This window comes from Sander vitreus, chromosome 23 (genome assembly GCF_031162955.1).
Source record: "Sander vitreus isolate 19-12246 chromosome 23, sanVit1, whole genome shotgun sequence".
NCBI lineage: Eukaryota > Metazoa > Chordata > Actinopteri > Perciformes > Percidae > Sander > Sander vitreus.
The window spans coordinates 7,616,895-7,738,790 of NC_135877.1; the positions used below are offsets into that span (position 1 = coordinate 7,616,895).

The 121,896-nt window shown below is 39.5% G+C and overlaps 6 protein-coding genes across 7 annotated transcripts; all 6 read right to left on the reverse strand.

Annotated features, from left to right (window-relative positions):
- Positions 1-21,596: 21,596 nt before the first annotated feature.
- On the reverse strand, positions 21,597-36,438 carry etnk1 (ethanolamine kinase 1). The gene is made up of 8 exons (XM_078242495.1): positions 36,149-36,438; positions 34,437-34,696; positions 34,044-34,184; positions 31,994-32,136; positions 26,540-26,623; positions 26,297-26,457; positions 24,644-24,717; positions 21,597-24,390 (listed from the first exon to the last, which is right to left on the reverse strand). The coding sequence occupies exons 1-8, from the start codon at positions 36,293-36,295 to the stop codon at positions 24,318-24,320; spliced, it is 1,083 nt and encodes a 360-aa protein (XP_078098621.1). The 5' UTR covers positions 36,296-36,438; the 3' UTR covers positions 21,597-24,317.
- Positions 36,439-37,709: 1,271 nt separating this feature from the next.
- pyroxd1 (pyridine nucleotide-disulphide oxidoreductase domain 1) lies at positions 37,710-46,105 on the reverse strand. 2 transcript variants are annotated; one of them, XM_078242494.1, is made up of 13 exons: positions 45,775-46,105; positions 45,571-45,651; positions 45,157-45,276; positions 44,485-44,613; positions 43,928-44,001; positions 43,502-43,698; positions 43,286-43,383; positions 43,051-43,153; positions 42,845-42,957; positions 41,170-41,292; positions 40,207-40,344; positions 39,916-40,005; positions 37,710-38,636 (listed from the first exon to the last, which is right to left on the reverse strand). In XM_078242494.1, the coding sequence occupies exons 1-13, from the start codon at positions 45,850-45,852 to the stop codon at positions 38,478-38,480; spliced, it is 1,503 nt and encodes a 500-aa protein (XP_078098620.1). In that variant the 5' UTR covers positions 45,853-46,105; the 3' UTR covers positions 37,710-38,477. The 2 variants fall into 2 exon arrangements, with proteins under 2 accessions (XP_078098620.1, XP_078098619.1); XM_078242493.1 differs by having other exon boundaries at positions 42,845-42,960.
- Positions 46,106-49,523: 3,418 nt separating this feature from the next.
- On the reverse strand, positions 49,524-50,476 carry iapp (islet amyloid polypeptide). The gene is made up of 3 exons (XM_078243130.1): positions 50,403-50,476; positions 49,888-50,028; positions 49,524-49,782 (listed from the first exon to the last, which is right to left on the reverse strand). The coding sequence occupies exons 1-3, from the start codon at positions 50,474-50,476 to the stop codon at positions 49,608-49,610; spliced, it is 390 nt and encodes a 129-aa protein (XP_078099256.1). The 3' UTR covers positions 49,524-49,607.
- A 5,578-nt stretch (positions 50,477-56,054) lies between these two features.
- On the reverse strand, positions 56,055-66,952 carry slco1e1 (solute carrier organic anion transporter family, member 1E1). The gene is given in 15 exon segments (XM_078242535.1): positions 56,055-56,921; positions 57,079-57,196; positions 57,464-57,528; positions 57,847-58,031; positions 58,774-58,939; positions 59,073-59,268; positions 60,577-60,741; positions 60,924-60,999; positions 61,001-61,158; positions 61,995-62,093; positions 62,350-62,496; positions 64,459-64,583; positions 64,685-64,817; positions 64,967-65,108; positions 66,830-66,952. Coding segments are annotated over 15 exon segments (2,451 nt in total). The 5' UTR covers positions 66,935-66,952; the 3' UTR covers positions 56,055-56,350.
- Positions 66,953-71,873: 4,921 nt separating this feature from the next.
- Positions 71,874-84,337, reverse strand: slco1d1 (solute carrier organic anion transporter family, member 1D1). Its single transcript, XM_078242546.1, has 14 exons — positions 84,287-84,337; positions 80,755-80,896; positions 79,384-79,516; positions 78,748-78,872; positions 78,475-78,621; positions 77,712-77,810; positions 76,991-77,251; positions 76,010-76,174; positions 74,067-74,262; positions 73,579-73,744; positions 73,253-73,437; positions 72,990-73,054; positions 72,730-72,847; positions 71,874-72,126 (listed from the first exon to the last, which is right to left on the reverse strand). The coding sequence occupies exons 1-14, from the start codon at positions 84,335-84,337 to the stop codon at positions 71,913-71,915; spliced, it is 2,067 nt and encodes a 688-aa protein (XP_078098672.1). The 3' UTR covers positions 71,874-71,912.
- A 16,055-nt stretch (positions 84,338-100,392) lies between these two features.
- On the reverse strand, positions 100,393-119,403 carry muc5e (mucin 5e). The gene is made up of 40 exons (XM_078243212.1): positions 119,355-119,403; positions 116,281-116,506; positions 115,478-115,607; positions 115,224-115,287; positions 114,768-114,850; positions 114,240-114,441; positions 114,014-114,139; positions 113,784-113,904; positions 113,531-113,666; positions 113,358-113,435; positions 113,174-113,243; positions 112,880-113,017; positions 112,611-112,760; positions 111,917-112,011; positions 111,670-111,802; positions 111,337-111,580; positions 111,054-111,094; positions 110,834-110,922; positions 110,339-110,484; positions 110,078-110,216; positions 109,772-109,876; positions 109,273-109,467; positions 108,910-108,982; positions 108,657-108,826; positions 108,403-108,559; positions 107,761-107,871; positions 107,358-107,499; positions 107,184-107,212; positions 105,882-106,082; positions 105,007-105,248; positions 104,610-104,796; positions 103,830-104,040; positions 103,267-103,433; positions 103,080-103,158; positions 102,856-102,962; positions 102,299-102,330; positions 102,057-102,210; positions 101,925-101,962; positions 101,673-101,780; positions 100,393-100,536 (listed from the first exon to the last, which is right to left on the reverse strand). Exons 1-40 carry the CDS (start codon positions 119,401-119,403, stop codon positions 100,393-100,395), a joined length of 5,112 nt encoding a protein of 1,703 aa, XP_078099338.1.
- Between the last annotated feature and the right edge of the window lie 2,493 nt (positions 119,404-121,896).

Genomic DNA, 121,896 nt, shown 5'->3' on the forward strand with positions numbered 1-121,896 from the left:
GGAGCAGCAGACAGATGCCATGAGAGCACTGCTGTCATCCACACAGCCAGGATGGAGAAAAAAGAGGCTGGGATGGAGAGACATGGAGGAAAAGAGAGGCACAGGGAGTGGGAGAAGGAAAGGAAAGGCGAAAGGGAGGTAGAAAGCAGCAAGCAGCAGAGGACACAACTGTAATGGAGGGAAAACGTAAAGGGGAGGAGATCAGGTCTAAGTTAAGATAATGATAAAGGGAAGGAGAGAAAGGAATGAACAAAGAGGAGAAACGTTTGCGATTTTTAAATCGCAGGAAAGAAGGCCTAAATATGGCTGAGGAAGTGTGTCGGACGAAATGTCATTTCCTCTCATTCTCTAATTAAAATTGCACTCCTGAATGTTTATTAAATGAAACTATATATCCAATGGACAAGCATTATGTACGTTGTGACATTATGTTGTCTGTGTAAAGTACACTGACATTAAATAAATTACCATCCAACTTAAAAAGAACATAAAACATGCTGGAGCCCGAATATGGAAATATGCAAGGAGAGAAATGACTCCACCTCCTAAAAATACTGGGGTTGGGAGAAGCATTTTATGTAGTAGTCAAAGTATGAATTACTGTATATAGATTATATTACATTCTAGAAACGCAGAGGAAAAAAATCATGTATAATTAAAATCATAATTAAGTGTTAGATACAGTAACAGTACAGCTGCTATAGTGAAGAATAATTTCCTGTACATTTATTTTACTTCTCAAACAGGGATTCCATAGGACCTTTTCTGTGACCAAAATAGGTAGAAAATAGCCACCGAAGACAGGAAATTATGAGCGATAAGTGTCATACTGTAGAAGAGTATGGGGGTTTGAAGAAGAGAACATACAATATCACTACCTAATAGAGCTGTCTGTATTATATTGTAACAGTGATCATATTTTCTTCATCTTAACTGTAACTCTAGTATATTTTCCAGCCAGTCATATATGTAGGAAGGTCAGTGAAGCTAGAGCTGTGCATGTGTTTCATTTACTACTGTGTATCTTTTTTAGTTCATCATTCAGCATCTGTTAAATCCAAAGCACCCAGTCAGTCATCTTTAAATAAATAAAAAATGAATAAATAAAAAGTACCATGATTTGTTTTAAGCTTTTGCAGTCAATCATTTTGTACAAAAAAATTAAATAAAAAAAAAGACATCACCACAAGCTAATTCCCCCCTAGCATGCACCATTATTTCAACACACACACACACACACACACACACACACACACACACACACACACACACACACACACACACACACACACACAGCATTGCCACAAGCTCCTTTTTCCCCACTTTATGAGAAGTTTTAGACAAAGTTCCCTCCTTACACTTGGAGGCCTGTGTCTTGCAGAGAGAGCCCATCACAAAGCGTCAGCTAATCTGGGAGATGGCAAAGAGGGGACATGGTTTTGACAGGGGCTCGCATACTTCATAAGCCTGCCATTAACACTAATCCTTATGGGTGACGAGCAGAGGAGGGGCAGCAGTGAGTGGGGAGGGAGGGACAAGACAGCCAGTAAATATCAATAACAAATAAGAGATGTGGTGGTATTAGCCCCCTCCGCCCAGTTCCACCACCACACCCTCATCCCAGCCCAGTTTGGCCCCCATGTCTTTATCCTTCATCTTGCAGGGATTGGGCTGAAGTTAATCTCTCCAGTCGTTATGACAGTCAATTAGCAGAGAAGAATATAGCTGGACTCGAGATGCTTGAAAGTGAATGCATGGGGGGTTGATGGGGTGCGTCTGTGTGTGTATGTGTGTCGGTGAGTTTGATATCGAGGTGTGTGTGTGTGTGTGTGTGTGTGTGTGTGTGTGTGTTGAGAGATGTTCCACAATGACAACTATCTCTCTGTTCGCCCCCCTGGAGAGCAGATGGGATATGAGCCTGCCAATGAGACAAGAAGAAAGGGTGGTGTGTGTGCAAGTGTGTGTGTCAGTCATGCATATGCACGCACACATGCATAAGGGTGTGTGTGTGTGTGTGTGTGTGTGTGTGTGTGTGTGTTTCTGTGCAACAGTGTGTTAGCATAGTTCCACAGTTGTACCGTGTTGATAAGCGTTGATATTTACTGAAACGGCTACCCTGTTTCAATTCGACGCCTATGGACATGCACATGGGCACAAACAACACATGCATTATAGACATCAATAATTACATTTAGATTTTTTTTAAATGTACTACCCCCCCCCCACCCGACAGGTCAGCTTTTACAGCCATCCATAATAGTTCTACAAGTTTGGGACATCAGTCAACTAAGAGGGCAAAAACCATATTGGTAAATCGTTTAAAAATCCCATTTAAATGCTGGATTATTATAAATGCAGGTTCACTAATCTGACCAATCAAGTTGAGTTTTGATCATAAGGAATCATGTCTATGTTCACTGCAGGTAATTTAGCTTAATGCAGTGCTTTAAACTCATCTTTAATAACAGGAAAATGTATGTCTTGATGACTTTTATATAAGTATTAAAAAAAAAACCTCAAATCTCTGAGATTTGGCTGTGAATTTAAGATAGGTTGCAGTTTAGTTTCAGGGCTGCTGCAATTTCTTCTGTTCCCACACTTTCGAGGTATTATTACAATCAATAGCAGCAGAGTGAATGATCTAACAGCAACAGATGGGTGATTTTGGTGTCTGTGTTCTCATTATTTAGGAGGTAAGTTTGCCAACAGGGCCAACGCTTAAGAAGTTGGTGTAGACTTTTAAACAAACCCTTTTCTTTCAATACTTTTTTAGATGCTGTATATTTCATTCCTGTTTGAAATTGTTCTGTACAGTGGAGGTATGAGAGCAAAAGACGCATTAGATTCAAGGCTGCAACTAACGCTATTTTTCAATCTATTAATCTGCTGATTATTTTCTTTAATAATGAATGAATTGAAAAGTTGCTCTATAGAAAACGGTAACAAATAATTCCACAGAACCCCAAAGTGGCATCTTTTAAATGTCTTGTCTTAACTGGCCAACAGTTCAAAACCAAAAGATATTACTATAATAAATGACCATGAAAAGCAGCAAATACTCACATTTAAGAAGCTGAATTCAGGGGATGTTTGGTATTTTTGTCTTAAAAATGATTAATCAGTTATCAAAATAGTTGCTGGTTAGTTTTCTGTTGATCAAGTAGTCAATTGATCGACTGGTAAACAGAATAAAATCTAAATATATATATATATATATAAAAAATATAATATAATCTTGTTTACCTTTTTTAGGATGCTGGTGAAACAAACAGTTGGTGGTGGAGCCTGGCTCTGTCCTGGCCTCCAGGGAGAGGTTAGGGCAGCCACCCAGGTGCCCTGAACCAGAATGAGAGGCTAAACTAGGCCACAGGATGCCCCTTGTCCCTTGAATGCCTCTCCCAGGGCAGAGAGGATCCGGAGGCCAGCCCAGCATGGTCCAAAACTGAGCCGGAGTCAGCCCGGGGGACCAGGACAATAGCCAAGAATGTGTTCATATGGTAATGCAATCAACATCAAATCTAACTAGAACAGATTCTGTTTTTTGTTTGTATATGGTTTTTTAAGTTATGAAGGCGTACATACTCTAATACCCATAAACCCTGCTGAAGTGTGCGTAAAGATTGCCATATACACACACATAAGCAGGCTTCCCCGTACACACACACACACACACAAGAACGCACACAGGAGCAGCAGCAGTAGCAGCTGCACAAGTCTTTGGGTGAGTGCACATCTGTTAGACTAGCTTAGTACAGTGAAACTGACTGTTGACAGCAAATGTTTTTACTAAAGCCCACATTGTGAGTTATTGTATATGGAGGCTGCTGTGCAGGGAAAAGGACAAATTCATTCATGCTCTTACTTTCTCTCTTGCTGTCATTCTTTGTTTCTCTTGCAAACTCTTTCAGTCTTCCTCTGTTTTTTCTTTCATCTGCTGCCCATTCGAGGCGTACCGGTCAGCAAGTTAAATCAATTATACCTCTAGCAGTTGAAATATTTGCGGCCATTTGAAATAAATGCTTTGCCCAGGTATCTCTTCCACCCCCCCCCACCCATTTCCAGAGCGGAAACGGCAGGTCGAGGCCACCTCGGCGCCGGCTGTAATAGCCCCTTCTTCCTTCTAATATCAGAGTGAATGGTTGCAATGAGAGGAAGGCATGTTTTTATGTACCTAAGATGTGGATTGTTGTGATTCAATGATTGATTTGAAGCCCAGTGTTTTTTCCTGTGCGTCAGAGTATTTGTGTGTAGGCAGCAAATGAAAAATACCAGCATGTAGTGATTGGAACAAAACGATCTGACCCTCAACCTTCCAGTCTTTTTAAGTGTTTCCATTCAGAGGTGGCTTTCAATGCGTTGACATTCAATGGCATGATTACTCAGATGCTGTGTGTGTGTGTGTGTGTGTGTGTGTGTGTGTGTGTGTGTGTGATGCATGGGTGTGGTTGTCGATTGGTGGGTGTGGATGTTTTATGCATGTTTGCGTGTGCTAATCACCTGTAGGCTGCTGGTTGCAGGGTGTTTGTGTTGAGGGCACCAAACAGGCCTTTAAAGCGAGGTTGAATGAGCAGCAGAGTCTCACACACACACACGCGCACACACACACACACCCACGTAGCAGCCAAGTCCAAGCCAGAGCCGAGCCAAGACTCTGTGTTTAGAACAAGAAAAACACTTTGTTTACGCTTTAGGGCCCTTCACTGCTCAACCAGCGAAAGAGGGAAATCAACTCATCTCTGGTTCCCTAGCCACCGCCGCGTCGTCAACAGATGAAGTCAGCATCTCACACCCAACAGATGGGGCGCAGGGAACAGCAGCCTACTTTACCAAATGGACTTTGCTTTTCCCTGTTTCCCAATCTACTAATCAATGCTCGTCGTCTGCGAGATGGCATCCGGAGCGTCAGGCTTCGAAGGGTTAGGAAGTTGCTGGTTGAAGCAAAAGTGTGATTATTTGAGGTGCGTGTCTGCACTCATCATCTAAACTGGGTGAAAAGATAAAATAAAAAATATATATCATTTATTGTTCAAAGGGAAATGGCTTTTCTTGGAAATAATCCTGCAGGGCTCAGTGGAAGTGCATCTGTGGCAGGGGATGTTTAATATCAGATGCTGCTTATTTGAAATTGTCTTGCTTTGGTGAGATCAGAGCTTCCAGATGATAAGGACACGCCCACCTAAACGCCCTCAATCAGATGAACAAACAACTCTGGCTCCAGAGGGAAAAAAAACACACACACACACACACACACAATCTATTTATTTATTTTTTATCATTTATCCTTTAAGTCGTCTGGTTTTTTGTCCGTATAATTCCTTTATTCTTCACACCCAAATCAAGTGCCTCTGTGCGCAGCAGATAAATAGGAATTCCAAACTCCAATGGTTCATTTGTCATGGTGTGAATTCCAAGAGTGGAATCTAGAAATAGCTTGAGTGTTCAGCGCGGTTGTTGCCTGGGGCTCGGTGGCATGTAGGAGGCTTTGGTGATATTTGCTTTTTGCATATTTTCTACTAGGGGGCTTTTTTTGGAAGGGAGATATGCACTTTTCCCATTGCAAACATTGCAAAAACAGAGAAAAGATTTTTTTTGTGTGTTCTCAGCTGCACGTTGTAGGAGGCTTTGCCCATTATTTTGGTATGACATTACAGTTTTAATTGAATTGAATGCAATTTATTCTTAAGAAAACTTTTAATTAAGTGCCATATGGACAGATTGTGGAGTAGTGGCCTCCATGGTATTCCCTTGGGGACATTTGCTGCATAATTAAGAATATGAACTGTAATGACACAGTGAGATTTAATGGAAACTTGCAGTCTAAATAGGCGACGTTGGAAAGCCATTATTACCCAGCCAGAGAGGACTTAGTAGGGTTCTCGAGGGACAGTGGGCTCCCCAGAGTGGAACCCTGGGAATAGAAAACCTTAGAAAACAAAAGGGGAAGTATGGAAAAAGGAAGAACAGCTCTTTCTCTACAGTGCCTCTATCTTGAAATTGAAGGGATAGTTCAGATTTTTGTGACATTAGATATCACAGGCAGTGGTATCTATATATGGTCATTAGCTCAGGCTACAGTGAGGAAGCAGAAGCCTTCAAAGCTTTCACCTCCTCAAAAGGTGCATTCAGATTGAATGTGAAGCAAAGTTCTGCCTTGCTTTATGTGAACATATTTGACTGCTAAAGTTGACTCTTTGTACAGTTAATATTCATTGACCACAAACTGCCAATGCACTCTACTGATGTTGATTGTAGCTAGCTCGTAATGTGCGCACCGATCGGTCTTGTGCTTGATTTCTGACCTAAAAATTTGGTTGTTTTTCTTAAGGCCAATTTCATTCCTTTTGTCTATATATGTTTAAGAAGTAGTTGGTGGTCCTTGCCTTAGTTTATGCCCTCTTAAGCAAATGTGCATCTGTTTGTGTCCATGTGTGACTTTTCTTTGTCGTATACAATTGCCCTATATGTAAAATGAGCCTCTTGTTCACTCTGAACTTTACACCAAAGCTGTGGTAAAGGTCGCTGCAAGCAGTCAACTTAATGTTTTTCCTCATTGATCAAATAGATTTGTAGATTTAAGAGTTTTTTGTGTTCGGACTTAAAACGACTTGTACAGCTGTGTCAATCTCATCTGCACTATTCTCTCACTATTTTTTTATTTTTTTTAATGTAGCTAGCTAGCAAGCTATGAATGTTTAAAATTAGTGTGCATCTGCAATCATTGCAACACGTTCTGTAGGATTGAGTTTAGTTGGATCATTTAAACGGCTAGAGCGCACAGAAGCCATTATTAGATCACTGTAGTTAACCTGGATGTGGAAATCTAAATGTCTTGTTTGGTTTCCTAGCATTTCTTTCACAAAGAATATTGCATGATAGATAGGGAGAGGACATATGAAGTGAAACTGTTAAGTACTTACCTATATAAAAGCTTAATATCCTTTTGGACTTCATTCATGTTGCTGTAACGGTATACCTTGTGTTCTTGTACCTGTTCAGGCAGCCATTTTGTAATTGTATAAGGACTTTTTTTATGGCCCATTCTTCACCACTTCACCGTTTCACCACTCTTGTTTACCATTTTATTTCCATGGTACACACAACTTCCACAGCTACTTCAGTCGGAAGGAAATTTAGTTTTTGTTTTGTGGAAATCTTCAATTGTTGTGGAGCAATAATAACAGCTAGAGGAGAATACAGCAGGACGAAGCTGCTGAAGTCAAGGTAAACTATTTGCTGTGAACATCACACAGCAAAATAGATAATTCCTCTGTTGTTCACGCTCAGTGAGCAAACAAAAAGGGAACAAGTAAAGCAAAGATGTAAAAAGCCTGCTGCACCAAAGAATTTGGAACTGAGAGAAAAGAGGGAGAAAAAGATTTAGAGAGAGAGGTTGTTGAGAGAGCCAAGGAGAGGGTAAAAACGGAGGCCAGATAACAAGATAACAAAGGCAAAGAGAAGAAAATCAAAATGTGTGTGAAAAGGAGAGAGAAATGAAAGGAAGGAAAGACAGTTAGCCGCCTGCAGAACAGAACAAACTCATTTACAGAGCAGTGCCTGACTTGAAAACAATTATCTGCCATCTCCGTTGCCTCTGTAGAAGAGTAGCCCGTTTTGTGGGGCTCTTTGTTTTTCTCAAGGACATAGTCATTATTTCAGATGAGACCCATTTGAGTCTAAATAAAGACTTTCTCTCTTCTGTCACATTCACCGGTGCTGTAATGTTGCATCTGAGGGGATGTGAAAACACGTTTGAAAAGGAGTCTGATGAAAGCACTTCTCTGCCACTAATGCATGTTCATCAAGTTCAAATTCTTTTATTTCCACCTCCGTTTTCACATTTGAGTCCGGATGCTAATATTTGTGGTTTTGTGTGTTTGCACGGTGCACAAGTTCTCTTGATAAACGGCACGTTTGAGCAATCGGTTACATGTTTTCCTTTTTGCGCACTTCCCACGACAATGGTCTTCTGTCCAAACGGGCCTTTTGAAAGCAGGCCGCATCTTCTCCTGCGCATGCATAGAAGAGAAAAGAGTTGGCACTAATGACATCCAGACAAAAGACACCTCTAACAAACGGTTAACAAGGAGCCAGAAGTATTTTATGACTCACAGGGAACACACACACACACACACACACACACACACACACACCGATTTACAGAAAAGTGTTGTTCCTCACCAGATGAGAAAATTTTGACATTGCAAGAAATAATTTGTGTTTGTAGCCTCCTTGTTACCTCTTAAGGCCACAACGCCAAACACTGACATGGAGGATGCCGTGGACAAATAACCGAGCAGGTTTTTTCGGGATCCCATCTTACCTGCTCGGGAGGTTGTCTCGTCTCCGCTGAAAGACCTCTATGTGTGGAAATGAAAGAGAAGGGTACGGAGACAAACAAACATACACAACACACACACACACACACACACACACACACACACACACACACACACACACACACACACACACACACACACACACATGCAAACACAACACACTTCAAATGGCCTTCGAGAGTGCTGCATTCCACATTTAATTGAAAGCGAAAAAATCCAGCATACTGCACCCTCCAAAGTAAACTTCTCACAGTGCCCAGCCAGCCAATCACGCGGGGAGGCCAGGTCTCGGGGGCCCCGCCCTCCAGAAATAGACACAGATAACCTATTGTTGGCGCTCAAACAGTGGTCACACACACGGATGACCTCACACAAAAACACATTCAGAGTAAGTATTAGTACTGAAACCAGCAGCAAACATGTTTGGATCTGAGTGAGCAGCAGGTACTGCGAGTGTTTTCACAGCTATTTAATCCCACAAGTTGTACACGCAATAAGAAACTAATGGATCAGAGTTAACAGCAGAGCAGAGATAGATTGTAAAAAATAAAGGTATCCTTGGTAACTAGTTTAACAAATGTATAATCTAATTAACAACGCTGTAGTTTCTCCCCTCACACACACACACACACACACACTTTGAGGCTGTGAGGGAGAAAATATGTAATTGTATTCTTTAATTAACACGTATTAATGTGACGTTTGCTCTGTAGCATCAAAATGACAGCAGGTCTGCGAGCCCATGTGGGGAATTTGAAGACTTTGATCTGAGCTTGTGTGATTGCAACCTCTGTCAAGATGAGGACAACAAGCAGAAAAATAAAGAGAGGAAAAGTTTATTATCAACTGGAATTGTATTAAATGTATGTAGAGAATTATCTAAATGTTAATAATCAGTTTGACATTTCTATAGCGCCTAAAAGACAAAATGAACTAGATGTTGCTGTTCCAGTTATCCTCCCATATTTCACATCATTTAGGGCATTTGTTTTTTTTCCAACACTTAAACTCTCACGCTCTGAAATAAATAAATGTTTCTGAATCCAATCTGGATTAAAACATTATAATTGTGAGCATTTATCCCTGAAAATCCACAGCTGAATTTTTTTTTAAGAGGATGTGAGCACTAGTTTTTATTTAACGCAAACACACACACAGGGGGGACATCTGTGCTGAACGCTGACCAAATCCGCGGAGACTTTACTCACAATACAATTTTGTTGGAAGTGTTAGAATTTGTTTCAAGTTGATGGCACAGCCTCCATTTTGAGTTGACTTTGATATCATTCTGCAAACAGTGAAATGTCTGGATAAGTGTTGCGTTTAGGCCAGCCATCTGTACCATCTCCAACTCCAGAGCAGTTACATGCAGGGCACCCTCGAATTAGAAGGGGGAGCGAAGGGGCGGCGTTTTAAATGGTTCACTGCTGGCATCTACTGGAGAAACAGAGAAACCCAGACGCAGAGACAACTTGGCGGACCCTCACTATTCTTTTTCTCCCGGCTCTGCTCTTCCAAGTAGATGATTAACTCCACAGAAGAGGCATCACCTCTGATTCCAGCATCACACACACCATGAATAGCAGACATTACGTGGTTTGGCAAAAAAATGAAGAAGCAAGACACATAACCTAATCATCAAAAAGTTTTGCCAAAACTGACAGATTTCATAATGAGGACTAGTTTCAGCTACAAAGACAAAAAAAAAGAAAGTGTGAGGTGATATTTCTTAACTACACATGTTGTCTCCTGCTAGGTGTAATGTACCTAACATTCGGGACGTCTTTTTGATGTCTTTATGTTTATATATTTATTTACACCGTATCACTCAATCTATACATGATCAATATAGATTTAATAAACGGAAGCTATAAAGCAAAATGGGTTTTGAACCGTACATTCAGTGAAGTAGAAAGTGTTGTTTTCAGATGAAAGTGTTAAATTATAGCTCTAATTATATGTTAGAATTCAATATTTGAATGTCAGATAACTACTATTTGCTTTAAAATGTACAGATTACTTGTATTTGTCACTCGTATCTTTAAATATATTAGTCATTAATGATCATATTTCACTTTGTTTTCATGATGGAATGCTGGGACGATGAATAGACATTCAACAAGAAGTGAAAATTTAAAGATAAATTTAAATTGCAAGATAAAAAAAAAAACAATATTTATATCTGGCCATGAAATGAATTAAATGTTTTCATTGGTGCAGTATAGTCTCTCAAACTCCATAATACAGAAGATTTTCTTTTGGGGAAATAATAAAAACACAGCAATAACTGTAAATATTTGCACATACACACGTACATGTGTTTACTGTGCTGTATGTATTTGTGTGCATTTGGTATGGGCATGCATGGGGCTTTGTTTATTTATCACAGCATCAGCTTAAAATATTTGTCTTCCTCAAGTCTGAGGCTTACAGTGTGCGTATGGGCATGAGTTAATAGTGCAGTTAAAATGGTGTTAAAAACATAAAGACAGTAAATAACGACATACACGCGTATGGCATGTTTTGGCTGTCTGTCGTATCAGACCGAAAGTTATAGCCTGTGCTGCTACCAAAAGACTGCTGAGGAATTTTTTGATTAAAGTGTCACCAGGTTAGGTGAAAATAGAAACTTAAAGATGATTTAAGTATTAAAAAAAAAGTGCTATTGTTTCACTTTTATGTGGGTTATTATTTGTGTACGTCCGTGTGTCACTCCTGACAGAGGACAGGCAAAAGCTTGTGGGGGGAGCAGCGATGGAAAAAGATTTCCTGTGTGAAGAAATGTGATTACAGTGATTTCTTTTTTTTTATTTGCAGAGCACAATTCTTATCTAATTCTTGTAATTGTTGCCTCATAACATGGCACATTCACCTCAGCAAATGCATTCAGCTCCAGTCTGTTTAGGACGCTGTGGATTGAGTTAGAGAGTTCATCCATTACAATAAAGAACAAAGCGCTCCCCTATCTGTTTCAGACATTACTCCCTTTATGATGCTGAGTATGGCTCTGAGGTTTTTAGAGAATTCAGTCAAACAATGTATCGCTTTGAGATATAGCAAGAGCTCCACAATAAGATCCTGTGTTGTTGATCATTTTGAAAGGGAGGGAGGGAGAGGGGAGAAGGGGTGGGGGACTGAGACAGAGACACACTCCAAACAAAAGGGATTGTCTTGATTATTTGTCTGTCAGTGATGTCAGGAGCATATAATGAACAACGATGGCTCGGAGGATAACAGTGATTGAGATTAGGCCCTGCTGAGAGAGAGAGAAAGGAAAAATAGAAAGGGGGGGGGGGCGGCGAAAAGAGAGGAGAGAGCGAGGGAAGCAGAGTGAAGAGTGGAGAATAGGGATGTGACGAGACTAGAAGAACGCTCTGTGATAACTGCCAGCCAACAGCCTGTTTGATCCAGAGGGATGTAAGGCGCTTGAAGCTGACAATCCCTTTGTAATGATAACACATGTTTTTCAGTGTGCGCTGAGCCTCCCTCTCCTATTGTATTATGGGCAGCAGACGGCAGCTACCTTTAGGCCCAGCGTGGTTATGAGCAGCTGTCGGCATTGTGGGAAGTGCTGATAATCTGCTTCAGTATCTTTAGCCCCTCGTTTAGCTCTTTGATCCTCTCCCATTATGCCCCCATCCCATCGCAACCAGTGAGTGAGCTTGGCAAAGCTGTGCTGGAATGTTGGGTAGATGGCAGGAAAGAGAGGGAGAAATACACAATGCTCCCATCAGAGGCTCGTGTACTGACAGCTGTTTCTTACGTTTTTTTCCACGTCTCTCTCTCTCTCTCTCTCTCTCTCTCTCTCTCTCTCTCTCTCTCTCTCTCTCTCTGAGCTTTTACACCTGTCACGGCTAGTCAGACAGAGACACAGACCAGATAGAAAACTGCCGCCAAACCCTTCATATGTTCTCCATCACTCTGGCTTTAAGCACATAGCCATTTGTAATTTCCCCACTGGGGATCAATAAAGAGTCTACTGTACATTATAAATTAATTATTATTATAAAGATATGCAAGGCAGGTGGATAACACTGAGTAGCTTATTTTGGTGCATCAGTGGTGGAGTAGTTACTTACATTGTTGGTGGGCGTAGTAGAGGCTGGTCTCGCTCATGACTTTTCACATCACCTCTTGACTCTTGACTGACAAAAGTCATAATTTCTCTGTGCAGGAAGTACAGAATTGCCACAAGCACATATACAGCACCTTAAATAAGAGATAGAGATATACATGTGGTTACTATGTTGCTGCTATTAGAAAAAAAGTGTCCTGTCTGTCCTTTCATGGAATCTTAATTTTTATATTTTAGGCCTTTTGAGGAACTCAGGAACTTTATCTGTGTTTCCACGGGCAGAACCAGGGTCTAAACTTCGTTCTTAGGCCACAGTTCTTCATACCACAGTCTTCATACCACCCAAAAGTCCCTGCTCAGGGGGGATAGGTAGTATTTCCTGACTGTCAGGAACTTTTAGGGAGGGGCTTGCACTGCTGAACAACTTCGATTTTTAAAAACCCGCAACATGTTTTTTTGCTTTGTAGCTTGTGCTGTGATCGAGACAGCTTCCCACCCCTTGCACTCGCCTTTCTTCTTTGGATAATGGAAGCAGAGGAGCCCCCTTCATTTGTTGCTCCGCGGCGCATGAAGCCAAAAAAGTTCAACTTCTGCATATAAAATTACGGCGCTGCTTCCACACTATGGGGCATATAGAGCCAGTTGCTTCCGGTTAAGCGCTCCGCTAATTGGAATTGGGATAATATGATTTAATCGTGCGGCTCTTCTAGACTTTCCAAATGTGATAGGACCGAATCAAATTCTGATAGTGAAAGGAGTCATTTTGCGGGGGTTCATGACATTCAAAAACTGTATCCACTGATTTACAGATGTCTCTTTTGCCATGCAAGTCCATGGGAAAAAGATCTTTTTGGGCCCCATGGCATCTTATGAAGGACACAAAGGGTGTAATTCTACTGTTTTGCCGCTACGTCAATTTGTTTTCGAAGCCCGGTGCACTTCCTGGGGGCCTACTTTGGATTAGGAAAAATCTAGCCCTTCTCTGTATCAGTGTCCTGTATTTTCAGTTGTTCTGCATTGTTTTTAATGCTGTGGTGAAGCCAAAGACAATGCATTTTCCAACTAACGTACACAATCAGCGCTAAAGAAATAAATAAAAGTTCCTGAGACTTTTGGTTAAAAAAAAGACCTCTTTTCAAGTCAAAGATACAGTATAAGCCACTGTTTTTTCAATCATAAAATCAAGCCAAAATGTGGAAAACTGGGAGGACTTTTCTCACAACTTAACTGTTTTGAAGATGTTTTCCAGAATCTTCCTGCCAGGACCATAAATATTCAGTCCAGTGCATTTTTGTTTCTTCAAACAAAGATGGCAACCATAGGTTTTGTTTGCTTTTCTTGTTGTTACAAGAGTTTTTATCTACATTTATCTTATATTCTATGTGTTTGTGAATAATAAAGTTTTCATAGTATGGGTGGCAAAAACAGTGACAAGTGGATAAAGTAGAGCACAAACGGGCAAGAAAAACCTAATGTTGAGATATTAAACGGACATCTTACACCACTCCTGCACTGCGTCATTATTAAATATTCACATTCTACTGTGCCTCTCCTTCCACTTAAATGCTGTTAAGTTCACTGAAAGTCATCAAAATATCCAAAACAAAAAAACGAAAGCTTCCAAGCTAAGAAGGTTAATTATGACTAAGACACAAATCGGGTGTGAGACAAATGACAGTCTTTTACCAGCTTTGACTGTTTGAGCAAAACAGTAGCCTATAATGAGACAAGGTAGGTATAGCGGGGGGGTCTGTGTGTGTATCATTGCGTGTGTCGGTTGGGGTTGCAAGCAAGCCACAGCGAGCGGAGCGGAGCAGCACACAATTAACAGAAACATAAATATCTCGCCGTGCTTAAGCAAGCCATTAATCAGGTATAAATAGAGTGAAGGAGCCCTTTGTGATCAACGAGGTGAGACTCGCTACTAATTACTGTTTCCCTCTCCTCCCATAATTAGGTTGGCATGTTGAATAGGGATGAACAAGACTGCCCTAACCCCACCCCCCTAACCACACGCGCGCACACACACACACACACACCGCAATTATTCTGTTTTGCGCTCTGCTCCTCTGTTTGTGCTTATTTGTAATGGGAAGACCAAGGTGAGACACAGAAATCCAGTTTTGATATAAAATTGTCACAGGGCACCCTCAGCCCCCCCATAGACACAGCCCTGCTTATACGACTTGCACTTTTTATAGTTGCTGTAAAATAAAGCATCATATTATTATTATTATTATTATTATTATTATTATTATTATTATTATTTTATTATATATTATCTTGAGGCGACACAAACAAAACATTTCTAATAAGAAACATCACAACCTTGCTGCCCCTGAGAACATCTTTGCAGGTTTGGCTATTCATGTATATCTTTTTCGTCAGTTAAGTGTTAACCAGGGAAACTCAAATCAACCAAATACTATGCCCCGATTCTGCAAATAGAAAACAAATCGAGTTTTTGTAATATTTAACACATGATTGGAAGCCGATGAAATTTCATTATCAGTTGATGTTTGGTGGTTGGAAGCCACAAATCCACTTTTGTTTTAGACCAGTAGCAGTTTAACTGAAGTCTATCCAATGAAGCACAAATGATCAACAAATTAGTATTTTGGTATTTGGTTTAGCTATTTAAGTAAAGCTACCATAACATTTACCAATTACAGTTTCTCAAATTCTCACATTTGCTTGCTTCGTTGTTGCCTATTATACTAAAATGAATACCTTGTTGGCTGGTAAGACTATCAGAATCAGATTTATTGGCCAAGTATACTTACATACACAAGGAATTTCACTTGACTATGTAAGCCTTTTCAAGTAATCTTAAGCCAATTTATCTAAAATATTTGGATGTATGAATCTGCATTATAGGATGTGATACAGGATGTTTTGAGGCCAATACCGATATTTGAGAATTTAAAATTCTATAATGATATATTGGCAGAGTTTCTTTACACAACCCATAACATAAACATTTTTGTTTGTTATACAATTGCTACAAAGGACTCTTTACTGGCTTTACTGTAATGTTTTTAAACCCAAAGAGAAATTGGGGAAAAAATCTGACTCTTTTCATTGAGAGATGGAGATTGAGATTGTTCTGCCTGCAGAGAAATGAGACCAATGAGATTTTTCTGCCTTCCTGCAATGTTAGTTTTCCAACTCCACCGAGACTTTGCCTTATGAGTTTGGTAGAATGACAACTGTGATGGATGTGCATCACAGCTGTGTCAGCATTTCTCCCAGGCCTCAGCCTCTGACTACCAACACCGCTCCCCATCACACACACGCTGAGCTCTGGTGATATACAAGTGTAATCCATTACTACACACTTACACCAATTGTCTTTCAGTTTGGAGTGGCTGCTATGACCTTTTTATGGGAAATGAAAATAAGTGGAGGCGCAGAACAGCCGATATTGGATTCTGTTGTTAATTAATGTGTGTATTATCCGGGTGGATAAAGCCGGGGGGAGGAAGTTAATTGAATTACAGTCAGCGAGTTGGATAATGCACTGTTGTAATTGTTGGACTGTATAAGACAGTGCTCACATTAGGGAGACGAAAGGCGGGCCTGATTTGCTTCTAGAGAATGGTAAGAAATTACTTGTTTGGTTTAGGGGGGTGAGGCATGAATGAGTTTCTAATTTAACCCTTGGGGTGGCAAACTGTAAACATGTGCACTACTAAAGCCTGTGTATGCATTCCTTATTTACTTACAGCACTTTTGCAGCAAATAGACAAACTAACACATTACACTATCTCATTTTATAGCAGTTTTCACTGACTAATAGGCCTAACAAATAATGTTTTATCTGACATCAGACTTGAGCCCCCCCATAGCTCACCCAGTCATTCCATATTGCCTTTATTTAGACTTATTTCTTACATCCAGGCTGTAAAACTAAATGTCCTGTACAAAGGAATACTGGCCCAGGGCTCAATGTCGCAAAGCAATCTAAGCCTATTTCAATGGGATTGTTTTCTTCAGTAAATTCAGTATTTTCGTATTTGCTTTAAATGGAGAGGTTTAATACAATGCACATTAATGAGCTGCCTTCATTTTAAAAATATAAATCTGTTAATAAGCATTCATATCACAAATAAGACCTGCCAGGTTTGGGGACCTGCACACATAGTAATTTCTTTCTATGGGATGTGCTGCCATCTTGTGATCATCTTCGATACAAACTCAAAAAATACATATCTTACTGGATATGCTTGGCATACAAAATACAGCTTCAAAAAGCCTAGATTGTTCACATTATTTATCAAAGCTCATTACATAACTGTTTAAAAACAAAAGAAGAATGAAGGAATTCTCAGGAACAAAGAGTAGACCTACCGCACGGACTGATTCATAACTTACATGACCGGTTGACCGAACAACCAAAAAAGTTCATTATTCAAAGCCCTGTGATTGTGTGGACAGCAACAACTCAACAGTTTTTGTGCCCAGACAAACTACATAATATGACCGCGATAACATCAACAACTGCACAGCAAGAAGTTAAATGCCCACAGATAGCCACACAAACAGACATTTTAACACCTGGAAAGAAACCAGTGAGCAAAGATATAGACAGGGACAGACAGGCATAAAATAAGATGAACTCACATTTATTCTTCTTTTTCTTGAAGATATAATATCACACTGATGGTCATTGTGTTTGTATGTTGACAGAACTCCTCATTCTACACAAATACTACACTATTGCCTTTTTCGATATACTATGTTTTTTTTCTCACTTTTTTAGACATACTATACTATGTTTTTTTTCTCACTTTTTTAGACATACTATACTATGTTTTTTTTCTCACTTTTTTAGACATACTATACTATGTTTTTTTTCCCGACATACTATACTATGGCTTTATTATCACTTTTTTCCACATTCTATACTATGGCTTTTTTTGACATTCTATACTACGACTTTTTTTATCACTTTTTTGACATACCATACTATGGCTTTTTTCTATTTTATTTTTTTTTACTTTTTTCAACATACTATACTATGGCTTTTATGATCAATCTTTAATTATTTTTTTTATATTTTTGAACATTAGAACAGACAAACACAATTGAACAAGAACAACAACCCTCTCCCACCCCCCACCCTCTGCGGTCTCGAGGAAAGAAAAACAAACAAATAAACAGAAAACAAAAACAGGAAACAGGAATCACACCTTGCCTAGTCGCTTTCCTCTAATTCTTGTGATGCTGGGGTCATTAGGACTGATACTTGTGCTGCTGCGTTTTTCCATAGGTCTATAGTCAATGATTTGGCTTTGTTAATCCTTACTGTAGAGAGCTCAAGCATAACTATGTCCAGAAAATATGCCAACTACTGTTTTATACAAAGCGAGTGGGGGGGGGAGCCAGTGCTGAGCTATCATTTTCTTGGTCGCGGTTGATCCAGCTAGCCAAATTTCTGTCTGTCTCCCAAGTAGGTGTAATTTGGAGTCATCATTAGGTAACAAAACAATCGGGTTAGTAAGAAGTCGACATCCTATCACATCAGATATTATTGATGTTTTATTCCAAAATTCATGTACCTGTTCACACTCCCAGACCATGTGCAAGAAAGTTCCAGTTTGTTCAGGTTGGCAGAACGTGCAATAGGGAGTAGGAATGGCTTTAGAGATGTATCTCTTCTGAGGAGTCCAATATGTCCTATGGCATATGTTGAAGTGGATCTGCTGGTGATTTGGGTTCTTGGAACAGTGGGAAATATTGTCCCAAACTGTCTCCCAATTAATTACGTTCCCCTCCGGGCTCAGCTCTCGCTCCCATTTCTTTAGTATTGGGAGTTCTCCTACAGATACTTCCATCAGTTTAGCATAAATCCCGGACACTAATCCTCTCACCGAAGAATCAACAAGCCATTTAATGATTGGGTGCATCTTAAGACTGTTCCCCCATGGTATTCCATAACATTTTAGATATATATACACACACATATATATATATATATATTAGATATATATATATATAGATATATATAGACATATGTATACATATATATATTATATATATATACATATATATATATATGTATATATATATGTCATACTATCATATATATATGTATATATATGTATAGATATATATGTATATATATATGTATATATATATATATATGTGTGTGTGTATATATATATACATATATATATATATATATAAAAGTCATAGTAGAGTATGTAAAAAAAAAAGTCATAGTGTAGTATTTCAAAAAAGAGAAAAAAAAGCCATAGTATAGTATGACGAAAAAAGAAAAAAAAGCCATAGTATAGTATATCAAAAAAAGTGATAAAAAGCCATAGTATAGTATGTCAAAAAAAGTCATAGTGTAGTATTTCAAAAAAGAGAAAAAAAAGCCATAGTATAGTATGTCAAAAAAAGTGATTAAAAAAGCCATAGTATAGTATGTCGGAAAAAGTGATTAAAAAAGCCATAGAATAGTATGTTGAAAAAAGTCATAGTATAGTATGTCGAAAAAAGAGAAAAAAGCAATAGTATAGTATGTCAAAAAAAAGTCATAGTATATATAGGTATAGGTCAAAAGGTTATAAAAAAAAAAAAGTCAAAAAAAGTGATAAAAAAGTCATAGTATAGTATGTTGAAAAAAGAGAAATAGAGTCATAGTATAGTATGTCGAAAAAAGTCATAGTATAGTATGTCGAAAAAAGTCATAGTATAGTATGTCAAAAAGTGATCAAAACACCATAGTATAGTGTCAAAAAGGTTATAAAAAAGCCATAGAATGGTATGTTGAAATAAGAGAAAAAAAGCCATAGTATAGTATGTCAAAAAAAGTGATTAAAAAAGCCATAGAATAGTATGTCGAAATAAGAGAAAAAAAGCCATAGTATAGTATGTTGAAAAAGTCGTAGTAAAGTATGTCAAGTAAAGTTATAAAAAAAAAATAGTATAGTATGTCGGAAAAAGTGATAAAAAAGCCATAGTATAGTATGTCAAAAAGTGATTAAAACACCATAGTATAGTGTCAAAAAGGTTATAAAAAAGCCATAGAATGGTATGTTGAAATAAGAGAAAAAAAGCCATAGTATAGTCTGTTGAAAAAAGAGAAAAAAATCCTTATTATAGTCAGTCAAAAAAAAGTCATAGTATAGTATGTCAAAAAGGTTATAAACAAAGCCATAGTATAGTATGTTGAAAGAAGAGAAAAAAAGCCATAGTATAGTATGTTGAAAAAAGTCATACTGTAGTATGTCGAAAAAAGCAATAAAAAAGCCATAGTATAGTATGTCAAAATAAGAGGAAAAAAAGTCCTTATTATAGTCAGTCAAAAAAGTTATAAAAAAAGCCATAGTATAGTATATCAGAAAAGTTATAAAAAAAGCCATAGTATAGTAAGTTGAAAAAAGAGAATTCAACATAGTATACTATAGCTTTTTTTATAAATTTTTTCGACATACTATAGTATGGCTTTTTTATCACTTTTTCGACATACTATAGTATGGCTTTTTTTAACACTTTTTTTTCAACATACTATAGTATGGCTTTTTTATCACTTTTTTTCGACATACTATACTATTGTTTTTTTTTATCTTGGACATACTATACTATGGCTTTTTTATCACTTTTTTTCGACATACTATACTATGGCTTTTCATCACTTTTTTCGGCACACTATATTATGTTTTTTTATCACTTTTTTCGACTTACTATACTATGGCTTTTTTTTCTATGTACTATATGGCTTTTTCTAATTTTTTCAACATACTATACTATGGCGTTTTTATAATTCTTTTCCACATACTACACTATGGCTTTATCACTTTTTTCAACATACTATACTGTCGTTTTGTTTTTTTATCTTGGAAATACTATACTATGGCTTTTTCATCATTCTTTTTGACATACTATTATGCCTTTTTTATCACTTTTTTCTTCATACTATACTATGTCTTTTTTTATCATTTTTTTCGACATACTATACTATAGTTTTTTTTTCTTGGACATACTATACTATGGCTTTTTCATGATTTTTTTTGACATACTATATTATGGCTTTTTTTATAACTTTTTTCGTCATACTATACTGTGGCTTTTTTTCTATGTACTATATGGCTTTTTATCATTTTTTCGACATACTATACTATGGCTTTTTATCACTTTTATTCCACATACTATACTATGGCTTTTTTATCACTTTTTTCAACATACTATACTATTGTTTTTTTTTATCTTGGACATACTATACTATGGCTTTTTCATAATTGTTTTTGACATACTATATTATGCCGTTTTTATCACTTTTTTCATCATACTATACTATGGCTTTTTTATCACTTTTTTCGACATACTATACTATAACGTTTTCATCTCTTTTTCAACATACTATACTATGGCATATTTATAATTTTTTTTCGACATACTATACTATGGCTTTTTTATGAATTTTTTCAACCTATTATATGCTGGCTTTTATCGACGTACTATACTATGGCTTATTTTATCACTTTTTTCTACATACTGTACTATGGCTTTATAATCATTTTTTCCCCCACATATACTATGGCTGTTTTCAACATACTATAATATGACTTTTTCATCATTTTTTTCAACATATTATGGCTTATTTTATCACTTTTTTCAATATACTATACTATGGCTTTTTATCTTCTGGCACTTTTATCACTTTTTCAACATACTATACTGTGGCTTTTTTTATCATTTTTTTTCCACATACTATACTATGGCTTTTTCATCATTTTGTTTCAAAATACTATACCATGGCTTTCTTATCACTTTTTTCCGACATACTATGGCTTTTTTTTCTACAATCTATATGGCGTCTTTATCACTTTTCCGACATACTACACCATGGCTTTATTCATCTCTTTTATCAACATACTATGGCTTTTTTTAATCACTTTTTTTCCAACATACTAAACTCTGGCTTCTTCATCACTTTTTCAACATACTATACTATGGCGTTTTTATAATTTCTTTTTAAACATACTACATGGCTTTTTTCATCACTTTTTTAACATTGGCTTTGACTTCTAGGACCTGTATACCTCCAGGATGCTGAGACAGGCAGGAAAGACTGTCCCCGGCCCACAACTATTTGAATTGGTAAACCAGCAACAGACAGAGAGCACCCAGTTTAACACCCAAAGAGAGTTGACACAAGAAAAGACAGAAACAGATAAGGGTAAATAGACTTTATTTCTCAAAGCATGTTTACAGTATTGAAAATGTCATTTGTTTATTTCAACTCTTACCCCAGGCAATTATTCACTTTAATGCAACTTTTAGAAAAAAAAAGAACTCCCTCTATGTACATTCATTGACATTTGAGAACAAGAAAGGTTATTATTAAATGTGATTACTGTACATATAAACATATACTAAAGTGGCCAGAGAATTTTTAGGACAGACTTTTGTACAATGTTAAATAGTAGTGGAGGTTCATATTATTAGCAGTACTACGATGGCCTATGTATAATGTACAGTGAAAATGCATTCATTTCAGATGGATGGGGGAAATAAAGCATATAGGAAATATTTCAGCAGTATTTATAAAATTTTAACCATTCTGATTACGTGGCAGTCAAATTAGACAAGTGCATTCAATTTCGCGCATTGTGTAAATGTAGTCTGATAGTTACTACTAACCCAACAGAAAACATTCTCTCGTTCCTCCAACTCAAACCAGTAACGTATCAAAATTCTTTACCACCAAATATAAACATACATTTTAAATTCATATTAGGCCCGACATAAACTACTTCTTAATTCTTCCATCTTAATTTAACAGCATGAAAAACACAACACTAAAATAAAGAAAATAATAGGCCTAACCTTCAAACTTCAAACCCGTAATTTCAAAACAAGAGCTTTCACAGGCACACCGGCAGAGGAGTGTGAACATGGACCAGTCTTGTCAGTAATGGCTCTTCACGGAGCTTTGCAAACTTGTTGCAACTCAGAATACCTGGGCTAACATGCGATTTGCAAACTGTTGTGGAGTAAACAAGAAATGTGTTTCATAATATTTTACATGTAACGTTCATGTTTAAATTGCTCGGAAAAAAATCAGGTGCTCTTCTGGCACTTTAAATTTTGTAATTCTTCTTTAAAAAATATGATATATTTGCCCCAATAGTAATCTGCTACTGCATTAGCAAACATCTACACACTCTCAAAGACCTCAGCCTCAACAACAAGTATAAAAAGTCTATAATAGTTATACTAATTCTCTTTTTTGCTACATGGAAAATGATACAGTGTGCATTATGTACAAGCAAAAAACAGATGTCAGCACTTTGGTGTAGGCTTGTTAAAGTAACCAAGAGATTAACTTGTTTTGGTTTTTAAAAAAGGGCCTCCTAAAGCTCATTTAAAAACCATGAACATTTTAACATGAAGGTCAAAGGTGGATAACAAGAACAATCACCGACAGCAGCCATTATTTTTTTTCTCCAACAGATGGTGCTCTTGCTCCTCAGGTCCCACTAACAGCTGACTTTCATTACAATGTTTTTAACAAAACAGTATGTATGTAAGCAACCAACTCCACTTTCTTTTCCCCCAAAATTCTTTGGGCTCTTAAAAATGTGCATACCAATAATGGCTCAGCAATCCCACAGTCAGCAAGGCCGTAACATACTTGTCCTAATACACAAACACACACGGGAGTGAAAACTGGTCTAAAAGTTTAAAAAAAACAAAAAAACACTTACTTCACTAGGACTGAACAGCAGTGTTCTGTTATATTAGAGACGGTTCCCAAACCTTCCCTGACATGGAGCAGACAATATAATTGTTTGGTCTCGTTTAGTACAGCATGCCTTGCAGTCAATGTCACAGTGAATAACGTCCCCAGCACTGCTAACTTACCATGTGAACTACAACCAAATTTCCTATCTAGCATTATGAACATGGAATGTTCAAATTACAGTGAGATGCAAGCTTGTCCCCAGTCAAGACTTCGACAAAAGCCAAGTGTCAAAACAAACATGAAACACACATTACAGTGAAAATCTCCCTCAAGTCAAAAGACCGCTCACTGATATGCAGTACGATTGATGCTCTCCTTACAACTCAATGTTTCTACCGTCAGTCTAGAAAGTCAAAACACACAAGTCCTTACCAAACTACACAGCACAATGACTGCACAGCTATTCTGGTGCACCACCCATGCGCAGTATGCTGATGGAAATGAGGGTGAAAACAAGAGTCACAAGGCAGGCCGCAAGTTTGTTTTCATTTTCTGCTTTGTTTTTGAGTGACTCCTCTCACGTGCACTGGCCTTTCCATGTTGGAATTTATTTTTTTATTCTTTCATCTTGGTTCTTTAGCAAACAAAGAGGGCTTTGTATTGCTTTCATGTAAATATAAATTTGGTCATTAGCTTGGCTGGCTAGAATGCACATACAGTATGAGGAAGCTGTCTCTAGGTGATCAGATTAGTGTTTGGGCCACCTGTCAGTCATGTAGGTGATTACTATAGATTGGTGGTGAATAAGGTGACATTCCACTACCAACTTATTCCACTACCATATCATGTTTATATCCCAATTGATATTAGAATAATTGAAATGACCAGACTAAAATCAGCCATGTGGGCTTCACATTGTAACAGGTCTGAAAAGTGTCTACTTCACATATGCCCACATTACAAATGATTTGGGCTACCAGTTAACAAAAGGTGCGACAGCAGAGGATGGAGAAGCTCGTGGTCCATTCAATCTATAGAGATACGGACATTTAGATGGACCCTGTAGGCACTGAACAGGAAAGACTCTCAGTCTGGCTCTTCCCTACTAACAAACCCTACAGGGCACTCTGCTGTCGTCATGTGAGTCTCAGAGCAGATTGGAAGGGAGGAAGAGCAGGAGGAAGAGAAGATGAGGGGGCGGGAGCTTTTACTCGGGTAAATTCAGCTCAGCCACATCCAGTTTCATCTTGAAGTACTGGTTAAAGCGCAGGACTGCATATCTGAGACACAGAAGAGCAGCGTCAGCGATAAGATAAAAATGTAGGTGACATGTTAGCTACATGGATACCAGTGCAAACATATCAGCCTGTTTAAATACACTGTGCACTGAGATGACACAAATTATATCAATCTGGATGCTTCAAATGTTCTTAAAGAAAATGATTAAATAACTGATATCTGCTTGGCAACGCAAAAATAAGAGAGCTTTTGATAAAGTATGAATGATGGTTTATTTTCAAGATGGCAACATACCCCAAGAAGTCAAAGTCAATGGTGGAGACCTTGGCCTGAATCAGAGCCCAGAGACCCCAGAAGAAATGAGATGCCTAGACACAGAGGAGAAGGAGAACACAGAGACAAAGGATTAGCGTGTATTCACTGTTTAAAAGCAAATGTCGTGTCTAATTACCAAATACAGCACACTCAAGCATGTACAAAGCCAGCGGAAGCCTTATGGCAACAACAACAAAAAGCTGACACAGAAATGCAACTGCTTCACTTGCCCATCCTCCACACTGCCCTCTTTTCCTCTTTACAGTAAACAAGGCACAGTGTGGCTCAGGGGAGAGCGCTGAGCCTCAGAAGGGTTTCAAGTTGTCGTTAGGCGGGCCTCCCATATGCAGATCGCATCAGCGGGCACATCACAAACATTCATCTCTCATATTCAGAGCAGGTAGCCCAGGTCATATCTAACATCACTCTGACCACATCATTCTATAATCCACTATAATCCATGTTTTCTGACTGAACACCTGGCAGCAGGCCTGGAAAATCCACTCTGAATAATCCCCCAGGAAGCTCACTGTGCTCTACAAGTGTTTAGTTTCAATTCTATGAATTTCCTTGACCATACAGTGTGTGTCAAGACTAACATATGACTTGACTATTAGTGGTGGAATTGACAAAAAAAAAAAGTAGATTTTCTGATTCATATCGATCTTCAAGTAAATGATCCAAAATCGATCTTTTAACCCTAAGAGACCCACAGGACCGCATGCAATCTCAGCCAACATTACAGTCATTAAGAGGCTGTTGCGTTTTAAGGCTAGAAAAAAAGATATTTGTATCATATTAAAACTAGACGATCGAAGGCATCCACACATACCATATCATGCTAGCTCATCGGAGGCTTAATAACTTGAATTTTTGAGAGGTAAAAACTGGCATAGCCATTTTCAGGATATATGACTTTAGGGATATACCTCATCTGCACCATACCCTGTGCACTAAAGAACGCACTGGTCGCTCAATACGCACTGACTGACACGACTGTAGAGTCTGTAGAGTGGCACTTTATTGTGTTGACTGCTGTAGTGTTTTTGTCAAATAAAAATGGAATTAATGTAACTGCTTTGGGGTAAATTCTTAATGTAACCAATATTAATATCCACTGCAATAGAAAATAAATGATATGCAGTGTCGGTATTTTTGGATCTTAAAAAAGTTACCATGACTTATTATTGGAGAAATTGCAAAGATATGGAATTAAAGGGGTAGCTCACTCCTGGTTAAGTAGATATTTTGGGAAAAGGCACCAATATGTTCAAATAATTAGATCATTGCAAGTCATAATTTTTGCAGGTTACATGTGGGGTTGCCCAAGGCTCAGTGTTAGGCCCATTACTGTACTTATTTGTGCTTCTTCATTTCCTTCCTCAAATCAAAAGTGACAACAGATAACTAAGGAGAAGATTAGCAAAAATAAACAGGACAATCCTTTTACCAAGAATCATGCAGCCATATTGGATATATAGGCCTAAATGCACTCAGACAAATAACTACCATCTGCCAATTAGAAACAGTCACCATGTTGGTCTTTCAAACTCGACATTGGAGACTGTGCTTTGCTATAATGTGATGTGATCTATAATGCATGCACAATAAAAAAATAAAGTAAATGCTTACCAGGGCAAAATGGTTGACTTGGACATAAAGAATCTCCACCTCTCTGTCAGTTACTTCACTGCCCTGGCCTTTGTGCTCCTTATAGGCCTCCAGGTAGGAGCGGAGCCACGGCAGCTGAAAGGTCCGCTCTGGGTAGTGACTATAATCCACCTCATTCAGGCCTGCAACACATACACACACAAGTTACAGATTCAGTAAACATTTCATACACACATCAAGTCAATCAGTACAAGTCATACTCACCAGCAAACTCATTGAAATGATTCCCAATGTCGTAGGCTTGGTAATTGTACCCAGCATACTCGTAGTCAATGAACTTTACATTGCCTGGAGAGAGAAGCAGTGTTGTTTAGACAGGGACACAGGAAGCAGACATAACATGATTATGATGTGTTTTTCCCTTTTGATAACTCAGAATGTCAAGGCTTTTATTTCATACTGTAACATTCTTCCTGTCTGACTGGTCTTGCTGGCTAGTTAGCCGATTGTGGGGCAAGGAGTAAGAGCTTGCATTTTGAGGAAAGTAGACTGTAGAGGGGGACTTCAGCACAGGAAATGAAATAAAAAGGGAATCAAGAAAGACATGTTTAAACTTAAGGTATTCTTCTGAAATGAACTACTGACAAACACTTCCTACACGTGCACTATAATGCTGTTTGGGACAAATACAATCATGCTGTTAAGATTTAGGGAAGTCAAAGTCAACATATATATGCTGAAGTAAATGTAAATGTGTAAATGTGTTTTTTTATGACTACAGGGCAACAACCCATTCAAGAACATATAGTTTGCGCATCTTCATGAGGTTGAGCAATTATTTACAATGATATCTTGGTAAACAGATTAGATGTACTAGTAACCATCAGGCTTTTTATCCACAAGACCACAAAATAGGCAGCCGGAATACATTAGCAAAAAAAAAATTTAAATGTGCAAATCCTGATGTAACACATGGAAACGCATACAAAAAATCTAAGGGGGAATAAAAATTGAGTACACCTGGCTTTTTCAGAGAATGTTTGTTTTGGAAGCATGCAGAGAATAAAAAGGGAAAAATGGTCAAGTCAAAGTGATGCTTTGAAGAAATGGGGTGAAAGGGCAAAGAAAGCAGAGGGACAAAGCGAGGAAGATAGTGAAATACAAAGAGACACAAAACTGGTCTGTAGAAAAGTACAGTGAGCTGCCAAAACAAATGTACAGCAACACACTGTTTGATACATGCTCTCTCAGAACTTTGTTGACTTACAGCAGACAATGTACTTGTCAGTAACTGAGAGACAACTGGAGTTATAGCTCTTAGATACACACTAAACCTTCTAGAGACGCCAATTTAAAATGTTTTTTGTTTTTTTTATTAGTTTGATGTTTATGGGTCCCATACAGTTTGAAGTCAACCCGCAGTCAGTGTTCTAGAAGAACAGCTTGGATGCTTAAAATACATTTGATGTTAAATCTCATGTTTGTGCATGGAGAGGAATGGTCAAAGAATGTGTTGTTTATGCATTTGAAGGCCGGTGAAAATATGAGGTGTCGGAATTAACAATGAACAAAGAGGGAAGCATTGATATACAAATGGTGGTGGTTGATCTCAAAATACAAACCCTTACTTTTACAAGCCCGGTTTTTTAAAGAACAATACATTTTATCAAATATCTCCACTCCTAAATATTTTTCTGCTTTGTTTTGGCCTTGGCTAATTTCTTTGGCTTAACATATGGAACATTAGTTTTTGAGGTGGTGCTGGACTACAGAGAAAGACACTTTGAGGTGGGTTACCAGCCGGCGTGTAGGTCCTAGCGGGACACAACTGAACACCTCCAGGCAGTGGCTATAGCCCCCCTGTGCAGCAGATGAAAAGGTTGGGGCAAACATCTTTCACACATGCTCACTCTCACACTGACATATTTGTCTTTTACCCATTCTTACTCCCACCGCACAGTTTCGAAAAACATCAGGCCTTGCTGCCAAACTACCATTCCTTTTCTTCCCTCCCCCTCCTCACACATGCAAACCCACTTCCCCTTCTCACAACACTCCCCTCCAATGCTTCCGTCTCATTGGTCCACCGTGAACCCAATACTGTGACACCTCTGCAGCTTCTGCAAATGACAGAATCTTCGAGACGCTTCCTGTTGGCTGCTAAACTGCTGATTTTGTGGCCCTTGGGACCCAGTTTTGTTGTATTTATTTTTCTTGCAACAGCTGAGTAAAGTGAAAGGGGCAGGGAAACTAAAGCAGCCTGTAGTGAAGACAGAGACACGATAAAGAGAGAAGTAATACAGCACTTGTTGAGAGTAGATTTAAACTTAACAGTATCTCTGCAAAACTCATGATTGAGCTTCTTATTTATGGTTTTATCAATACAGGAAGTGGTGGCTTCTCTGCTGTCGCGTGTGGCAGACAAGTGGTTTCAACTCAGCAACTAAAGTGGAGGAGTGACAGGAAGCAGCGTGGTAGCTGTACCGTCTCTTTTCATGCTCTGTTTTTTCAAGGCAACAAAAGGCTTTAAGTGCGGAGAAACATGAGGACTGAGATTGCTACGACAGTTTAGACCGCTTGAGTTGGGCGCGGTCAGAAATGTAATTATTGTTGGAGCTGAAGTCCCTGGACTCTATTGTGGTGTCCATTCCATTGTGGTTGTCATCTCTAGGTGTGGTCTAGTTGTGTTTGCAGTGTTAAGACAATGTGATTAAACTAGAGATACTGGGAGAAAAGGAAATTCCTTTCTATTCTGACTTTTAATCAATAATACTTGCAAACAGAAGTACTGATAACCTCACCTTACTTATTGAAGCCTGAAACATGATTCTGCAAGTCAGCAAATATGCCTGGATGTTGGGCACAGTCTTTTAAATGTCTGTACAAAAGATCTGTACTGTTCATTAACTCTCTCTCATTCATATATATATATATATATATATATATATATATATATATATATATATATATATATATATATATATATATATATATATATATATATATATATATATATATATATATATATATATATACACACATATATATATATATATATATTCACAGGTTGTATTTTTTTTTTACAACTGTATGTAGAAGAATTTAAGTGAGTTCCATACTGGGTATTGGCCCAATCCCAGTAAAACTGGTTCTCTTTCCTTGCTGAACACATCAGCACTTGTTTGAAATGCAGAACCACAGATTCAAATGAGATTCTGCAGGTGTGCGCGTCTACTTCTCTGTGAGCTGCGGTTACCTGTACACTTTTTCCTGTGTGCTCAGAAGGGCTGTTACCGGTTCTTGTAATCGTAATGAACTGTCACTGTTCGGGGGTCACGATTCGGTGTGCTCACGCACACACGCAGAACGCGTTGATGCACGTAATGCGGAACCAAAGTTCACAAGCGAGTTCCGCTTGGAAAATTTTAGCCGTACGCCGTTATCAACATGTACTGAGGTCAGCGCAACAGAGAGAGAGTTGTGTAGCCTATAAGGCAAGGACGGGATGTCCACACTGCTTTGCCATAGGTTATGTAAATGGATAGTGAATGGAAAAATATTGAATACAGAAGTGTTAATTGCTTATTTTAAGTGTAAGTGTTCCTTATTTTTTATTTTATTTTTTATAATGAAACCAGTTTACCAAAGTTGCCAATGTGCAAAATGCTTCCAATCCCAAGATGGAGGATTGGGTCTGTCTTTGACACTTGCACTACTGTCTGTTTAAATTAAATGAAAAGAAACGGATACCGCATTTTTCCTGCTGTACCGAACTCGCACCAAACCGTGACTCCTAAACCAGGGTATGAACCCGAAGCGTGACTTCTGTGTCCCATTACACCCACTAGTGCTCAGGCAAATGCATTTCTCTGCATTTTTGCAGAGGCATGTTTCAGCTTCAAAGGATAAAGCCGATGATATTCTATATTATTGTTATGACAACAAATCCTATGAAAGGACTAAAACCAACAATGCATTAATCCTTTTCACAATGCTATCCAATTACCCAAGCCGTTCTGTGGCTCTCAGCCCCAAGCCCATTCATCACAAATGTACTTTATTGTATAAAATAAAAAAAATATAAAAAAAATAAAAAAAAAGGCTTAATTGTTTCCTAAAACAGCGGAGCACTGCAATTTTCCGCAAATGTTACTAAAACATAATTAAACGGTGAGTTTATTTATAGCAGCGTGGTGGTGCATGAAGTATTGACTCAAAGTAAACTACATTGTTTGTGTTCATCATGTCACCCAGTGGAAGAGGTTGGCACGCTGTTGTGTTGTTCCTGAACAACAATGGAGCTCTATGGCACCGAGGAATTAGCTATATGGGGGTTTGGCTACACAGGCAAGACTTGTTAGTCTGATCAATTCAATGTTGGTTTTGATATTTTCCATGGGATTTGTTGAAATTAAGAAAAATACAGAATATCGCCAGACATATCCTTCCACTTATATGGTCTGCGCAGTGAGGAGTGAGGAGCAGTGACGGAAAGTAGCTTTACACTTCAGGCATTTGGCTGGTGCTCAGAGTGATTCAAAGCCAGTGCAAACCATTAAAAAAACATTTGTGTAATAACCAGCATCGAAAGTAGCCTTGCTACTGTCACAGGGACAACTGGTGGGCGAGTAGCATTGGAGGGAAATAGGTAGGTACGTGGCTCCTACTGCTGACATGAACTCATCCCGATTAGCCTGAGCAGTGGGCAGACTACGTGAGGGCCCTCAAAGCCGACTGTGCGTGAGGTTTGTCTCTCTCCATTGCCTCCCCAGGGCAGGGCGGCGCAGGGCAGCCACAGCCTCGGCTGTCATTCCTAGGAGAGAAAGGCTAGACACAAGGAGCTGTGAGAAGGGCCCCGCCCCTCGTCGCAACCCGACGAGGGGACTGGCAGCTCAACACCCCCACCCCACATACATTAAAAAAACCTGTCCCCCCCCAATTCTTATTCGTTCTCACCCGTTTAACCCGAAAGTCCTCTGCTACAATGACAATGATTAGAACAGTTTCACTGACTGGTACAGTCTCACTGACCAGGATAATTTAAGTCGCTCAGTGCAAAAGCAAGCTAATAAGTTTGCCTGAGGACAGGCTGCTTGGCCTTCCTACCATCAAAAAAACAAACATTGCTAAAGCACCAAAAACATGTGCTGTCAATAACACAAAGACTTGGCATGTGGAATGATGTAATGGCAGTTTGTTAAGGCTGACAACAGTCGTTTACGTTCTAAGTTTTCAGCACAGAATTAGAACGACAAGAAGTGAAATCCATATCAGAAACAACACTTCTCAACCAGGCCTCATTACAGGGGGTCTCCAAGGATTTGAAACATATAGGAAATTGAAAGCCAAATAACTCAATCAAATTGTTGCTTTGATACATATTTGCCAAATGGATTGGAGGCAGATGTGCATAACTTTGCCCCACCCTCCAATCCCCATTAATCAACGCACAACTTTCATTTGTGTCGTGCTTGTCCTGTTTCAAATGAGGATTCCATCTAGAGCAAACCCAAATCACAGGTTTGTCCTTTCTGACCGTTCTAATTCTACGCCTGCAGCCCAATGCAAACACCGACAATGAGTGAAGCATGTGACTAGGGTTGAGGAATTCCACTTAATGCAATCCTACCTGAGTGCAGAGACCAATGCAGTTCACACTACAACACAATTCAGTCACACAGTAATGTCTATGACTACACTTGTGCAGTTAATACTCACCTGCCTCCTCATTATAAATTATGTTTTTGCAGAGCAGGTCGTTGTGGCAGAGAACTACGGGGGAGCCCAGCACAGACAAGCTCTGCTGGAGCCACACCAGCTCTTCTCGGAGGCACCGTGGGCTTGGCACCGCCATACTCAACCTGGAGGGGGCAGAGTTAAATAGGGTGAATACTGTATATTGAAAGAGGTCGAAGCATTACGAGTATTAGGAGGAGGAGAGATTGAGGTAAAGTCAGTACGGGGAACCTGAAAGCAGACTAAGAAAAATAGGTGAGGAGAGAAATAGGAGCAGAGATTAAGAAGCATAAAAAAGGAAGGAGAGGGAAACAAATAACATTCTCTATTTATTTTTATTAATTTTTTGACAGAGATGCTTTGCGATGATGTGGCAAAAGTGGAGTAAAAAGAAAAACTAATTCATTCTTTGTGCTACAATTGTGCAATTTATGCTACAGTGTGTGCAATCAATTTAGTATGTAGTAACAGCTGTGTCTCACAAAAAACTCGAGCAAACACTATTTAAAAAAAGAAAGAAAAAAAAGCAGCTTCATTCAAAGAATAATGAAAGGTCAACTGAAATCCTCCAAATTTTACTCCTAGAATCAAAGATCTTGTGACTTTACTCAAGTCCTCACTACAGCGTATTTACAACAACCGTAGCAACTAGAACCACCAAAGCTGACGTAGCGCACCTGTATTGTTGTGTTGGCACTGACACACCCAGAATAGAGGGAAACTTATGTAACACAGTACATATTTAGATGATGATATAATAGTGACGCAATATTATACCTGTAATTATTTTAGCGTAAGCAAAATTGATACAAGACAAAGTAAAAAAGCAAAATAAGAGTCACTGTGCCGGGGCGCCCGGATAGCTCAGTTGGTAGAGCAGGCGCCCATGTATAGAGGTTTACTTCTCGACGCAGCGGGCCCGGGTTAGACTCTGACCTGCGGCCCTTTGCTGCGTGTTGTTCCCCCATCTCTCGCTCCCCCCCCCCTTTCATTTCTTCAGCTGTCCTGTCAATAAAGGCCTAAAAATGCCCAAAAAAATAATCTTTAAAAAAAATAAAGAGTCACTGTGCTAACTAATAGGGGTAGGAATAAGCAGAGGCCCCACGATACGATATTATCACGATACGATAATATTGCAATTTTAAACATATTTCGATATTCTGCGATATATTGCTATTTATTACCTTTTTTTCCCCCGCCAACTTCAAATTATGTTCCCAAAGGAAAACTTTGTCAACATCTGTTTCATCTAAAAGAAAAATTCTAATCTAGACTGAAAAAGCAATTGATTTTATTATTCTAGTACCAAAAAGTTAAATTCTCATGTGCAATTTATAATACTATAATGTATCTATTCTTCCCTCCCCCCCCCCACCTACTAACTAAGCAGTACCACAATCTGAGGCTGACCTTGTTTATAATATTGGAGGTTTTGATAGGATAAATTAAACATTTTCATATTTTTAGGGTGCTGCATTTATGTTTCATGCCGTAGAGAGAAACTGATGTTGCGTTGTGTCTTAGGAAGGCCACAGCTGTAAAGTGAAGTCACACCTGCTGAGATTTGAAATGTATTCCACATACTTCCTCAGACATGTGAGACATCTACCACTGATAATGGAAAGTATTGTGCTGTGCCATTGCACATGATGGGGTCGATTAGATCATTTATGACTCACTGACAAGAGAGGTAGGGAGTCATAGTTCCACGTGGAGATAACTGAGAACAGAAATATACAAGAGACAAAGCTTGTGTGGACGCTACAGAACTACTTAAATCAATAAAAAAAGAGCTAAGCTACTGAGAAGCTAGTGCCGTGAAAATGTCAGCACAGGTTGCTAATGTAGGCTACTTTGCATTTGCCAGAACGTGTCATAGTGACAAATGCCTGTTCAATCGGTTTACATACAATCAAACTGGTTTACCCTCCCTACCGGAGAAACTGGAAATCCAGACTGTCCAGTGAGTCATGAAAACATGTAGAGGGCACATGACAGTCTATCAGCCACATCACAGTCTACATGGCCTCACCTGGCGTTCTGAGCAGGGTCCTTAAAGTACTTGGGGATTAGAGCAAAGTACTTTCCCATCTTCAGCCACATGTCAGACTGGGGCACCCAGCCATTGTGGGCATGGATGGCATGGTACTTGGCAAGCTGCCTGGCAATGAGACTGCAAGGTAGAAAAGACAGAAAATGGGAGGATTTCTCTTTCTTTTAAAAAAAATGAAAACATTTTAGATGTACAGGTTGGACTGGACCGCTGTGTACCGGTTTACATTTTGGGTGTGTGTGGGTGTGATTGTGGTTGTGTCTGTGTGTTGTCACACGCATTGGGGTGGTAGGCACAGCTGACAAACCAAATTTTTAAGTGAGACAACTTTGTGAAAACACTCTTGCATAACAAAGGACATTTTTATTATACCTGAACACAGGTGCGCTGCGAATATGCTCAGGCTCCAGGGCAGTTCCTTGCAGAAATTCATAACAAAGGCCATTGTTGAAGGTGCAGTATAGGTGTGGGGCACAGCGGTTTTCATGTAGTACTCTGAAACTTTTTACTTCATTTTCTCGGTCAACCAACAATTCTGTTTTGTTGCCATAAATACGGACCAGAACCACATCCTGCATGACTGCACCCACGTAGCAGCCCAGCAGCTTATTGGTTATCCCATCTGTGAAAAACTGCAGAGACAAATAGAGGAAAGAGTGGACAACAGGTGAAACAAGTGGGAAATCATAATTTGTCCTGTGCTTCAACAATCTAGCTTGACGCCTACAGTTAGACGACAGTGGGACCATCCTCCACATTATGCTATTTAAGTACCGTGCATGAAAACCTACATTGTTTTAAGTATGACATAAGTTCTGAGGAGTCAGAATCTGGCAAGCTACACTAAAGAGTGAAAAGGAATGAATGTAGCATTGAACAAATTAGGGCTTGTCTGGGTTGATTTAAGCTGAACTTGGGCTTTTTGGGAGAGGTGGGAACATACCAGCCCTGAAAAACAGGACGGTCAGGAATTTTATTTTGCATGAGGAAGCAATGGCAGGCATTTGCTGAGTTCCCACTTTGCCCTCATTGATGAATATAGGCAAGGGTGGCGGTGAAGCATGTGACCAGTTCCCATCCTCACTGTGTTTACCAAGTGGAGTCACGCCCCCAGTCGGTTACTGGAAAGGAAAAATAATGCACGTTCTGGGTACCTGCCCTGGCTGTAATGTTGAGCATATGTCTCACCATCCTTCTCTAGAATAATGTAATGTAACGTTAGGACACAATGTTCCCTTTTTTGCTTGCTTTATTTTAATTAGTTTAACTTTGGCAGATCAAAGAGGACACTTATCGGATTACATTTAGTAAGAACATTAAGTAAATAAAAGTAGTCTATAGTGCTCTGTTAGTCATCTGTATTTCTTCTAGAAGTTAACAAGAACAGAACATACACTTAACACACAGTAGCGTCTCAGCCTCCTGAACAGTCGAATGATAAATTCCAGAAAGGTCCTAGGCCTAGGGAACACGAACCAAGATGATACTTGTGGGCTAACCTGACAGACACACCTCTCCTCTATCCTTTTAACTACCCCCAGGCAAAACTGCTACTTTGTCCCTTACATAATAGTCACACGGATGATTATGTATTATGCAAGTTTAGTGCAACGTCAATAAAGTCACTGAGATGAACAGGTATGCCTGGGTTTGCACTCTGCGCCAAAAGCGGCAAGAAACTCCCACTGACGCAGATGCTATTTGTAAAGACAAAACATTAACCCTGGCGGGGGAAAATGAAACTTACCGCAGTATTTTTCGGGGCTTTATCGTTAATATAGCGAGGATCTGTCCGTGGATGTCAACAGCTATTTTATAGCGACATTAATATAAATCTTGGCATTTCAGGTGCCTGTGGTGTCCTTATAATAGCTGGTTTCGTGTGTCATTTGCTCCTAGAATAAATTAGCTAACGTTAACGTGAGTTTTTCAATGAGAACACGTTGCTAGCTAACATCAGTTTTCGCCATTTTAAACGACTTTAACTTCGAAGAAAATAATGTAAGCTATGGGGGAACTTGGAGACATAGCTACAGATACCAAGCAGACAAGCAGGAAACTGTTTAAAATTAAATAAACGGCACCTTCACTTTGACCTCAGATGGCTTCCAGCTCGGTCTCAGCTCCTTCAACAGCTTCAGTGCACCGGATCTGTAGTCGCTTTCGTCCACTGTAACATCTATTTTGGGCACAGCGGGAGCTTCATCGGGTACGTGAATGTAGTTGGCCATTGCTAAATCTTTATTTCTTTGAATATTTTAAGCTCTTACGGTTAGTGTACTGCACCGAGCGCCTAAATGTGCAATGTATGAAAATGTGTGCTGAGCAGCGGGTATATAGCTAATCCTGGAAGAGCTTGTTGGTGTGCGACAACGCCTCTTACCAAATCCCACCCACTAGAAAAAAAAATGTTCTCTTGATGCGTGCTCGTTGTCGAATGACTCACCAGAAGCGCGTGATCAAAGCGTCAGCGTGCACCGTCGGCGGGGCTTAATCATTAAAACCCATATAAATATACAAAGTAATATTAATGTAATGCAGACATAAACAACACACATAAACTATAATAAGACATATACGAGTACAAAGCAAATATATGACAAACATCTCATTGGTGATTCGAGTCGCTAGTCCTTGGTGGACATATACAAGCGTACACTATGCTTCTGACGCCACATCCGTAATCTACTTGAATGAAATGAGCTTTGTGTCAAGTATGAGCATTTTAAATGTCAGACCTATGAAGGCCTGGTAGTCCAACACAGAGAGGGTATACCTATTTCAACTCGAGTTAAACCGGTTTTCTAATCTCATATACACATGTACACCTGGTATGTTGTTGATATGTAAAGGGAACATGAGAAAGTTCATGTTTTTATGAACACATAATAGTGGTTGTTGCTTGTTGGCCTCATAAAAACATACAGAGTTAAAACTCTACACAATTGTCGTATCCCGCATTGCATTGCAAGGACAGAAATCAAGCTGTGCTGTGCTCGTCCCCATAGCAGAGACATAGTCCCTCTAAATATATAAATCTAAATATACTTCATATCAATGGACCCTGGTAATTTTCCATCTTGACCATGGCATGTTTGTTCCACTCTGGCATCCAAATTCATGCCAGATCTGACTTGTTGCTTGGTAACATACTGTGTAAAACGGTACAAGGGATCTCATTGCACCAATTGTCCTGATTCAAATATCTGATAGATATGGAATCAGATATTTGAATTTTATCTTGATATGTGTGCCACCAGAGGCAGTGTTGACTAATCTTACAAACACTGCTCTGCTCTCCACCCAAACAGGTACACACTTATACTTTGGGAAAGCTGCCCTGGCAATCAGTCGGCCATTTCCTGATGGGCACTGAGCAGCTTAAGTTGAGCTAAGTGGAGGGTGTTATCTTACCCAGGGATACCTTATCAGTTTAAGAAAAGGAGTGCTTTTAATTCATGTGTATTGCCCTTATTTCTTCAGTCTCTTTTGGAGACTTATTTCCAAAGTGATACTTTTTGGGAAAAGAACAGGAATACATCCCCAGTAACTAACCCTCACTACTAGTTTTTCACAATTACTGTTGCCTTACACATATTGATTTTTACATGTTTCGCTTAATGCTCTGCAAGTACAAACACAAGGTTGCCATATCAACCTTTATTAGCCAATGGTAGCAGCTGAGTCGATGTGGGCAAGTTCCTGTCAGTGAACCACTGACACAAAAAATCACAACTCCAAAACACAAACCTACAAGACCTACAAGTGGAAATGGGTGTTTAAATTGTCCTTGCGGAGATGACTCTTTCCACTCAGCTTTTAATGTTTCTTGTCCTTTTAAACGTGGATTTTCAAATCTCCAAGAGCAACATAGCCAAGGAACATAAACATCATTGATGTGAGCCTGATAATGTCTATTGTTATAACGCCTGCTTGGGCACAGGAGGAGGAGCCGTAGTTTAGGTGGAAATTTGATCAAGACAACATAGCAACAAAACGATTATCTTTTCTTACCACAATGTATTGCTGAACATATCGCATTCTTCTGATTAAAAAAAAGTGACAGTGTCTCATAGCTGCAACTGTCTCATTTAAGTGTATGGAATTATGGATTTGCATTAAGGCTACAACTAAATGAAAAAGCCTTTTCTAAACATAACACTCAAGTGCTAATTTTGTACACTTGGTTTTGAAAATAATTTATTTTAAAGCAAATATATATATTCTTAAAATGTACAAGTGTTTTTATAAGATTAAGAAAGACAATCATTACTTCATCAGACAGCTACTTCTCATTGCCACTAAAAAAAAAAAAGACACTTATCAGCATGGACATAATAGAATGCACATTTCCTTCTCATGCCTGTAGACATTCTTCAGGCTCAACGTGTTCCTGAATCACACCCATCATGCTCAATCAAAGTAGTCCTCTATATCAATGTCAGGGTTGAGCAGCTCCTCTCCGTACGGGGTCAGATCCATCTGGTTGAGGATCAGGTTCTCAAAGGTCTCCTCCAGGTCTGTTTCCCCGATCAGCACCGCTCCCACCATCCTGCCTCCACTGAGAACGACCTGGAACAAAAATACATGGGTAACTTGTGTGAAATGAGTCTAGATGTGATGAATTCTACAGTAGTCTGATGACGTGAGGAAAGACATCTACATCTACAACTTTAACAAATAACCAACTGATTCTGTTTCGCTTTTGGCCCATTAGCAGCATTCGATCATACCCACAGAAAAACAACAGTTTCTTTCACACACACAAAAATTCAAATGGCAAATTTTATGATGCCATTGGCACTTCAAGAATGTCTAACAGGATCTTAACAACTTGTGACACATAACAGGCATTACTTTGTGTGTAAAATAAATCCTTTTTATAGGTAAATGAGTCACACATAAATTAGACTGGTGTTGTTCAAAAAACACTGCATACATTAACACATGAGAGCATACAGTTTAGGGCTGTGCAAATAATCAAACTTGTAATCGCGAATACAATTTGGGCTTTTAACGATTACAAAAAACAGAGTAAACAAGAAACGATTATTTTGCACATTACGTTTCGCAAGCAAACTCTTATTTTGGCATGTGTTCTGAATGACAAAAAAAAATTTCAAACGGGAAAAGTATTAAGGGACAATTTCACAGTTGAAAGTGTTTTCACTTTGGATTTGTTTAACTATTTCACTGTTTAATAATTGCAACATCTTACCAAAAGACAATGAGTACCCGTGTCAAGGCGTTTTTATATTATATTAAAGTTATAGTGTGTAGTTTCTGCCGCCCCCATGAGGAATTCTAAGTAATGACAACAAAACTGTCGGCGTGTCCATATGATACTAGCCTTCCGTGACCGCGCACCCACCCCCACCCCTCCTCCACGCAGTTGCTAGTAGCCAAGGAGGACACTGGAGGATTAAAAAAACATGGACTCTTCAGAAGAGGTAATTATCGTCACTCGAGTTTCTGCGCGGGAAAGTCACCGGACGCCACAATCTTCTGAACACAGCCATACTAACAAATACAGAGAGAGTTGTGTGGAGCTGATAGTCTTAATTGGCTTCGTAACAACTCATTTGGCAATGGCTTGAATGACTTCTTCTTGGCTACTAGCAACTGCGTGGAGGAGGGGTGGGGGTGGTGCGCGATCACAGAAGGCTTGTATCATGTGGATGCGCCAACAGTGTTGCTGTCATTACTTAGAATTCCTCATGGGGGAGACGGAAACTACACACCATAGCTTTAAATAATCGTGATTTCAATATTGACCAAAATAATTGTGATTAGGATTTTTTTTTCATAATTGAGCAGCCCTTATACATGTTATTACTCTCTTCATTATCACCTTGACATACTCCTGGCCTTTCGTGCAGCGTAACAGCAGCTCATGGTCGGGCCCCAGGCCCTGCCCATTGAACTTCCCCAGCAGGACCACCTGTGGAATGACCAGCAATGAGGAAGTTGTTTAAATGCAGTGTGAATGAGCCTAGAGGTACAGACCAAAGGACACTAAGTAGCGCTGTGAAATGACCTTAAAGGGTCTTGAAAGTCGTGGTTATAATTTGCAAAGTAGATGATTAACATATTAGTTATTATTTGAACAACTTTGGCCACCCTGCAGTAAAATGCCACGCACCTTGTAGTTGAAGAATTTGGTAATGTGTGAGAAGAGTTCAAAGCAGAAGTCCAGTTCTATTGGTTCTGACAGGACGTGTGCCGCCATGCAGCGGCCGGCGTACCAGCCCATCTGACGGGCCTGCGTCCACAAACGCATCTGAACACACCGAATGAGATTCAAATTTAGGAATATTTAAAAATAGAGGAAATATAACACTGTTTTTCTGATGCTACGTGGACTCTTCCAACACCCTGATGAGATGTACTTGTTTAGCTCTCCTGCTAATGCCTGTGGAACTGAAACAAGACAGTTTTTTTTTAATTTATTTTTGGGGCATTTTAGGCCTTTAATTCCACAGGACAGATGAAGACATGAAAGGGGAGAGAGAGGGGGAATGACAAGCAGCAAAGGACCACAGGTCGGAGTCGAACCCGCGGCCGCTGCGCCGAGGAGTAAACCTCTATATATGTGCGCCTGCTCTACCAACTGATCTAACCTGGCCACACAAGACTGTTTTCTTGATGACCTAAATTGACTCATTTCAGGACAAACTGTCAGGGAGATTATAGTAGTGCTGATTGCACACATCTATATCCAGTATAATAAATGTACAGGTCAAAACAAGTTTATTATATATTTTCACAGACATGTTTCTGTACCATTTGCAATGCTATCCTGCTGTAAATTTGCATACTGTTTGAATTGAAAAACAGACTCATTAACTCATATTAAGAATATCATGTTCGTCTTTCACCTTTAGTAAAAGATTTATAGTGCACATGTTTAATGACTGATGACAGAATCACTTTAGTTGTGTTTAATAATTTACATTTGTAGAGATGGCATCTTTACACAGTAGGTATTCAGATGTGGAGGGTGACAAAAGGCAAATACTCAGGTACTATTCTATGTACTGTAGTTTCTAAAGATGCAAAGTCTGAAAAAAAGGAAAAAAACAGGTTGATGCAATGATTGGTTTACCTGCTGCCACAAAGGGCTGTGTTCCCAGCATGCAGTGCACACGTCTCCTGCAGCATACACATCTGGCTCTGATGTCATCATGTGGTCATCTACGTGCAGGCCGCCGTCATCTGCCAGTGCAAACTAAATCGTAAAACCGAAACAAAAGTGATCATCATTAAGAACCAGTATATGATTCATACATGGGGGCATTCCATTATGGGGGAATTCTACCTTAAGAGTAATTAAAGCCAATCTGTCCTTTAGTGACATCTACAGGCTGCCTTGAGACTGCATTAAATAACTTCAAACTGTGTACAAGAAGATGCAAACTTGCAGCGTAAATGCGCTAATTTCTCTGTTTTATATGCCTGCCCTCGCAATTCTTTCCAAGACGTGGTCATTGATACGATGGCAGACCTAATGGTCATTGGACAAATGTAGTCTTGCTTTGCTTATTTGATGTGCTTTACTTACTAGCAGCTCAAAGCTCAGCTATATATATCTAATAGAAAACTAAACTTAACACAAAAAGTAAGGAAATTTGTGTTTGGTAGATTATTTCTCTGTGGTAACAATGCTTTTTGGCAATAAATCTTATACCGTTGGAAAACCTGTTTAGTTCCCTTTCAAGTGGTGCCCCATTTGTAAGGAACATGCATTTGTGGGATGAGCAGCAGCGTTGAGTATGTGGGTTGCACCCATGAAAAATTTGCCAAATCCTCTCTGCCAATGCCAAACAGCTTATTCTGCCATTGACTCGTTTGGTGTTTGGTGGATTGGATGATTGAAGTTTGAAGAAACAAGACATATTGGCAATTGAACAATTTATTCATTTCACAAACAGGAGCCTCAGTAGCGTTTGGAAGAACCATACACAGCCACAACAGCCTGGTCACACACTGCTGTGGGATGGCATCCCATTCTTCAACGAGCATTTGTCGCAAGTCAGCCAACATGGTTGTGTTGGTCACTCTGGCACGAACAGCAGGCCAAAGCTGATCCCACAAGTGTTCAATGGGGTTGAGGTCAGGACTGCTGGCAGGCCATTCCATCCTCTCCACTCCCACATTCTGGAGGTAGTCTCTGACTACTCTGACCCCGCCCTGTGGGGGCGAGCGTTGTCATCTTGGAGGATAGAGTTCGGTCCCAGACTGTGGAGATATGGGATTGCGACTGGTTGCAGAATCTCATCTCTATATCTCTCTGCATTGAGATTGCCTCCAATGATGACAAGCCTCGTTTTTCCAGTGAGGGAGATGCCGCCCCACACCATCACACTGCCTCCACCAAAAGGTGTTACTCTATCAGTGCAGCATTAGCATAGCGTTCTCCGCATCTTCTCCACACTTTGACCCTATGATCCAACTGCCATAGGCAGAATCATCCAATCCACCAAACGAGTCAATGGCAGAATAAGCTGTTTGGCATTGGCAGAGAAGATGTGGCAAATTTTTCATGGGCGTAACCCCCATACTCAGCGCTGCTGCTCATCCCACAAATGCATGTTCCTTACAAATGGGGCACCACTTGAAAGGGATCTAAACAGGCTTTCCAACGGTATAAGATTTATTGCCAAAAAGCATTGTTACCACAGAGAAATAATCTACCAAACACAAATTTCCTTACTTTTTGTGCTAAGTTTAGATCCCCAAAGCAAATATGATTTATTTTTCAAAAAGGTAGGTTTACTTACATTGTTGCCATTGAGAAATGGCTCAGTGTTTGGCACGACACCGGTGGCACTGACAACAAAATCACAGCCAAATGTTTTTCCATTAGTCAGCTGGATGTAAACTGGCCAGGATCCTACTGAGAGGACAGAAAAGCTTGAGCATTGAAAAGTTGAGAGAGGAAAGGATGAGTCAGAGTTCAGATCCGAGCAGCATGTCTATTTCTCACCATTCTCGAGTTGGAGTGTTTGCTGTGGGGAATTGAGCAACTCCTCAGAGGTGAAGATCTTTTCCACCTCACACTGGTATTCCAATGAAACTCTGCGGGACACCTGAACACACACGCCAGAGAGAAGAGACCCGGGACAAGAGAGGGGAAATATGCAAATAGACTTCCAAGCTGACCTCCATGATTTAGGATTGGCACAGAGGCTATCAGTAACAAAATGCACACACTATCTCACCTGCTCTGTTCCTCGTAGAACTATTCCTTCGTGCCAGTCTGGACCGAGGGCACTGCCAGCCTCTGTAGGACCAGAACCACGCCTTCGTGAGTTTCTATCTGGAAATGAACGCACAAAAACAAGAATATGATCATCTTGGGACAGATTCTACTGTAGCATAAGGGAAGAAGAGAAAAATGTACGTGTCAGGCATTGGACTAAACCTAAGACAAAGACCTGCTGTGAAGGTCTGGGACGCTCCAGGTGCTGGTTCTTCTGTGGTGTAGTGAGTTCTCTTACAGGGGGCAGCACTTTCTGGTTTGTCCGCCTCCAGTGCTGGGATGAGGAACTGTGCCGCCCCGGCGTCAAAGAAGGTGTTTCCTATGGCCTTGTCCTTCACAGCCCAGATCACCTCGCAGCCCTCCACTTCATTCCTAAACAGAACATGTTCGGAAACACTGGGTGACTGGACAGTGTGAACGATCTCTGAACATGGTGGTGAGGTTATATGAAGGGGGTTTCATGTAGGCCCAGTGCTCTTTAGTCTGAAAAACGTACACATTTTAATTGCGATAAGAAAACAAAGAACAAAATCACACATTGTCCTAACGCCTTTTTGAACTAAACAATTTAGTTTCAGTATTTTGGTTATAGGTTACTTACACTAATTCCAAGGCAATCCCTCCATTGCCGACAACAACGATTCTCTTAGCTTTGGATAACCGCTTCTGAAACTCCTGCAACACAGAACAGGGAAAGCTGATAAGCATCAACTTGTGTTGTTTTCTTTAACCCCTTACTAAGAAGGTTATGTTTTCAGTTCAATTATTTTGACTGTAGATTACAAGGACATGTCTAGACAACTTCTATTTTAGAACGGTATGCAGTCTGTTATTGCCTTCATTTTTTAAAACAAATGCGACAAGATAGTGTAGCAGCTGGACTTGTTGCTATGTTTAAGAATGTACTTTTGCACACAGAGTCAAGGTCCAGTTCTGTTGAATTTACTGTATCTTAGCAGGAACATCAAATTCACAGGAATAACGGGGAGGGGGGAAAAAATTACCAAAACACCAACAAATCAGAAGTGGAGGGTGTTCTTTTTCTTTGGACAAACTGCTTCTGGCTACTGTAAGAAGGTCTTATCAGTTTAATGTCCTAAAGTATTTCAGGCCTGCATTTAAATAACAATACAAACATCCAGAGTGATGGGGTTGTACCTGGGCGCTGTCTGTGTCCCGTATCCCTAGGACATAAGGGTTGTCCTGGGTTAGGAGCTTGGGTCTGCCCCCGCTGCAGATACACAGCTTCTCATAACCAAAAACCCGGCCATCTGCAGTTTCCACTGACTGAAAATAGAAAGAAGAAAGGGAAATAGTGACTTCATTTTTTACATCAAGCTTTGAAAGTTGTTTCTCTCTTCTCATTTTGGGAAAGTAATGTTCCTTTTCACAAACTAGTGTTGGATTTTGGACATAAAACTCATAGTCTAATCACAGTCCTATTACACTGCACTTAGACCACATGTGGTTACATGTCCACAAGGTGGCGATAGTAGCCAGATAGTAGACAGATAGTAGTCACCAAAAAGCCTTTGTTATAAGTTGAGATATGTTGCAGAAAATCACTGTATGAAATCATAACATTATAATGACTAAACAACTAATGAGGAATTACAGCATGTGCAGCTTTCGTTACTTACAATTGTTAGTTACATACAAATATTACTAGCACATTTTCTTATTAAATCTAATACCAAACCAGACACATGTTATGTAAACACAGCATAACATAAAATACTATGATGAAAATGAAAATGATGAAATGATGGTATTTATAGACACCGTTAGAATCTATGAATTTATATTACACTCTGCAAAATAGCTACTTGCATGTGATTGTGTGTGAAGTGATTTGACAGCCGAGTGGATGACAGTCAGGTTGGGAAACTTCTCCTCCAAAACACTGGATGGTCGCTCCTCAACATCAAACTCTTCCAGTGTCTTAGAAACCTTTCCAAGGAGAACAAAGGAAAATGGAACAGATTATTGAGTGCAAAATGAGAGTAGAATGACAGGTGACTGACAAAGTAATACAAACGAGGATATGTCAAATAAAAACAAAACAAGTTTTAATATCTGATGTTATAAAATAATATACATATTAGTATTAGTATAAAATACATCCATCCATGCATTCACTGTATGGGAGACCTCGTGGGAAACAAACCCTGTCAGTTGTTAGTGCACATATGCAATATGTGTATGTATTATAATGCTCCCCCAGAACACCATTAACATCCTGACCTGTTTATAGTTGGTCACTGCTTTGATATGTGGACCTGCTGTAATCAGGGCCACGTCAGCTGAAGGAATCTGGGATGACAGCTGTCAATGAAGATTAAGGTTAATGTTAAGTAACAAGCTACATGACATGCACCTGTCGCTAGGTTAAAATAGGTTTTCTGCGTAACGTTAGACCTAACGTATTACTTGTTCATTTTTTTTCACCTGCTCAACGCATGTCACACCCGCGATGCCACCTCCCACGATCACAAACCTAAATGTTTTCTCTTTTTTATCTGCCATTTCTTTTTAGAAAATTGCTAAGCTAACGGTATCTAACGTTAGCTGACGTTAACACTAGCTAGCTTCCTTTGCATTTTCAGTCAAACTGGTTGCAATATTCCTTTTCTCTCTCTGCATAGACTCGTTGGTAAATATTTAAAACCCAACTGGTAATTGGTAAGAGTATGAAAATGCTCTTAGAAAATTATTGTGAAAGCTAGGTGACCAAAATTCCCTTTCGCACATGATGACAGAGCATTGACTCAACGTAACTTCCGTGTTTACAATTAACTACGGCAAGCAGCCGGATAAGTTTTTAAAGCGCAGACACTGAGATACGCACTTTAATAAGCAGATGTAGTTATCCGTCCACCCATTCATTTAATTTCTAGCTGACCCTGTGCAGGCCAATGTACCTAATTATATTAAATCATTTTTTTTGTTCGTGTAAACCAGAAAATTTCACATATCTACAGTGTTAGTCAAATCACAGTCAATTGTGTGTACTCACACTTATGCAGACCTATGAGAGATTAAAAGCCCAATTATTTTTTGGTTTTACAATTGTCATGATAATAAAAACAGCATTTTGTGTGTTTGTCAAAAATAATAAAAAAATATGGGCTACTTATCTGATGTATTAAAATAGAATCAGTATCTCCTGCCAAATGTGAATTTAACAGCCTTTAACAGGCTACCTTTCATATACACAGCGTCATGGACACACATAACATCTGTTTAGTAGTGTGCTACAAGTATCGAAGTCGATTTGGAGTGCACAGGAACTCTTCTGTAATGAGTAAATGCTAAATGTATAATTTAGTGCAAATTTGCTCTATAAACAGAGGTTGTTAGTGTGCATCTAGGCCTATTGATAGACAGAGTATGTACAGTAGCTGTCAGAGTAACATTTGACAATCAAAGTATATTATTTTATTGCTAGCAACAGAAAATATTAACAACATATGTTGATTTATTTGTTGTCTAGTTCTATTCTAGTCCCTGCATTAAAAGAGCTGTAAATCAATTTTGCAGTGGGAGCAGGGTTACAGTCCTTTGTTTTTAATTTCCGGTGGTCGGGTAACCCTCTTGTTTATATTTGGTTCACAATTGTATCTTTAATGTCAGAGATTAATGTGGTTGCCAGGTCATGAATCAGATCTGGAAATTCCATCAAAACATTCATTATTATCAGTGCCGTCATTACAGCAGTGATAAACAACTCACCACCGGATAACAGTTGAAGTACAGTGCCATCTGTGTTTTTACATGAAGTAATTGACAGATCTCGACCTGATCCCCATTCTCTGTCAGGGTGTTTGGATGATAATGGCATGCATTGTTTTTTGAATTCATCAGCAAATGCTGGCACTTGTTCTATTTTTGAAAAACCTTTCATGCTGGTGTTAACCATGCATGGGAGTATTGATGTCAGTGTCTGAGATGATTGGGTCACTGATAATCAAACACAGGTTAATGCAGTGCGTCATATCTCCCCTCTTGATTTTCATTAGCCTATGTTACCTCCAAATAACCTCACAGGAAGACAGCACATGTCTACTGTATATGGAATATAGTTCTGTGTGATGATGGAATATGGACAAATGGTGCTTTATAAAAAAAGAACACTGATTGTATTCAATGTAATGTAAATGCTAGGATTTTTATTAACTAGAAGTACATACACATACATGCTGTATATGTTACATATTTGAACTAAATAAATAATTCCCTTGAAAAAAGAACCCTAGTCACAACACAATACAATACAATGCAATACAATTTTATTGTCCACCACAGAGGAAGTTTGTCCATATAGGCCGAGTCCATCTGTTTTCTTTTCCATGTTTTTCCAATGGAAACGACCCCCTCAGCATTAGCAAAAATCAGTGACGTGGGCTAACACAGTAAACTAATCAGTAAGGTTATGAATAATGTGAAGGCTAGCACTAGATGAGTTAACGTTAGCTTTGCTAAGTTTGGAAATAATGGCACAGAAGCTAAGCAATGTACCGTTACTACTGTGGACAACACGTTAGGAGTGGTAACAGTCGACTAGTAGCTCCCATGTTCTGCGAAGTGAAATTAATGTTTTTGTCGATGGAGTTTGGTGGATTTGAAAAGAGCGATATAATAGCTTCAGTTCCCTGTTCGGAAAGAGCCTTCGGAAAGGTAAAGCAGGAAAAAGCGCGTAGTGAAAACTTTGACAAAAACAGTAATTGTACCTTGCAGAACACAGGAGTTGCTACCGGCTGCCTTGATTGGTTAGTGAGAACCAAAGTAACACAATAACACAAACTTTGGGGAACCTAAGTTTGTGTTATTATTATTGTGTGACTTTCGACTCCGACCTAACAAGGCTTCCACAGCAGTACATTGCTTAGCTTCCTGTCTGCTTTTTGAAACATGTGGCCGTGCTGACTGCCATCCAGCATCCAAGTTAGTGTACTCCACCAATCCACACTTTAAAAAGCTCACTAAATTAACACATTATAGCTTGTTGGTTTAATCTGTACAAAAACTAAAGTGTAATCACAACAATTTGGACCATTCCTTGGCTGGAACATGTAACTTTCTAGCTAGCTGTTTCCCCATGTTTCTAGTCTTTATCCTAAGCTAAGCTAACTAGCTGCTGGTGCAAGCTACGGTACAGACACGATAGTGATATAAATGTTCTCGTCTGACTCTCTGCAAGAAAACAAATTAGAGTATTTCCCAAAATGTTGAACTATTCCTAGAAATGTTGTGCTGAAGATGACATAACATGGCATAAAAGCTGAGGTTGAATTTGGGCCAAAACAAACACACCTAACAAATTAAAGTTTAGGCTTGCAGTGTATATATGCCTGCATGTCTTTAAGGCGTCTACATTCACACGGAATGACTCAGCCATGCAATCATCTATAGGGCAACACACGTAACTTATAAGTTGTAAGGCATTCCTTTTAGGTTACCTGTGGCAACTTCCAGCACACAATACTATTGCAGCTTATTAATGTAGAAATTTCTATTGAATGTCTCCATACCTACAGAGAGACATGATGAAACCCCTTTTGTTTGCAAGTTGATTCTGGAGTTTGTGTGGGACAGGGGGAAGCAAGTAGGAGCACGTGTAGGAGTACTACATTACTTGATTTAGGACCCAGATTTTTCTTTATGATGACATTGTTGTTTGAATTTGATGAGTGAAAGTGTGTCTATGTTTTGACTTGTTATTGTCTTTGTATTTATTTGAAACCACACTGCTGCCACTTGCCAGGACACTCTTGTAAAAGAGATTTGTAATCTCAAGGTGTTTTTTATCCTGGTTAAATAATGGTTTGAATGAATGAACTAGCTGATGACATGTTAACTTAGCTCCTGCAGCAGTCGTGATTATGCAATAATGTGGCTTAAAACGCATGGAGATTTTCAAAAGTATATTTTCACAACTTTATTATCAAAATCAACAGATAACATTTATCTCATATGGCTCTACGTCTTTTTTCTTTTATTTATTCTTTTATTTTTTACTTGTTGTTATATTCACATCATGCCATTGTGGGACAGCATTACAGCACACACATAAAGCCAGAAAAAAACAACCATATATTGACTTTGATGGTTTAAATTAAAGGCACTGTTTCTTAAAGTTTATAAAATAAACAAAAAAACTCAGTTCGTAATCATCATCACCACCACCGTTAGTAACTTCATTCTCACAATCATTGTTACATAAGATGTGTGGTTGTATGATCAGAGCACTGGGAGTGCTGGTGGAGGTTCCTCAGTCGATATTAGAGAGGCAGGTAGCTGGGAGGCGGCAGTAGGTCCCTCTTGCCGTAGGTGGCCGATCCCACGTTGGTTGGGGCGTAGACGGTACCGATAGTGTTACTGGAGCGGACCAGGAAGTCTGCTAGCCTTTGGGTGACGCAGGTGGCTGTGTTGCACTTCCTCTTGTCTATGTGGTGGCTGGGGGGGGGAGAAAGTGCAGGAACATCACAATGACACTCATAGATAGAATGTTTTTTTTCATGAATGATTTAATACAGCTGCTGATGTCTGGAATGCTGTTACCTGTTTATAGCTGTGAGCCCCCTCTGCGGCCGTGTACCCATGAGGCCGAGGAATGGATTGGAGATTAGCCCAGGAGCTAACCAGCCGTCACGGTCTAGGGGAGCACTTTCCCGCTCGCTGGATGAGCTGGGACTGAAGTACCTGAATCACATAGGTAAAAGGGTCAAACCGTTTTACACTGATAGCTGATTATACCCTCTTCAAAACATCCACTAGTCCCGAGAGCAAGAAGAAAAAGTGGGCACTTAGCTCCCCACGAGTTGCACAATGAAGCACTTTCCCACACAATTGGCTTCCACCTATAAGTGCCCTGCTGCTCCTCACACAGAACATTACAGCCATACTTATCGCACAATTTCCATGATATTCAGCTGCTTCTCTGCTGACCTCAGATCTGATATGATCAACATTTCAGCAAAGTGAAACCATTGTTTTATTTATATTTTTTTTTACCAGTCATTGCACAGCCACACCAAAGAGCTCATTGCTCTGCTTGTAGTAGGTAATACACTTACCTGTAGCTTGGGGCAGCGGTAACGCAGCGCAGCAACACAAGCAGCGTAAGGAGAAGCACCCTCAGGTGATACATTGTGTAGGGTGATTACCTGGATCAACACAAATACAACAAAGTTTGATTTATTGTTATGGAGAGCTAGGGCAAACCAGAAAGCATAATTTGCAATATTTATTGCACTTAACCTTTTATTTAACTACAGAGGTGTGGCCAAAAGACAGCAGCACAGACACATACCAATTTATGTACATCATCACTATTTAATGTCAGAATTCAACATACATGAAAGTGTGTAATTTCTAAGGAAACTCTGAATTTGAAGTCACCATTATGAGAAAAAAAGAGACAAGTATTGTTTTCTAATTCTGTACATTACTATATATAATATAATTCACCTACAGTCTAATTTAAAGCTGTGCTTAATGATCCATAACAGTAATACACCAGCACCTACCAAGCACTAACCAGTTCAACACCGATGTTATGAATATTTTTTCCTGTTGCATAGCTTAAGAGTTACAAATAGGGTTGCAACTAACAGTTATTTTCTTAATTATTTGAATAATATTATCTATATAATGTCAGAAAATATAACAATTCGCCATCATAATTTCTCAGAAGCTACTGTGATGTATTAAAAAAGCTTAAAAATGCCCTGAGATATTTATTATCACATAAGATAAATGAAAGTAGCAAATCCTCACAATTGAGAAGGTGGAACCAGGGAATATTTTTGCTTGAAAATTAGCACACTGATTATCAAAGTAGCTGCCGATTATTTTCTGTCATTGATCGTTTTAACTCTTGATAAGAAAAAATTCATTTGACATCATATGTTACATCATTCTTCTAAGTACAACATTTATATTTGTACATATCAGTTTTTGTTTGATGCTTCCTTACATTACATAGAAAATCCCAAATTCTTTCTGCATTATTTTATGCACATTTCCCTGTGATGCAACACAACATATTTGGTGTGTTTTGAAGCCATTAGAATCTTGAATTTGAAATGTACAGTAGTTCTGTTTATTTGACACACAGATTTAAAGATTTAAAATAAATCTGAAAAGAGGTAAGGATTGAGCAAAATATCATATTCACACCTACAAGAAAACTATTGTTATACAATGTAAAAACTGATCATTTCCTGTAGCACCACTTTTGCATGCATACACAAGAATTAGACTCAGGCACAGGTCCTGTATGAAAGACAAATGAAGCTCTTAAGTAAGACAGAGAACTTACTTTCTGTTGTGTCAGCCAGTAGCCAGCAGATCCCAGTCTGTCGCTGGAGCAGTCCAGGGTTTGTCAGACTGTCACACAAACCGACTCCAACAGTTATAGGCTTATCGCTCAAACCACTTGTGACATCAGCCCTGTCCAAATATAGCCTTGCATTTTCATTTACACAGAATGGGGAAGACAAGGGGGGAGGAGGGGTGTATGGGGGTGGCGGGAAGTCCAAGAGGGTCTTATATATGCCATACGCACTCTAAGCTCTACCTTAATCTACACTCTTAAACCTGCACACGCAGAAAAATGCTAATTTTCACAGTACACACACACACACACACACACACACACACACACACACACATAAATGCACATACAAATCTTTGTACGTCACCATCCTCATCCTCACCTTCGTCATCACTGTCATCAGCCTCTGTGATGGGACTGACCCGCCATAAACCCACACCAGGGAGAGGAAAGTTGTCTTCCTATTTACCTTGAGACACGTAATGAAGTTTTAGGTCACCAAACTCTGGCCCTCCTTCTGCCTCCCACTGGGCTTCATCAACGATGAATTATAAATGGGAAGATGAATTATCGTTAATAATAAATGCAGTCTCATTATTTTGACAGGACACGTCACCAACAACTGAGAAAGTACTAATTAGTGAAGTGAAGTGGTAAAACACTTGGCGCACGTGACCTGGAAATGTGACTAGTTAGCAATTAGCAATCACATCTCTTTGCAACATTTTCTTGCAAACTTGGTTTGAAATCAGGGTTCAAAATTAGCACCAGTTACCAGCCAAATGCTGGTAAAATATACAAGTGGCTGGTAGATTTGCTTCACTCACCAGCCCAAAAAACAGTACAAAATTTGAGCATTCACTAGCCATTTGGCTGGTAGACGAAAAAGTCTGTTTGAAATATTATGTATTTTTTAAAGTATTTAACTTTAAAGCTGCTATAATCAATATTTTTTATATCAACAACGGGTCAAATAATAGTGTGTAATGTGAAGGTTGTTGTGTGTAGTGACATACCCCAAATTAAGAATTATCACCTGACTCTGCAGTCCCCATAGCTCTAGCATTTCAGCATCTCTTAGCTCACTGTTTTGGTTTTCCGGTCCACAACTTTAGTCTTTTGGTTGACTCTCACCGCTCTCATCATTGTCAATTCCGGCTACAGCAACAGCTGTTTTCAGTGACAATGCTCTAAAATATGACTGTATGCTGCATGTGCAGCAGGTTAGCGACTATCTGGTGAATTTAGTGGAGCATTTAGCAGCTAAAGCCCCAGATATTTCCTTCAGGAGTTAGCAGTTAAAAGAGAGTAAATATTGCTATTGCTCCAAATAAATGCTAATGTTGCTTCATGTCTGCCGGATGTGTACAGTAAATAGGTAACTGTCTGCTAACAAGTTAGCTATATCAACTTAAAAGGTGATGTCAGTGTTTGTGTTTACAGCCGGTTCCCACTGCCACCATGTGGCTAAAGCAAACAACCACACAACTCATTGTCAGACTTTGATTGAAATGTTACTAAACTCTGATTGGTGCATGGGAATATATGACATAAACTTTTCCCAACTACACCCACTTTAAATCAGTGATTAAAAAAAGCAGAAAAAACACAAATACAGAAATCTCTCAAACAATTCTTATTAGATTCTTTTACATTTTTAGCTCTGCTGCATGTGTTTTCATCTGAAACAGGGCTTTGTTTGGATTAAATAGAAAATGAACTAGCGATATACTGTAGGGGCAGTCATAAAAATGCAATTATCACAGAATTCAAGAACATAACATAACATTTATAATGACTACCTTGACCATGTTCCTGACGTTCATCCCACAGTCTCAGTGGGGAGATGCCACCACAGGCTGTAGGCTGCTGATAAGTGCTGGTGGGTTTCACCACAACTGTGAGCTAACAGAGAGATATTGTGCAGTCCTAATGGACATTTAACACCCCCCCCCCAAACCCACCGAGGTCCAGCAAACACCCTGTGTTTCCTGTAAGCTTTACCTAGAAAACCTGCAGTAACTGCACACAAAGATTTTACTACTTTACATGGATTATATAGTTTGCATATACATTACGGTCTATTTCTGAAGCAAAGTTATGATGAGCTAAGTTACTCCACCCTTCCCTGACACTCACATTTGTCATTTCGAGGGTAATTTTTCTGCAGTACATTTAACAAACAATGCAACTACTTTAGGATTGTCTGGCCACTACAGGTTTTTGTCAATGCCTGTTTAATGTATTCTATCCTTGTCATTGGCAAATGCTGGTTGATAAAATAATAATGATTTAATATATAATTAACCTATTAAATATTAAACTTCTCTAGTGGATCTGAGCAAGGTATTTAGAAAGGCTAATGTGCACAATCTTTAAAGAAAGAATGGGGTGAAAGAAAAGATAGAAGACAGAAAAAGCAGAGAAAGGGAGATAAAGAAGAAAGTGGGTGGTATGTGTAGGATTATAAGTCTATTTTAATAAGATATAGTCTGGGGATACATGTCTCTTGTGTCACTCTGTTTTCTTGTCCGTTGGGTTACTTTGGTGTTGTTAGGAGCCAGATGATGATGCTGGTGGCAGCTCAATTTCCTGCTCCCGTCACAGAAACAAAGTCACTGATAGCACAACTAACCCTCAGTTTACAGAAATGGTAAGTGAGCCTCCACAATCTTTAAGGTATCATAAATTCTTCTTAGTCCATTCTTATTTCCTCTATATAGCAGCATTTTCACATTCAGTGCAGAGATTTGGGCTTGGAAGCTCCAATACACAAGCTCAATTAGTATTCATCTAGTATTCATCTAGTATTCATCTAGTGATGGACATAAGAGGGATCAAGAGTCACGGGGGGGGATGATTAGTAGATTAGTAGCCAGTGCCAGTAAAGGTATTGCTGCTGTGGCCTCTGATAATGATGTTCATGTTCATTATTGTTAACTCGGACTGGAAGTGTGTCCAATATTGCATGGTGCACTACTTAAACAACATCTAATACCTACGCACAATTGGAGGAACACAACTGACGGTCACAGAGATCTCTCTGAGAAGCCCTCACACACACACACACGTAATCAGTGTGTGTGTGTGTGTGTGTGTGTGTCTGGCCGATGATGCATCCACAGACAAAAATATACAGTTAACGTCAGCAACACCCACCTATACTGGGAACAGTTAGTTAATGAATGACTCTTTGGTCAGGAATGGCGGTTTGTGATTTTGTCTGACTAATATTGCTCATTTATTTCTTCAAGCCTAATTATTGCACTGATATCTTCTCTAAATGAATGTACTTATAACATGTTTTTGAACATTATGAAGCTCATACATACAGTTAGGCCAAATGGTGAGTTTCCCATTTGTGAATGTTGAATCGTAGTAGTTCTGTGATTCCACTAGTGGCGGTGTACACAACAGTAGTGGTTGAAAGAAGGCATTCAAAGAGAGCGAACTCAAAGTGATCTTCAATTTTGGATATATTTTACTACTATATATGCAACTAATGTAAGACATGAGACCTGTGCCTGTGTCCAGACAAACAAACCTCACTTTTATCCATACTTTTAGCTGCTATAATCAATATTTTCATATCAACAATGGATCAAAAAACATGTGCAACAGCAACAGCAAACAACAGCGATGTGAAAAAAAGGCGTAGCTTGTGTTGCCAAACACACAGAGATTCATCACCTAACTCTGTAGATGCTCTCCACTTTATAGAGCCTTATACTATCTTTCAACTAATTGTTTTGGTTTTTACGGCATGCAACTTTAATGTTTTGGTGCATTGTACACTACCTGCCCAAAACCAAATGGCAGACTGACAGTTAGCAACTAGCTGGTGAACATAGCAAAGCATTAAGCAGCTAGAGAGCCAGATAATTCCCTCAGTTGTTGAGGGAGCAAACCAGAGTGAATATTGGACTTACATTCATTAGGTGGCCAGAAACACGACTCCAGATGAGTTCATCGTTATAAGGTGATAATATGCCAGCGTTGTATAAATGTACACCTTGCTGTGCTGCCCCCAAGTTACCAAAAAAATCGATTACTGCAGGTTTAATTAACAATGCCACACCTGATGTTTAAAAATCAATTTGCACTTTTAGCACATAAGCCACCTGTGAGGAACCTAATTTTCACGTTATTTGTGTTCACAGCATTATAGTGTGTTAGCATTGGTTTGATGTATGTTGCTGTGCATAGATCGGATCTGCAAAATGTAATGTGGCAATAATATCACACATTCAAGGATTCATTTATTGACATAAAAAGAAAAACATTTATTTCGGCCAAGACTCTATAATGTTTTGGAAATTGCAGGGCTGCTGTGTAATCATGTACTACACAATATGTAATACATGAGTCAATATTTTGAATTGTTGGTCAATGTGCACATCCGGTGCTATTCCATTTTTATATACGTCAAAAACTAGGACTGTACTATTTTTCTACAGCTGTGAAAATGGGATCACTGGTAGCCCATTTCCTCTTCAGGACTAAGTGTAATAAAACAGCTCTATAGTGTAATAAAAAGGGGAAAGAAATACTGTTAGCATAGATCATGGTACAGCCCAGATGAAAAAGCAATCCCTCTTGACAATCCAAGTAAATGTGACTTTTAGCCAAACTCAATAACATTCACTGTCCCAGTTGGCCTCGTTTGAGAACACATCGGTGAACACTTTAGTTTTGTGGGCCGTCAGTTTCTTTAGTGTGTGTTGTTTCTTTCTCTAACTCCTTGTCATCTGTGAGACGGTCCTCTTTTTCCAACCGTGCATTCGTCCCCTGGCAAACCTCGTCTTTTCCCTCTTTCACCTCGTCCTCTGACTTCAGCCCATCCATCTCCATCTTTGCCTCCTCACTTGGAAGAGGGGTCAACTCAACAGTGGTATCTGTTAAGGATTTCAGCTGTTGTCTCTCCTGGGTGTTATCTGAGGAGCTAGGTCTGCCATATTGGTAGAGCTGCTCTGTTCTGTGAACCTCACCTCCCTCCTCCAGATCTGTTGCGATCCTTACCCAAACTTTGGGAGCATGACGCGGTTTGGGAGTTTTAGGAGCGCCGGACTGGCCCTCAGTGGGGTTTAATGGGGCTTGAAGTTCAATTGACTTTGAAGCTTTTTTATTCCGCGTCTCTGGTTTTTGCTCTGGTTTTCGCTCTGGTTTTCGAAACTGTCGTCTGAGGAGGACGATGACGGCAATGATGAAGAAATACGAGGAACCACTGAGACATGTGATCAGACCCAGGAAGATGATCCTGAAAATATAGAGACAAAAGATGCACAGAAGGCATTAAAGGGCAGATATCTGTATTGCTATGGTGGAGAAAGTTTTGGAGAAACACTCAACACTTCTATTAGCAAATTCATTTTAGCAATCACGTTCTGTTTGCACATTTGTGGCCCATGTCGTACCTGTACATCTCAGAGTCATAAATGCGACAAGTCCCCCTGCCCCCGCACTTTTTGACTGACCACTTCAGGCATGTTGAATCAATCAGGGCTCCGAAATACACGGGTGCAGGAAGTCCACCTACAGACAAAGTATCGCCCAAATATGCACTGTTACATATTGCAATGGAGAGGAATATTGTGTCCCTCCTCAATCATATTTCTCATATGATCTTATTTTGACTGCCACATGCCAAACTAATACAAAAATGTGCACTCAAACTAGACTAAAGGTGTCATTTTTACCAGAGGAGGGAGCTTTAGTTTTCTGCTTCAGAAACTGTGCTAAAATTGCAAAGCAAGTAAAAAAATTTATTTCACAATTGCAATTGAAAGCAATGAAGCTTACCAAGAGTCCTAGTTACCAAGGCCTGGATACCCAGTGCAAGGGATTTGAGCTCTGGTGAGATGCAGCTATAATTATAAAACAACACAGGGTCATTTGTATAAATCCTTTTGTAGAAATATGCTACACCAATCAGTGTCTTTAAAGGAATAGTTAAAAATACATTTTGGGTAAATATGCTTATTTGCTTTCTTGCCTAGCATAAGATAAGATGATAGATACCACTCTCACGTCTGTATGCTAAATATGAAGCTGCAGCATCAGAACGATGATGTTTATGATGTCACTCATGACTCACTTAGGTTCAAATCATAAGAATGATCTACAGTAGTGCTAATATTCCCACTTCTCATTATTTCCTTCTTGCCAGGAATGGATACACAGACCGTATGATGACCATGTAGCCAGGTGTGGCTCCCAGAGCGTTGATGAAGGAGCTGAGAACAGACACAGCCATGTAGGAGGTAAAACTGCGGCTGCAGTCCTTGGCATGCGGACACTGGCCCAGCCTCACCGATGTACTGCTGCCTGCTGGGAAGGAGGCGGACACACAGCTACAGTTGTGGAAGACCTGGTAGAGAAAGAGAGAGAGAAAACACTGGGAATTAAGTGACAAACAATGACAACAAAATAGTAGATGAATGACTGGATAAACAGGTCACAGAAAAATGTGGGAAGGAGTTGAGTATGGAGGAGTATAGTGGACTACACTTATCTTATGATAACCTTATCAATAATCAACCATTAGGTGACAAATGTGGTTATTTACAGAATTCTGACATGTGGGACCTTAAAACAACAAATGTGATGCAATAATGAGAAATAAGTAATGCAGTTAAACTGAAAGGGCTTTGAATCTGACATTGGTAGTAATTCCAGAGAAAGGAACATGAATTTATGCTTTGATAAAGTAACTACTTGACAGAGAGAGTTGATGAACAGGGAGAGAAAGTGAAGAAATTAATATTGTATTTCTTTGGAGTTTGTAATTGTCTGTGCACACGCTGAAGAAGAGCGCTGCCCGAAACGGATTCGGAGTGCTATCCGAGTAGCTTTATTTATAATTCTTTGGAGTTGTCATGATTCAGTTCTTTCATTCAGTGAAATGTTCAGGGCTGGGTGTGGACTGCTGAGGAGTGTTTCTTTGGAATAAGGGATGTGGGCTGCATGGTATGGCTGATAAACCTTTGCTTAATCAGCTTATGGTGATGTTGCTCAGAAGGTCTTCAGGGTGAAAGAGGATTTTCTAATCATAAAGAGTTCCTATTTCTATAAACACTGTATGTTCATGCATCCACGAGTGCAGCCCTTACTGTGTTCTTGCCGTATCCACTGGAGCCGAGGCAGCCAGCCAAACATGGAGAGATGTAGGTGATGCCGCTGTCTGAGCACACGGGGTCCCACTCGTCTGCTGAACACGAGCAGTTTCTGTTACACTCCGAAAAAAGCATATCCCTGTCGGATGATATACTCTGCGTCCTGCAGGGCAAAAAGGGTTTACATTTTACACTTTGCTGCATTGTATTTTGAGGCTGTGAAAAGGACTTCCTTTGGTACATTATTTTGGTTTGTTAAAGCTGTGGTCACACACCCCTTATGTCTCATCACTGACCCGTTGTATGAGATGGTGAGGCCAGCCATGGGAATGTTATCACACTTGGTGCCAAACTGCAGCAGCAGGAGGAGGTATGCCATGAAGGATGTGGCGAAAGAGAGCTGAGCTCCTGACACCAAACTCAGTTTATACCTCTTCATCAGCAGCCCTCCCAGGAAGATCCCCACAGCCACTGCTGGCAGGTTCAACACACCTAGAAGAAAAACACAGAGGGGGTCTAGACACTGGGAGGCCCCTCTTATAGTTGAAAGTCTCACACTATCAGACACCCTATCATATTTTTCTCTATGAGTGTTTAAGCTTTGAGCAGAAGCGCTCAGTATACCAGGAGACACCAGGCACTGCCAACTGAAGCACTGCCTTTTGAACTTTATCTCAGGGATGCAAACTGCCTAATCATAGAACACTAATCATAGATTATGTTTAGGGCTAACGATTACATTTTCTTAATCGCGATTAATTGTTAATGCTGACAGTCCTATTTATGTTGTAACTCTCTTACAGAGTGTGTGCACATTGCTTTATCTGTTTAAACGTAATCAAACATTTCGCCTTGTAGCCTGGAAATCCAGACCCAAATCCGAAAGATTAAGGGTCTGGCTATGAGTAATGAAAATGGTCCAACTCGAGGGGCGGCACCAAGCATGCATTTGAAAATATCACTGCACGCAATTGGATAACACTACGACCAACGTACTGACTGATTCCGGACTTCGACTTCGCAGCGCTGTCGTCATCTGTTTAGCTCGCCTCTGGCCCGCCTATATCAGATATACCGATGTGATCGGTGCAGCTCGGCTCTAAGGGCATAGGTAATGAGCATTATTACTGAATGCCAGAGTGACTCGCTGAGCAAATTCAAATTGTGCTCTCATGAGAGCTCTGGATTTCCAGGGTAGGTCCCAAGTGAGAAATGTTCACTCTTTCTTTACACACAATACACATATTTGCTTTTTTGCTGAGAGTTAATTGAGAAGATTGATACCTCTCTCATGCCTGTGCGCTAAACAAGAAGCTACAGCCAGGAGACTGTTAGATTAGATTAGTATAACGACTGGAAAAAGCTAGCCTGGCTCTGTCCAAAAGTTAAAAAAAGAAAAAACTGCCTACCAGCTCACTAATTTAAACAACATATCTCAAAAATTAACAAACAATTTAAAATGGTAAAAGGACAAGCTAACTGTTTCCTGTCTTTATAGTATGCTAAGCTAACTGTCTTCTGGGTTTAGCTCCATATTTAGCATAGAGAGCGTTTTCATACAGTCTATGGTAGACTCTCAGCAAAAAATGACACTAATATATATAATACATATTTCCCAAAAATTATTATTATTATGTCTGTATTATTTAAAAAAAAAAAATCTAATCGAAAGCTTGAATTCCGTAACCAATACATCAGACCAGCACATACGGGCAATATCCTCGCTATGGGAAGAACAGAGATGCAAATGTATAATATTTCTATATATAGCAAATAAGTTTATCTATATTTATTTTTCACCTATGAGGAAGTTGGCTCTAGATGCAGACTGTCCAAACTGTTGCTCCATGTATTTGGCTTTGAAGGTGAACAGGCCAATGAAAGAGTTGAACTTCAGGATGCTCCCACAAAGGAGCAGGAAGTAGGTAGGAGTTCCCAACAGGCGCTTCAGCGAGGGGAAAAACCCTGTGGGAGCACATCCAGGGAAAATCAAGCAATGACCATAAAACTGCACTCATGCTGAAATGTATTATAATACCAAATCTGTACTAAATAGTGAATTTGATCAGGAAATGAAATAACGTATCATCAGTGTTCTGTTATAGGAAGAAGAAGAAGAAGAAGAAGAAGAGGAGGATTGTGTCAACCTTTAGCGATGTCAGTCAGCTTGAGGTTGTGATTGTTGTTGGGGGCATCCTCTGTCCCATCTAGGGTCCCACGGGTGGGAGTTGGCTTTGCCGTCGTCTCCCTCTTGCTTTATCAGCGAGCGAGGCAGGAACCAGAAAGGAATGCTGGAGATAAGGAGGAGGGCGGAGGACACCATGAAGCCCATCCACCAGGCACCCACCCAGCGGGCATCTTTAGGAGTGATGGTCACACTTTCTGGATGACAGGAAAGAGCATTTGAGTGCGTACACAGCGGGAACAAGAAGCCTGATATGCGTTTAATTTATCAGTTTCATTTGCAATTTCCATCTGTCACTTCCTTTGTGTGAAGTGACCATATAGAGTATTGCAGGGATGGTGTATTTCCAACTTGGAAGTAAGCATTGCCCTGGTTCCCTCGATATAAAGCAAATGGGATTTTTCCATTTTGCCAGAGTCACCATCTGTCAAAACATGATATTCTAGCCAAAAAGCGTTGTTCCCTTTAAATCTGTCGGCCTGTCTACACAGGAGGCGCTTCATTCTAAATTCATTGTAATTTTTAAAAAACAATTACGCCTTGATTTCAGAAAGAGATAGACTAGAGCAGGCTTCTCATTTCTACCCTGGCGACCGTCAATTTTATCAATGAAGCCATGTAGGAGGTAAATGAAGACTGTCAATTGCAGATTTTATCGGTTGTGTCTAGATGGTAACCCTAGATTTGGGAAAACTCTTGAGAGACTTGCTGCCCATCCAAACACGACCAATTTTATCAGCGGTAGCTGGCTAGCTAATTGAGCTAAGGTTAGCTTTTAGAGACTAACAATGACTGATACATACTGATTCTTTTAAGATTTTTTGGGCGTTTTAGGCCTTTATTTGTATAGGACAACTTAGACTTGAAAGGGGAGAGAGAGGGGGAATGACATGCAGCATATGGCCGCAGGTCGGAGTCGAACCCGCGGACACTGCGTCGAGGAGCAAACCTCTATATATGGGCGACCGCTCTACCAGGTGATCTACCCAGGTGCCCATACATACTTCTTTTAAAACAAACACATTACACTTACCGATATCAACATATCCAATGTCAACATATAGTTTGGCACAATAGGAGCCCAGGAGGAAACCAAACATGGGGCCCAGGAGAGTGATGGTCTGGAGACAAGCTGCAAATAACAAAACAATCAATCGATAAACATTTTGTATGATGCGGTTTGGAAGAGAGGAGGTAAAAAGAGGAATTCTATTAGAACTCCAGTCGGGAATACATCTGGTTGAGAAGGTAAAGGACACACATGACCAGAAAATACTTTCAATCTACGTGTACATTTTAAGAAATGTGTCTGTAGGTTAACACAATTGATGTCATTTGAACCCTTTAAAAATCCCACTGGAAACCCAAAATGAGCAAAAATACCTTACCTATATAGAAGGGTGAGTTTTCCTCTTTAGCAAAGTCGTCGATGTAAGAGATGCCCAGAGGTGTGACCGGGGTTTCTCCGATCCCCCGCAGAGCGTTCCCCAGGAACACATAGATCCACATGTTGGAACCAGACTCTCTCACACAGGCTTCATAAAGACAACACACAATAGGAACACATGATATTGATTACAAAGATCTAGTTTTCACAGACACTGCTTTATAACATCGCTGATGTATTTTAAACAATTTTGTTTAAAATCACCAAAGGTCAGTGCAATTCCTAAACTCAAATGTAGAAAAAGCATCCATTTTTACAAGTAGGTCAAGTCACAACGCAATGCATGTGTGTGCATGTATGTATTGTCTGCACTATTCACAGAGATTCTTATCATAACATTGTTTCTAAAAGAAGACTTTGGTGCATGTGTAAAAGCCCCCCTCCCATTCACAAGTTATTGAGAAAAAGAAACTAAAGGCTCAAACCGCAATGTGGTGCTGATTCAAAAGCTTACATACCACATGTACTGTATGTGACTTCCATATTCTGTTTCTTTCTAAATACATCTCATCCGAATGGCTGAACAGGATCAATACATTATATTCCGTGGGTGTATGATGTGTTTTCAAGAGAAGAAAAATGTATTATTGCTCAACAACAGAAAGGCTGAAGTAGCATCTCAAATATTGAAGAATACATAAACAGATATGTGTCCAAGCTGAATTTATTATCATTCAACATTACACATGTCTGCTTTCTCAGTGATGCTCTATGACCTGATGGTCCCATGTATATTATTCTGTCTTTCTTTTTTCAGCTTTCAGCTCTTGTTGTGCTTAATCTGCAGTCCACACACAAACTGATCCTTGGCACTGTTCATGTGAATACTGCATTAACAACTGTCAGATTCAAATTCTAGATGTTTCAGCTAGGTGATCATTAGCCACCCAAGAGGTGTAGCTTTGGGGTGGATAACTTCAGCGGCTGTGAGCAGAAGGTAGTAGACGGCACGGGAGGTGAGTGGCTCTGAAGCTCAGTCCAGGATCAGTGCATTCCAGGGATGGTTGAAAGAAAGACAGTGAGTTGTTAAGGTTTATGAACCAGGTTTTATGTTAAAGGGGCGCTATGCAGTTTTGGCCATTTCTTCGTTGTTTTCTTGGTTTTTGCTCGCAGGTTTCTCTATAGAGCTCAGCTACAGCTTCGGATTAGACATTTGGCAGCTCCTATGTTTACTCGTGTCTGTCTCCTCGCTCGGTCAGTCTGCTGTTTCCTCTTTCTCTGTTTCTCCGACAATGCTTTCCTAGCTTTCTGCTTTCAGCCATGACAATTAGTTTGTCCCGATTGATTCGTTTAAACTCCACGAGTAGAAAGTAATAACCAGGTTGACAGCTGACTTTTCCACCCATGTGACCAGTACTGTGCGTGTTTTATTGTTAGGTTTGTAATTCTTGTGCTATACTTCTTCTTCAGTTCAAAATACAAGTGCAGATATGTGACTTTGTAAGTATTGACGTAACAACTAAGAATATACAGCAACACTAGCAGCATTTGAGTTTCAAATTTGCACTTTGACGTTTTAATGAGGAGACTGTCCTCTGAAAAACGTCACCATAAGTCGTCTGTTCAAGCAGCAAATACAACGCATATCTAGGTTTATAGTGCGGGGGCCCTCTAGTGGCCATAGTAATTATGATGGGAGCAAAGCAGGAAATAAGGTGACAAAGTATAAGAGCACCGAATTCTGTGTACGGAGGCAGGTTGGGGGTGGTGGATAGGTCAAACAAATACAGGATGTTTACTCTAAAGACCGGGGTTTGTGTCATGTTTAAAAAAGTTAAAGTTTTTTTTTTACTTTATGGAACAAACAAAACTACGCTACCTTCTGCATCCTGCACGACCGTTACGTTGTCTTAGATATGAGGACAAAGAAACGCTCCTGGGTTGTATTAGAGGGTATGAATGAACAACCCATATGGTTTGGAGATGAGTGTATACTACCTTGCATAAAACTGTTGCTTATTGCAGATTTAGATTAACGGACATCCACATTAATGATGGAAATCATTTTGATGGCACCTATTTGAACCATGTGTGTAGCCCACTGTCTTACCTTTGTTGTCTTCCACAGAAGACTCTATCTGAATTTCAGGTACTTCTGTTTTCAGTGGATCCGCACAGGCGGCAATGTTCACACTGTCATTCTGGAAAACCTGAATGATTGTGTTGTACTTGTAACTGTGAAAACCACAATGAGACATTTAAGATCATTTTTAATCATTTTTAATCATTTTTGTTTTGCAAAAGTTTCTAAAAATTGGGCGTTTGTTGATGTTTACCGTCCCATGAAGAAGTGTGTCAGGCCGGTGAGAAAGGACCCTACAGCCATGACCAAACAGCCCACAGCAATGAATCTGGGCCGATGTAGCTTGGCCCCAAAATAGCTGACCACAGCAAGAAACAACAAGTTGCCTACCTCCAAGAAAGAGAAACCGAGAGAGCAGAAGAAAACCCTATACATTTAGAGAATCGTCAGCTACAGAGTCACACAGAAAACGTGGCAGAAACAAAACTGATCAGATACACAAAAGATTAGGGTTAAATAAACCGATCAATGGTACCCATCTCAAAACTGCCATCTATGAGTCCAATGTGCATGCTGGAAAGGTCGAAACGTCTCTCAATCTGGGTGATGGAGCTCTTCATGTAGGTTCCTGCCAGAGCCTTGGAAAAGGAGGCGAAGGACAGCGCCACAATAAACAACTAGAAAACACAAGGGAGAACATAAATCATCAAAATAGGCTGATTATTTATTTATATTACATCCAAGTGTATGAAAAGTTGTCTGTCATTTTCTGATAAATATCCACCATTTAATGCTATAGGCCTGTGGTTTCTGCCTCCTCCTCTGCAGCCTCCACATCCTTTGGATTTGAATCTATGTATGGGCACCCTGGAGTTCCTTTATTACTAAATTAATTCCCATCTGGGATTATTGCAATTCTCCAGCATGTTCTGCTATGCACAGTATTTCACCTATTACACTGTATTGCTACAGATCATTCCATTTTCAGCTTTATAACTTGATTGGGATGGACTCAATCTGACAGGTCTGGACCACTGTGAATTCTCTTGAAAATCCTTAATTAGAGCTTATAAACTATGTGTATATTTTATTTTACTGTTAGGGTGTATTTGGTGATGATTCTGAAAATTTGCTTTTCAATCCAATATCAACAGACTGAGCTCCGGACCCCTTGAGGAAAAAAAAAGTCTTGGGTGAAATTGTTGTATCGATGTGTTTTTTGGAGAAACGCTCCATTAACTTTGCACATTTTGATGTAGTGCTGCAATCAGGCAAGTTCGAGTTCCGGCCTGATACTGAAGTGTTTGACAAAAGTTGATATGCTGATCCAGAGTAGAAATGTGGCCTGCAAAGATTTTCGAAAACATCAAGATCAGCTCTTGGCTTGATTCAACATAATTTTGGGGGAAAGCATATCTCTATAAATGTTCAATTGACCAAAAACTGATGACACTGCGTTTGACATTTTAAGCATTACATCCATTTCCCATCTATACACGCTTATCAAAGTTTGGCTGCTTGCTGTGAGGGGGCAGTGTAAACAACTGCACCATCGTGTTGCCTTTTAGGCTTTTAATTCATGGTTTTATCTAGAGCAATTTACCCTGATGGCATCAACAGAATGAACTTTAGCCAAAGAATTTCTAATAAGGGAAGAACTTCCACTCGCTGGATACTTCTGGCTTCTGAACTGGTTGCAGTTTCACTCTGGTTCCATATGAGGGCTCACAGGTGAGTGTAGAATGAATGGTGGTCTATGGAGCTATACCCCCTCAAAATCCATTTTCTCAGGATATCATTTTTTGTCTAGTAATTTGAATGTTACATTCAAAAGGGGAGGCTAAGAAAATACACACCTAGATTTTTTTAAAGTCGCTTTTTTGTTCTAAAAAGCCTTTTAAAATGTCAATGACGTCATACACATATACGGCCAGACATTCTGGTTCCGCTTCGGATGCCGTCAAGCGGGATCTCTGGTCGTAATCAGTCCTTCACTGACCAATCAGCATTCATTAGCAGAATGCTAGCGTGTTATGGGCAACAACGACTCAACCTGTAAGAAATCGAAAGGACACAAGTACTCGTTCATTCAACTTTTGACCTATAATCCATGTTGAACTTACAAAAACTACAATCAAATCTGAGATTTATCAACGACAATCGGGCGAAAGAGACAAATTTAGCCGTCTAGCTCGATAGAGTCCCATTCATTTTGCACTCACCTGCGATCACCCCCAGTGGAACTCTGGTGGAACTGCAACCAAATTCGGTACAATGGGGCTAAATAGGGAGTGAACAGGCTTTCCCTAGACGGGCTCTGCTTTAGCCCATGAAGAAGAACAGAATTACAAGTAACCAGCAGAGGAGTGTTGATTACAGAAAGCTTTTCGTTTTTTACTTTGAGAGTGGAGATGCCAGAGCGTTTCCTGGTCCCCTGATCAGGGACACACAGAGCCTGCTGGCTGGTCATATTGTCTCCGTCTTCGACTGCTGCTTCCTCCATCCTACACTCAACGATTGTCTGCCGGTCTATCTACCTGTCCTCAGGCCACTGCAAGAAAAGCACACATCGACAATACATAGACAAATGAGGTCAGGCTAATGATAAGGAAAATGAGTTTTGACTGAATTCACTCTTTAATACTATGATGTGTTAAATCACAACATTTTTAACAGCTTATATTATCTCCAGTAGTGAATGGTAGACCTACTTAAAGGAAGAGTTTAACATTTTGGGATATAATCTAATTTCCTTTCTTGCTGAGAGTTAGAGGAGAAGATCAATACCACGGTCATGTTTGTATGGTAAATATGTAGCTGGAGCCAGTGAGCCTGTTAGCCCAGCTTAGCATAAAGACTGGTAACAGGGTTAAATAGCTAGCCTGGTTCATTTCAAAGCTAACAAAATCTTCCTATACCAGCACCTTGAAAGCCCACTTATTGACACTTAACATCTCATTTATTTCTTGTTTCTTCATGCTAAGCTAAGCTAACCAGTTGTTTGTTGTAGCTACATTTTTATCTACGAATGGGTCTCATCCAGCTCTCGAACATGAATAAGAATATTTCCTTGTATATTTCAACTATTTCTTTAAACTTGGTTTATCCACTCATTTCATATATCTCATGCATACATTTTGTATATTTAGATGTATTCATAGTACACGTAGTATCTAACAACTATTCATTTTCTGAAAAATGTAACTGATTTTTTTCAAAAATCGTCAGTTGTTTACTTACAGCAATGATCATCTGCAAATAGACATACTTTTTCATAGTTTTTCAGTCATCACTACATTAGTAATCTGCATAATAATGTATCTTACAATATTTGACAGTTTAAAGGAGCTCAGATTCTCAGTCATTTGCTACAGTATGAGCATATAAAAGTACAATTGTAATGGTTAAAAAGAGATACATTTTAACAATCAGTATCAACTTATGAGGAGGTTTATGGCCAATGCCATAATGCCAATCATGTCACTTCATTCTCTAATGTCTGAATTTGTAAAGTGAGTGGGGAAAAAGCAGCTGTACCGGTACCTGTGTTAACTCCACCAGCTTCTCCTCACAATCCTCTCCGCTCAGTCAACTTCAGGAGCTGCTGCAGGTTGAATCCATAACAGAGAGTAAAATGGTTTCCGATATCGACTCATTTGTCCTCTGGAAAACTTGAGAGGGTAGTCCAGGGGGAAGGGGGGAGCTAATATAAAGTACTCAATTAACCAGTATGTGTTTCACCTCATAACTCCAATAATCCCCCTCAGGTTTAGCATAGTTAATACTCAGAAGCGCAGCCTGCCTTTAAAGTCAGATCCAATCTTGGCCAGCGAGTCTTATCAGAGGAATTCAAATTATGTTATAAATAGAGAAATAGATTACAAAATCACTACTGCAAAGCATACTGAGGAAGTTTATAAAAATAGCTAGTGCATCACCAGGGCAGGTGGGGTGGGGGGGTGCAGGGGGTGCAGGGTCGGCCCTCTCTTCTTCTTCTGCTCCTCTGTAAGCAGATATTTGTCTCCCCTCCTACTGAGAGGAGGAAAACCTGCTCTCCCCAATCTCCTATTCTCCTGTGTGAGGTCAGAGCAGTTCCTTGGAAGCAGCGGGACAAAGGGCCTCACACATTTTTATTCCACACACATGGCCATTCCAGGAGGGGGACAGCAACAAGAGGGGGGAGATGGAAAGGGGAGACAGATTGGTAACTTCAAACCAGGCCCTTTGGATTTATTTATTTTTCCCAAAGGCAAAATAGTAGATGCGTGTTGCTTTAAACAGGAATTTTTAAAAGAGCTGTATACGAAATCAGGTTAAGTCATATCAAGAATATATATCATTATCTCCTAATAACACTTATAAAATACATATTGCACTAGGACACTTTAACCTAAAATCAACCCCATTCAGATTTGCTGAATTGCTTTGATGAAGATCCTTAAAAATGGAACAGAGTGTCAGTATTAACAGTGTGTCTTAGTGTATACCATACAGGGAATGCTGTATTAGTCCAGTGGCCGGTGGGGGGGTTCAGGCAGCCAGGCAGCAGGTCACTCAATCAGCTTTGGCCCTGCACAAATTCCAAAGATTAAGATTAGAGCATTCACATTCCTGCACGGCAACAGTGAAGGAAGTGTTTACCACTTTCCCTATTCTGAAAAAATGATACTTGGCTCTGGAATTTTGCATTTGGTGTTTTACCTGTCTTTTATCACTGTAGTTCCAGGTGCTTTCAGACAGGAATGCAGTTTGTCACTGCATCAGGGCGCCATGAGACCATCTGCAAGTTAGTACATAGGTACTGTTTTTAACATGCTTTTTAAAATTCTACATTACAAAATGTCCTGTCTGACTGGCTATAGTGTGTACAAATAGAAGCTGAGACACCTTCAGTGGTATTGCAGTACCTTTCAGTGGATATTTTGTTGTAGAGTGTAGCCTGCTGGTGAAACCAGACGCTGCACAGTCTCACAGATTCATGAGCAACAAGACATCGAGGAAAAATGAAATTATGGTAGGTGGAAAAATTTAATAAAGGGTATGAATACAGAAGAGCTTATATAATTTCCATTTAAGGCTAAAATAGAAATGTTGACGAATTTAAAAATCTTACCTACACTAAAGTAAAGCATTACTGGGCTATTGGTGACAAAAGGGTTTAGCAATCATACAGTATTGTAATTACTGGTCATAACCGTTACAGTAAACATAAATAAAAAATAAACATTTAGTCCATTAAAAGAAAGAGTGTTTGTGGTGAGGCACAAAGTAAACAAAGAGGAGTTAGTTTGACGGCCCTGGTTATGTAATAACAACCTTCAACGTTAACACTCTTGTTATGTTTAAGTTGAAAAAATCGAGAAAAGTAAAAAGTAGTTTTTTCTCTTTTGCTGCCAAACATTGCATAAATAAAGTTGACTTTCAATACAAGCCTGAACAGACGAGGTGTCATCTCTATTTATGAACATCATCCCATGAAAAAAAGTTTAAAAATGCAAAAAGAAATTATGTTTTGTATCTAGGTTTTTTCCAATGTACACACAAAAAAGAGTCTGAACATGTATTTTTTATGAAAAATGAGTGAATCATCCTACCATGATCTGTGAAAGGTGAATAACACCACTGCGCTAAATATTGATTGAATTGTTAGTTATATAGAGGCTTCAAGCTAGTATTAATTAATTAATAATTATATTAAAGCCAAACACTTTAGACACTCTTGTGTCATTGTTTACTTTTTCACACTTAAGGGACTGTAAGACAGAGATGAACAACATTTTTTTCATTTTTAGAAGAGGAATTGTACATTAACTCACCCTGTCTGTCAGGTCAGCAGGTTCACAACTGTAGACTGGACTGCCATTGATTAAGGACCCCTGTGTTATTGCTGCCATTGACCATGCTCATGATCATGAGTCGTCTTCTGCTGTAAATATTAAAATATTGATTATAGCTGCTTTAGGAGGGTCATAACAGTGAGCTTATGGAAAACGTATAACTTGTCACGTGTAAATTGAGGGCCAAAAAATAAGTTAGAAGTAAAATGTGTAAAAAAAGAAAAAGAAAAAAAAGAATTAATAAAGGCATATATTGTGATCACATATAGTTGGCATTTGTCTTTAATAATAACAGATACACTTCAAGGACAATCAACAAAAAATAAAAAGGCAGAAATGATGAAACCTAATATATGGGCACAATAATAACATCAAACTCGATATTTAAATTCTCATAATTAACAGAAATTGTATAGCTGATGATATATTTTCATTGACAACTACATTGTATAACAGAGTAAACAAAGTACAATCAAGTTTAAGTTACACTTCACTCACTCTTAGTCCACTGTCCAAACTATAGAAAACTTTCCCAGACACTAAACACTAGTGAGTCAGAGGATTATATGAGTGTTCATGACCTTTAGGGCTTGTTTATAATTATGTAATGTAACAAGAAGTGGGCGTAAAAGTCAGACCGGTGAGATATCCAGAACATGTCAAATGTCAATGGGGCAACAGCCAGAATAAAGGTTAACAGGCACCTGTTAATGAAAAACTGTTCGGTGTGTGTGTGTGTGTGTGTGTGTGTGTGTGTGTGTGTGTGTGTGTGTGTGTGTGTGTGTGTGTGTGTGTGTGTGTGTGTGTGTCTGTGTGTGTCTGTGTGTGTTGTTTACCTTTGGTACTAAGAAACAGTTTTTTTGCTTGACTAAAAACCTGACAGTTTCTCTAGAAACAGAATGCCTATATAGTTAGATGAAATGCTTGATCACTCTCATGCCTGCAGTTCAAATTTGAAGATAGCCAGGTAGCTTAGCTTAGCACACAGAATGGGAACAGGGGGTGTTAGTAGGCTGAATCTGTTACCTTTGGACACAGCTAACATGCTGCTGATGCTAGCTTCATATGTTTACCTAACAGACACGGGAGTGATATTGGTCTATTCATCTAACTCTGGACAAGTAAGCAAATTAGTGCATTGGCACACCTTTCAATTTATTCATATTTGGCCTCAGAGCAAGTAGGTTTCTTTGGAGCTGCAAACTACCAAAAAAGGTAAAGTTGTTCTCCAAATATTTGACTTTTTTTTTTCTTACTTCCTTTGACATTATACTGAAACGTTTCATAAGTGAACATCATCACGAGTGAATAGCATCCATTATGTTTTCTTGACTGAAGTAGAGCTAAAAATGACCTCTAAGTTTATGTTTTTGTGCAGAAGTTGATTGTGTATAATTAAATGTCATTTGATTGTTATTATAATTAAGTAAGCTTTGACCTTTGAAGTAAACAAACAGCAGTCAATATTTTCAGCATGATAGCTTTTTTTAAAAAAAAAGAGGTGTACTGCTCGAAGACAACAGAGTGCTGACACTGTACCATTACCACATTTGATCCACTATGGATGCAGCACAGTACTTCGGCAATGGAAAAATCTGTGTTGTTCACCTGCATTATGCAATGGTGTTGCCTTCCCCAAACAACTTAAATAGTGCTCTCATTGTCCATGTCTTCTTTGTTTTTGCCAATGCTGATTTTGGCGTGTCCATTTTCCACCGTGTTACCCTCTAGTCCATTTTCTTTAGCTTGATTCCTCAGTGTTAACTTCTTCTGTCTCTTGACAACTGTGCGGTAGACGCCTCCCCAGAGCATGTTAGAGAGGAAGTAGAGTCCAGTAATCAACCCCAAGAATGTCATTCTGAAAGTAAAGTACATTAGAACAGGTTCCGTTTAATTTTTTACTTCTTTGAAGTGCTTTCATTCAGACTTTTTGTCTGAGTTTTGAACAAAAACACTATTACATCAAGTGAAACTTGTGTTTTGTGTAAAAAGTGTAGAAATCCGTTCGGGAGCAGTGACTTCCTGGAAATAGTCCTACACATAACCCTCTATAATTACCACAACTTGTAGTTTTTACTCTTTAAATGTTGTATAGATCAAACAAAAGAAGAATATAACATGCTAATTCATGAGCTTTAGACGTGCCGTTGGCAGATTTATTTTACCTTCAGACGTAGCCAGGCTAGCTGTTTCCTACTGTTTTCAGTCTTTATGTTAAGATAAGATAATCAGGTGCTGGCTGTGGCTTCATATTAAGAATATATCAAAATATCGAAATATTGTGGTAGTTAATATAAGATTAATTCAAACTGTAAAACAACAATGTCCACATTTCTTTTTTAGTAAAAACAGACTTCAACTTTTAGAATTACATTTTTTAAACGATTAACACACATCTTTTTTTTTAGGATTATTACAAGTAGGATATTCTAGCAAACAAATAAGTCTGGTTTCACTGTACCTAAATTTATTAGCATCATAGAGTCTACATGCTCCACGTCCTCCACAATTCTTGGTACCCCACTTTAAACAGGTTTGGTCAATCAGTGCTCCAAAATATATAGGAGGAGGTATCCCACCTGAAAACACAAAAAGTCACATCCAAAAAAAAGATCCAATTTAACTAATCATTGCTTTCAGTATAATCATGGTCCTGTGACCTGTGAGCTAAAAGATACCTTTAACATGATGATTTTAGAAAACCTACATTTTGATACTCACCCAGGGTTCTTACTATCAGTGTCTGCATACCCAAAGCCAGTGACTTCAGGTCTGGCTGTATGGACCTGGAAGATAAGCCCAAACGTTATCATATCAGACCATGATATCAGCATTTTAGCTTAAAGAATACACAGGATGCAATATTACCTACAATAGTGTTACAGAGACAGTTCACAAAAAGTCATCACATATGTGATAAGGCATGATTATACCCAGCCGTAAAAGATGTGAGCTGAGCCTGTTTTAGCTTTAGTGTCTCTGACCTGAGCAGTACGATGTATCCCGGCGTGCCCCCACAGGCAGAAATAAAGGACCCCACTACAGAAAAAGTCATGTAGATTTTGAACATGAAATCACAGTTGCTCCTCCTTGGGCACTGGCCCAGCACTGCGGACATGTTCATGCCTGGAGTCATCATCTCCCCAGCACAGGTGCAGTTATGAAACATCTAAAGAACCGGAAGACAGACGTGAATAATTACCTTTGACTGTGGACTGTAGCTGGGTTGCTGCTACACAATATATGACTTTCAAACAAGACTTAAAACAGAACGATAATGCTGCTAGGGAAATAAAAGTGGCTGTCTTACCATTCCCCTGCCAGTGCCGGTGGAGGTCTGGCAGCCAGCCAGGCAGGGTGAGGCATACGTTACTCCGTTGTGGGCGCATACTGGGTCCCAATGCTTCATTGAGCAGGAGCAGCCCATGTTGCACTGTGACAGCAAGGTCTGTTGGTTGTAGGACACTTGAGGAACCCTGGTGCACACAGACATGAACAGAAATGCTGTAAGGGTATACTGTTCCAATAAAGTTTGAATCTGTTTCCATGGATATCATTCTTAACTCATAATGGAGTCAAAAAGCTTTAGGTTGCAAATGTTGACCTATAGGCCTATTTAGCATTTGTGTGTTTCTCATGTTATGTATGTTGTGAACCTAACATTTTGGGGGAAATATGTAATTTAAACAACAAAAACTAAAATCAAAGACTGAGTGATAGGAAACTTTGCAATGGAACCACCCCTTCACTAACTCCACTAACTTGTATAATTTAAAACGATAGTTGCATGCCACTCACCCCTGATATGAGACAGTCAGACCTGCCACCTCTGTCGTGTCACAGTGGAGGAAGACCTGAATGAAAAGCAGACATGAGGCCCCGAAGGAGGTAGCGATTGACACCCTGGCTGCTCCGATGACACCCAGCTTGAAACGCTTCAGTACAAAACCTCCGGTGATGATGCCCAAAGCAACTGCTGGCAGGTTCATTATACCTAGATGGATGAATACATGCATGAATGAATGGATGGATCATCAATACACTGGAAATACAATAAAATGAAAACATCCAAATTATCACAATGTTATGCCATAATGTAATAAAAACAATGTTTCATAAACATTGGGTAACACATAAGCACGTTGAAGAGTACAAAGGTAATTAGGGAATTGTGAGATCATGTGATGGATGCCTTTCAATATTAGACAGTTATATTAGTTAATATCCCTTTCTAAAAGAAGAAGTTGAGTACCACCTGTCATGTTCCAAATGTGTTCATTTGAAATTATTTTAACTATATGTTATTAAACACTATTAGTTATGAAAGTGGATACTGTTACTATATTTTTTTCCATACAATTTAACGCTCAAGGTCAGTTCGTTCAAGTTTGCCTTTATACTTCTAACACTCAGAGTGGCAGAAGTTGTACGTTTCAGCCATTCATCATCATTCATTACTTTTAGCTTACTATTTCAATTACTTATTTTTTAGTTTACAATTTCAAATATTTACATTTAGCTTACTATTTAAAAAAAATACTTTTAGCTTACTATTTAAACAATTTACTTTTAGTTAACAATTTCAACTATTTACTTTCAGCTAACAACTTCAACTACCGTATTTTCCGGACTATAAGTCCCACTTTTTTTCATAGTTTGGTTGGTCCTGTGACTTATAGTCAGGTGCGACTTATATATGTTTTTTTTTGACTGATGTGACTTATACTCCGGAGCAACTTATAGTCCGGAAAATACGGTGTTTACTTTCAGCTAACAATTTCAACTATTCACTTTTTGCTAACAATCTCAACTATTCACTTTTAGCTAACAATTTCAACTTTTCACTTTCAGATAACAATTTTGACTCTTTACTTTAAGCTTACTATTTTAACTATTTTAATTAAACACTTTCCTCTATTTACTTTTAGCTAACAATTTCAGGTATTTACTTTTAGCTAACAATTTGAACTTTATGGCACCCAGCATATGGACACAACAACAACATTTCTATCCATTGCTGTTTATAAAAAATATCTTCTGTAACTGCTTCACAGCATCATTGCAACTAAGACCCAGCATCTAATTTTATAAAGTAAAAGTAAAAAGGATCAGCGTTTAATTGGGACTCAGCATTTAATTGCAGTTTTACCGTATTTACTTTAGGCTAACTATTTCAACTATTTACTTTTAGCCAACTATTTTAACAGTTTTTCCATTACCTATAGCAAACTGTTTGAAATAATTTTTCATTCTTTAGTTATCCATTCATTTGCTAACTGGTGCACTCTCCCTGGCAGAACTGGCTCTATACAGTATGTGGATTTCTTTTTTTTTTAAGGTAATTCCTTTTTTAAATTAGCTACTCCACAATCTTTCCATGTACACCACATTGTATGCATTTGCATTAAAATGGTTCTGTTCAGCAGCCAATTGTTCTATTTTTAGGTTTCATAACAGTACAGTAGGTGATTGTAAACAATAACTTATATATTAAATAAATAAATATTAATATTCCAACAATAACACTGTCAGCTAGCCGTGCTGGTAAACAGTCATAAATAGATAATCATAGCTCAGGGTGCTACTTTACAGACACACAAAAGAGAAGCCCACAGTGGGCTACTTAGTGCTTACGTTTCAAGTCAACTGTATCTCTCCCAATCACACTTCCCTTCAATAACATCATTGTTTCAGTTACAAAGATCAGTAAAGGCAGAGTGAATGGGTGTAAGTTGTTGTACCTATAATGAAAATGGCCTTGGAGGCTGATTGGCCGTAGATTTGCTCCATGAACTTAGGCTTGAAGGTGATCATGCCAATGAAGCCGTTGACAGCCACCAGGTGTGTAAGGATCATCAGCGTGAAGACGTTGTTCTTGAAGAGTCTCCTCAGAGATGGAATGAAATCTGGTGAAGAAGCATAAAGAGAGATTATAGCATTAAACTAAAGCAGTTTTATTGAGAGGCACGATAGCTTCCTTATTATTGCCGACGTGAATGTAAAAATGTACTGTATTGAGTCAGAATAATTTAGGTCTTAAGTCTTTGCCTACAAAATAACTTTCTTCAAGAAGGTTATGTTTTCTGTTCGGTTCGTCCATTTGTTTGTCTGTTTGCTGGATGTTTGTCTGTCAGCAGGATAACGGATTTTCATGAAACTTGGTGTAACACGGGCCAAGGAAGAACCAATGAAATTTTGGAGCAGAGCCGAATGACGGGGCGGATACACAGATTATTTTTCACTTTCGTTAACATTGCGAGATAGGGCGTTTGTGCCACATTCATGTGGTGTTGGAATAATCGGAAAATAGCTGGGTAAGACTGGGTAAATTCAAACTGCATTACCATTGTGAGATAGGGCATGCCTTGGTGGAGGTCTGCGCTCTATAATTTTAAACTCTTTTGTTATATATTGTCACATTTTTTTTATTTCTTTTTTGCTGATTTTTGGAAGTAATGTTACTTTCACATAATAATTTACAAACGTGAACTGGCCCTTAGTTTAGCTAACTGCTTTCACTCTTTCCTGAAGTGTGATTTAACTCTTGCCCAGATTGCATGGTTGTTTGTTACTGCAAGTCCAGTATTCAGGGTTACTAATCTGAAGCTCTGGTTTGTCTGGACTATACCTTGTTGATGATTAAACACCCCTATCAACTCTAAAAATGGTTTGCACATTACACATTTCTTTGTGCTTACTGATGGGAAAAGCTTGAAAAGTACCTTTAGCCAGCTCCTGGAATGTAACTGGCTTATTCTTCTCCTCATGATCCTGGTTTTCGTCTGGCAGGAAATTCTCCTGCTCTGCCACTGTGGTGAGCTCTGTGCTTTTACTCTGGCTCTGCTCTTGCCCCTCCTTGGGCAAAGACTTGGGCAGGAACCAGAATGGGATACTGGACAGAAGGATGACGGTGCCAGTCACGATGAAGCCTAGCCACCAGGCCCCCACCCAGCGGGAGTCCTTATGGTTAATGGTGACACTGTCTGGGAAAGGAAGACGAGAAAAGACAGCAGATTATTATAAAGTGTTTAAAGGACTTTCATTGGTAACCCTTGACTGTTTTTGTCTTAACAGTTTAGACATTTGTAGGAGCTAACAGCTTTAATCTATGCAGTAAACACTGAAATAGTCCTACTATGAAAACAGGATAAAAGCTATTGTCTCTGAAAGATTAATAATAACTCAATGACCATGTTTAATCTTTAACTAAAACATTGCTGTGTAGGTTCAAAAGGATGTACTGTTTTGCTGAAGGGCAATTTAATGCCAGACTTTGACATACGTTATGTGTTAAACGTCTCCAACTCAGCCAATTACTCAAAATTAGTCTAATCAATCTAGGGTAATACTGACTAACCGGGTGAGAACTAGCAAAAATAAAGCCTGCATGTTCTGCCACATTAAGACATCTTGTTTTTCCCCTGATATTGAGAAGTCCCTTACTTAAATCTACAAATCCAATGTCTACGTAGATCTTGGCAAGGAGGGACCCGAGCATGAACCCAAACATAGGTCCTAGGATCCCCACTGTATGGATGCAGGCTGGGGAATGGAGAAACAGAGAGAGAAAGGCCATTTACTTTAGTACTGTCATCACACATATTCAATCAAGAATTATCCAAATAATACAGGTTAGGCAAACAGAAAAGCAACAAAACACCAATAGCGGGACACTTTGTAAGTGAGCAAATAGTAAAAAATAAAATGATAATGTAGCTAAGCCCTTAAGCGGCGTAAAGTAACCAACCCAAACAGGAAAGAATGTAAACCAGGGGTCAGCAACCTTTGGCACCTTTTGGTAGCTAAACCAATGTTGAAGTGAAGTTCCTTCCTATCCACATACCAAATGACCTCTTTCACAGCCTTTGGCAGGTGCACAGCCTGTTATTTACAATAGGTTGATTGAGTTTTTTCCATTTCCAATTCCGGGAAGACCTGCCCTACTCTGCCTCTGATTGGCTGGTACTCGTTGACTTCTTCACACAATGTGGCGCACGTGGGAAAAAAGAACACTGCCTGAGCGGTCTTGCTAGATGATGGCAGGTAAGTAGTAATGATATGGCACACTGGTTAACAAGAACTTTTTAAAAAAATGCCCTCTTACCAAAAAGGTTGCCAACACCTGGTTTAAACTAACACAGGTGTAAGGTCTGGCAAAATGTCATAAAAAAATATCACAGACAGTGGGAGGTTAAAAGTAACTTACCCAAATAGAAAGGAGTGTTCTCTTCCTTGGCGAAGTCATCCAGGTAGGACACACCCAGAGGCATGATGGGAGTCTCTCCAATTCCACGCAACATGTTTCCCAGGAAAACATAGATCCACATGGACGAGCCAGCTGCCTTTTCACAAGCTGAGAGAGGAAAACTGGGCTCAGAATGTGAAATAAAACCATAAATAATATTACAAATTCTTTATAGAGCATAGCTTCTGCTTCTATTAAGAAATTGATTTGGTGTCATATCTGTTTGCCATATACCTGTTCTGGCCTCTAAATCAGGCGTCTTATCTGCAACAGCCAGGCTGTGGTTTGACAGACAGGGCAGGATGCTCGCAGTGCTGTTGATATCTGTACTGTGAGACACACTGGTCTCATATTTATACCTGGAAAAAATGAAAATAAATATTACACAACTGTCTAAGCTGAGTCTTTTTTGTGTCAGAAGTTTTTAGCACTTAAGTTACTAAACTAAACTAATAAATCAATTAAATAAATAGTCCTGGTAGTCCTATTGCAGCATAGCACTGGATAGTCTGCTGTGTGCACTGAACTTGGAGGCGCCAGGGTACATACACAGGTTGGGTAGGGCCCTCAATGTAGACCAACAGCTCATTTTTGAGCTGAGACCTCAAACAGACTAATCCCACCATGTTCGCATTAGAAAAATTTAAATTAGCTGTTACTTTATGATGTTGTATATTTCTTGCATATTGTACCCAGAATACTAGTAGTTATTTGACTCTTCTCTCGGCATCCAAAGCAGCTCTGCCTCCAAGAACCATACAATTTGATTCTAATTAATAATGTGTGTCATTGCTGCAGGGCCACAAATGTTATTGTATATTACATATACAACATTTGTATATTAAAAGATAAAGGAAACGGGCTACTAACAGTCCCTGGAAGAAGTGAGGCAGGGCTATGAGGAAAGATCCAGCAGCCATGATCAAACAGCCAATTCCAATCAGTCTGGGACGATGGAGCTTAGCACCAAAGTAGCTTACAAAGGCTACTACCAACAGGTTACCTGTAAAGGTAAAAATAATTACAAAATAACTCAATGAATGAAAGAATGAATAATTGCTTAGAGACATAGTTTGACATATGTGAAAATACACATACAATATCCAGTTTCTTGTATAGAGTTATATGATTAGACTTATATATACCTCGCCAACCAGTTCTCACTCAGAACTCGTAAAATACGGATGTTTGGACAGTGGCTGTCAGCGTCTGAAGCGACAAAAAAAAGCGCCCTTCAGCGTGTTTGTATAACGAATTAGGTATCACGTATTAGCGAGTCGTATGTAAGGCCAAAATTCTGCGTAGGGAGGTTGGTTGGGGTTGCGTTGGGTTGCGTTGCGGTTGGATGGGTCAAACACAAGACTTTCACCCAGGAGACCAGGGTTCGTGTCCCACGTGTTTCCTAAAGTCGCTTTCTTCTTTAACCGTCCCGTTATTCCCGCGTGTCATGGAAGCGGAAGCCCACCCACGACCTTTTCCTAAACTCAACCGTCCCGTTCCCGCATTTCACGGACCTTTTCCTTAAAGGTGCTCTAAGCGATGTAACGCGTTTTTTAGGCTGCAACATTTTTTGTCACATACAGCAAACATCTCCTCACTATCCGCAAGCTGCCTGTCCCCAGAACACACTGTAAAAAAAAAAAAGCAATCTCTGTAGACAGCCCAGGCTCCACAAACACTAACAAAAACAAACTGCGCCAACCTGCAACACGAAGCATACACAAACAGTGTTCCAGCGTTCCAGCCAATAACCGACAAGAAGGATTTGGGGGTGGGGGTGGGGGGTTAGTGCGTGGAGGCATGGAAGGGAGGCAGAGGGGCGGGATGAGGAGGAGGGAGGGGCGAGCTAGTCTTGTTTTGTTTGAACATACTTCGAACGTCAACAAGAAGTAACGTCACCCAACATCGACCAAGAGCGTTTAGTTAAAGCGTGTTATATGACGCTAAAGGAGACTTTTAGCGCCAATACCAACGACAAAGGCACCTGATCAAGCGTCCGTATTTTACGAGATGGGAGTGAGAATCTGTTGACCTCTCTCATTTTTGTACTCTTAATGTGAAGCTAGAGTCAGAAGGCATAGCTAAGCATAGCTTAGCATAAAAACTGGAAGCAGCTAGCCTGGCTCTGTCCAACGGAAACAAAATCCACTAAGCACCAATAAAACTCACTAATTAACATTTTACATTTGTGTTTCATACAAAAACCAATCCAAAAAGTGTTTTTATAAAAGCTGCACATACCCATTTCGAAGCTGCCATCTATAACCCCTATGAGGGAGCTGGGGATATCAAAGCGCCTCTCAATCTGGGTGATGGAGCTCTTCATATAGGCTCCACCAAAGGCTTTGGAAAAGAATACAAATGCCATGGAGGCCAGGAAGAGCTGGAAACACACAAACACACACAATAAGCATGTTGGAGGAACCTGTTTGATTGTTTTCCTTATTAGGTTTAGTTAAAAGGATTAGCTATGGGGCCATTATTGTAGCAAAACTATTTGCAAATGTGTGTGGAGAGTTGAGCAACTGTATCTCAATCCATGTGTGTGTATTCAGATTTGTGAATATGTAAAATAATCTCTAAATGTGCACTATGTTTTTTTTATGTGTACAGGAATCTGAAAATGTGTATTCAGAATCCATGTGTGGAAGACAAAATTGTAAATGCATACATAGATATTATTGGCTGAAAAGTATATTGTTATCGGTTACAACTCAACATGCCTCTCAATTGACAATTGTCTTTTTATATGTGACTGTTGCTACTGCAGTGGCAGAGATCTACACATTTACAGATTTGTCTACATTTACAGATTTGTCTACACATTTACAAATCGCAGTACCCTTGTAAATCTGAATACAGATTTGGAGATCTTTTTAAAAACATTTACAAACCTGATTACACACACATGGATTCTAAATACACATTTGCAGATTCCTGTACACATTCACAAAAACGTCATACAACCCTCCACATATGCACATTTGCAAAATAGTTTTGCTACACTAATGACCCCGTAGTTACCACTCAGACTGATTCTCAGAACATCTTTAAATGCAAACTGAGTGTTGTAGTTTGTTTTAAAATAATTACAATTACAAAGACACCCGAGTGAGAGGATTAATCTATTTTTTAGAAGTTCCAGTAATGTTATGAAAGGTTTATTCCAAAACAAAGGACAAAAGGATGTAATTGCATCTTGCACAGACATTAAGGGAAATGGTGAATGACTGTATTAACACATAGAGTCCTCCTCTTATGATGGATTAGGATCACACACATTTAAAGACCTACAGTACTTCACACCTGCTTTCAAGATTGATTGGATTTATTTTTTATTTAAATTAGATGTAATACTTTGTAGAAAAAATCTAATGTAATCTAATGTAAAATGTGTTTTAATCTTATCGTCATTTCAACATCATGTCAAGACAAAGAAAGAGGACATTGGAATCACAGTATACAAGTTGTCACACCATATTTTGTCAAATGAAATTAATACAAAGTCTGAGTTCTGGAGATTAAAGATTTACTGAAATCTTAAATCTTTGAGAACTTATCGGAGTCCATTTTAGCATTTGTTTGCTTTGCCACAAATGTATTACAGATTAGGGATTCACACTGGGCTATAGTTCATAGACTGTTCTGTGAATATGTTTCAAGAACAGATCAGGGCTCCACAAAATGTAATTTCCGCCAGAGTTCAACACGCAATAAAACACTGTTATCAACCAGAATTAATTGCTACTGATCTGATAATGTCAATGTTAACAGAACACATGTAATAAACTGTGTCACCATGTTGACAAAGTACCAATGAAAAACAACTCACTGATACAGGTCACAGCAAACATGTTTGTCTTCCTAAAAACTGAGTATATTAACCTTATCTCAATGCAATTGTCTGTGATTCACAGCCATTTCAACACAACTTTACACCCATAAACTGCTCTGTTCCCATTCCATGAGCAAGTAAAACCCCTTTTAATGGACTCAAAGTCTCATTTGTTGTCAAATATTAGGCTTTTTTTGGTTAATGCATTGCTCTTTTACTGCCTCATCGAGTACGACATTTGTCTTTCACAGATAATACTGACACAGAAATGACTACCAAGACAACTAAGGGTAAACAAAAGCTTTACAGTGAGATTGTATAACTTGGCTCTATCTCGAGTCCATTTGTGTTCACAACTGTGGATATAAATGATCAATGCCATACATGAAGCAGTGAGTGTTATTCCTTGACAATTTTAATACTGGGAAAGGTTAACATTCATTTGGTGTCAAAGTCTCACATTTAATCTGGTCAAGAAAAAAAATTAGGTTTTTTTTTCTCAACCCCCTGGGACATCAAAATATACCTTTTATGTAATTTTCAATATCTCCAGATCAATACAGTTTTTGTTTAGAAGCAGAGAAATTTTCAACGAGGTCTTCCATACGATCGTATGGCTTCCAAAAGCTTTTTAAGTACAGCCAGGAACTAGTGTCTTTGCACAATAAATCCATAATTATGAATCCATAAATCACGTCACATAATCTTCGATATATTTGCATCGCTTCAAGCTAGCGTTGGCCGGTTTGTTTAGCCTTAAATTTAACACCTGGGGATTTCAAAGCGGACTTCAGATCCTAGAGCCGTCCAAAAGTTTAGTAATCCAGCATGGAGCTGCAGTGTCTTTTCGGAGACTTTGCACAATACAATAGCACACATTGTAGCCAAAACCGAGCCAAAAATAATGATATTACAGCGTAAATGTAATAAATAATGCATGGATTCTTATTAGCGCATTTGGATAGTAATGCAAGGCGTGCGCCCAGGGTGCATATTGTATGTGACTTATTGACACGGAAATGAATAGAAAGTGAAAGAAAGACAGCTCACTCAGCCAATATATAATCTTAACAGGAGGGCCATGTATGTAGTGTGTGTGTGTGTGTGTGTGTGTGTGTGTGTGTGTGTGTGTGTGTGTGTGTGTGTGTGTGTGTGTGTGTGTGTGTGTGTGTGGTTACGTAGCTGCAGGTCATCCAGGCAGCCCTGGATGTGTAAATGAGTGTGATTTGGCCTCCTGATGTCTCATAGCAGACAGGAAATGCATTAGAGATGGCACAACTAAGTGTTTTAACAAAAAACGTATGGACTTTTCTGGGAAAAAAATCTAAATAGTTTTTTTATTTGTGTTGGTTGCAGTGTTAGTTTTGTTTCCCCTGATTGCCAAGACTTGCAAAGACAAGGGAGAACAATTTTCAAAAGCCAAACGTCTTGTTTGATTTGAATACATTTCTGTGAGATTCAATTTCTGTTTAGTTCTTTTTCTTTTGTCTTTATAATCATTTTACCATGTATACACGCATGCAACATTCCTGCAGCATACATATCCTGATAGCCCAGGTTGTCCTGAAAAACATTATGTCTATAACTTATATAATATTGCATAATGGGCATAACAGGGTTGATATTATACAAGCATTATTACACAAGCAAACCAGATGACCCAAATATTGGAGAAAAAAATGGCTTAGACCCCAGAGGGTTAATGTTTTGCCTTTTACTCCCTTGTCAGGACTGGCATTTGTCTTTTGAAGATAATACTGACACTGAAAAGTTAGGGTAAAGAAAAGCAGTTTTACAATGAGATTATAGAACTTGGCATTATCACAGGTCTATTTTTGTTCACAACCATGGATTTAAATGATAAAGGCCCTACACAAAGCAGTGAACGATATTCCCTGACAATTGTGTAATACTGGAAAATGGTAACATTTAACCAACCTTGAAGTTGGAGCAGCAACCTGCACGTGTTTTTTTGGACTCTACACTCATGATGCTGCTGTGTGCTCAACAGATGCAAGGAAGAAGACAATCACTCCGCCAAGGGACCTGCAGAAAGACACCAAGATTATGAGCACATCAGAGTTTGGGACTAATTATGTTCATTTCATCAGATTTTTATCAAATTACTTTTCTTTAAAATATCCAAAAATAAAAAAAATGAACTTCTTTCTACTTACCAATTTCTTTAATTTTGTTTTAAATAAAGTAACTGTTGACGTTTTTTTAACAACATATGAAAAAATATATATAAAAATTGACACCAAAAGTACAAATGAAACAAACAAGCATACTCACATACGCACACAAACACAAGGGGGGGGGGGGGAGAGGTACAAGTATGCCCAATTGATCTTAACCCCAAGCCAAAGAAACCAAAACCCCAAAATATCTAGTAGTATGCATACAAAAACCAAATAAAGACCGGCATAGAAAAAAAAATCAGTGCATAAGTACATGCATAAATAAAAGTAGAATCAAATAGGGTCCAAAAAGTCCAAAAAAAGGTGCCCCAGGATTCTTCCCATTTATACTGATGTTTTGAAAACTTAGTAAAGTAACTGGTTAACGATTACAAGTTCATTGTCAGTGTGCAGTGTGATAGAGTCTCCAACCTGTCGATATATACTGGTATATACTGGTACATTTTGAAGAAGCTTAGAATTTAAGATTTGTTACAAAATTCACGTTGTTAGTCGGTTTTCTGATCACAATACAGACAATATAACAGTAATTTACACTGAACACACAAGTAAATAGTACAATATTTCCTCAGTGCATCACAAAGACCTTAGTGCAAAATTATAAGAAGGGTAAAAACCAGAAAAAATATGTACCTGAGAGGCAGCAGTGGTCCTATGAGGGATGGGAAGGATGTGGTAAAGTAGCTGAAGGCTCGCTGTACCTGGCAGGACTTTGTGCTTCAAGTCTTATCTTAAACAATTATCTGTAATCAGTAACCCAGCCACCATGTGAACTTGTTGATCGTGTCAATAAAAAGCCCTCCAACCCATCCAGCACTCATACACACAGACACGCCCCCACAAACAAACCCAAATGTGACTGCTCAGGTTGGGTAATGTCCAGTAGCATGTATGCCTGACCAGCACCGGAAGGTTCAGAGGTTCGCCGAATGCAAACACACACACTCACATTCACGGTCTGCGCACATTCGCACATCCTCCTCTATAAACATCATAAGCCTCCCAAATATCCATTCTTTGGTACAACAAACAAACCGCAGCGTGAAGCTGTCCAAAGCTTATTTTACAAGCCTGCTGTTTCTGTTAGTTTTCTGTTTTCAAAGACTGAAATGCTTTTCCTCTCCTGGAGAAATTCAGCTTTTGTAAGACTGGGTGTTCCCAAGGCCTGATCAAAGTCTTCCTGTCCTATTGGTGGCACCTAACAATGGCTTCCTCTCTGTCCTAATGGCTGAGTATCGTACATCAAATTGCCTGATCAGATTTGTTAAGAGTATATCAGAAAAAAAAAAAAAACATGGAATTCTTTGCCAGCTGTATTTCATATTTGTGGTGTATTTCATATTTTCATTGCAGTAATACCATAGAGTTTAGCAGATTAACAGTTAAAGGGCAAATTCACCCGAACTACAAAAAAAACTTTTCTTGCTTACTTCAATAGGTAATAAATATATACTTGAATTATTTTTAAATCAACCTGCAACTAATTAACATCATGTGCCAAATGGTTTGTTAACACAGAACCATCTGAGAAGCCGTCATTGGAAACTGTTTGGGAAAGGGCAGGCACTTTAAAAAAAAATACCTGGCAGGTGATCGGATGAACCATCTGTCTATCACGTCCGCCATTGTTGTTTTGAACTAACCGGCGCGGCAGTCACGCACCTAAACCGCTCCTAACCAGACATTGATTGGTGCAGTAAGAATAAGGTTGGAGCCTGACAAGATGGATTTTTGTGATCCCACCATTCTCGTGTGATGTCATGATGTCATCTCCCAGGTGTCCTGCGTTTGTTTGACCCATCTACTACCCCAACCTTCAAGGTTCAAGGGTTTTCATTGATCATGTGCACAACAATAACAGACAGGTTAGTAGTATAGTATTCATTGGAAATAACAAGCCTCAGACAGAAAGAAAAGTAAAAGCTAAATCTGAATCTAAGGCAAACAAAAAAATGCAAGTTAAGATATTGGGCTAAAATACAGTATAAACAAATAAAATATAAATGAAGACAGTATTGCAAATTATTAAAACCGAATGTAAAAGGGAATGTGTCACTGCTGCGAAGCCAATTGCCCCTCTAGGGACAAATAAAGTTCTACTTGACTTGACTTGAATGTGAAAAGTTATTTAGTAATGTGCATACTGAGAGTGTCACGGGTACAATGTCGGACTCAAATGCTCAACTCAACACAGAGTAAAAGGTCCATCCATCTTCATCCGCTTATCCGGGGTCGGGACGCGGGGGTAGCAGCTCCAGCAGGGGACCCCAAACTTCCCTTTCCCGGGCCACATTAACCAGCTCCGACTGGGGGATCCCGAGGCGTTCCCAGGCCAGGTTAGAGATATAATCCCTCCACCTAGTCCTGGGTCTCCCCCGAGGCCTCCTCCCAGCTGGACGTGCCTGGAACACCTCCCTAGGGAGGCGCCCAGGGGGCATCCTTACCAGATGCCCGAACCACCTCAACTGGCTCCTTTCGACGCAAAGGAGCAGCGGCTCTACTCCGAGCTCCTCACGGATAACTGAGCTTCTCACCCTATCTCTAAGGGAGACGCCAGCTACCCTCCTGAGGAAACCCATTTCGGCCGCTTGTACCCTGGATCTTGTTCTTTCGGTCATGACCCAGCCTTCATGACCATAGGTGAGGTAGGAACAAAAAACTGACCGGTAGATTGAGAGCTTTGCCTTCTGGCTCAGCTCTCTTTTACGTCTAACCGTGCGATAAATTGAATGTAATACCGCACCTGCTGTGCCGATTCTCCGACCAATCTCCCAGCTCCATTGTCCCCTCACTCGCGAACAAGACCCCCAAGGTACTTGAACTCCTTCACTTGGGGTAAGGACTCATTCCCTACCTGGAGAAGGCACTCCATCGGTTTCCTGCTGAGAACCATGGCCTCCGATTTAGAGGTGCTGATCCTCATCCCAGCCGCTTCACACTCGGCTGCGAACCGATCCAGTGAGTGCTGAAGGTCACAGGCCGATGATGCCATCAGGACCACATCATCTGCAAAAAGCAGCGATGAGATCCCCAGCCCACCGAACTGCAACCCCCTCTCCACCCGACTACGCCTCGATATCCTGTCCATAAATACTACAAACAGGATTGGTGACAAAGCGCAGCCCTGGCGGAGGCCAACTCTCACCTGAAAGCGAGTCCGACTTACTGCCGAGAACCCGGACACAGCTCTCGCTTTGGTCGTACAGAGATGGATGGCCCTGAGAAGGGACCCCCTCACCCGTACTCCCGCAGCACCTCCCACAGTATCTCCCGGGGCACCCGGTCATACGCCTTCTCCAGATCCACAAAACACATGTAGACTGGTTGGGCATACTCCCAGGCTCCCTCCAGGATCCTTGCGAGTGTAAAGATCTGGTCCGTTGTTCCCACGACCAGGGACGGAATCCGCATTGTTCCTCTTCAACCTGAGATTCGACTATCGACCGAACCCTCCTTTCCAGCACCTTGGAGTAGACTTTACCGGGAGGCTGAGAGTGTGATACCCCTGTAGTGGCACACACCCTCTGGTCCCCCTTTTTAAAAGGGGAACCACCACCCGGTCTGCCACTCCTTAGGCACCGTCCCAGACTTCCACGCAATGTTGAAGGCGTGTCAACCAAGACAACCCCTCCACACCCAGAGCTTTAAGCATTTCTGGACGGATCTCATCAATTCCTGGGGCTTTGCCACTGTGGAGTTGTTTAACTACATCAGCAACCTCCACCAGGGAAATTGATGCCAATCCCCCCCTCATCCTCCAGCTCTGCCTCTACCATAGAGGGCGTATTAGTCGGATTTGAGTTCCTCGGAGTTCCTTCCACCGCCCTATTACCTCCTCAGTTGAGGTCAACAGCGTCCCATCCTTACTGTACACAGCTTGGATGGTTCTCCGCTTCCCCCTCCTGAGGTGGCGAACGGTTTTCCAGAAGTACCTTGGTGCCGACCGAAAGTCCTTCTCCATGTCTTCTCCGAACTTCTCCCACACACGCTGCTTTGCCTCTTTCACGGCAGAGGCTGCAGCCCTTCGGGACTTCGGTACCTTGCAACTGCCTCCGGAGTCGTCTGGGATAACATATCCCGGAAAGACTCCTTCTTCAATCGGACGGCTTCCCTGACCACCGGTGTCCACCACGGTGTTCGTGGGTTACCGCCCCTTGAGGCACCTAAGACCCTAAGACCACAGCTCCTCACCGCAGCTTCAGCAATGGAAACTTTGAACATTGTCCACTCGGGTTCAATGCCCCCAGCCTCCCACAGGGATGCACGAAAAGCTCCGCCCGGAGTGTGAGTTGAAAGTCTGTCGGACAGGGGCCTCCTCAGACGTTCCCAATTTACTCGCACTACCCGTTTGGGCTTACCAGGTCTGTCAGAGTCTTCCCCCACCCCTGACCCAACTCACCACCAGATGGTGATCGGTTGACAGCTCCGCCCCTCTCTTCACCCGAGTGTCCAAAACATATGGCCTCAGATCAGATGAAACGATTATAAAATCGATCATTGACCTTTGGCCTAGGGTGCTCTGGTACCAAGTACACTTATGAGCATCCCTATGTTCGAACATGGTGTTCGTTATAGACAATCCATGACTAGCACAGAAGTCCAACAACAAACAACCACTCTGGTTTAGATCAGGAGGCCGTTCCTCCCAATCACGCCTCTCCATGTGTCTCCATCATTACCCACGTGCGCGTTGAAGTCCCCCAGCAGAACTATGGAGTCCCCGACTGGAGCCCCATGCAGGACTCCACTCAAGGTCTCCAAGAAGGCCGAATACTCTGAACTCTTGTTTGGTGCATATGCACAAACAACAGTCAGAGTTTTCCCCCACAACCCGCAGGCGTAGGGGAGGCGACCCTCTCGTCCACCGGGTTAAACTCCAACGTAGCGGCGCTCAGCCGAGGGGCTTGTGAGTATCCCCACACCCGCCCGGCGCCTCACACCCTGGGCAGCTCCAGAGAAGAAAAGAGTCAACCCCTATCCAGGAGTATGGTTCCAGAACCAAGACTGTGCGTAGAGGTAAGCCCCACCAGATCTAACCGGTAGCGCTCCACCTCCCGCTAAGTTCCGGCTCCTTCCCCCACAGAGAGGTGACATTCCACGTCCCCAGAGCTAGCCTCTGCTGCCCGGGTCTGGTCCGTCGAGGCCCCTGACCTTCACTGCCACCCATGTGGCAGCGCACCCGACCCCAGCGGTTCCTCCCACAGGTGGTGGGCCCATGGGATGGAGGGATGTCTGCCACGTAGCTTTTTCGGGCTGTGCCCGACCAGGCTCCGTGGCAAACCCGGCCACCAGACGCTCGCTGACGAGCCCTCCATCTGGGCCTGGCTCCAGACGGGGGCCCCGGGCTTCCTCCGGGCAGGGTCACTTCATCCCTTCCTCGATTTTTCATAGGATTTTTGAACCATTCTTTGTCTGGCCCCTCACCTGAGATCACTTTGCCTTGGGAGACCCTACCAGGAGCACCAAGCTCCAGACAACACAGCCCTCAGGTTCATAGGGACACACAAACCTCTCCACCACGATAAGGTGATGGTTCCCGGAGAAGAGAGTAAAAGGTGAGTATGTTTATTAAAGAATAATCACTCCAGGCAACGGTACAAATCCAATATGCAGAAGACGGGGTCAAAAATACAGGCAATAAATCAGGAAACACTGGAAACAAACAATAGGAAACGCTGGAGAGTGAGACACACGAGGAGCAACTACAACCTGGCAGGAAACAAGTGAAACAAGGGGGTATATATATACACGGGGATGGATAGACAGCTACACACAGGTGAATCACATTAGGGCGGAGACAGGTAATCACAAACGGCGGGAAACAAACAAAGGCAGGAAGACAAGTGAAGTGAATTAAGACAAAACAGTACATGTCAAAATAAAACAGGAAGTCCAAGAAACAAACAGAAAACACAATAAGGGGTCTTCTGTCACTGGACGTGACAGAGAGGTGTTAACAGTTCTCAAGTAAAAGTATATAAAGATAAAGGGACTGGTTATAGCTAAAGTGACATGTGATGAGCTCAGAGCTCAAGAGTTCAAAAGTCAGTCCTTCAGCCTTGTGGTGCGGGAACGGATGCTGCAGCTGCAATGACAGGAAACCAAAATGTTGATGCCTGCGCAGTATGCTCGTGTTGGCGTCTTTTATCGGGTGCAATCTAGCATGTGCCACACTGACTGTAATGGTCCGGAGTATAGCAGCATTTTCTACAGTAAGAAATAACCAATTAAGGTTTCTTAACCAAAAAACAACACAACTGGACCGAAATTGGGAAATTAACAACGTTGGGAACCAAGATTACAGGTTTCCCTGACGTTGGCATGTAGCTACACGTAGTGGAATGACAGAGTATTACCATAAAATCCATAACAAGGCTTTTAAACCAAAAACTACACAGTCGAACATGTTCCAGCAGAAATGTGATCCAGAATTGGGGAGAAATTCTTCACATCAGCAACCAAGGGAGTATGTAAAACATAAACACTGCAGTAACGTCGGTTGAATGGGGGTGAAGCCCAAGTGTTGACACGTGTACTGGGTGCGATATAGCATCTACCCAGCATCAGAGGATGTCATTTCTCTTAATGGTGGCCATTTTGAATACATTCTAATGAATGTCCTCTCAATTTAAAATATATATATATATATATATATATATATATATATATATATATATATATATATATGTTAACTGTTATAGCACATTATTAAGGTGTATATTAATTGTTAACTATGTTGGGTACATTGCTATGATGTACTGTTCTTTTGTGATTTGTGATTAGTTCAAAAGCATAGCTTACAAGGAAAATTACATGTTGTAAGCTATGCTAGGTCTACCATTGAAGTTATGGACTAAAATTGGGTACTTGTCAACTATGTTACCTTTCAACTAGGTTAGCCAGAAGTTCCAACTCATCATGAGTAAAATACTTTTTTCTTAATGTGAAATTTACCCTCAATTTGAGCGGCCCACCTGTGATCGTATGACTCAGGACGGATGTTTAAACCAGGTCAAAGTTGGGTTTAATACAACACCGAAAGAAGGTACATACTTATATTCATATTTGGTTTATTTGATAGAAAACAGATTCAGTAATTGCTTTAAATACAGAAAAAAAGCATGTTCAATGTGAGGGATTTTCGATTAGTAATCCATTAAATTTGAATACATTAGATTTGGATTTGGAAATCTGAAGGATACCTCCAGTCTGAGCTGGCAGTACTTTTCAGCGCAGCATGCTGCAGGCTCGGCACTCACAGCTGGTGATGTGCTTGTAGGTGTAGTGTCTGATCTTTAGGTCAAAGCACTGCAGAGTCACTGGTCTCTTCTCTGAGCTCAACTCCTGACAGCATCTGCCCTTCTGCTCCACCTGCAGGTCACCGTGTAACACGACAGAGAGAGACGAGATGTGTTATTGTAATGTACCCTACCCAGAGTTAAAATAAAGGAAAGTCTATCAAATTCACATGGGACTGAAGAAAAAAAAGAAGTCCTCAGCATGACCACTAAAAACCTCAAAATGTGTTAATTGTCTGTGCCATAACCATTGTTGTCATAAGTGACAGGTATATATTTCTTACCTGGGCTGAGACACACATTGGCCCTGACACACAGGTATCTGCATGACGGTGGTACAGTTGTCTACGGTAACATTGATACTGGTCACCTTCGGAGCACACCTCTGGTTACCTGAAGTCAGGGAAATTATTATGGGAGGCAACGTGATGTGTGGGATCAAAAGACTTGTGGAAATGGAAAATGTGAAGATATTTTCCTCTTTATCAAGTTTTGAATGCAGGAAAGCCCCACAATGGTTAAATTGTTGGAACCGATACGTCAAACTTATACAAACTGAAATTGTAAATGCCTTCAATATTTTAGATTTTGACTTGACTTACATGTAAAGCAGCAGTGTTGATCTTACCAAATTCTGTCCTGGTGAATACTGGTTAAATGTTTGTTGTTCTACTTATTCTTTAAACACTTAACTATGGATTGGTTCCTTGGTTCCAGTGTATCAGCTTTTGTTTTCAAAAAGCTAGATAGCCCCTTACCTTACTGGAGTTGAACCGGTTGAACCGGCATTTGTCACTTTGGCACCTTCTGGAAAATGTAATTAGCAACCTGTGCCATCCAATTTGTATTTCAAGCGGTGTTGAGCAGTAACGTTACTAGTTTAACCAACATTACTTCTCAATAGTGTCTTTGTTTTCTAAATCAAATAGATTTTTAGCAGCTTAGCTCTCTTATTGATCAAGTAGTGCAGTAGCAGCCACACAAACTACATTTTCAGATTAAACATTACACTAATTGGTAATTATTGGTAATTAAACAGAGATTAAAAAAAAGTATTAAAAAAAAACTTATTTAAAAGCATATACAGCTTATCATATTGCATTTACAGTTAAAGGTTCCATATTATGCACATTTTCAGGTTCCTACTTGTATTTTTAGTGTTTCCTAACATGTTTATTGCCATGCGGCCAGAGGGGGCGAGTCTTCTGCTTACATCCTCAGAGAACTGTCAACTTGTGTATCTGGGACAATGGCATGGCGTAGCTCCATCGCCATCGCCTAAAAAAGGCTATGGCTAATGTGTTAGCAATTTACACATCCAGCAGACAAGGAGCAACATTATCATGCCTGCCTTTCGAGTCACACACATGTTCAATAGGCCTATATATATATATGCTTTGATTTTAAGGTTGGTCTTATAGAGTGTCATTTGGGCATAAACCCTTTATTTTATTTTGAACATTGCAATATGTAGGCAATAACATTTTGATGTCTTAAAGCTACATTAATATATTTTGGCCACTAGGAGACAGAAGAGCACTAACACAAACAGACAGACAGTCCTGACATTTAAAAAAAACACCTTATCACCTTAAAAGGCTATGGCTAATGTGCAAACACATTAAAAAACAAGCACTTTAGTGAACGTACATTGATGGTCCCCTCTGTCCCATAGGATTACATTGCAGCCCAATACTAAACTGTCACACATAAATCACTTTAAAGCTGTAGGATGAAACAATTCTATCTTTTATGGAATGCTGTTTTATTCAATATTAAATAAATGAATAAATACATAAATAAATGAATAAATACATGAATAAATAAATAAATATGCCTTTGAAATACATCATGAAATAAATAAATGAGGCAATAAATACATAAATAAATGTAAATATTCATATAAAAATGAATAAATTAGTTAAATAAATATATTAAAAGGTTTTACTTCTAATTATTTCATGGTACTTTTATTTCATAAGTACACAATTATTCATTTCAAGAGACTTTTATTTCCTAAACCCACATTTATTTATTTCCGTGGACTTTTATTTCCAGTTCTTATATGCAAATCAGGGGGCGTGGCTGTATCTCACATTCAGACAGAGCCGTGCTCTGTACCCAGCGCACAGTCACCTATTCTGGGGTAACTGAACCACCAACTAGCGCTGACCTGACGGAGCAACACGACTGGCAGTTCGCGCTGCTCTGTACCCAGCCCACAGTCACCTGTTCTGGGGTAACTAGACTACCAACTACCGCTGAACTGACAGAAAACCACAACCGGCATCTGGCGGTGCTCTGTACCCAGCCCACAGTCACCTATTCTGGGCTAACTAGACCACCAACTACCGCTCAACTGACGGAGCACCACGACTGGCAGATCGCGGAGCTACCCCAGTTTAGGGGACTGTGGGCTGGGTACAGAGCACCGCAAACTGCCAGTCGTGTTGCTCCTTCAGGTCAGCGCTAGTTGGCGGTCACTCTCATTTCGCCAGCCTTTTTTTGTCCACAGATTAGTTCTGAATGTGAGAGATAGCCACGCCCCCTGATTTGAATTTAAGAACTGGAAATAAATAGAGAGGGAAATCAATAAATGTGACATTAGGAAATAAAAGTCCACAGAAATAAATAAATGTGGATTTATGAAATAAAAGTCTTTTATATTTATTTATTAATTTATTTATGTATTTATTCATTTAGTTAATATGGATTAAAACGGCATTCCATATTCTTTACCTTACCTAATGCTATTCAGGTACAAATGGGGGACACAAGCTCAAAAGCCAGACGTTCGCCAAATATTTTACATATTTTATTCTCACTTCCTCTGACATCATACTGAAATTTGTTTCATAAGTAAACATCATCACAAGTGAACAGCACCCATTTTGTTTTCTTGATTATTTTGAAGTAGAGCTAAAAATGACCTCTAAGTATATGTTTTTGTGTAGAAGTGGATTGCATATAATTGAATGTCATTTGATTGTTGTTCATAGTAAAACTAAGCTTTGACCTTTGAAGTAAATAAACAGCAGTCAATATTTTCTGCATTATATCTTTGTAAAAAAATGAGGTGTAGACTACTGCTTGAAGACAACAGAGTGCTGACACTGTACCATTACCACATTTGGTTCACTATAAATGCAGCACAGTACTTCAGCAATAGAGAATCTTGTTACAATGTTGTTGCCTTCCCCAAACACCTTAAATAGTGCTCTCATTGTCCGCGTCTTCTTTGTTTTTGCCAATGCTGATGTTGGCGTATCCATTATCCGCCGTTACCCTCTAGTCCATTTTCTTTAGCTTGATTCCTCAGTGTTTGTTCTTCTGTCTCTTGACAACTGTGCGGTAGACGCCTCCCCAGAGCATGTTAGAGAGGAAGTAGAGTCCAGTAATCAACCCCAAGAATGTCATTCTGAAAGTAAAGTATATTAGAACAGGTTACGTTTAGTTTTTTACTTCATTGAAGGGCTTTCATTTGGATTTTTTTGTCTTAGTTCCTTACAAAAATTCTTCTATCAAGTGAAACTGCTATACTATAGTACCAAACAGAGTTAAACAACTGTGGGATTAGCGAGAAAGTCACTAAAAGAAAAAGAGAGCTGTAAGTGCTAGTGTAGGTTAAATGTAAAGCGGATAATTAGCCTCTGTAATGAAGAATATGACAAAATCAACTGCGTTGAGCTACCGAAGCAAGACGCTATCAGTTTACCGCTGCACGTCAGCCAAGCAGGAGGCAGGACAGCTGAGCCGGTGCAGACAGTTTAAAGATTAAAGTGGAATCCGCTCCACGTACATGTATGCATAGTTATGTCCAATTACATGTTTAATGTAGCCAGCCTGTCAGACTGGGGATCAGATCGTGTGTTTGTGATCTTGAGTAACCAGGATTCGATGATTTGAAAATAGAAGTGATCGCCCAAGCCTATATGAAGGTAAATATGGTGCAAAATGCGAGCTCTTGCAGCACCCTACTAGGGCTTAGTTGGGGTCAGCAGCAATACCTTTCACTCAGTCTGGGCAAACATGTGTCTTTTAATCTTAATATCTACAGTACCTAACAACAACTTTGTTGCATTCCGGTATGGGAGAAAAACATGCTCTGGTTTATTGGCATTTCTTTAAACCAATTGCAAACATATTGGGCGGCGCTGACTGCCGTATGGAGCAACGGCGCCTCGGCAAAATAGCCTCGGGAAGGAACTTCAAAAGTTGTTTTAGTCGTGCAACAGAAAACTCAGATTGGACAGTCTGGACAATTGGATTGTCTGGATTTACCCTGCAGAGATCTGAGAGAAGGTTGACCATAGGCCTCATAAATCGACCAGAGTTTAAAATGCCAACACAAAGGAAGCCCAGGGAAATGGATATCCGCGCTAAAGAGTGAAATCCAGCAGAATTTCCGTCGGAAACGGAGCAATCCCGGAAGTGGAACATCGTGGATATAGACTACAGAGCCCCAAGCTCCCAGGAGCCACATTCTAATTAATGATGTGAACTATTACTGCAGGTTCACAGTAATCAACATTTGATCACATTATTGTAGCATAACTATTTGCAAATGGAGTGTGTGGAGAGTTGAGCAACTGTATCTCAATCCATGTGTGCGTATTCAAATTTTTAAATATGTAAAACGGAAATGTGAAAAATACAGACAAGTCATCGGTTACAACTCGGTAGTCATCTCAATCGACTGTCTTTTTACATGTGACTTTTGCTACACTTCTGTCATGGTAGAGATCTACACATCGTTCTGTCTAGACATTTAGACATTTACAAATCACAGTACACTTGTCAATCTGAATAAAGAATTTGGAGATTTTTTTTAGACATTTGTAAATCTGATTACGCACACACACACTGAGATACAGTTGCACAACTCTCCACACAGATTTAAAAATTGTTTTGCTACAATACAATAGTGGCCCCGTAGTTACCACGCAGACTGATTCTCAGCATATCTTTAAATGGTGAAATTAAGTGCCGTAGCCTATTGCAAAAATGATAACCTTGGTAATAATCTTTCCACAATGAGAGGACTAATCTACTTTTTTGCAGTTTGACTTTTGCAATGGAAGGTTTTTAAATGAGGCCTTTGAATGTATTAACACAGACTCCTCCTCCCATGATGGATTAGGATCACACACAAGACCTACAGTACTTCATACCTGCTTTCAACATTGATTGGATTTACTTGTATTTCGATTAGATTGGTTTGAATGTAATCTAATGTAAAACATGTTTGATTCTCATCTTCATTTTGACATCATGATAGACAAAGATTTATCGATACAATACAGAGTCTGGGTTGTGTATCCTTACCACAAAGATATTAGAAATTAAAAGGGATTCACACTGGGCTATAGGTCATAGACTATTCTGTGAATATGTTTCATGAACAGATGAGGCTCCACAGGTACAACATTTTATTTCCGCCAGAGTAATAAATCAATGTTATCAACCAATATTAATTGGTTCTGACCTGATAATGTAAAAAAAAAAATGTATATGATCAGAAAGCATGTGATAAACTATGACCATATTAACAAAGTGAACCAATAAAAAAACAACTCACTAATGTAGGCCACTGCAACCATTTTTCTTCTTAAAAAGCACTTTACTGAGTCTGACACATGCATTTTAACACTCCGTTATACTTTTAAACTAATCTGTTCCCATTCCACGAGCAAGCAAAAGCATGAAAATACTTTTCATGTATTCAAACTCTCGTTTCATTTCAAAGTCTCCCATTTTATCGGATCAAGAGAAAAATGAGGCATTTTTTTTGTTAATGCTTTCCCCTCATCGGGTGCACTATTTGGCTTTCACAGATAATACTGACACATAAATGAAATACCAAGACAACTGGGTAAAGAAAATCTTTACAATGAGATTTTAAAACTCGGAACAATCACATAACCATTTGTGTTCACAATTGTGGATTTAAAAGATTAAGGCCGTACATGAAGTAGTGAGTGATATTCCCTGACCATTTTAAATACTAATTAAGGGTAACATGTTACCGACCTTGAAGTTAGAGCAGCAAGCTGTGTTTTTATAGACTCTACGGTCACGATGCTGCTGTGTGCTCAACGGAAAGGAATTAGAAAAACACACCGCCAAAGGACCTGCAGAAAGACACCAAGATTATGAGCATTCATCTGATTTTATCAAATCGATTTCTTCAAAATATACATTTCAAAATGAACAATTTTTTCCTTATCGATTTCTTCTATTTCGTGTTAAATAAGTTAACTGGTTAACAATGTCAGTGTGTGCAGCAGTGTGATTTTATAAGAACTGTCCCCAACTTGTCATACAAGAAGCTTAGAATTTAAGATTTGTTACAAAATCTGCATTGTTAGTCATTTTTGTGATCACAATACAGACAACTTACCAGTAATTTGCACTGAAACACAGGTAAATAGTACAATATTTCCTCAGTGCATCTTAAAAAAAAGACCTTACTGTAGAGTTAGATGGGAAAAACAGAAAAAGTATTTACCTGAGATGCGGCAGTGGTAAAGTAGCGAAAGTACCTGGCAGGACTTTGTGGTTGAAGTCTTACCACAAGCAATCTGTAATCAGTAACACAGCTTCTCATGTCAACTTGTTGACCATGTAAATAAAAAGCCCTCCAACCCATCCAGCACTCACACACACCGACACGCCCCCACACACAAACACTGCTCCGGTTGAGTAATGTCCAGCAGGATGTTTGTCTGACCAGCACCGAAAGGTTCAGAAGAAGTAGAATACATACTTGATCAATTCAATGTTTACACTCTGTTGTTACAGTTCCACACAACATACACAGACCCAAATACACACACGTGCTCAGGACCTATACATGCACTAACGGAGAGATGTCACAGTTCGGGGCTGCCCCATGGACAGGCACACCGAGCAGTTGAGCGATCTGTGCCTTGTTCAAGGCACTCAAGGGCACTACCAGTCCATCACCGTGCTTGGCCCGTACAGGGACCTAAACCTTAAACCCTCCGGTTCCCAAGCCAATTCCCTATGGACTGAGCTACTGCCAACCCAGAGATTCAATTCCGAATGCAAACACACACTCACACATCCTCCTCTGTGAACATCATAAGCTTCCCAAATATCCATCCTTTTATACGCACAACAAACAGCAGCAGCATGAAGCTGTCCAAAGCTTATTTTACAGGCCTGCTGTTTCTGTTAGTTTTCTGTTTTCAAAGACTGAAATGCTTTTCCTCTCCTGGAGAAATTCAGCTTTTGTAAGGCTGGGTGTTTCCAAGGCCTGATCAAAGTCTTCCTGTCCTATTGATGGCCCCTAACAATGGCTTCCTCTCTTTGTCCTAATCGCGCATCACATCGCCTAATTACATTTGTTAGAGTACATCAGATATTAAAAATACCCACAACATGGGATTTTTCGCCAGCTATATTTCATATTTGGTAATTCATATTTTCATATGCCATAGAGAGTTTAGCAGATTTACAGTTAAAGGGCAAGTTTACACAAACTACAAAAATATTTTCTTGCTTACTTTGATTGGTAATAGTTGATTTTTTTTTTTTAATCAACCTGCATCACCATTTTGAATGTTATTACGCCATTGAATGGGCATTACCAGTGGTTATCAGCCTCAAAGATATGGGTTAGAAGAGGCCTGCTACACCTACTAGTAGGTTCAGAAGGCCGTTATCATCTATTCATGTGGTAATGGTCGCTGTTAGTGTGGTCAGGACCCCTTGGCGTCACTTTTTGATGCTCTAAAAGACTTGTAAATTCTTCTAAACCAAAAGCTACATAATGTTCCAGCAGGAATGTGATCCGGAATTGGGAAGCAATTATCAACAACATTGGCAACGAAGCGAGCGAGAGACGCTGCAGTTACGTCTTTTGAACGGTGTTGACGTCTGCGCAATGACAGGTATCAGGTGTGATCTAGCATCTACCCAGCATCAGAGGAGTTTGAATAAATTCTAAGGAGTGTCCTCTCATTTGAAAAAACTGTGTTATCTGTAATGGCGCATTGTCAAGGTGTGTATTAGTTGACCATTAACTATGTTGTGGTTCTAATTCAAAAATATGTTGAAATGAATGGTTGACCTGATAAAGAAAAGTACATGTTGTTAGCCATGCTAGGTCTACCATTGAAGTTAGGGGCTAAAATAGGATAACTGCAACTCTCTATGTTACCTGTCAACTAGTTTACCCAGAAGTTCCGACTCATAAGCAACATACATTTTTCTTTGAGAATTTTACCCTCAATTTGAGCAGTCCACTCAGGACATCGGATCGATCACTCAGGACGGACGTTAAAACCAGGTCCAAGTTGGGTTTAATACTACACCAAAAGAAGACGCATACTACAAACTTTGGTGAGGAGAAATGTATTTGGTTTATTTGATAGAAAACAGATTCAGTAATTGCTTTAAATACAGAAAAAAAGCATGTTCAATGTGAGGGATTTTCGATTAGTAATCCATTAAATTTGAATACATTAGATTTCGATTTGGAAATCTGAAGGATACCTCCAGTCTGAGCTGGCAGTACTTTTCAGCGCAGTATGCTGCAGGCTCGGCACTCACAGCTGGTGATGTGCTTGTAGGTGTAGTGTCTGATCTTTCGGTCAAAGCACTGCAGAGTCACTGGTCTCTTCTCTGAGCTCAACTCCTGACAGCATCTGCCCTTCTGCTCCACCTGCAGGTCACCGTGTAACACGACACTGTTGCGATGAGCCAAGGCACGGTGGTTGGGGGGTGTCGGAGGGGAGAGGAGACAAGATGTGTTATTGTAATTTCACCAAGGCAAGGCAATTTTATTTATATAGCACATTTCAGCAACAGGGCAATTCAAAGTGCTTTACATATAACATTACAGAGCAGTTAAAAACAAATGTAAAACAGATAAAATACGAGAACAAAATTCATAGTGCAGTATAAGAAATTAAAGAAAGGCAACATCAAAAAGAAAGGTCTTCAGCCTTGCTTTAAAAGAACTGAGAGTTTGCGGCGGACCTGCAGTTTTCTGGGAGTTTGTTCCAGATATGTGGTTAAAATGAAGGAAAGTCTGAGCCAAGGCCCAGGTGGAGTAGGGAGGGAAGATGGAGGAGGGAGAGGGAGTGAAACAGACAGAGGCAGGAATAGAGATGTGTTAATGTGTCCTTAACCAGAGTTCAAATTCAGGAAAGTCTCTAAAATCGACATCAGTACGAACACTAAAAACCTCAAAATGTGTGAATTGCTATTCATAAGTGACAGGTATATATTTCTTACCTGGGCTGAGACACACATTGGCCCTGACACACAGGTATCTGCATGACGGTGGTACAGTTGTCTACGGTAACATTGATACTGGTCACCTTCGGAGCACACCTCTGGTTACCTGAAGTCAGGGGAAAATTATTACGGGAGGCAACGTTATGTGCGGGATCAAAACACTTTATCAACTTTACTCTTTATCAAGTTAAGACTTGACTCACATGTAAAGCAGCAGTGTTGATCATCCCAAATTCTGTCCTCCTGGGGAATAGATCACAATAGCTAAATGTTAAATGTTTGTTGTTCTACCTATTCTTTACACACTTACATATGGCTTGGTTCTAGTGTATCAGCTTTTGATCCCTTTTCATATGGTTTACCATCCCCTTAACCTTTTACATTTCTTTATGTACCCCGTGTAGCAAAAATGATTTTTTTCCCACACCCGATAAATATGAATGAAAAACTTGTTTTAGCTGGTGGGAATTGCAGTAATACACGAGTTATGACTGTAGAATAAGGCTTGTAAGATGTTACAGTTATGAGTTTTAAGCAACAGCAGGGGGTGTGCAGTACCTCCTGACACTCTACTGTGGGACAGACTCTAGTCTCAGTCTGAATACCCTCTTTGCTGCAATTATATGACAAGCAGGGATGGGCGGCATCCGTCCATCTGTCTCCAACCTACACACACAATGACAGATATCACGACAAGACACAACAGTACAATGATTCATTCCAATGTAAAGTCTGAAAATGTGGGGTTTTTTTCCCTCTAAGGGAGAAGAAACACCTGCCTTTACTGTCATCAGATTAGACACAACATACCTTGTATGTTTTTCCATTATAACTGCACGTCTTCTCAACTGAAAAATGAATGGTGGTGGAATCACGTGAGGAAAAGAAAGTCTCTGAGATTAAACCAATTATTGTAAAGTATTATGACGTGCTAGTGCTTACCACAAATCTGATCACCACAGCAAGAGGTGTTTACCAGTACAGCATTGGGGCCACAGAGGGGAGCTGGAGGAGGAGGTTTTGGAACACACTTCTCTGTGCGAGTCTGGTTGTTACATGTACACATATTACAGCCGGACTGCCATACCTCACCAGGCTGGAAGACAGGTATAGAATTTAATCTAGAATCCAATCTAGAGACAGAGGTTTTACTATTTCGGCACTGATGATACAAAGATACTCACCAGTATGGGCTCACCGAGTGGTCCTTTACAATCTGATGGAAGAGCCACAAACTCTACATTAACACTAGTTATGACAACATATGTCTAGGTGTTAGAGGTGTTGAAATTAATCAAATAATCGATGCATCGAATCGTGGACATGGACGATGCGGCATCGATAATCGGCCGATTATTATCGATTATTTCTGTGACTATGTAGTAATGCAATGCAATGTATGCCTAACAACCTTTCTGTTTATATATTCTGTTATGTTTTGCACATTCAGGAAGTGCCATGGGCTCAGTGCTGTAGTTTTATGCATCCAATTCATTTAGTATTAGAGCACTGCAGAATGTTTTGTTTTTGAAGCTTGAAAAGCTATGAATTAAATATCCTATATGGCTTTAATAGAAAAATTTATTTGACGCATTGTGATGCATCGTAATGCATCGAGATGCATCGAGATATCGAATCAAATCAAATCGCTGACATGATAATCGTAATCGAATCGGGAGATCAGAGAAGACTCACACCTCTACTAGGTGTGAGTGTCAGCCTTATAGGCCATGTTACTCACAGCCACAGTCAGACACACAGATGTCAGAGTGATTTCCTGCCCTGAAGAGGCCCCTGGGACAAAAACAGCCTGCCTCGTTTTTCTCGAGGGAAGCTCCTGAATATTGTCTCCTGTAGAGCCAAAACAGAAGACAAATAGAAATGGTGGAACTCTTGACAGGAGAACATTTGGGATTTAATAAAGTGAGAAATGTCCCAACGAGGTGGTATTTAGTAAAAGTAAACTTTGCAAACCCTCCATCGCAGAAGTCATCCAGCTTGTTATGACATTCTCTGTAAGCCAATCCTTTTGGACATGTCACATCTGAAACATGAACAAGAACAAGTTATCATTGACATTTTTAATCAAAACATCATTACAGGTCCATAAAACACAAATGTGTGCAAAAACATTAAAAGATACTGTACGTACTACAGCCTCCATCAGTCAGTCCTCTCCAGTCAATACAGAAACCAGCCTTCTTGCATTCATCAGCAGCTTGTTCTAGTGAAGAGCAAGGACCATTTCTGCATGAATCAAACTCACAGTTCTTCTTTTTGGAGTTCAGATTCATGTACCTGCTGCAATTTGAAAAGACTCTGAGGAAACAGAATAGGATAGATTGTGAGTCAATAGTTAAAGAATATACCAATATACAACATACAACAACTCAAAACATACACAGAGAGACATACAGCCAAGGTTGAACACCATTGAAAATACAAGAAACAATATAGAACACTAGCATATGTTTTCTAGGGTGGTACTAGGTGGTTGCTAGGCCACTACTAAGTGGTTGCTTGGAGGTTGTTAAGCTGTAGCTTGGGTGTATGGGGTGACTCTGGGTGGTTGCTACTATGTGTCTGCATTAGTCATATAAGTAGCTGTTAAGTAAAGGAGAAGATCTGTGCCTCTCCTTCATGATATACAGTGTGAGTAAACACACTAATTCTCAATTCTACCATCACTTCACTAAAGAGGTGTGTGTAGCTTACGGGTGGTCTAGCAGCTCGCATAGTGGGCTTGCAGGGCAGGGGGTGGGAGTGGGTATGATAGTGGGTACAAGACAAGGTATGTCCCTTGGTGAAGAAGCACATGCTGGCTTCAGCGGGTCAGCGTACACCCAGTCATAGGCCGTCTTATCACAGCAGCTGTCTTCCTCGATCTGCCCTCCTTTACGGATACATGATCCACCACCACATACACCTGGAGAGAAGATGGAGAGCTGCAATCTGATGTCTAACATACACAAATACATTTGAATTGACATAAACACTCTATATACAGCTTTTAGCCACATTTAGCACATGTTTATGTTTCTCTGGCCCACATGTAGACTATATAAACTGTATGTAGTCATTTCAGCAAACAGCCCTCAAACAAGCAGGGAATATCTAAAAAAACAAACAGAAAGTGGCTGGTGAAAAAAAGTAGGAGTAAAATGTGAGGAAGCAAATTGGGTCACAGACAACAAGTTTCTTTGGGATTCATGTTTCTTTCTGCCCTCTAGTAGTCAGAAAGTGTTTAACACAGCTTTAAGCTAAACATAATGTTTGGCTTTTTTAGCCTATAAGCTCATTAAGCAGCATGTCGGCTACTGTTGAAAAAATTACAGACAAGATTAAGCTATTAAAATTCCCAATAGTCTGTGAGATTTTAAGGGGTTTTTGCATTAACTGAAAATCCACTCTACACACAAACACCTACTGTTAAAATGGATATACAATATGCACTTCACCACACACATGGACCATCCCTTTTAATCCATTACCCACCACATTGTCCCTGGGTGTTGTTGAGGAAGTGCTCCATAGCCAGACTGACCACCAGGGTATAAAACGGACTGAGGGAGACATAAGAGCGGACTTCTGGGATGTAGATTGACACTATGTACCCCGTGGTCTCAAACCTCAACCCATGCTCCTCATATGGCGGCTCAATGGTTACGTTGTTCAGAGTGGCCTAGGGCAGATTAGATCAATAGCAAACCAACTTGCTCATTATTTCAATAGAGTATAATATTCTTAAATAGTAGAGCTTAAGTAAAAAAAAATCATTCTTTAAAAAAGAAAATGATTATCAGCATCTTTGTAGCCAAATAGCAAATACATTGTTTAAGGAGGCATGGTGACATAACATACTATAAATAAATACAGTTGTATTGTATCCTACCTGTACTTCAAACATATCGGGAAGGATACTGAGTGTAGCTATGTTGTTCTGATATTTCAGGATGATGCCTTTAGCACAGGAGCCTTGGAGGCCCTGCACACAATAGAAGTTGTCCACAGCAATGGTCAGATTATGACGTGGGGACTGCTCCTCCACCAGGATGTAGGTGCAATCGTCCAGGAAATTAAAGGTTACACCTTGGAAAGAGATGTAGTGGGGATCTCCATATAGCTCACAGCGACCTAGGGAGGGTAAGAGGTGATTTTAGTAGGTATGGACAGAAAACGAGAAATCTATTAAAAAAAAGGATTAGCCACATCAGCAGCATGGCTCTAGGGATGGCCTTTGGTAGGTCGGTAAATTCACCACTTTCGTGAGGACTAAAATATCTTAACAACTATTGGATGGATTGCCATTGAATTTAGTATATACTGTACATTCATGTATCCCAAAGGATTAATTGTAATGACCTTGGTGATCCCTTACTTTATCTCTAGTACCATCATCTGATCAAATTTTACATTTGTCCAATAAATCATTACCCAATACCTGCGAAACATTCCCATCGGCCTCAACTGTCAGCATGTTAGCATCAGCGTGCTGATGTTAGCATTTTGTTCAAAGCACCAATGTCATAAAGTACAGCCCCACAAAGGGTGGCGTTATAAAACCAATAAGGATTGGTTTAAGAGAATTGGGCAAGATTACTTGATGATCTTGCAGCACTTTGAACTCTAGAGTAAAATACCCTGCCTAACCACAGACAATAAACACTCAGATATTCAGTAGATATGTAGAGGCAAATATTAAACATAAAAAAGATAACGGAGGGATAAATGAGGGCCGACAAGAGCAGTGGCAGAGACAACACTTACAGTCACACTTCCATGTTTCACAGCATCCATCTGAGACTCTTGTGACCTGGTCTCTGGGGCAGTTTGGGATTGTAGACTCTGGACAAACCACCGAAGTCAACTCTATCTTCCCATCTGTACAGTTTTTATGAAAGCAGTCCTCTGTCCACGTCTCACCGCAATTCCACTGTTCTCTCCTCTTCAGGTCTGTACACTTACACACTGGTGGAGTGGAAGTGTGCAATGTTTTTTCTGTCGTCATTGTTGTGCCTGATTCTTCAGAGGTTGTCAGTTCAGTGGTAGTAGTCCCATTTGTAAATTCTTCTATTGTTGACATCTCGGGGGTATATGTTGTTGGTGGACCCATGGTATATGTAGATGTCACTGAATGAGACTGTGCTGTTTCTGGGAAGGTAGTGGGAGAGGTCAGTGTTTCAGTTACTTCAGTCGGACCTGAGGTTTCAGCAGATGTAGCATTGGTTTCAAAGGTGGTTGTTGATTGAAGTGTTGTTGCTGTTGGCTGTTTTGTTGTTGCTTGAAATATGCTGGTATCCGTTGGTATAACTGTCTCTGTGGGCTGTGATTCTGTTGAGGCAGCAGTTGTCATTGAAATAGTGGTGCTCATTCTGGTCGTAGATGATGTGGTGCTCGAGCTAGTAGTGGTTACTGTTGTGTTTGTCACTTCTGTAGGGGTTACTGAGGGTACAGTGGTAGTTGAGGTAGTTGTTGGTGTAGAGGTAGTGGAAAGCCCAGTTGACCATTTTTCAGTAGTAGTTGAGACATTGGTGATCGTTTTCATTGGTGTAGAGGTGGTGGGGGGCGTTGTTAACCATGTTTCAGCTGTAGTTGTTGGTGTAGTGATGGTGGAAAACACGGTCGTTTCAGTGGTAGTTGAAGCAGTTGTAGTTGCTGGTACAGAGGAGGTGGAAAGCACAGTTGACCATTTTTCAGTAGTAGTTGAGACATTGGTAATGGCCGTCATTGGTGTAGAGGTGGTGGGGGGCGTTGTTAACCATGTTTCAGCTGTAGTTGCTGGTGTAGTGATGGTGGAAAACACGGCCGTTTCAGTGGTAGTTGAAGCAGTTGTGGTGGGAGTGGTAGACGTAGAAGTGGTGGCAGGTGTAGTGGTGGGTGGAGGTGCTGTTGGAGTAAAGGTGGAATTGAGGTGTGGTGTTTTTAAAACAGGTTCTGTGCAGACCCATAATATACTGTAATCTAAAACATTTAAAAGCTAACTGCCACAAAACCCATTTTATATTTTTGTATTACTGCCTGACAATAGATGCATGCAATAGTAAATGTAGAGGTATAATTCATACTTACGACAGTTTATTGTTCCATTTTCACAGCGGCTGACAAGGATAACATAAGAGAGTCAGAAATATCTAGTTGTCAATGTACCGGTAATTTTCTAAAATTATATTTTTTTATATTGGTTACAAAAAAAATTTACACATTTAGACATACTGTATATACATTATGAATGGCCTAACTTACCACTTTATAGACTGTATCATCACCGCTGCCCCAGGCTGAATGACAGTGTCATTAAAATAACAGGTGCAGTTCCTCAATTTAGTGCATTCACCAGTATTTTCATCATAGTATGGCACTTCCCTTGAACATCTGGGGTAGCAACCTTTCAAGAATAAACAAAATGTGTTCTTTATGGTTGCAAATGGATTACTAAACACTGCCTAGAAAAAAACACTCAATAGATATCTAAATTGTGAGGATTTCATTTAAATTCCAGGTTTGTGTGCAATACTGCCAGAAATTGGACACTAACTAAGTTACATTAGGACATTATTTTCACTTTTCATTTTCATTAAATTCAACTGATGACTGAGAATTAAGTTATGTTCTTATATTTGAATACAACTGAAAAAAGTCTGCTTACCTTCCAACTTGTGATTGATGTAGTTGTCTTTGCCGCAGGTTAGCATCTCACCACAGGCCTCATAGTGCCAGCTACACTGGCCTTGCTCGTTGTAGAAGTCACAGTAGACCGCTAAGGTTTAAATTATCCCAAGTTAAATTATGTTTTGCAAACATCCAATAATAATTGACACATTTCTCATGATATGAATTGTTGGCTATATTGATTGATTACTTTATTTATGCGTATTGCACAGTGTCAGTCCTCTGCATAATGACAAAGAAATATTTTAATATTAATAAAACATTATGTAAAAAGTATGTGAAATACTAGTTAGAAAGAAACTATGATATTTACTTTCAAATTGTCTGACTGTAATGTACTGTATGTGTCAAGTTATTGAAATGTTAACGGAGAGGTGATGCAGCTTTAGCATTCTTAGCATAGCCCTCTAAAAAAGTGAGTTTTGCCTTGTGACGTCACAATTTAGTATCAAGACTCAAGTGACTAGTGCTAACTTCTTTTTTAAGGATTTAAGTTTAAAATTGTTATTAAATGTCACATTACTGTTACCTCCCTCCCATCTGAAAATATGGCTTTAATATGTTTAATAGTTAAGTTTAAACTAATGTTAGTAAGGGGGGGAAAAGGGTCTTAACTTACGGCACAAATCAGGTGTCCTCCATTTTACACACACATTCTGGTCGCTGCAGGCCTCTGCGTAGGCTGCCACAGCTGTGCAGAAGCCCAGAAACTTCCCTTCAAACTCACAGGAGCAGGACTCCTGCACACAGGCTTGGTAGTAGCGATCTGGCTCCACCTGGGCATTGTAGAACACCCAGAATAGACGTTAATGGCTCTCTATAAAGGGTATTACTGTACGTGTTGGTAGCATGATAAATATGTAAAATGCATACTTTTAAGTGGCAATCATTGAATGTGTCTCCTGTAATGATCATACAGCGCCGCTGGGCCCAGGCTAAGCAGTAAGAGTTGCGTTCACATGGAAATATCTCAGTGGTCACATCAGAGCAAGGTGGTGTGGCGGCTTTCCAGCTGTTGCCAAATGCCAGGGGACTGGACACCACTAAAAGAATAAATTCTTGTGTTATTTTGACCACCATGACAAAAGTAAAAGTCCGTCATAAAACAAAGAGAAGACCCATATACCTGCTGAGCCACTTATCTGTAGGTCATTCATCTCGTTGGAGTCAAAATTCCCACAGAGGCCGCACACTCTGTTCTGCAGGAGAGATGGTTAAAAAGTTCAGAAATTACACTTAAAATTAAAGGAAGTGCTGACTTAGATGGATCTATCGGCGATGGTCAATGCTGAAACATAATGTTTTCTGATACTGCCAAAGTCGGACATTTTCAAGCAAAAAGACATTAAAATGTTAAATTGTCCAAAATGTGTATTTAAGATTTAAAAATTCACCTTATGTTGAGTAGTTTCTAATATTATTTTATACTGAGGATCAAAGTGTGTAATCACAAGTGATACATTTACCACTACATTTTAAAAACACTTACCCTCCAGTTTTCACGCAGCTTTATGGTGAACCGGGTGTGTTTGTCCCAGATGAGAGTTATCCCTCTGCTTGGCACTGAGATTATGATGTAGAGTCCCACAGTGTGTGTGGAGTAAAGGGAATGGTCCTGCAGAGTCCAGCCTTCATGATAGCGTCTGGTCACCTTCATGTCACTCAGTGTCAGGGTGACCTCGCCCTTTTAGGACAGCACAGGTACAACTCATTATGACAAAATATTTTTTTAATTAAGGAAGAAGTTACCAGACTTAACTGATTCTATTGATCTGCCATAAAATCCAGCATATATTTATTCTTTAATGATGACTGAATGATCCGAGTATGTAACAACTTATTTGACTCGTAAAGTGTGTGAAGATGAAAATGAATGGATAGAGGAATTGATATTACAGTATAATGATAGTAAGATAGATGATAAACATGTGGACAATAGCTCAGGGTCTTAGTGAAGAAAAATGTGAATGCCAGAAACAGTCATCCACCTGCAGGTCGAGGACGACAGAGCGAGAGCAGGTAAGCGCCTCATCACAGCAGGGGACACTCTCCACTCTGACAGAGAAGGTGCCATTTCTAGTTCCACAGTCATCCTGCAGTAAAAAGATCACAGTTAGAAACATACCCTTGAAGATATGGTAAACTTTAGCCTATATATATTTTTTTTAATGCCCTGTAGTATTTAGTTGATATACTGTGTCCTTTACTGTGTCTGTGATGCATTGGAGGCCAAGGCTTCAGCAAAGAAACATGTGAGCAGTGGATTTTGTTTCCACTTTCATGTTTGGTCTCACCTCTACAAGTGTGTACTGACATTGTCCATCAAAGCGGTACCATTTGGAGTCAAAGGTCTGGTAGTGTCCATTTCCGTAAACTTGACATTTCCCAGGGCACGGCTCGTCTTTGCAGTGCCACTGACCCTGACCACAGACACTGCAAGATAGAGTGATGTAAGCCGTTCAGTCAGCCTCTGCATCATGGCTTCATTAGCTTTTCAAGGAAAAAAAGACTTTTTGAATTAACAAATAGGAAAGCAGCAATAATGCAGGCGTTACCATGTTTTACAGTTGGTTTTGACATGCTGTCCTGCACTGAATACTTTGCCACTGTACACACAGGTGCAGTTGTGCAGAGAAACACAGTTTCCACGGTGATCTTCGTACTGGTCATTTGGGCAGTAACAGCCACTCTCACAGGCACCCTGGAAATCACACCAAAAGAAAATCTTTTAACTCAAGGAAATGTTTTACCCTCCATCACAATTAAGGAAACCTGTTTTGGAAAAAGGGGATATGTTAGGGATGCAATTCACTGACAGGAAGTTTATGTAAAAATAAAAATGACAGATTTCAGAAGTAGTTGCTCTCAATTGTGAGAAAAAGCATCACATCACCACAAAAATATGTTCAGTAATAATATATTCTATAACAATACAAGAATAAGCAAGCAGTGTACACACACACACACACACACATACACACACACATCACACACACATATATATATATATATATATATATATATATATATATATATATCTGTTGACCTACCATTGGTTTGCTGAGACTGTCACAGGTTTTCTGAGCTGTGTTAACAGGATTCTTGGAGCAATGAACACAAACCTTCCCATTTCTGCACCCTGATGCAATCAGTCATGAAATTAAAACATTATTATAGAGTTAAAGGGATTTCTTATTAACATAATTCTGGGTGAATTTCCAACAATGGAGCAAATGTAACGAAGGATCAGTACAATGTATTTATATTTACCACAATCCTGAGAACATTTCAGTTCTCCGTTCTCACAGACACTGCAATAGACACAGAATTTGGTTACATATATAACAGATATACAACAAGTATGTGTACATCACCGGGGTTGACTACACAAATGAGCATACTACAACAGCACTGGGAAGATTTGGTTAGGGCAGACAGTGAGTAATAGCCTCAGCCACTGGAAAAGTAAACTACAGATGTAAAATGTTAAGATAAATGGTATTCAAGCATTTTAAGTGTCTGTAATCTGTAAGTACTTAGATGGTCAGCTCACCACTGTCGACTGTCGATAACAACAGACCCTGGGGGCGTTGTACCGCGGTAGTAGTGACAATCGCACTCTGCCTTTGGGGAACAGATGTCTCCTTGGTTCAGGTGAGTTCCCTCTGGACAGCCACAGCCCTCCACAGGAGCGTCTTCCAGCCAACAGCGAGGGTCAGGGCCAGACAGGGAACGGCATGTGTGGTTGCAGGCTTGCATGTTGTAGGAGAATACTTGGTTCTTCTGACATTTCAAAGCTGCAACACAACATTGGACATGGACTGTGAACAATAAAGTTGGACGATGCAGACAGAATAAATTGTATATTTATCAAAGCTGAACTCACTGCAGTTGGTGGCTGTCCTCCAGTCACCAATTACAACACCCAGATTGGCACAGGCTTTGGCATAGCTGCCCAGGGCAACACACAAGCACTGCAGCAGACTGCTGCCACAGTTACATGTTCTTTGGATGCAAGCCTGAAAATAACAATACATTTTTTGTTAACAAGTCGCACATTGATATGTCAACGACAGTTAATTGCTAAAAATGCCAAAACCTATTAAGGGTTAAGTTCAGTGCCAAATTCTTACCGTGTGGTACTGATCAATTGGGATATAACCATGGCATGGAGCAAATACTCCAGTTGGGTTGTTCAATACAGAGCACTTTTCATCAGCAAATATTTCTGCAAAAATACATATTGAGATCATGAAATATGTTTGTTTTAACCTCGTAGTTAAAGCTATAGTGCGTCATTTCTGTCTCCCCCATGAGTAATTCTAAGCAATGACAACAAAACTGTTGGCGTGTCCATATGACACAAGCCTTACGTGATCGCGCACCACCCCAACCCCTCCTCCACGCAGTTGCTAGTAGCCACGGAGGACACAGAGGATCAACAAAATATCATGGACTCTTCAGAAGAGGTAATTATCTTAACTCGAGTTTCTGCGCAGGAAACTCACCGGACGCCACAATCTTCTGAACACAGCCATACTGAGAAATACAGAGAGAGTTGTGTGGAGCTGATAGTCTTAATTGGCTTTGTAGCAACTCATTTGGCAATGGCTTGAATGTAACGTGATTGATTCGTTAATATCAAAAGTTACGCACTAAAGCTTTGAAAGTATCTCAGACAAGCAAGCAGGTGCAAACTAATTAGCATTCCAAAGTGTAATATATTCTTTCATGTCTGATTTTCTTTTAGACAAATAAAACATTATGTATGAATTTAAACACATATTTCCAACATTTTAAAGTAACAATTTTATTACTAATTGGTACCATTGTCTGTGTTGATGCAGGTGCTGGGTATGTTCACCGGACAAGCACCCACACTCCAGGACTGAGCAAAAGGTTGAGCGGAGTTCTCGATGATCCTGCTGCTGGTGGTGAAGTCGTCTGTGGTGTCGCTGTTGTGGTTTCCACAAAGACCTGAATGACGGACCGACTATGATTACCCACGCCAGAGCATATAGACAGTTTTTTTTGGTGAATCTCAAAGAATGTCGACGTCAATATATTTTGGTTTGTTAGTAGACTGAGATCCTAACCTGAGATCACCTCTGTGTGGTTTCTGGGTGGGGTGATGTACAGCTGGATTTCAGGAGACACCTGGACTTGGATCTTCATACCAAAGGATGTGTGGACCTGGACATACATGGAGGACTGCCAGAAAACCAGAGCGTGATCTGACAGGCGACAGAGTGGTAAGTGATTGGGTGAGTGGGTTAAAAAGCCATTATGGACGGATTACTAGGCTACCAGACATATAACATATTTCAAATTAAGGTCCAGTCAATAGATGCAATGGACAACAATTCTCCCCATTTTGTATTTTTTATTACCAGACTGATGAAGTTCAGTGATCGCCTGCTCTCCGACTTTAACCATGTTGTTTGAAAACATATACATTTCCTGCAAATCCAAAAAAGAAAGACATTAATATTCAGTGACTGTACATAACTGTTGCTTGACATTTGTTTGACAGAACAAATTGTTTTAAATTCAACTCTCAAAAACTGATTGTACCTGAGAAAGCAGAAGAGTGACTGTTTCCAGAGAGGGTGCCTCATCAGAAAACTTGATTGTTATCGTCCAGTTGAGACCCTTAAAGAATCATTTTTAAAATAAACAGTGAGTATCATAAAAAAAAGACAACATTGGTTAATGTTATATGGTGGGGTAGTGGGAGTAATATTCACCTGTGAAGCCACATATGTACATTTACCGGGGAGGGCATATTGTTTGCCATCAAATGTTGTCACAAACTGCCCTTCAATGAGACATCTGGGGGGGCAGTTGTTTTCAGAGCATTGCCATGTCCCACTGTCACACACACTGTGGAAAGAAATGAGGATAAAATGTAAATCAAAAACTTCAAATAGGATCATTATATTGATCCCAGATGGAAATTTGCAATTCATGGATATTCGATATGTTTTTCCGCTGACTTACCATGACTGACACTTGGATGTGCGCACATCTCCGGGTGAGTATCTCCTACCAGCAAAGACACAGGGGCAGCTGGACACACTCACACAGTGGAAGCCATCTGCATGATCATTAAGCACCTTGCCTACAACACAAATGAATATACCTTTTATTATTTGGCTCACGCAGGCAAATAAAAAAAAGCAATGAAACAACATGTGAAGAGCTACATCATGAAGTCAGGCAGTGCTCACCCTCTGGGCAGACACAGGAGCTGGTGAGTTCTTGGTTGGAGAATCCAGGGTTTGGATTTGAGCAGCTGGGAACAAAGGCCGCACCCTGTTCTACATAAACCAGGTCTCCTGAACAACTTGGCTCCGCTGCATTAACCCACAGAAACATGCTCATCAAGTGTCCAAACATGACATTTGAGCCAAACAATTTGAAGATCTTTAAAATCTAGTTTGAAAGAGCACCTACCACATTTGGTTACACTTCTCCATGTCTTCCTGGCATAGCTGTTGTTTCCACACTGTTGGATAACTTCACTGAAGAAAGAGCAGCCGGTGTATTTGCTCATTTCATAGCCGTAAAAGTTCTCTTGACAGAGTTGGATATATGGCCCAGCAAGCGCTATGTTTGGCAGACATTCAATGATTTTGGAAACAAAGTCCTGGCATACCTGCAACAATCATCAGAGAAACCAACTGAACATCTGGAACTAGGACTTATATTGTATGGTGTTGGAGTGTTCAAACTAAACAATTTCATGTTTAAACACAGCTGAATAGACTGCCTCCCAAAAACGTAAATTTACAAAAAAAATAAGTTGCAGTATGACACTTATGACACAATATTTTGGCATTATGTTCATACCCTGTATTTTCCTTTCCAATGAGATCAATGAGTGAAAAAAATCCAAAGAAAGTACATACAGAGGAGCAGTACCAACATTCACTCGGTTGTGTTTGAAATAGTAACACTCAGTTGTTGCAATAGTTAACTTACTTCATTCACAGCGGACACAGGATCTCGGGTTTGACATGTGTCCTCAGGAAGTACGCTCTCCTTAACCAACTGGTTCTTGTTGCCTGATATCATGAGAATTGTACATTCTTAGAGCAAACTGTACGCAAGCAAATGTCAAAAGTTTGCATAAACATAATGTGTGCATTCGTATAATCAGCTACAGTAGAAAAACTCACATTTAGCATTCATTTTACACTTATTGTTTCACTTTACTTTTGAAATGTTCTCTCTTTTTTAAATTTAACATCACAAACAACTAAACAAAAGCTTACCAATTCCACAGAAAACTCATTTATTGACTAGTATAACCACTATTTGTACTATTGCTGCTACCACCAACACAATATTTGCTGCTACTACTCAAAGTATTTCTGCTAATGTTACTATTGCTATAATACAATCTTGCTATCAATTCTAGTAATTTAACCATCATACCTGGGACGTTGTGTTTTCCACACAGTCCAGTCATGTCAGTGCTCAGCTTCTGCTCTAGCTCCACCTTAACAACAAGTATAAAAAAGAAAAAAGGCTTCAGTGGGTGGAGGTAGTGCTCTGCAGTACCAATTACTAATTATTATTATATATTATATATTATATGGATATGGGATAGGCCTATGGATGATGTGTTCATGCATCTGTGTGCCTGTGTTTATGCTCTTGTGTGTGTCTACTGTAAGTTGTCAACTCACCCGCAAAGAGTCTATTCCTCCCGGTACATTGTGCCAGGTGACAGACAGAGGGAGCAGCGAGCTCTTCAGTTTAGTGTAGATGCCGTAGTGAAAGATATGCTGGTAGGTGTGGTCGTATGGAAGGGAAACACTGTCAACAAACAAACAAACAATCAGTAGGGCCTACAGATAGATGCAGACAACGTTATCACAGTGGATTGTCTAACAAAGTTAAGACCACCGTCGGCCTTTTTTTTACTTACTCACTTCTTTTTGATTTAAAAATAAACAAAAACAGGATAAAACTAGTTACATATTAAGTATTACAATGTCCACTTAGTCACCTTGCAGAATTGCCGCAACACTCTTTATGTTTTCATTTAACTTAACTATGAGAGGCAAACTATTAATAATGCAGTGGCCCAGAGTCAAAGCCAATAATCAATTAACAATAATAATATTTAGAATGCATAAAAACGACATGGCTATATAGTATAAATGTCATCTAAGTGAATGAGTTGTGCCTTTTGGCAAAACACTTACCTGCAGCATTCTCATACTTTTACTCTAAGTGTGGCTGATTTAGTCTTTATCCAGCTCCTTTCCGATCATGGATATGTAATGTGATATAGCAAATAATTTGTGGTTTGATTATAAAATTTGTCTGTGTCCTTGAGCAGAATAAAAACAAGCGTGAAGTGAAGTGAATAATGTGATTTTTTTTTTTTTTGATTATACATTTTGAGTGTATCAAACTAGATCAAACTGATTCATCATTTGGTTTTCTGTGTGGCTGCAGTGTTCTTGTAATGAAGCTGCATCACCTTTTCTTCTCCACCAGGATGCTCCCATTCTGCACAACAGTCCTGACTTTGTTGATTATGATCTCAACTCGGACCAGCAGCCCGTTGTCACCACGCCGTGTGGTGATATCACATTCCACCCGGTTGTGGGTGAAACGGGTTAGGGTGAATGGGCAGTTGGAGCGAACATAGTAACTTGAACTGTTGAAAGTCTGGACGACCCCGCTGCCAAATGTCCTGCAAGTGTCTAATCACAATGTACTGATTAATACTAGACAATGGCTCAAGACATGACTGAATTCAATAACGAAGCAATACAACTGTAACAACAGAGTGAAAAAAAATGCCCCCTGCACAGTTAATAAAGTAGCCTATGTCTTTTTCTTGGAATAATTGGAGCCTGTTTTTTACATGAAGTGCCCTTCCAGTAAAGAAAACGTGATAAAGTGCCCTCTAGAGCAGAGGTTAATTTTATTTTAACAGGACCTTTATACCTATACCTTTATATGTCATGCTTTCCACGATGAGCCTTTGCTTACAATCTCTTCCAACAAACATTTATAGTACCTTGATATATAAGATAGTATACCGTATACTACACTATAGAGCTGGAGCTGAATATTTTTGACCAAATACATCAATATCGATATTGCGACCATATTGTAGAGTTGGCAATAGGTGCTTTCACAAAATATTTACACAATGAGATTTTTGATAAATCATCCATAATGTGGATACAATGACTAAGTGGTTCAAGGGAAATAATGGAACAGCTAGAACAGTCTGGTAAGTTCAGAAAATTACATCACTTTACTGTGATGCAGCCTTTGGAACAAGGAAAAGACAACACTTATGTCATATTAGGATATTACGATATCCAAAATCTATAATATAATATCTACTTTCATATCACGATATCAATATAATATGGATATATTGCCCAGCCCTACTAAACTATCCAAGGATGGTGTCAGACTAACATAAAACATTAATACATTCACATACACAAGCCACATACATGCCCTTCCAGTGTAGAAAACGTGACAAAGTGCCCTCTAGGGTGCCTGTGTCCCACCAATTCAGAACTCAATAATGAAATCTAATAGCTTTGAATTATTTTTGTATTATTCCTCCAATCATGAAAAACAAAGCAAATTCACTTTTTGTACATTGAAGTGCATTATAAGAGTTTTGAGAGTACCACTTTAAGATTAATATGCCACATGATTAACTATTATTTCAAGTCTATACATCACATATCATGTTACAGTACAACATGCAGTGTAATTAGCTTGTGCCTAGCTCCAAAAAGCATCGAATAAATAGTAAGAAATAGAATAAAATACTATTGGATAAAATAAACCAAATAAAATAAAAAATATTTGACAAAAGACACAATAAAACAATTTCAGTGAAATTAAAATGTGATACAACAGAATGACTTTCAGAAATATACAACCCATACATATAACACAATAATTAAAAATGTATCTGTGTCCGTATAATTAACTGATCAAGATTGATTGATTGATGTATACTCACATTTCTGAGTTTCTGTTGTTGTGACCGATTCCCCTGGGCTTAAAACTAGGAGAGAAATACAGTGTCAAAGTGGAATTAAACATGACTTATAATATAAAATTATGAATAATTAATAATGCCAGAAACACCTATATAGCAGGAATGTTATTGTTATACCACACACAGTATTTGATAAAAGCATATATACAGTAGATACGTTGTTGTGGCGACTGCTTCACTCATCTTAATAATAATAATAATAATAATAAATTGAATTTGTATAGCGCTTTTCATGGACTCAAAGTCGCTTACTTATACTTATATACTTATCTTATATCCTTAGTTGCTTTTATGAGGAGGATTGTGACTCGTATGGTAAATAAGCACTCGCGGAGATCCTTACGTTTGGTTCAAATAATGCAAGCTTTATTACGTCAAAACAAAAAAACAAAAAATGATCACACTGTGTACGCTATGGTCACTAAACTGTTTTTCTGTCCACCTCTCTTACTCAAACAAAAGAACTCACCAAGCTGTCACCCAGCCCCTCATTATACCTGCGAAGGTGACCTAATTAGGAGGAGGAGCGGAGGTGGCCGTATTCTAGTCATTATTTTAAGTTATTTCTCCAGATTTAAAGTCCAAAATTGAATCTAACAATTTAGAAATGAAAGCTAATGAAATAGAAAAATAAAGTAAATACAAATCATCTTGTTTGTTTTTACAATTAAATGATTAGATACCAATAGACTTATTATGGCTCCAACATACATAATGCACAGATAATACACATCAGTGGTGAAAGTATTCAGATTCTTTAAAAAAGTAAAAGTAGCAATTGCACAATATTAAATGCTCCATTACAAGTTAAACTCCTGTATTGAAAATGTCACTTAAGTAAAAGTATTATTAGCTGACTCTACTTTAGTATCAAAAGTGAAAGTACTCATCATTGAGAAAAATAAATGCTCCTGTCAGTGTAAAAATAATTTCATAATTATATTATTGGACTATTGAGTGCTACTAAGTGGTTTAATCTACAACAGCGCATCATATTTTATACGATCATCGTAAGTTTTGTGTAAACTCTTAATTTGTAAAGCAACTATTAACTGAAGCTGTCATATACTGTAAATGTAGAGTAAAAAGAACATTTTTTGTTTTTGAATTGTACGGCAGCAGCATGAAATTGAAATACGTACAAGTACCCAAAATGTGTACGTAAGTACAGGTTTTAAGTAAAATGTCCTTTTTTTATTTCACCACTTCATGTTACACTGATGCACATTATTTTTTCCAACTCCCGACTGGTTAAAAAAAAAAAAAAAAAAAAGAAAAAAAAAGAAAAACTAGTGGAAACAACTATGAAATAATTTGATACAATATGGCAAATTTTAAAATATTGCATCTTAATCATTTTGCTGTTAATGCTGCTAAAATTCAGTAGTAGCTGTGGTCTCTTTTTGGACATATTGTAGCATTTTGATTTTGAAATATTCTTGTCCCCCGCCGTTTTTTTCTGATTAGAAGAACCAATTTGTATTCCAATGATTAAATAAACATTTGCATGGTACCTGAGGCCAGTGAAAAGCAGAATGCCAGCATCCATCGCTGCGAGGTCATGCTGCCTGATGCTCTCTCTGTGAAACCAGGAGGAACTGCACAAACAGTCCATCAAATGGTTTATATATGCAGTGTCCATATGCACACACCCTTAACCACCCACCCTGTACGGGGAAACTAGAGATAAAATAGATAGATAAAAAATAACTCAGATTAAACATTACTTTCAGCATACATACGGAAATGATCACAAAATGCTGAAAGATGAATGAATTCCAAGCATATCCTGCTCGTCATATTGCATTTACAGATGCAAAAATCCCTCTGATATTTACTCCCGTGGGAAATTGTGAGTGTGAAAGAGAGAGGTGAGGATGGATGCACAAACACATTGCAGAAGACTCAACATGAACTGCTAAAGAGAGTTTGAAACTTAAGCCTGTTCTTTTACTGTAATCCTTTAAACCTCTTGTTTCCTGCCAAAAATGAAGAAAATCCATGTCATTACCTCACACATAATAGGTGAAATATTCATTCCTGTAATATGAACAAAGAGATGCTGCCTTTAGCAAACGCTGGTGAACCAGACCTTGCCAGTTAATAGATTGCAGAAAATGATTATGTGCATGAACCAGGATGTAGTTGTTTTTCAGTTTGAAAGCTGAGGGAGAGTACCCCATGACATTTGAAGACTTGCAGCTACCTAACCCTAAATCACTGAGGCGGTAAACAGATTAAGTGGCCACCCTAACCCACCACCCGTCAATTGAGATTTTTTGAGCCAATTCAATTCTTAATGTGTGTAGATATTATTTGTACTAAGGAGTACTTTCACTGCATGTAACTAAAATGTAACTAAAATAAGATAAGATAAACCTGTATTGATCCCAAGAGGGGAAATTTGATTGTTACAGCAGCACAAAGACTGTAGTAGTACAGATACATAGAGAAAAGTAAAAGAATAAATAATACAAGGTATATTAAAATAAATCTATAGAATAGAAAAAAAAATTGAAAAATATAAGAACATATGGACACGATTCAGTGACAGTGGTACAGTATGGTTAAAGTGACAGCAGTGAAAGTCTGTTACCAGACTGATGACATGATTAAATGATGGCACTTAGTGTTTGTCTGTATTAAATATAGAGATGTAATATCACTGTAATAGAATATGACGCAAAAATCTGAAATCACAACATATTAACATAATATAGTATAATAATATCATAAATGATGACGGTATGTGATATAATATATATATATATATATATATATATATATATATATATATTGTGAACAGTGAACTATTACTAAACTATAACTGCTGTAACTTGGGATTGGTTGAAGGTCAAACTAAATTCAAATGTAAGTAGTGTATTAAGTAGCTAAATACAATTGCTACTCTCAACATAAAAGAAATAAAGAGTCAATAAGAGTAACACACGCTATATTAAGGATTAAAACACCACATCATAGACATGGGAAATATGTTTGGTCTGTCAAAATAAATTATTGGGTATATTTCGATGAAGCAAGAGCCCATTAATAAACTCAGAAATAGCATTATCAGTGGAGGAATATAACTAAGTAAATTTACTCAAGTACTGTACAAGTACAAATTCAGGATAGTTGTACTTTACTTGGGTGTTTTCAACTTGTACTACTCAATAGTTCTACTCCACTATATTTCAGAGGTAAATATTGTATCTAAAGCTGAAAACAGGGCTGTTTTCTGACACAATAAAAAGTTTTGTGGTTCTCAAAGGACGGCGACCCTACAAACGATTCGATGATCCTACAGAATATGATGCATTGCTGTAGATTAAACTACCCAACATTAAATAAGGGAGTTAAAATGAGCTCAACCTTGAAAATCTACCAGGGGTCCACGATTCAGAAAATGTCACGATTCGATTCAATATCGATTTTTAGGCTCAGGATTCGAGTCAAAATCGGAAAGAAATACGATTCTCGATTAAAAAAAAAACAATTCACAGTATGTAAATGTAGTTACTTTCCCCATGTGATTGCAGTAGACATACAATATATTTTTTGTTTTTATATTAAAAAAATATGAATCGGTAGAGCTTGAATCGCGATTCGAATGTGAATCGATTTTTTTGCACACCCCTAAAATCTACCGCAGTAAAATGCAACGTACACATTAATCCAGCAGTAATCAGGAAACATTATACTGCACAATCACTACTTTTGTACTTGAAGTACATTTTTATGATAATATATACTTTTACTAATGAAGGTTTTGAATGCAGTGTGTTTTAGCTTCTAGCTGTTTGACTTTCTTCACCAGCTAACTAGCTGCTAACTGGACAGGTAGCACAGTGGGTTTATCAGAGCAAACAGCTGCATGTGGCTGCTGGACACATGGTTAATGAGAGCAGTGAAACTAAGCTGTAACGTTGCAGTAAATGCCCCATGAAACAAATGTCCCATAAAACAAAAACAACGTTACCTATAAGAGCCCATACAAGTTTGTTAAACTGCAGAGTTGGGCGATAATTCTCATTGGTCAATGCTGGCGACCTCTTT

Coding starts and splice junctions, on each gene's coding strand:
- etnk1 (XM_078242495.1), bottom strand. CDS start 36,295: ATGGCCAACTACATTCACGTACCCGATGAAGCTCCCGCTGTGCCCAAA. Junction 34,697..36,148: donor CATCTGAGGTCAAAGTGAAG/GTGCCGTTTATT, acceptor TTGTCTCTGCAG/TTTTTCACAGATGGGATAAC. Junction 24,718..26,296: donor AAGTCAACCATTTTGCCCTG/GTAAGCATTTAC, acceptor CTCTGTGTCTAG/GCATCTCATTTCTTCTGGGG.
- pyroxd1 (XM_078242493.1), bottom strand. CDS start 45,852: ATGGCAGATAAAAAAGAGAAAACATTTAGGTTTGTGATCGTGGGAGGT. Junction 44,002..44,484: donor GGGACACAGACAGCGCCCAG/GTACAACCCCAT, acceptor TCTGTGTTGCAG/GAGTTTCAGAAGCGGTTATC. Junction 41,293..42,844: donor CATTTCTCAATGGCAACAAT/GTAAGTAAACCT, acceptor TTTACGATTTAG/TTTGCACTGGCAGATGACGG.
- iapp (XM_078243130.1), bottom strand. CDS start 50,476: ATGTATCACCTGAGGGTGCTTCTCCTTACGCTGCTTGTGTTGCTGCGC. Junction 50,029..50,402: donor ACCGCTGCCCCAAGCTACAG/GTAAGTGTATTA, acceptor TATGTGATTCAG/GTACTTCAGTCCCAGCTCAT. Junction 49,783..49,887: donor GGGCTCACAGCTATAAACAG/GTAACAGCATTC, acceptor TCCCCCCCCCAG/CCACCACATAGACAAGAGGA.
- slco1d1 (XM_078242546.1), bottom strand. CDS start 84,337: ATGAGTGTAGAGTCCAAAAAAACACGTGCAGGTTGCTGCTCCAACTTC. Junction 74,263..76,009: donor CAAGGCCATTTTCATTATAG/GTACAACAACTT, acceptor TCATCCATCTAG/GTATAATGAACCTGCCAGCA. Junction 73,745..74,066: donor CTGACTGTCTCATATCAGGG/GTGAGTGGCATG, acceptor TGTGTGCACCAG/GGTTCCTCAAGTGTCCTACA.
- muc5e (XM_078243212.1), bottom strand. CDS start 119,403: ATGACCTCGCAGCGATGGATGCTGGCATTCTGCTTTTCACTGGCCTCA. Junction 111,581..111,669: donor GAGGACAGCCACCAACTGCA/GTGAGTTCAGCT, acceptor GTTGTGTTGCAG/CTTTGAAATGTCAGAAGAAC. Junction 102,963..103,079: donor TGCGATGGAGGGTTTGCAAA/GTTTACTTTTAC, acceptor GCTCTACAGGAG/ACAATATTCAGGAGCTTCCC.